Genomic DNA, 143695 nt, shown 5'->3' on the forward strand with positions numbered 1-143695 from the left:
CTTCTTGGTTACCCACTTTAAATATAGCAGTGCATACAGGCAACTGTAAGTTCGCACAGCCCTTATTTCTATCTCTCATTTTTGTAGTTATTTCTTTGTTGTTTAAAAAGGTCATTGAACGGAATTCCTTTGCAATCCAGTGGTTAGGAGTTGACACTTCCATTGCTGTGGCGTGGGCTCAATTCCTGGTCGGGGAGCCAAGATCCCATGAGCTGTGCAGTGGTGGGGGAGTGGAAGGTACAAACTGCTGGGTATAAGACAGGCTCAAGGATGCTTGTACAACATGGAGAATATAGCCAGTATTTTGTAGTAACTGTAAATTAACCGTTACAAATTGTGTCGACAATTAAACAAATTTTTTTAAGTCATTGAAATACACCATAGTTGTAGAAAAGTCCACTTAGGTGAGCTGCTAGATAGATTTTTCTGGCGGTCACTGACTTTAAAAACATGCTTATTGTAAAATATGCATAACATTTATTATTTTAGCCATTCTTAAGTACAGTATATGATTCACTGGCATCAAGTTCAGTTACATTGTTGTGCAACATTCACCCCTGTCTGTCTCCAGAACTTTTCCATCATCCCAAACTGACACTCTGTACCCATTAAAGAACAACGCCCTGTCCCCCACTCCAGCCCCTGGTAACCACCGTTCTTCCTTCTGTCTCTATAAACTTGGCCACTCCAGGGACCTCCTGTATGGCTGTGGACTTTAATATGAAGTGGACTGGCTGTGGTCCCAAGACTGGACACCGTGTGTCGTCCATTCCTTTTTATTCAGTGCAAGTTTATGAATGTCTACCTGTGTGATGGCAGTCCTCAGCTAGCCATGGTGCCTTGAAGACTGTTCTCATGGATTTTTCTCTTATTTTCTGTCATCCCCATGAGAAACTGCTAGGCAACTAATGTCTCAGTGTCAGACCACAGCCTCCAGTGTGAGTAATAAGAGCTGCCACATTCACAGTTAACTTCCCGAGCCCGTCACAGTAATAAGTGGGTTCCTTCCCCCTAAGTGCATTCGATTGAGTGCTCAGCGGTGATGCGAATGCCATCTTTTAGAATAAATCTAAGCCCTGTTTGAAGGATGCTGCTTCCAATCATGATGATTTCTGAACGTTTCTTCCTCTGCTCCGAAAGACTCTTCTGAATCTGAGGGCTTTGTATCCAAGAGTGTCTGTTTAAAATCAAAATGTGTTAAGTATGCAGTCATGCCTCTTTCTGACCTGACCCCTTCCCTGAATTTGAATCCTGTCTAGATGAGGAAGGAACATCTGGAAGTCATCAAGGCCTGTTTCATCCAGGAGAAAGGCACATCTAATTTAGAATATTTCTGGAAAATGAAAAAGCAGAATAGGAATTCGAAAAGATTGGAGTGTGTTGGAAGGACATGTCCACGCCTTACTCTAGAGCATGAACATCACAAGGCCGTTTGGTGTGGAGGAAGCAGGGAGTCCTGCAGCCAAGGCCTTACTCTTGCCAGAGCCCCATTTCATGAACCAGTGAGCAGTGCAGACATCAGAAAAATGGACCACGGTTTCTTATAGGAGCTGGAGATGACTGAAGAGGAAGATCTTTTGTACGTAACAAGGACAAACAGCCTCCTAACCCCATATAAGTTTTGGAGGAACTGTTGAGGATGCATATGAAACTCACGGGATGAAATGATATTGTTCTCAGTTCATAAGGCCCTCCCTGTACTGGGATTATACATCCACACCCTGTACCATAGGACTCTGTATTGTCCCCCACTGGGTGTGGATGGAGTGCACGTCCTCACTTCAATGATTTTGAGTTTCCCCACGTAATTTGCTTTGGCCAAGAGAATATGGGTGGAAGGGGCAGTGTGCTAAATTATACACCCCTCTCAAGCTTATGGCATTTGACATGAGAAGAACATGTCTCGTGCAGACTTCCCTAGTGATCCAGTGGCTAGGACTCCAAGCTCCCAATGCAGGGAACCTGGGTTCAATCCCTAGTCAGGGCACTAGATCCCACAAGCCACCACTCATGAGTTCAAGTGCTGCAGCTGAAGATTCTGCATGCCACAATGAAGATCTCTCATGCTGCAACACCTGGTGCAGCCAAATAAATAAATTAAAAATAAATACTAAAAAAAGAAGAACATTACTTGGGGAGCTATGGGCCCCAGGAGAATGAGACAAAACCTGAGAAATGAAGCTGAATCTCAGGGACACCCTGGAGCCAATCTGACCTGCAGCCTGAAGGAGATTGAGGTTAGCTTACCTCTAGACTCATGAGTGATAAGAATATATACTTGTCGTAGGTCACTGAGTTTGGGGGAAGTTTGTTACAGAGCAGTACTGTGGCAATAGCTGACTCATACAAAGACCAAAATGTGGAAGCAGAGAGAAAAAGGGCAAGTGAAGTAGGTGGCTGACATATGAGTAAGGAAGGAAGTGGTGGTGGGGTCTGAGGAGACAGGAGGTAGGGAAAGGCCTCTGAGTAGAAGAATGAGGTGGACAAGAGTTAAAGGCATGCTGCAGCTGCAGTTCGGATAGAGGAGTGCATGCATGCACATGCGCGCGCATTGGCGTGCGTGCGCACAAACACACACACACACACACACATCCCCTGTGCCTCTGATGAGCACTGCACCTTTTTGCTGTCTTTGTTCATTGTTGCCAACGTCTGAGAGGTTTCCAGGGAGTACTGGCTTGATTCCTAACCTGTCTAGACTTCCAGTTTGGGGCTCTACCTCGGCTTATGGTCACATTGTGTCAATGGAGCAATAAAAGAATCTAAAAAATACCAACTAGTGAATATAACAAGAAAGAGGCAGACTCGCAGATAGAGACAACAAACTAGTGGTGACCAGCGGTGGGGGGGCGGGTACCAGCTGTTGGGTGTAAGATAAGCTACAAGGCTATGTTGTATACACAGGGGAGTATAGCCAGTATTAATGTAATAGCTCCAAATGGAGTGTAGCCTTTAAAAATTGTATAAAAAATAAAACCAGCAAAAAAAGAATAATAAAACTATGAGTGATCTAAGGACAGAACGTTCCTGAGTATGTCTTTTTAAAAAAAGTTATTTACATACTTGGCTGTGACAAGTCCTAGTTGAGGCACTCAGGAGCTTTGATCTTCACTGTGGAATGAGGTTTTAGTTTCGGCATGCAAACTCTTAGCTGTGGCACGTGAAGTGTTTAGTTTCGATATGTGAGATTGTTTCCTGACCAGGGATCAAACCCCGCACCCCTTACATTGGGAGCTCAGAGTCTTAGCCACTGGACCACCAGGGAAGCTCTTCAACAACTTGCAAAAGTGCAAATCACATCTACTGTTTTCTCTCTTCGCCATTCTCTGATAGAACAGGCCAGATGCTGTTCAGCGCCCCTTGCTTCAGATTTGAGTTGGCACTTCACAGTTAGAGAAAGCAGTCACAGAAGGAAGTGCTCTTAACAAAAGTGCACGCTTGTTGGCTTCTTACCATGGGCAGGGTGTGCTAAGCGCTTTACATGTGTTTATTCATTAATCCTCTCAGTCACCTTGGGAGAGCACACACTACGAAGTCTCCTGGGGACTTCCTGGTGGTCCCGTGGCTAAGACTTGACGATCCCAATGTAGGGGACCTGGCTTCGATCCCAGGTCAGGGAACTAGATCCCACACACTGCAACAAAGGTCCTAGATCCCACATGAGGCAACTAAGAACTGGAGCAGCCAAATAAATACATACATGAATTTTTTTTAGAAAGAAGGTTCATAGTAGTGAGGGCCCCAGCTCTGAATCTAGACAGACCTGGTTTAAACTCCAATTTTGCCAGTTACTAGTGGGACTAGTGGGCTTTCCACGTGGCGCTAGTGGTAAGGAAGCTGGCTGCCAATGTAGGAGACTTGAGACATGGATTCGATCCCTGGGTCGGGAAGATCCCCTGGAGGAGGGCATGGCAACCCACTTTAATATTCTTGCTGGAGAATCCCATGGACAGAGGAGCCTGATGGGCCACAGTCCATAGGGTCACAGAGTCGGACACAACTGCAGCGACTTAGCATGCCCTAAGTGGGACTAGTATCTTACCCCCTCTGAGTCTGTTTTTCATCATCTGTAAAATGGGGATGATTCTTATAGCACTTTGCCATTGTGAGTGTTAAATGGGATAAGGAATATAAAGAGATGGGCACATCATAGGCGCTCCGTTGGAGAAGGGACTGGGTTTTACTCACTTTCAAATCCCTGCCCTTAGCACAGTGCCTCGCACATGGGAGGTGCTTGGAAGCTGTTTCCTGACCTGACCTGATAGGAAGTCCTTGAGGGTTTGGGAGCTGGTGGTGGTAGCAGGTTCTGAGGTACAAATGCTCCCTCCCAACCGCATTTGCCAGGTCCCCTCTGTCTACCACTGAAAGTTTTCAAAGACAACGGTGCATCAGTAATTCACCCAACACCCATTTCCCCAGCGCCCTCTTTGTAGGAGGCTCTGTGATTTTTTCCCTCATGTCCTGGTTTACACTGCCCTCTGGTGTGTGTTTGTGGGACATGCATGTCAGATGGGTTTGTGGGGACTTTTTCTTGACATTAGAGAAAAGAGGTTCCCATATATGCACTGTTTGCCATGCAACTGGGGGGAGAGTTAATGTTTAAGGACCCCCCCAATTTAGATGGAAACTCTGGAGGTTTATCAGACACAAGATGCATTTTACCATGCCCCTGACTGCTTGACTATCAAACAATGCCATCCTTCTAGAATCAGGTTTCTTCCCTGTGTTCTGCTAAAGACCCCAAAGGAACAGGGGTAGAATTTATTTGATTCCCCCTCTGCTGTCTGGTTTCCTGTAATTCCCTAGGCACCTGGTTCTTGGGCTTCCCAGGTGGCGCTGGTGGTAAGGAACTCACCTGCCAATGCAGGAGACGGAAGAGATGAGGGTTCAATCCCTGGGTCAGGAAGATCCCCTGGAGGAGGGCATGGCACCCCACTCCAGTATTCTTGCCTGGAGAATCCCATGGACAGAGTGTGGCAGGCCACAGTCCATAGGGTTGCAAAGAGTCTGACGTGACTGAAGCGACTAAGCACGCACCCACCTAGCTCCTATAACTGCCTCACTATTTGTTCTAAAGGGTCTGGATTCATAGCAGGCCAAGCAAAAACCAGAACTGGCCCTTCCTAACCAGTGTCTGCAACACCTGCCAGGTTTACCTCTTCCCACCAACTGCCTCACTCTGCTCTTCCTTCTCAGAGCTGAGCCCCCAGTCTGTAAAGTGAGGTTCTGCAGGGCAGAGGGGTTGGTGGGGCTAAGGTCTAGCTCACCTTCCTTCCACCTCACCATGGAACCTCCTAGAAGCATTTGCCTTTTATGGTTAGGTTGGATCATGAAAATGTTGATATACAACAACTTATGACCCACAAAAACATCGATAAAAAAAAAAAAAACCCTATTTAGGCACTAAACCCTGTATGTGCTAGTGATGGCCCTGGGATCCCAACCCCGCTCATTCAGACCCAGCTCATGGTATGGCAGGATCCCAGGCTGCAGAGCTGCAAGTAGGGCCCTACAGCCCTTGAGAAGGTTGATTTCAGGGGCCCAAGATCGGCCCGCTTTCCGCATCAACCCTCTGTTTCCGTGTGGGTTCTGTGGTGACCTCTGTGCCAGGCTTGATTTGGGGGGACGCAGCCAAGAGAGAGGATGCTGGTGAGAGCCCCCAGATAAGCCCTTTTTGCTGGATGGCCCTCGCCCTCTGGGCTGTACCCACAGGCTTTTCCAGGAGCTTCAGGAGGCCTTGAGCTTCTGGATGCACCGAGCATCCAAACCCTCACCTCTACTGCTGAATCATGGCAGCCAGGCAGCTTCTGGAGCTCCACTGCCCCCAAGAACTTCTTAGGGTGACTCCCATGCCCTGCCAGACCTCAGCCCAGGATGGGAGGCATCTAAAACTTGCCCAAGGGATGAACGCAAAGTGGCCCAGGAGGCTTTAAAGCTGCAGAGTAAGGGAAGGTTTAGGGGTTACAGTACGCAGGGCTCATCTAGGATGAGAGAGTTTGGGCTCTGCTGTCCATCCTGATGGTGCAGGTTAGAGACCTGGTCTCTTTCCAAGAGGATGAAAACAGAAGAGGGAGGAGCTCAGCTCAGGCCATTTAAATCAATAGTCCATCCACCCATTTATTTGTTAAACAGTGATTATTGAGTGCCTATATGTGCCAGGCACTGTGCTACGTGCTTGGTGTATAACAGTGAACAAAACAGACAAAAATCTCTGCCTTCCTGGCATCGCAGCATCTTAATGTTAGCTGGGCAACAATACTTTTAAATTTTTTTTCAAGGTTTCTAGAATGACTACTTTTTTGTTTTATAATCAGTAAAAATTTTATTAAAATAAAAACACAGTCTAATTTTTTTCCACTTCACCAAGGGAAAAATTGCATCAGAATTTGAACTGAGGGACTTAAACTAGAGTCGGAGAGAAGGTTTGCCTGCAAGATTGATTAGCTGCTGCTAAGAGTTAAGTAAGATAAATTTAAGTTGGTATGATGGACAGAGTGGTAGATTTGGAGTGAGAAAACTTGGAAATGAATCTCAGTTTTCTGGGTGACCTTGAGCAAGCCCTTGCTCAAATTCAGCTTTCTATTTTGAAAAATGCAGCTGGCTGCTTAAGGAAGATAACATCCACCAGGGCGCCTGGCCCAGAAAAGACGCTCTGAAGTGTTAGGTGATCTTGTCCAATCAATGCCAGTTATAAGACGGCATCTGCAAGCTTTGCGGAGGGCTCATCGTTCAATGCCACCAGAGGCTACAGTCCCGATAAAGAAAATTGCCTGAAGAAGAACCACAATTAAAAAAATAAATTATTTGTTTACTTGGCTGCACCGGGTCTTAGTTGCGTCTCACAGGATAGTTCCCTGATCAGGGATGGAACCCAGGCTCCCTGCATTGGCAGAGCCGGAGTCTTAGCAACTCGACCACCAGGAAAGTCCCCACAGTTCTTAAAAAGAAAAAGAAAAAAAAAAAAATCATAAACACAAAGTCAGTTTTCCACTGGTCCTTGCCCACCACGCCCGACAGGGCTAGAGACTCTGGTTTTGCTCCTTCAAAAGACTCCATCACGTGCGGCGGGGGAAGCTCAGAGGACCGGGAAGCACCGCCTGGCGGGAGGCGGCGGCGCGCGTTGCTGGGCCGGTGTCCTGGCAACCCCGGAACGCGCCTCCGCGGGTGAGGCAGGTGGCTGCGGCGTCCCTCTTGCCCTTGGCTCTCGGATCCTCGGCCTGCAGTTCGGCTGCCGGTTGGGTTTGGTGCGTTGATGTCGGCCGTAACCTCCTTGGAGGCCTCGGAGCGTAGAGCCAGGCCCCCGCTGGGGGCAGGGGTGGACCACCCAGCGGAGGAAGGGAAGCAGCCTCTCGGTGGGCGGGGCGAGGGCCGGGAGCTCCGAACCCGGAAACGCCCAATCAGAGAAAGCGAGGGAAGCCTTGATAAAGAGGCCAGCCCTGCCCTCTCGACTTTCAGTGGCCCCTGAAGTTTCTGCTTCCTTTGATTGATACTTTTTTTTTTTTTTTTTACAAAGGTCTTTTCTTTGTCTCCGGTTCGCTTTTTAATATTTAAATCAGCATCTGCACGGCTGAGTCCAGGGACGCTGGAAGCGGTCCTGGGGGCTGTCGTCTCCGCCCCCTCCATAGCAGAGACCTGAAGAAGGTTCAAGACAAAGGAGACTCTGACATCATGACGGGAGAGAAGAGATACAGTTGAGTTTAAAAAAATCTGGAGGGCTGACTGGGATTTCGTTGCTCCAGCTAAGTACACTGAGCCAGAAGCTATTGTTTGACGTTTAAAAGAAGGCTAGTTTGGGACCCTGTAATAGGGACTATTTGTATTGATACTGTCTGTATTAACCCAAGATCTGGTAAGGCAGAGAGCAGCATTAGGAGTTCTCATAAATGACCTCCCTGGATCTCCTGATATATCTCACCGAGAGGTATATTACAAAGAATGAAGGAGGACATAGGTCTGACCTGCCCAGTGTGTGAGTCAATACATGATAAAGCTGGGATTTAACGTGAGTCTTCTGGTCTCCAAACCCAGGCCCCCTCTTTTTCTTTCTCTTTGCTCGTGTATCAGATTTGTGGCACTGTTTTTTGGATGGGACAGCTCAGGTAGAAATGAGGAACACTTTAATGAAAGGTTTAAATTAAACAGTGGATGGGCGCTCTGTGATTGATTTTTATGGCTGAAGAGAATGTTTAGGGGTACATTTGCCTTTAGAGAACAGTGCTGTGGAGCAAAACATCCACAGTCTCTCAGGAAACCCCCGAGTGAGTACATGTAAGTGGGTAGCCTTCATGCCGCAAAAAGAGAGTGTAGAACATTCCATCTCTGCCCATTAGAGCTTGGTCTTTGGTCTTCTGTATTCCAGGTCTGTGATTCCCTCCATTTACAAGTGCAGGGAGACGGTGGCGGTATGATTTACTACCTACCCACAACTGGGGCTTCCCTGGTGCCTTTGATGGTAAAGAATCTGCCCACAATGACTGTGGTTCAGTCCCTAGGTCAGGAAGATCTCCTGGAGAAGGGAATGACATGTTGTCACTCCAGTATTCTTGCTTGGAGAATCCCATGGACAGAGGGGCTTGGTGTGCTACCATCCATGGGGGGCAAAGAGTCGGACACCACTGAGTGACTCAGACTTTCACTTTTTCTTACAAGCAGGGGCCAGTGGAGCAGTAGAAATTAGAGCCACTAATTGCCCAATGTGGCTAGTTCAGCAAGGAGAAAAAGGTTCTGGGATTCTAGCTTTAAGCTCCAGAATGTTCCGCAGTTTTCAGGTTGACCAGGCCTAAAGAAGGATGCTGCTATTTTAAGGGTGGGTAAAAGGGTTTCAGGTTTCTAGGTTAGGGCTCCTGGAAGAACACCAGCCCCTGAGGTTGCCACGCCACATTAACCAGAGACCCATGGCTTCCTTTTCTGCTGGAGAGGTGTATCTACTCGGGAGACCACATCTGAGCTCAGCTTCACATGGAATCCACAGGTTTCAGTAAGGAAAGGAGCATGGATCCATGAACCAGCATAGGCTGAGTGCACAACTCTGGGTGTGTATGCATTTTTCCAGCAGAGAGGACCCAAGACTTTCTTTATTTCTTGGGGGGGAGTCTGTGATTCAAAAAAGGGTTAAAAACCACTGTCCTAGATCTTTTGTTTGTTTGTCGAGCAGATAAACAGGGATTGGAAACCGAGCGTTTGGTTAAAGAGTATTCACAAGAAGCTAACTTGGCTTGCTGTATTATTTTCTCCCCGCCAGACAGTGCTATTGTGTAACTCAGCTGAGATGACAAGCCTTGTGAAAGTGCCTTGGTTACGTAAGGTGTTATTCCTGCCTAACGGAAATGGAAATAATTATTGTGAATTTCACAGATGGTACCAAAGAAACAGACTTGCGTCTGAAACAGATTTTTTTCCCCCCTCGATTCCTTTCTAGTCATCAAAACTTTCTCTTAGGTTGGACCATCTTTTTTTTTTTTTTGTCTCGAAGTGTTTTGACTTAGGATTTTCAAGTTCATGGCTCACTGCATATCTTTTGCATTTGAGTAAAAATGAGCATGATAAATGGTGACCCTTTGAAGAAGGATGTTCCTTAACTTACCATGTCTCAGGCTACAGTGCTAGATAGAGAGGTGGGGCCGGCAATTGTGAGCTGGGCACAACAGGTCACTGACTTGCTGAAAGTAACTTGATGTTACTTTACACAGCGGAGGCATCAATATCAGAAAGGGAGGGTTTGGACTTGCATTTCCAGTCCTCTTCTCCCACCTGAGGAGATGTGGAGAGGCAGCCTGGGGTCAGGCTTACGTGTCTCCAGGTCATGTTTGAGGCTGAGTTTCTTCTAGGAATTCCCAGAAGTCAGCCGGGTCTGGAGAAGTGCCAGTTGAGCAGACAGACCCCTCTTCTGGCCCTTGCTGGTCAAAGTCTGCAGAGTCTGCTGTTAGGCAGCTGCAGGCCGCTTTCCAGAATGTTGCCATCACAAAACTTCTTAAGTAAACAGGGAAATAGGCTAAATTTGTAGATATGATTTCACTGGCTTGCTGCTTAGGGTTGCATAATATATTTACATTTTACCTCTCAAAATAAAACAAACCCCAAAACTTGTGAGAGGGCCCCCTCTGATACCATCCTTAGCAAACAATCCTTGCTTTGGTGAATTCGCTAGTCCCCCTAGTGGCCGAATACAATATACAATGTGAACTATTTAGAAAAGGCAGTCCCTGTTAAAACCTACGGGCAAGTATTATCATAAGTAAATGCTATGATAAGTAACTCAAAACTGATATGAGGCTCAACCCAGAAGACATCTCTGCTCTTAATCTTATTTTTTCCTTTACATATTTGGATCCTTTCTGCATCTTTATATATACATTTCATACCCTTTTCAGAGATAGGTTACTGAAAGTAGAACCTTGGAATGAAAGAGCCCTTCTCATAGATTTTGGAGGACATAAATGGGCAAATTACTCTTCAGTAAGATGGAGATTTTTTCAGTAGCAGTGTACAAGAATGTCATTCCTCAAAGCTGTGCCAGCCTTAGGTATTTGTAAATGGATAGCAAATAATAATGATATCTTGTTTTAAGTTCAGCTCTTTTACTAATGTAAGGATGAATTTTTTTCCCCAAACATACATTGTCTATATGTGTGTGTTTAGTGAATTACCTAATTATGTCTTTTGCTCTTTTTTTTTTCTGTTGGTTATAAGATTTTCATCTTATAAATTTTTAAAAACTCATGCTTTGTCATGATTATTATTAGCTCTTTTTTATCCTGTATGTTATGAATCTATTTATAGTTTGCTATGAAAGTTTTAAATGTGTGTGTATTCAAATCTATGCATCTTTTTTTTGTCCTGTATTTGATACCTTTCTTAGAAATAACTTCCCCACTCTAACATTATTTAAACATTCACTTATTTTTTCAGATACATCTTTTAATTTTTGTATTGAAATTTGTAATTCATTTGAAATTTATTTGGGGATAGGGGAGGTTTAATTTTATTTTTATTCCAAATGGTTAATTAGTTGTTACAGAAATATTTTTTTGAATGATCCATTCTTTCTTCACTGTGATAAAATGCCACTACTACCACATAAAATTTTATTCTAGCTACATTTGCTGTTTTGTTCTATTGATTTATCTGTCAGGGTTTGTGTCAGTTCCATCATGATTATTGCAACATTAAATTACATTTTTTGTTGTTTTGGTTTTTTGGCTGTTCTGTGTAGTACGTGGGGATCTTAGTTCCCCAACCAAGGATCAAACCCGTGCCCCTTGCAGTGGAAGCTCAGAGTCTTAACCAGTGGACCTCCAGGGAAGACCCTAAACTACATTCTATGCATTATACTCCATTGCTCTGTAACCTTGTGCAAGTTATTGGATATTTCTGGTACTCAATTTCTTTATGGGTAAAATTATTTCTGTTTTATTTGTAATTATGGCCTCTTTTTCATTTCTTATACTGTTTACTTATATTAAAAATTTTTTCTTGAACTTTATCTACATTTTTAATTTTTTTATGAACCGCTAATTCTCATAATCATCTTTATTTCATTCATTTCTGCTTTTATTTACTTATTTCTTTCCTTATCATTTTGAGGCATTTGTCTTTTCCCCCTTATATCTTGAATTGAAAGTTTAGTTCATTAATTTTAGAATCTTTGTTTTCTGACACTATAACCTGTCACTTGTAAGATGGACATTTTTCACAGCTTGTGTCTCTGAAGTTGGATGGGTCTTACCAGTGCCATGGGCCCAGTAGCCCCTGTGAAGTAGCTGGTATACACTTTGCTGGATGAGCACTGAATAACACAGAGGTGTGTCTGTGGTTTGGAAGAAAATTCCAGAGGCACTTAAGAAATGCTCTGTCACCTATATTCTTGTTGCATTGAGATCAATTTTGGTGGAAAATGTGGACATTAGGGATTGAGGTGAAAAGTGATTAGTAATAAGACTTTTGAATGTGGGTAAGGTTTAAAAATGCCTTGTGCTCAGTCGCTTAGTCTTGTCCGACTCCTTTCCCCTGTCCATGGGTTTTTCCAGGTAAGAATACTAGAGTGGGGATCTTCCTGACCTGGGGAGCAAACCCGAGTCTCTTGCATATCCCACATTGACAGCAATTCTTTACTACTAGCACCACCTGGAAAGCCCCACGAGTGCCTTTAGCCATTTCATTTTGCTTTTATTTTCCTTCTTTAAATATGCACAGGATTAAAATCTATATCTAAGTACGTCTAAAAGGATTCTTCAATAAATATAAAAGTCCAAAGTGATAAAGCATGTGTCATAATTTAACTGGCAGCCTCTGTTCTTTGTGGTCCATAACATAATAATGTTTTTACACCTGATGGTGTCTTACATTCAGTAAAATACAGTGTATGCATTTAAGGCTCTCGGTTCTAATTACTGCTTTAGTTGAATCTACAAGTTTTGATATATTGTACTTATGTCATTGATCATTAAGTACCTCATGAGTCACATTATGCTCTGTTCTATTATGTGAAATGTTTGGAGATGTGGTTTGAGTTTCCAAGCTTATCGGTGTTTTTTGACTGTCTTTTTTTTTGGCTGTCTTTTTATTATTGATTTTTAATAGTATTGCATGTGGTCAGAGACTGTGGTCTGTATTATGTTCTTGATACCACCTTTGTGGCTCCATATCTGGGGCTGCTGGAGACCTGTGCTTTTTCTTCACAGCTCTGCCCTCCACTGGGTTCCACTCCATCCCAACCAGTCACTCCTCAAGCAACCAGTTGGCCCTCATGTACGGAGGGCTGCCCTAGGCTGCATGCCATGCTGTGCTTAGTCGCTCAGTCATGTCCAGCTCTTTGCGACCCCGTGGACTGCAGCCCGCCAGGCTCCTCTGTTCATTGGGATTCTCCAGGCAAGAATACTGGAGTGGGCTGCCATGCCCTTCTCCAAGGCATGGCTCAGGGCCTTGTGCCAAAACAGCTCCTCCCACACTTGGCTGGCTCTGAGAATCACCCGAGGTGCTTCTTAAACATACACATTCCCCAGTTGCCTCCCACCTCTCCCCATAAGTTGGCTTGGAGCCCTGGAATCTGCATGTTGAACAAGTGTCCCAAGTTGATTCTCATCATTGGATGCATGTGGAGAATCAAGAAGAGGAGAAGGATAGAATGAGTGCAGTGATGGAACTGGGCTTGAAGAGGAGGAATTTCACTGCCAGACATGAGCCTAAGAACTACTGAGCGAGTGAGGCTTCTTCAAAATGTGGATTCCCAGGATTCACTGACCAAGATTCCAGTTTGATGGGTCTGTAATGGGATTTGGGAATCGGTATTTTTGAATTATTTCTTATTTTTTAATGTTTTATGTTGTTTTTTCTCCCACCACCCCCATTTAATTTTTTTAATATTAATTTTAATTTTTATAAAATTTATATTTTATATTTTAATTTTAACTTTTATATTGGAGTGTAGTTGACGAACAATGTTGCATTAGTTTCAGGTATACAGCAAAGTGATTCAGTTATACACAGACATGTATTTACTCTTTTTAAAATTCTTTTCCCATTTCTGTTATTACAGAGTATTGAGCAGAGTTCCCTGTACTTTACAGCAGGTCCTTGTTAGTTATCTATTTTCAGTTCAGTTCAGTTCAGTTCAGTTGCTCAGTCGTGTCCGACTCTTTGCCACCCCATGAGTCGCAGCACGCCAGGCCTCCCTGTCCATCACCAACTCCAGGAGTTTACTCAAACTCATGTCTATTTTAGCACCCCCTTTTTCCATTTATTCTGGTAATCTGTATTTTTTTTCTTTTTTAAAAAAGTTTTAATTTTATATTGGAGTATAGCCAGTTAACAATGTGATAGTTCCAGGTGGACGGCAAAGGGACTCAGCCATACAAATATATGTGTCTATTCTAAACTCGCCTCCCGTCCCAGGCTGCCACATATCATCGAGCAGTGTTTCCTGGGCTATACAGTAGGTCCTTGTTGGTTATCCATTTTAAATATAGCAGTGTTCATCCCAAACTCCCTAACAATCCCGTCCCCCGTCTTGCCCCACTCAGTCAGTCAGTTCAGTTCGGTCGCTCAGTCGTGTCCGACTCTTTGCGACCCCATGAATCGCAGCACGCCAGGCCTCCCTGTCCATCACAAACTCCCAGGGTTTACTCAAACCCATGCCCATCGAGTCGGTGATGCTATCCAGCCATCTCATCCTCTGTCGTCCCCTTCTCCTCCTGCCCCCAGTCCCTCCCAGCATCAGGGTCTTTTCCAATGAGTCAACTCTTCACATGAGGTGGCCAAAGTATTGGAGTTTCAGCTTCAGCATCAGTCCTTCCAATGAACACCCAGGACTTATCTCCTTCAGGATGGACTGGTTGGATCTCCTTGCAGTCCAAGGGACTTTCAAGTGTCTTCTCCAACACTACAGTTCAAAAGCATCAATTTTTCAGCGCTCAGCTTTCTTCACAGTCCAACTCTCACATCCATACATGACCACTGGAAAAACAATAGCCTTGACCAGACGGACCTTTGTTGGCAAAGTAATGTCTCTGCTTTCTAATATGCTATCTAGGTTGGTCATAACTCTCCTTCCAAGGGGTAAGCGTCTTATAATTTCATGGCTGCAGTCACCATCTGCAGTGATTTTTGGAGCCCCAAAAAATAAAGTCTGACACTGTTTCCACTGTTTCCCCATCTATTTCCCATGAGGTGATGGGACCAGATGCCATGATCTTAGTTTTCTGAATGTTGAGCTTTAAGCCAACTTTTTCACTCTCCTCTTTCACTTTCATCAAGAGGCTCTTTAGTTCTTCTTCACTTTCTGCCATAAGGGTGGTGTCATCTGCATATCTGAGGTTATTGATATTTCTCCCGGCAATCTTGATTCCAGCTTGTGCATCTTCCAGCCCAGCGTTTCTTATGATGTACTCTGCATATAAGTTAAATAATCAGGGTGACAACATACAGCCTTGACGTACTCCTTTTCCTATTTGGAACCAGTCTGTTGTTCATGTCCAGTTCTAACTGTTGCTTCCTGACTTGCATACAGGTTTCTCAAGAGGCAGGTCAGGTGGTCTGGTATTCCCATCTCTTTAAGAATTTTCCACAGTTTATTGTGATCCACACAGTCGAAGGCTTTGATGTAGTCAATAAAGCAGAAATAGATGTTTTTCTGGAACTCTCGCTTTTTCGATGATCCAGCGGATATTGGCAATTTGATCTCTGGTTTCTCTGCCTTTTCTAAAACCAGCTTGAACATCTGGAAGTTCATGGTTCACGTATTGCTGAAGCCTGGCTTGGAGAATTTTGAGCATTACTTTACTAGCATGTGAGATGAGTGCAATTGTGCGGTAGTTTGAGCATTCTTTGGGATTGCCTTTCTTAGGGATTGGAATGAAAACTGACCTTTTCCAGTCCTGTGGCCACTGATGAGTTTTCCAAATTTGCTGACATATTGAGTGTAGCACTTTCACAGCATCATCTTTCAGGATTTGAAATAGCTCAACTGGAATTCCATCACCTCCACTAGCTTTGTTCGTAGTGATGCTTTCTAAGGCCCACTTGACTTCACATTCCAGGATGTCTGGCTCTAAGTGAGTGATCACACCATTGTGATTATCTGGGTCATGAAGATCTTTTTTGTACAGTTCTTCTGTGTATTCTTGCCACTTCTTCTTAATATCTTCTGCTTCTGTTAGGTCCATACCATTTCTGTCCTTTATTGAGCCCATTTTTGCATGAAATGTTCCCTTGGTATCTCTAATTTTCTTGAAGAGATCTCTAGTCTTTCCCATTCTGTTGTTTTCCTCTATTGCTTTGCATTGATTGCTGAGGAAGGCTTTCTTATCTCTCCTGGCTATTCTTTGGAACTCTGCATTCAAATGGGAATATCTTTCCTTTTCTCCTTTGCTTTTTGCTTCTCTTCTTTTCACAGCTATTTGTAAGGCCTCCTCAGACAACCATTTTGCCTTTTTGCATTTGTTTTCCATGGGGATGGTCTTGATTCCTGTCTCCTGTACAATGTCACGAACCTCCATCCATAGTTCATCAGGCTCTCTGTCTATCAGATCTAGTCCCTTAAATCTATTTCTCACTTCCACTGTATATTCATAAGGGTTAGAATACTAGCAGCCATAAGTTTGTTCTCTAAGTTTGTAAGTCTGTTTCTGTTTTGTGAATAAGTTCATTTGTATCATTCTTTTTTTTAGATTCCCCATTTTTATAAGGGATGTCTGACTTCACTCATATGACAATCTCCAGGCCCATCCATGTTGCTGCAAATGATGTTATTTCATTTTTTCTAATGGCTTGAGTAATATTCCATTGTATTTATGTCTCACATCTTCTTTATCCTGGGAATCTGTATTTTTAACAGGCCTCTCAGGTAACTCTGATGCAACAGTTCTTACCCTGAGAAACTCCAGCATGGGGGTATTGTGAGAGGACAGATTTTGTAGAATTTAAACTTTAAACTTTGTAGAGTCACAGGCAAAGTTCTCTTAAAAGTAAGGTGTTTGGTAATAGAGTTGGGACTTGACAAGTGTGGGAAGGATGTGATTCACTTGGTAAATGAATTTGAGAGGGAGTTGATAGGAAATGAATAAAACCTGGCTAAGGGGTAGTCCCACTGGTGGATGATGGGAATTTGCAGAGGTGCCCGGCAGATGCCACACATGTGAATCATGAAATGGTAGGTGGAAGAGCAGTCATTCTAAAAATGTACTCCAGCGTCAGAGAAGCCTGACTCTTATTTCTGAGAATTTTCTTATAGTTTTTTTTTTTGTTTAAAGAAATTATTTACCATCTGGGGAACAAGATCAAGTGGGAGGTAGTTTCATGAATGTAATCCAGTGGTGATATCTATGTGTTGCAGATACCAAGCACAATGATCTTCTGGAATCTAAGGGATGCTTTGCCAACGTAACATCATCTGGCAGAAGGGTCAGCCCCTCATCTACTGAAACAGGTCTGAGTGTCGGTAAGCCTCTCAGCCCTTGCAGAGGCCTTGTCCACCTAGAGTAAGTAAGGGTCCAGGGAAGAGCCGTAAACATTGGGGTCAATTCTACCAAGGGACCAACAATCTGAGAGGGAGTGCGACATGTTTATAAGAGCATGGATTCCGGAGCCAGGCTGGGTTCACATCTCACTCAGTCAGTTGGTGTCTGTGTGAATTTGGGCAAATTACTTCACCTCCCTGGGCCTCAGCTTTCTTATCTGCAAAATGGAGAGAGGGTAATACTTCAGGAGATTGTTGTGAGGATGAAATGAGGTAATACATATAAAGTGATTAGAAGACTCCTTGGCATAAAACACAGACTGTGCAAGGGCTGGCTATTATGAAGGTGAAATTAAACTACGTATTTTTGGGAATACAAATATATACACACAGGTGGTAAACCTTATAAAAAATACTCATTTATGTCATTTTTGTTTTTGGCTGCATTGTGTCTTAGTTGTGGCAATTGGATGTTCCTTGTGGCGTGTGGGCTTGGTTGCCCCAGGGCATGTGGGATCTTAGTTTCCTGACCAGGAACCTGTGTTCCCTGCATTGGAAGGCAGGTTCTTAACCCCTGGACCACCAAGGAAGTTCTGGTGGTAAACTCTTAAAGAACAGCAAAGAAATGGTTACCATGACAGTCAAGAGTCAGGATTGTGGTTACCTCTCTGGGAAAGGGACACAGATGGTTTCTGGGGAGTGGGAGGAAAGGGCTGGCCATGCGTTATTTCTTGTCTTGAATGTTGGCTTTATAAGTATTTGTAACACTGTGCTGTTTTATATACTTTGCTCTGTTTGATTTCTTATGATACAAAGTCTTAAAAAGCTTTTTCTAACAGTTTTTGTTGTAATGAAGGTAAATTAGTGGTTTCCATGGTGGCTCAGTGGTGAAGAATCCTCCTGTTAATGCAAGGGACATGGGTTCAATCCCTGGTCCAGAAAGAGCCTACATACCAGGGAGCGACTAAACCCTTGCACTCCAACTGCTGAGTCCATGTGCCCTAGAGCCCGGGAACTGCAAGGACTGAGCCCTCGAGCCTGTGCTGAGAAACAAGAGAAGTCACCTCAGTGAAGAAGCCACAGCTCTCCAGCTGTGTCGCAGCGAATACCCAGCACAGCCATAAACACATAATTAAATTAAAAAATAAAGTTATTTAAGTTCATTATAGGAATTTTGAAAATATAAAAAACAGTATAAAAAACAACCACCACGGTAATCTCATCACTTAGAGAATTGGTGTTAACGTTTTTTATATGCATGAAAGAAAAATCTATTTCTAATGCATGGAAATATGTAATTATTTTTCACAGTTAAGATCCTATTATACTACTTTTTTGCAAAACCTGGTTTTTCCAACTCTGCATTTACCCGCTCTTTCACAGTCACCTGTTTATCTGTCCATGTCCTCTTCCCCTTGACCCTAAGCTCCTGAGAGCAGGGACTCTTTGGATCCCCAGTGTCTAGAGCAATGCTTGCCCCAAAATGTACTCAGATACGTGTTTGTCGAGTGAAACAAGTTGGTGGATAGTCCTAAAGTTCTTTTGGAATGTTTCCTTTATCTTGGCAATGTTTTCTACGCAGTTAATTCAGCAAACACAAATATATAAAAAGTATTTAGGAGAGCCATATATCACCCAGTGTCAAAGTTATCATACATTTGGAACTGGGAGGGTGGACTCTGAGTTGTTGGCTTTTTTGCTTTATCTGCACACTATGGAAGTTCAAAGACATTAGTATGGGACTGTTTACTTAAAACTGAAGTTGGGCTATGCAAGACTGTGAGTTATGGACCCAGGGTTCTTTATGATTTTTAGGCAACATAGTCCAGAGTTAACCTGCAGATCCAGCTCGGCCCCTCTCTAGGATGTGCTTTGTGAGTTTCTTTGAGGGTTCATTTCCTTTGTAAATGGAAATGATGCTACTGGCCCCACCTATAGTAACAGGATTTTTTTGTCAGCAGCAAACAAAATGATCAACATGAAGTTGGTTTGAAATGATTCCAATATCAGGGTAATATAATATTATGAAAAAAGATTCTATGACTTGATAACAGATAACTCTACCTGAAAGCATTGTCCAAGGCCATCTATCAAATGCTAGGCCACTAAGACCAGAAGTGATGGCTTTTTCTGTTGATGCCCACAATAGCTCATTGCAGGCATTTTTAACTGCCAGGAAGTTCTGTACTAAACATAGTGCTCTGTTATTATAGCCATTTCAGTCGAGGTTTGTTTTTGATTATTTCTTTCTCTTTTCTTTATACTGATTGATTTTTTATTTCCATTTAATGATTTTATTGAACATGCATTTTTTGGTAGCAGTTTTAGTTGAAGCATAATTCATATACCATGTAATTCACCAGTTTAATAATACAACCATTATCACAGTCAATTTTAGGACATTTTTATTGCCTCCTTAAAGAAACCTGTCACCGTCATGTCCCCATCCCTCCAGCCCTGGATAACCATTAATTTTATCTCTGTGGATTTACCTGTTCTGGATATTTCGTATAAATGGAGTCACCAATATATGGTCTTTGTGCCTGGCTTCTTTTATTCAGCCTAATGTTTAGGTGTATGCCAGGAGTAGAATTTCTGGGTTATATGATAATTCTATATTTAACTTTTGAACACCAAACTGCCTTTAAGCATGCATCTTTGGAATATATTTCAATCCCCTCAAATTGTGAATAAATAAATTATATGCTCATGGGCTTTTAGTGAAGAGTAGTCCTAGTTTTCATACATGAGGGCAATTCTGGTGTAAGAGATGTAAGATCAGGTTGTAACTTCCAATTTAAGCACATTGACATTTTCATCCTTCTGCTTCCTTTCCAGCCCTGCTGCAGAGTTGGATCTGAAATCCTCCTCCTCACATTCTGATTACTCCTCTGAAACTTCATTGCCTGAAGTCCAAAAGGATAAATATCCCCAGGAATTCAGCCTGCTCAAGTTGCAGACAAGTGAGTAGATCATAGGTCCTCTTCCATATACCACCATGCCCAGGGTCTTTGCAGAAGGCTGCCATACTGTTGGGTGCCATTCACAGAAGACCCACTAGGTGCCTGGCACTCAACATACTTCATCTCTAATTCTCACAACTCTGCGGGGCAGCTACTGTTATATGTTTTGCAAAAATAATGCCTTATAAACATAAAAGTACTATAATAAAATATTAAAATAATAAAGAAACATGTAGAGTATGAAAACCCCTTCCCCAATATTTTCTAATCATCCCCCTATTCTGCTCCATAGTTGTGAAGAGCTTGATATCTATTCTTCGAGAATTTTGAAATGTAAATGTATATGTATTTGAAGTATATTTGTATGTGTATAAACATATATATGTTTAATATATATATATTTATGGATTGTAATATACCACAATATTTTCACTGATAGAAAATAGTACACAGATTATTTTCAAAGTATTGTTTTCACTCAAAGTATAAATAGATCATGGATCCTTTCTGTGTCAATACATATAGACCTGTGTGGCTAATACAGACCTACCTGTTTTACACAGAAGGAAACTGAAGCTGGAGAGATTCAGTCACCCACACAAGCACACATAGTTAGGAAGTGAAGGGATGGGATTAGAACTCAAATATGCCTGCCTCCAAAGCCTCTGGTCCTTCACGGCCACCAAGGAGACAAGAGTTTCTTAAGCAACCCTAGAGCTGTAAGCTGTAGGAGATCTTTTACCGTTTAAAATCACTTGAGCAGTTTTATAGGAAAAGGGTCGGATGAAGAAACAGAGGCACTGAGAAGTCCAGTAGCTAGCCTGAGGTCTCAGAGCAGCCTTTCTCCTTGGTCCTAATCACATCGCATCTCTCTGGGTTTCTGTAGCCTGTGCATGTGCCATCTGGTTAAGATGCCATGGGTGTTCCAGCCCTTCCCCTGATGGGCTTTCTATTCCTACACATTTATTAGAGTGAAGATTGGCTCACAGATGCTTGTAAAACTCTCTGAGCTTCCTATCCCATACATCACTTTCAACCATAAAACTGGCTTTATTTTTGAAAGGGAAGGTAAAAAGGAAACAAAGAGCCCTCTTAGATAGCTTTCTCTCTACTTCCCTTCTTTTGTGCCTAGTCCCATAGAGGTTAACACTGCCCCTGATGTAGAATTACGGAACTACACACATTGATACAGGTCGTGTAGCCAGATAGAGCTGGGGGTGGGGGTGGGGCTTCACACTATTTTGTTATCCAGCTACACTGTGAGGCTGGGAGCAGTGCTGATGGAAGCATTTCTGATGTCTTGCAGAAGATGGGCAGCGTCCTGAGTGGACATTTTATCCAAGGTTTAGCAGCAACATCCACACCTACCATGTTGGAAAGCAGTGTTTCTTTAACGGGGTCTTCCTCGGCAATAGGAGGTCTCTGTCAGAGAGGATCGTGGACAAGAGCCTTGGGAGAAAGAAATATGGTAACATTTTCCTCCTGAATTTTCATTGTGCAATGCCCCAGAATACTCGTGAGTTGTCATTCCGGTGGCCCAGCATTGTGTGGCTGGGGCAGACCTAGGGGGTCACTGTGTCATCCAGGTGCAGCCAGGAAAATAGGAAAGACAAGGGGGTGGTTGGCAGGCTGCACTTTCTGGCAAAGAATTCACACCATATGCTGATCCACATTTTTGTTTTTCTCTGAGTTTCATAAAATGCTAATGTGATATTTAAGTCATCAGATAAGTTGTCTCGGATACTTATTAATAGAAACCTCCATTGAAGTCCGAGGAAAAGAATTCATGTTTCAATTAGATGCTGCTTGTCACATGCATTTAAATCATATTTTCGATTCTTTACAAGGAAAACATCCTGTAAACCTTAGCTTCAGTGTGTGTTGTTGTTTTGTAGCTGATTTAATGAAAGGTAGATGTGATGAGGAAGTGTATATATGTATCTCCTCAGCTGGTGATTTGGTGAGTTCTCTGTTCCAACTTAGCCATCATAAGTTTATTGAAAGACCCTAAAGAGTTTCTGAATACCAAGGGACCATTTATGGCACACACTTCTAAGAAATACCTGTATAGGAGTCAGCAAGTGCTTCAGGGAAGAATAAGATTGCTGTTGTAGGAAAGTAGGGCTTCCCTGGTAGCTCAGTTGGTAAAGAATCTGCGTGCAATGCAGGAGACCCCAGTTCAATTCCTGGGAAGATCCGCTGGAGAAGGTATATGCCACCCACTCCAGTATTGTTGGCTTTCCCTGGTGGCTCAGCTGGTAAAGAATCCGCCTGCAGTGTGGGAGACCTGGGTTTGATCCCTGGGTTGGGAAGAGCCCCTGGAGAATGGAAAGGCTACCCACTCCAGTATACAAAGAGAAAGAAATGGAAACTTCTCGGTTTTCTTTTGAGTTTTAAAATAGACTTTTAAACTCACAGCAGAGACAAGTAGTTTTGAAAACCAAGGCTTTTCCTTGGGTAGTTGTTATTTACTTGCTAAGTCTTGTCAAACTCTTGTCCAGCCCTATGGACTGTAGCTCTCCAGGCTTCTCTGTCCATGGGATTTTTTAGGCAAGAATACTGGAATGGGTTGCATTTCCTCCTCCAGGGCATCTTCTTGACCCAGGGATTGAACCCATGTCTCCTGCATTGGCAGGTGGATTCTTTACCACTGAGCCCCCAGGGAAGCCCTTGCATGGATAGAGAATACCCCAAAAGCCAGACTAGAGGAGGTGAGAAAGTAGTCACTGATATGGGGACTTTGAGGAGTTCTGTGTCCTACCCAACTTCTGAGATCAAAATCTAGTGGCTGAGGGGGCGTGAGTGTAGTTGGGGCTTCTGCCTCACAGGGTGGCTGGGGGAAGACCTTGAGCTTCCAGGTGAAGTGGCATCTCTCCTGACTGTGCGCAGACAATGATGATCTGGGCAATGTTTGGGGAGAAAGCCCCCTGAGGGTCTCATCCATCCAGGAGATGTGGATGAATAGTAGCATTTCTGTGCCCTGTAAAGACTGTGGAGCTTAGGACAGAGAGAAAGAGAGAGAGAGAGAGCAAGCGAGCAAGCCAGGAGAGCTGTTGGTACAGCTGGAATGCCTGGAGGCCGCCGTAGGGTGCACTGTCGACCACCAAGCCAGGGGTCATATGGGAATAAATGCGTGTTTCACCTGATGCATGGCAGACAGGGATGGCTTCAGAGGATCAGACTAGATGGCCCATTTTAGTAGACAACAGAAATAGATGCCAGCTCTCAGAAAGCAGCAGGTACCCGTGTGGTTTGCAGATGGTGACCCAGGACTCAGAGCCTTCTCATAGATCCTGATGTCATGTAATCCTGCTGTGCACATTCTAACTTCTCACTCCTGAGATGCAATCCTAGGGAGGAACAGCAAGGATTCATTAAACTGGTTTAAATCTGGAACAATTGAGAAAAACCAAGAAGGGACTAAGTTTAGCTGTCTATTACTTAGGCATGCTTTTGGCCACAAGTAAGAGAAAAATCAAATTATCAGAGACTCAAATTGTAAGATATCTTTAAAGTAATTAACAAGAAGCTTTGGTATCTAGGTGACATATATGGTCTGGTTGTCCAATGATGTCATCAAAGTTACAGGCTCATTTTGGATTTTTTGATGTATTACCATTCTTCGTAATGTTGAATTTTTTTGTCTTGATGCTTGTCCCCTTATAGTTACAAGATAATTGTTATAATTCTAAGCATCATATTTGTATTAAAGACATAAAAAAGGAAAATCTGCTGTTGCCTTCCCCTTTTAGAAGGAAGGAAAGTTTTCCCATATGGTCCTTGGGAGACTTCTTTGTCTCACTGGCCAGAACAGGGACAACTGCAAGTATATATTAAAAGTAGACGACGAGGGCTTCCTTGGTGGCTCAGTGGTAAAGAATCCGCCTACTAATGCAGGAGACATGGGTTCCATCCCTGGCCTGGGAAGATCCCACATGCTGCAGAGCAACTAAGCAGCTAAGCCCGTGTGCCACAGCTATTGAGCTCTAGAGCCCAGGAGCTGAAACAACAGAAGCCCGAGCATTGCAGCTAGAGAAAAGCCCGAGCAGCAACCAAGACCCAGCACAGCCAAAAAGCAAAGTAAATGAGGGACTTCCCTGATGGTCCAGTTTCTAAGACTCAGTGTTCCCAAAGCAGGGGCCCGGGTTCAATCCCTGGTCAGGAAACTAGATCTCACATGCTGCAAAAAAGATTGAAGATTCCCAAGTGCCATGGCCAAGACCTGGCCCAGCTAAATAAATACAAATATGTAAAAAAACTTTCAAAATAAATAAAAATTTTAAAAGGAGTCCTGTTTGTTGGGTGTAGGATTGCGCAAGGCAGTCTTGCAGGCCAGGATTATTTTCTTAGGAGATGCATCTGGTGTTGGAGGTGCATGTTTAAATGACCATCCCGTACCAGCCTGACTCCCTGTGAACTCATGTGGTTAGTTTCTTGCTCCTGGGGCATTGGAAGGGGCTGGGTCGGGTGTCAGAGCATGGGCTGAGTAAGTAGTGTTTACTCAGCATCAGTAGACTTTTTCCTGACTCCTCTTCACCAGGAAGGCCACCTCCCACTGCTGCACCACCTCCGTCTTTTTTTTTTTAATTAATTATTTTATTTTTGGCTTGCTGGGTCTTTGTTGCTGCACGAGCTTTTCCCCAGTTTCAGTGAGAAGGGGCTACTCTCTAGTTGCAGTGCACGGGCTTCTCATTCTGGTGGCTTTTCATGTGGAGCACGGCTCTAGGGCTTCAGTAGTTGTGGCACATGGGCTCAGCAGTTGCGGCCCCCAGCCTCTAGAGCACAGGCTCAATAGTTAGGGCACACGGGCTTAGTTGCTCCACAGCATGTGGAATCTCCCTGGACCACAGATCGAACCCATGTCCCCTGCATTGGTAGGCAGATTTTATCCACTGCGCCACCAGGGAAACCCCTGTCCTAGTCTTTGAGTCAGAAGGAGGAGCCAGGACCCTTTTTAGTTGAGATCCAATCAGAGAGGCAGAGCCCCAGTTAAAATCACCTCTAATCCCTGAGGAATTCAGGGATTCAAAATACACTAATGCTTAGGAATGAAAAGATTTCAAGGCAGAGTTTATGCTCATCATTGCAGATAACTTTTTTTTTTTTTTGCACATTCCTGTATATTTTATTTACCATAAACACTAAGAGAATACAGCAAACACTGGAGAAAGGCATTTAAGTAATTTTGATGTAAAGTTTAACACTTAAAATTATGCTTGCTCCCCCCCACCCCAATTGAACATGCAGGCATCATTTATTTCCAGATGCAGTGATTGCAGAGCATTACATTCTCTTGAAAGTTTTATAACAGAGTGTCCTTGCCCTGTAACTTAAAACAATTTCACAAACTATGTATAATCATGGTATAATACCATCATTCAGAGTTCCCCAAATGACTACATTCACACAATATTAATATTAAAGTCTGAGTTTTTAAAACATCATCTTAATAAGCCAAACCACAAAAACCCAGGTTCTAGTTTTAAATGTGTTTATGAAGACTGCTGCTGAGCTCAAAGCATGCAGATGTTCATGACCACCTAGATGAAGCTGGATACTGAAACTCCTTCAGTAGGTCCAATGATGCAATTTTTCACTCATCCCAAGTATCTCCATATTTGTTTACTTTGACGTATATATCCCTTATTACTTAATGTCCATTGAAGTAGTGATGAATAAGCAAACACAACATTCCTAAAACAAAATCTTGGGCAATATGATCAGTAATACCAGTTGGAGTAGATTCATTCAAAGAAGCACTGAACGGAATTGGCTCATAATGAGGAAGCATCTCTTTTTCTAAGTTGTCTGCTGCTGGAGGTGTTGCAAAAGATGAATGACCACTCACATTTGAGTCATATTTTGACCTCTGAGAATAGTGCCCAGTTGGTGAAGATCGTCGTGCCTGTCCTGATCGTAAAGCTTCTCCGAGAGGGGAATTCTCAAGATTCTTGAACTTCTCCTGGCAAGTTTTCACATAAGAAAGCTTTCCAGCAAAGTATCCCATGATGCAAGCAAATATAAGTTTAGGAATGGAACCATATTTGGGATGACTTGAAAGGATTCCTTTACTAATCAACCCTTGAGTAATCAACATACTTGTTGCAGCCAAAGGTACAGATCTGAACCAGAAGCTTTCATCATTGCACTCTGCAAAGACTCTTCTTTCTTCCTCCGTTGGAATGTAATCAGCCCCTATGTGGGGAATTGGTCTTGGAACTTCCGCATTTGGCTCTCGAAAATCAGCCCTCCCATTCATCTTTCCTCCCGACGACGGCGGCGGCGGGCGGTGGCGCGGCGAACCCGATCGACCAGGGACAGAAGGCCCGATGGGGGACTCGAGTGTGGTGGAGGGGGGAGGGGAAGGCGGGAGGCGCGCGGGACCGCTGCGGGGTTGGGGGTGGGGAGCGGTCTGCAGATAACTTTTGATTCATCATTCATTTTAAACCAAACCATTCCATCCAAACCTAAGTTATTGTTCTTTCCCAGGGTAAAGTAATCATAACACCTTTAAAAAAATGTCTTAAACATAGGCTCACACTTGAAAAAAGTTTTTTAATCTGTTTTTTAAATTTATTTTTTACTTTTACTTTATTTCAGGCTCACACTTTTCATCTCCTCAAGGTGAAACAGTCATAAACAGAGCATTTAAGACATCTATATGTACCTAATGATAAAACACTAAATTATCCTATTTCCATTGTCATATCAATACTAAGAGCAAATCTGTGGACCATTTTCAGCTCTTTTTATGATTTTGTTTTTAAACACCATTCACAGTTCTTGACCCCAGGAATGGAATCCCAAAGTTAACTCCAGGAGATAATCCATATATGTATCCAGAACAGAGTAAAGGCTTCCACAAAGCAGGATCAACTCTCCCGCCAGTGAATTTTTCAATGTAAGTGTATGTTAATACTAGCATTATTTAGTGAAATTTAAAGGAATTGTATTTCTCTCTGCTACATATAAATTATATTTTGCAAGGGGCGAATCTCAACAAGACATAGTTGGTGAAAATTTCTAAAAAAAGTCCACGTCTATTTCCTTAGTGTATGTATATATATGTATGTGTGTAACTGAGATCATACACAGGATCTTGACTACAAAAAGGTGGTTGCTAATTTTGTTCCTATTATTACTACCACACATATGAAGGCTTCAATTTTCATTCTGAATCACATTGTTGGTTAGTAGGGTTGACTTACACTTGGAAGTAAGCATTGACAAGAAAGGGAGGGTCATTAAGTTAAAAGAAAAATAGTTGGTGTAGTACATTAAAAATATTTTAGAAAATTAATCATGTCCCAAAGAAAACAAAACCACTAATTTGAATACATGCGCCCCAATGTTTATAGCAGCAATTATTTACAATAGCCAAGATATGGAAACAACCTCAGCAAATGAATAGATAAACAAGATGTTTATATATATATACAATATATATATAATATATATATGTGTGTGTTATATATATGTACATATATATATATATACAATGGAGTGATACTCCACCATAAAAAGTGAAATTTTGTCATTTGCAACAACATGGATAAACTTGGAGGTATTATGCTTAGTGAAATAAGTCAAATTATAGAAAGACAAATACTGTATGATATCACTTATATATGGAATCTAAAAAGTAAAACAAACTAAAAAGTAAATATAACAAAACAGAAAGACTCACAGATATAGAGAAGAAACTAATGGTGACTAGTAGGGAGAGGGTATTGGGGAGGGGCAAGATAGAGGTGGGGACTGAGAGATACAAACTACTATGTTTAAAATAAATAAGCTACAAGAATATAAACTACAGGGACTATAACCAATATTTTATAATAACTACAAATGGAGTATAACCTTTAATAATCATATATCACTATGTATCCACTTTAAACATATTGTAAATCAACTATATACCTCAATAAAAATTAATCATGTTTGTTTTAATGATGTTTACAAAAAGCGATAAAAAAAATACTAAGAATTATGGCCCTTAATGGTTTTGAAGTCTATACATGGCAATTAAAACAATAAAATAAGACACTGTATTGAACACAGTGAAGTATTGATATCTTTGCCATAGAAGCCATACCAATCTGATGGTTGTCTTTTCTGATTTTCAGAGTGCCTTATGAAAAGAAATTTGATACGTTTATTCCACTTGAGCCTCTTCCACAAATCCCCAAGTGAGTTATCTCAACATATTCCATATTATCCCATCTTTATGAGCACATCAATTATTTATTTTCTCCTATGGAGGAGCTCATAGACACCTGAGGCATAGGGACCTTTTGAATCCTGGTAGTTGGGTGAGGCGGTTTGAATGGAGGGTTTATGGTTTTGAAGGTCAAGTGTCTGTGGAGTCTAGCCACTTGGCTGCTTATATCTTTAGTAGATATGATTAACAGACTGCCAGATGCCACGTGTTATTCTACCATGAGGGATTTTATATGGAGAAACAGTCAGGGTCCCTGCTTTCCAAAACACAAGAGTTTGTTGGGAAAGAAAAGACATATACTTAAATAAGTGCAGCCAGGGAGGATGGTTAAGAGTTTGAAGAGGCATAGAGTAAGCTAGTATTTCTGTATTTGAGGAAAGTATCATTCCTCTGATCTTTTCTTTTTAAAAAATATTGTTTTTATTTATTTGGCTGTGCTGAATCTTTTAGTTACAGCATGTGGGATCTTTAGTTGCTACATGCAAACTCTTAGTTCCAGCCTGTGAAATCTAGTTCCCTGACCAGGGATTGAACCTGGGTCCCCCTGCATTGGGAATGTGGAGTCCCAGCCACTGGACCACCAGGGAAGTTCTCATTCTTCTGATCTAATAGTTTAGCTCTGCTCCATTCTGAACCAAAATATTTTGATATGTAGGTTATTTTTATTTTTTGAAGAATTCTGTCGTTCCCACTGATAGTTCCCTTTTGACTAAAGAATTCCTTAATAGGGAGATTTTCTAGGTAGGAGAGCTTTTTGGCTTTTATTTTGTAATTCATTCTTACTTGTATTACCTTGTGATCAGAAAATATTGTTTTTATTATTTTTATCTTATGGAATTATCATAGTTTTCTTGTGAGCTAATATACGTTCAGTTTTGAGACTCTTTCCGTATGAATTTTAAAGTGCATTCTAGGGACTTTCCTGGTGGTCCACTGGTTAAGAATCCACCTTGCAATGTAGGAGATGTGGGGTTGATGTCTGGTTGGGGAACTGGTAAGATCCCACGTAATGTGGAGCAGCTAAGCCCATGAGCTGCAACTAAGACTCAATTCAGCCAAATAAATAAATAAGTAAATATATATTTTTAAAAAGGAAAGTACATTCTATTTTATCAGGATGCAAATTTAGATACATACCCAGAAGATTTATCTTATTGTTTATTGTTTAGTCCCTATTTTTTCTTACCCATTTTTGTCCACTTGACCGCTCGTTTGGTCTCCTTGGACTAAGAGTTGGTGTGTTAAAATGTCCAAATATTAGTGTGTTTCTGTCTTTATTACTAGTAGCCTTTAGCACTGCAAAAATATCTTTCTTTTTTCTCACTTAATGCATTTTGTCCTGTGTTATACTATCCAGATATTAAGATTACAACTCTTACTTTGTTTTGTTTGCATTTGACTAATATGCTTTTGCCCATTCTTAGACTTTCAAATTACTGTGTTTTATGTCTTTCTCTCCGAAATAGAACTGGATTTTTCTCTGTGAGTCAATTTGAAAAGTAGTTTCTCTAAGAGGTGATTTAGGGTCACTTGCATTTATTGATTTGACAGACTTGATTTAAATTCTGTCAGAATACTTTGTTACATGTGTTATGTATATTATATTTACCCTGAGTCTTTCACTGTTTTATTTCAACAAAAGTTAAAAAATTATTTCTTTGGATGTTTAGGAATGCTTGTGTTTTTTGTTCTACTGGTTCTTTATGCTGATATCTTCCTATGTTGCTTTTTGCCCTGATTTTTTTAGCTGGGCTTCTAGTGGGTTGGCCAAAAAGTTTGTTTGGATTTTTATATAAGATGTTATGAAAAACCTGAACAAACTTTTTGGCCAACCCAATATTATTGTGTTGTCAGCTTTAAATGATATCCCATCTATTCCTACATGTGGTAATCCTCCTCTGTCTTCTTACAGGGACTTCCTTACCTTCAGCAGGTTTATCAGGGTGTTTTCTCAATCATAATGCATTTCTCCCCCCAAATATGAAAATTCTAGCAGCCAAAAAATGAAAGCATTCTTCATCTTCCTGCTCTGACTCATCCCAGGAGTCAGACTTCCTAAGGCCTCTTGGATCACACACAGCACAGCTCAGCATATGCTCTTTCAAATCTCAACAGACCTGGGAGGATGCCCGGTATCTGTATTAGCTGAGGTCCCAGCAGAAAGCAGAAGGCAAACTTTGCTGGGATTCTGAAGACAGTTTAATGAAAGGACTGTTTACCAATGAGTGAGCAGGTTGTGGGAACTCACATGGGAGGGTGAAGCACCCAGGGACTCCCACCAGTGGGAAGCTGTTACTAACGTCTAGGTCTGAACAGCAGGAGAAGGGCTCATGGTTCACAGAGCAGTGAGAGAATGGAGAAGGGCTGCTCTAAAGGCACTGTGGCCGTGGAGAATACAGCCGCTCCAGAACTGGGGTACCTCAGGAGACAGGGTGGGAGTCAAGGAACTCAGTAAGACACATCTCAGTCTCTGTCTTTGCACCTTCTGAACTCCTGTGGGTGCTTCCTACTAGCCAAGCCCAACTCAAAGGTGGGAGCAGGGAGGAGTCAAGCTGATGCAGGCTACCGGGTTCAGATTCCTGGGCAGAGAGGGACACAAAAGAGACATGGGTTTGGGGCAGGGACAGTGACGACAACTAATATGACAGGTTTTTAAAAAATATTTATTTATTTGGCTACATCAGGTCTTAGTTGTGGCATGCAAAATCTTTTATTGCGGAGCTCAAGCTTCTCTCTAGTTATGGCACATGGCTTCCAGAGCATGCAGGCTCAGTAGTTGAGGCTCACTAGCTTAGTTGCAAGGCATAAGGGATCTTAGTTCTCTGACTTGGATTAGCCCTCGTCCCTTGTATTGGAAGACAGATTCTTAACCATTGGACCACCAGGGAAGTCCCAATATGGTGCTTGATGTTGACACCTGGTCTCTAGAATTGGAGGCCTTCTTACTTTTGGAGGATGGAATACCTTGTCTCCTGAAGGTGTTTGCAAATTTGCATCAGGCGGACTCAAACGGTGTTGTTTTCTTCCCACAGCTTGCCTTTCTGGGTGAAGGACAAGGCCAACATGCTGAAGAGCGAGATAAGAGAAGTCGAAGAGCTTGACAACTGGCAGCCAGCGATCTCCTTGCTACACAGTTTGCTACCTGCTGGTGGGTCAAAGGACTTTCAAAAAATAGCATAACAACTGGAGGCAACCCCGGAAGAGCAGGCTTGAGGTGGCCCCTGGGCAGATGTCACGGCTGTGGGTTGCTGTCAAGTATATGTTCGAGAACTGTTGGTCTTGTGATGGAGCACAGCCTTTAACTGTGCCTCTATCCACAGGTTCTTTCGACTTTCCAAGACAGTCCTGAACAGAAACAGGTCCAGGAAGCAGGCACTGACTGGCCCCTGGAGAGCCTTTTCCTGTTGATTGCTTCTGTTAGTGCAACTGTTCTAAATCAAATGTTTGACTTGGATGCAAAATCACTGTGGTTTGCCTTTTTAAACGTTGTTATTATTTTTTGGCTGCGCCGCGCCATTTGTGGGATCTTAGTTCCCCGACCAGAGACTGAACTCCGGATCTCGGCAGTGAAAGCTCGGAGTTCTAACCACTGGACCACCAGGGAATTCCTTTCACTTGTATTTTGAAAACTTTACTGATAGAAAAGTTTTGAGAATCGTACAACAAACATCTACATGTTCTTCACTTAGAATCTACAGTAGTTAACGTTTGTCCAAAGGCGTACACACTCTTTTTCTCATATTATTACTATTGTTATTTTGCTCAGTTATCTGAGAGTGAATAACAGGCATCATATCTCTTTACTCCTACATACCTATTATACTTCAGAATGGTCAATGGTAATTGACTTCTTAGTACTTCTCCTAAGGTCAAGGGTAATCTGGTGGTTCACAAGAACCAGCTAACAGTGCAGGGGTGACATCTGGGAGTAGCCTCTGAGTGCAGGGCACCCAAGTCCTGGGCCAAGCCCCTGAGAAGAGCAAGGCGCTGCCTCCATGGAGTCTTTGGACTCATTCCTTCTCCCTTGACCAGACTCACTCCTCTCTCCCTTGACTCATCCCTTCTCCCTTTGGTCCCCTGCCTTGGCCCTCTCACATCTTTTTGTCCTGAGACCTTTCTTCCCATTTGGGCCTGAAATGCACTAAAGGCACCCCCCGGCCCCATCACCCCTTGTAGTTAGAAGTTCTGATGCTGATTTAGCGCATCTACTGGCCAAGTTCGAGTGGACTCTGGGGAAACACTGGGAGCCCACTTGGGATGTCTTGTGTTCTTCCAACACCAGGGAGCTCCACAGGGGTTATGGCCTGAGCCTCCCCGGGGTGTGGGGTGGCCACTACTGACTTGAGGCTCCCAAATCTGGACTTTGTAAGAAATCCATGAAAACTAAACATTTTGTGGTGCACATGGAGAGACCCAGCCTCATATCAAATAAGAAGCCCCAAATCCCAATGGCTTGTTTTCTGAAGAAATGTGTCTGAGTCCAGCAAATACAGAGAGGGTGTGGGGGCAGCTTCTAGCGGTGATGGTGTGAGCATGGGTGTGACCATCTGCCTAGAAATGTGTTCTCTTGGCTGAGCGGAGCGTGGGCTGGAGAAAAAAAGCTAGGGTTCTCTTGGAAAGAGAGGACAGAAGGAAGGTATGGGGCATAATTATGCTAAAAATCACTGACTGTCTATTTGAAATTCAAATTTAACTGGGAACTCTGTATTTTTATTTGCTCTATCTGGAAACACAGAACAGAGGTGGCACATAGGAGAGGAACTGGAGATGAAAATGGCAAGGCTCTGGGATGACTTGGATACGAGTGGGAGAAAAGTATGAGAGAAGGGAAAGTGGCAACAGGTGGTGCTGTTGCCAGGGCAACATGTGGTGTCCAGACCATATAGTGTCTTCGCTCACCTAGAGAAAGATGCTCTCTTGATGGACACGGTCTCTTGGATGCACTACTTCACAAACTAGATTTCAGCCTCCATTTGTCCCTTATGCGATGAACCACTAACCTAACCATACATGCCAGCCCTGTGCTATCCCCTGAAATAAGGAATACTGGAGAAGTATAGGTTTTCTAGAGGGAGCTCAATTTTTTTTTTTTTTTGGCTCCACCATGCAGCTGAAGAGGAACTAAAAAGCTGCTTGATGAAAGTGAAAGAGGAGAGTGAAAAAGTTGGCTTAAAGCTTAACATTCAGAAAACTAAGATCATGGCATCTGGTCCCATCACTTCATGGCAAATAGATGGGGAAACAGTGGAAACAGTGACTGACTTTATTTTTTTGGGCTCCAAAATCACTGCAGATGGTGATTGCAGCCATGAAATTAAAAGACGCTTACTCCTTGGAAGGAAAGTTATGACCAACCAGATAGCATATTAAAAAGCAGAGACATTACTTTGCCAACAAAGGACTAGATAGTCAAGGCTATGGTTTTTCCAGTGGTCATGTATGGATGTGAGAGTTGGACTATAGGGAAAGCTGAGCACCGAAGAATTAATGCTTTTGAATTGTGGTATTGGAGAAGACTCTTGAAAGTCCCTTGGACTGCAAGGAGATCCAACCAGTCCATCCTAAAGGAGATCAGTCCTGGTTGTTCATTGGCAGGACTGATGCTGAAGCTGAAGCTCCAATACTTTGGCCACCTCATGTGAAGCGTTGACTCATTGGAAAATACCCTGATGCTGGGAGGGATTGGGGGCAGGAGGAGAAGGGGACAACAGAGGATGAGATGGCTGGATGGCATCACTGACTCGATGGACATGAGTTTGAGTAAACTCCAGGAGTTGGTGATGGACAGGGAGGCCTGGCGTGCTGCGATTCATGGGGTCGCAAAGAGTCGGACATGACTGAGTGACTGAACTGAATTGAACTGACCATGCAGCTTGTGGGATCTTAGTTCCTGGATTAAACCCAGGCGCTTGGCAGTGAAAGCACAGAGTCCGAACCACTGGACCACCAGGACTTTCACAGGAGCTCAATCTTTGGAAGTTGAATTTGAGAAACCTGTGACACATCCAAGTGGAACTGTTCAGGATGTAACTGGGCAGGTGAGTTTGGGATCTGGTATATAAGTGTGGGAAAAAAAAATCAGTCTCCTGTGAGAAATGTAAATCTGAAGCACCAGGGCATCCCAGGGCACCCCAGAAATAACGATCATGAAGATGAGTGAGAAAAAAATTACAAGCTACAACTGATACACCACAAGGGAGTATTGGGCTAGGTGAAACTCAAGCCAATTTAGATGATTAACCATGGTTAACATTATGGTATGGATTACTAGCATTTAGGATGCATGGAATTCCATTTTGTAGTAACTGGATGCCCAGGGAGGAGCTTATGGGTGGCAATCTGGTAGATGGAGGGCAGGACTGGAGGACCTGTCTTGAAATTATATGTGCAAAGCATCAGAGTATTTCTACTTAAATTCCATATCCTTATTTGGGGAGATGATGAAGATGATGAGGGTGGCTACCCCTAGCCCCTTGCCATGCCTTGGGGTTGTCACAGGCTTTGACCCTAATTTTCACCCTTTCTTGCACAGTTTCTTGATGGTTAAAAAAAGGGATATTAGAATTTCACTGGGACATGCATGCATTCAAGGGTGTGTTGGGGAACACTTAATAGGGCTTCTCTGTCCTGTTGGGCAGGTTGTACAACACATGTCCGTAAGGGGGTGCAGTTTGTGTCGCGGACATGGGTGATCTAATTTTCTTAGAGTAAGTGTCCTGTTCTTCGAACATCAGTAGTTTGTTGACAGTTTTCCACCAGGTGTCAATTAAAGTGCCTGCAGGAAGGGGCACCTTTTTCTAGTTGGTAAAAAGCTGACATAGAGGGTAAAGGTGGTCCTGAGTGGGAAGGAGAAGGCTCTTGGGATGTTAGATCTGGAATGGCTTTTGAGAGAGGATAGGTTCAACTCTGCATAAGCTAGGAACCTGGCTTATAAATAACAGAAACCCAACTCTAACTGGCTAAAGCCAAAAGGGGAAGTAATCATTAGAACTCAAGGACAGGGATGCACCAAGGACTAAGGAACAGGTTGCATCCAGGAACAGCGGCACAGCCAAGACCTACCTCTGTCTTTCTATACTCTCCTCTCTGCTTCTCTCAATGCACCTGGGACCCACTTTCCTCCCTTCTTCCTCTACATTGTACAAAACATGGTGGCAGACAACTCCAGGGTGTCACATGTTAGAGATTCATTGGCTAGCAGAGAGACCCGCCTCTTCTAGGTTTCAGTGTCGGAATTCCTGGGGAGGAGACTTAACTGGCTCAGCTTTGATCAGCCCAATTGGCCAATGTGTGTGTGACAGAGAGACAAACTATGACGACGGCAACTGAGTGGATGTTGAGGCTGGGGTGGGGAGGAAGTAATGGTCACGCATCCGACAGAAGAGCACTGCAAACAGAGGTCCTGAGATAGAAAATGGTTTGTCACCAGTCACACAGCCAGCTGACAGCAGAGACAGGAATGGACTGACATCTTACACGACAAACGGCAAAGTCTGTGTGTTCTTCATAATCTGACACTGTGTCCTCTTAATAAAGTAGTGATTTTATTAATACAAGTTTCCATTTCATGGCAAAAATATATATAATCAGAAAGTTCTGTAGCTTTTTCAGAAGAGGCAAAGGGGAAAATGAATAAATACAAAGAGAAAGAAGTTAGTTAGATACGTAGGGTGTATCCCAGTCCCCTGAATATTTACGTCCCTTCCAGGACTAGCTCCAAAGAGATGTTTTTCAATGGAGAAGGAAACCAAGTGAGGTGGAATCGCAGTTTAGCAATCCCTATCTCACTGGGTTTTTGGTCTCAACTAATTTGCCCGTCAGATTTATGAGGTATGAACTGTCAACTCCACTTTTCAAATGAGGATACTGAGATTCAGTATGATTATTACTGACGAAGGAACCAAGATTTCAACCCCGATCAAGTTGGCCTAATATCAGCGCCTATCAACGGTAGCTCTCTGCTATTAATATTAATCCACGTAGACTGAAGAGCAATAAATGGAAAACTCTGACATGACCGTTTCTGGGATAACCTCTGATTACCTGGGCTTGCGCTTCTCGCAATAACAGTTGCCATTTTTGTGAGCACTTCTTATGCATCAGATACTACGATGGGTTTACGATCTCATTTAATCCTTGTTAGTTGCTCAGTCGTGTGCCACGCTGCGACCCCATGGACTATACCCCTCCAGGCTCCTCTGTCTATGGAATTCTCCAGGAAAGAATACTGGAGTGGGTGGCCATTTCCTTCTCCAGAGGATCTTTTCCATTCAGGGATAGAACCCGGGTCTTCCGCATTACAGGCAGATTCTTTTACCATCTGAGCCTCCAAGGAAACCCTTATTTAATCCTTAGGACAACTCTATGAAGTTGGCACTATTATTATCTCCATTTTGCAGGTTAGGAAATTTAGATTTAAATAAGCTATTGTCTTTCCATGAATATTCTTTGAATAAATTCCTGGTCGTTGAATGCTTAATAAAGTGGTAAATTAATAAATTACCAACGCTATTTTTAGACCAGCTGAGCTTAAACTCTACAGGCGAGACGTTCCTATTCTCTGCCACAACGTGACGTCACGACTAATCCCAGGACTACATTCCCAGCCAAGAGCCAACGCCGACATCTCGCGAAAACAGTGGTTTCTTCCAACCTATCTTGGGCATGCGCGCGGCTTCGAGTCCTTTGGCTAGAGTGGTTTGATGGTTTTCTGTCAGTCTTCCTAGAGTGGAGCTTTACCATCGAGGTACTTATTTCCTTCCAGTCACTCCAGTTCTCGCGAGACTTGCTACTCCTGCTCTTTCCTCACCCCGCCCCCGCGCTTGCGCAGAGCTCTTCAAAGCAGAAGGTCGCGCTTGGAGGAAGTGGCGGCTTTGGGTCCCGTGGCCGCCGCGCCGTTACTACTTCTCGGACGCTCCGCTCGGCCGTTTGCCGAGACACCCCGCCGCCAAGATGCCTCGAATTATGATCAAGGGGGGCGTGTGGAGGAATACCGAGGTAAGTCCTCTTTTCCCGCCGCCCGCTGCCCTCCGCCCCTCCGGCTGCGGGTGCGCACGCGCGCAGAGGTCCGGGAGGCGGGGAGGATGCCTTCAGGGTCTGCGTGGGGGGCGGTGCGGGGCATTTACCCTGTGCCTGGTCCTCAGTTATCTGACCATCTCAAGGACAGGGACCGTGATTTAACCGCTTGATTACCTGCTAGGCATTCGTTAGGCCCTCAGTGAACATTTGTTGAACTGACGCGCCCTCCGCCGTGGTGAACTCACAATGGGAGGGGGGCACAGGACAATCGCGATAGTCGGTCTTCTAAGCTCCCCACCCCCACCCCCGGTTCCTCATCCTAGGCACCGCGACTCTCTTTGCTATTCAAAAATGAAGAGGTGCTGTGGCCACAACTTTGTTCTTTCCTTCCTTGCAGAGGGGAAACAGTTTGAGTGCCAGGTCCTAAATACCCGGTTGTATCCGCGTCCCCGCGGTAATCTGTTACCGCGGCGTAACTTGTCCGCCCTCCCGTCACCCAAGGTCTGTCTCTTCCGCTTCATCTTGGATAGTAGCCAGATAGGCCTACCGTAGTCTCTTTGCTTCCAGAAATGTAGTGGATCGTGCCATTGGTGAACCAAAGAACAGTAGAGGACTAAAATAGAAACAAGGTTTTAGTGCAGTTTCTGTTTATAGTGCACTGAACTTGTCAGTTTCCCTAGCACACTCTGTCTTTTTACATATTTCACCTTCTTGGAGTATCCTTCTCCTGCTTGGCATCTTTCTGACCTTCCTTCAAAAACAGTTCAGAAACTCTTCTGGAATTTTTGCCTGGTCATCTGGTTAAAAGTAGTTGCACCCGCAGTGGTCCCTGGACACCTGTTTCATCCATGTGTTATGGTTTGCTTTTGTGTTTTTTGTTTTGCAAGCATCACATCCTGTGTGATGCTGTGATTGTTAACCTCTCAGAGACTCAGTTTTCTAATGGGGATGATAATAATACTTATCTCTCAGAATTAAATGAGTCACTACATTTGGAATATTTAGAACAGAGTCTGGCACATAGTAATCTTTCATAAAATAATAGCTGCTGTTTCTTTTCCCCAGTAGGCAGCACTGCAAGTGGCCAGGATCAAATCTCCTTATCTTTAGAACCTGAGACAGAGCCAAACAAAGTTTGCTTTGGAAATTTTGCTGAATGGATCTAGTAGGGTAGATAACTGTAGTATATACTTAGTTGAAGATGTGATTAAGTATAGCAGTACTGCCACAAAGTTAGAAATTAAGTCAGTGAGAACCTTGCCTCACAGCTTGCACAGAGGGGACCAGGCTGTTTCAGTTGGAGAAGAGATGACTTCTGAGGGAGAGACAGATGTACCAAATCAAGTAACAGCAGGATTCTGATGCTGTGGCCAAAGCCCTGCAAGTCTTTGAGTCTCAGATGTTAGGGGTGTGGAGTGGCACGGAGTGGCTCACATATGAGGCATATAGCTCAAGTTCATTGTGGGGAAAAAAGCCTAAAAGTAAAATGCCTTGAGTGCATTCATCTATGGCTCTGATTCCCTGATGTCTGTGGTTTAGCCTGACCGGCTCCCTTGGGATTGGCAAATTCCTTATTGGAATGGGTGCCCTGGTGAAATAGTATCTAGAGACTGGGGGAAATTAGAGGCAGAGTTGACTGGTGACTTAGGGGAGAAATACTTAATTCTTAGGTTAGACCTGAGATGTGGATTCTTAGGTCAGAGTGGGGGCTGTGGAACTGGAGAGAAAATGCTGTTCATAAATTGGGAAGCCTGAATTGGAAATTGGATTCACTTGAGTCTTAACTTTTTGAGGGCTGGGTGTGTCCTGTTTTATCCTGTTTTCCCAAGTGTTGATACACAAGACCTGATACAAGGCTGGTGTTCGGGCAGTGTTTTTTGAGTGAATGAGTAAATGAATGAACCATAATCTTTTTAAGAGACTAACATCCACACATTGGAGAATCCTTTTTAAAATCTCTGTCAAGTAGGATTTCTCACATTGGGCTGTACCCATTCCCAATTTTTGGATGGTATTGGGGGAGGGGTTGTGTGTAAGGGAGGGTAGGATGGCCTTCTAAGGGAGTTCTTAATTTCTTTCTTTTCGTTGATTCTGGGTTGCTGTTTTTTTAAATTTTTATTATTGTAATTAAGTTTTATACTTTGGTTTTAAATTTAGGATATATGTGCGTGTTTATATCTCTTTCTCCCTAGCACAACCCAGTTAGAGTTAATTTAAATCTTGTCTTTTCTCACTTGGAGTTTTGTGAATGAATACATTGTTCTCCTTTGAAAAATTTTAGGATGAAATTCTGAAAGCAGCGGTGATGAAATATGGGAAAAACCAGTGGTCTAGGATTGCCTCACTGCTGCATAGAAAGTCAGCAAAGCAGTGCAAAGCCAGATGGTATGTATCAGCTAATGAGTGGAAAACACAAAATGACCTTCATTATGATGAGGAAAATGTCATTTCTTTGAACCTTACCAAAGAAAAGCAGGCATTGTGATGTAACAGAAAGTAGGGAGAGGGAGTTGGGAATTTCAGTGTTAAGAATTAGCTGTCTTTTGCTTCCTTTGTGGTCTTAGGCAAGCCATTTTCTGTCCCCTCTCTCCTTCCATTATTGTCCTCCAGTGGTCGGACACTTGGCCCTAACTCATGGAGATGAGAGGCTCAAATGAGTTAATGTTTGAGAATGCTTTGTGAAGCATGAAATAAAACTAATTTTGGGTACAGATGGACCCCAGCTTATAAAAGGATTGTATTTCAAAAGTTTGTAAGTTTATTGTTTTAGAACTTAATTTCCCAAAGACATAAATGAGAAATGTTTGTTATTTTTCTAGGGTAGCTTTCAGTAGTTGAGTTTCCTCATTAATGGTTGAAACATTACATATTTGGTTCCCCAGACTATAATGTACCCCAACATTATATATGTGGTTAAAGGGCAGTGGACACATTAAGTTCTTTACATGTGTTTTTGGCATGAGTGATCTGGCCCCCGCAATGACCCATGTGGTACTGGGATCATATTTTGGATTGTATAAGGGACCTAATTTCCTAGGCACCTGAGTAGGGGAAAGGATCAGAACGTAGAGATTGGCCTACAATGAGGAAGATGGTCCTCAGCCTGTGTAAGTGGTTCTGATTTCTGCTTCTCTTAGGTGGAGCTAAGCTCCTACCCCCATGTTTGGTAAGGCTTATATATGGTTTGCAGGCTTCTCCAGCTAAGAAGACTGGATGGGAAAGCTGGGTCAGGTGGGGCATTAGGAAAGACAGTTATGACAATAGTGGTTTTACTTAAACTCACCACACAAAAACATACAGTGTTGAAAACTGTTTAGTGAGTATAAGTCAGATGCTTCAGAAATAAGCCAAGGTGTAAGAAATCAAAACATGAGAAAGTACGATAAAAACTGGAAGCACTATGAAAATATGAGGTAGTTTTATCTTATTTGCAAATAATTTTGATACCTCTAATAAAGTATAAGGTGAATGACAGCAGTTGATAGTTGAGAAGGAAGGCATATTATCATGTTTCAGTCAGGTTACCTTTTTAAAGCATTACTAACTTTGCATAATTAAAATATAGTAGAATTTAGTGAAATAGAGTATTTGGAATGGGGTAAGTTTAATAGGGAATAGTCTGTTGTAAAAAAGAACATTTTTTGTGATTGAAGAATGAGAGCTTGCATTTTTCAAATGCTAGAAGTTAGTATGTCTAAAATGTAAATATTCATGCTGGGTGACTGATTAAAGTATGAGATGATGTCTTTTAAATAGGTATGAGTGGCTGGATCCAAGCATTAAGAAAACAGAGTGGTCCAGAGAAGAAGAGGAAAAACTCCTGCACTTGGCCAAGTTGATGCCGACTCAGTGGAGGACCATTGCTCCAATCATTGGCAGAACAGCTGCCCAGTGTTTAGAACACTATGAATTTCTTCTGTAAGTGAACCTCTAAAAATGGTACTAAAATGTGTGTATATCTTCTGAATGAGGCTGAATAAACTTTTAGCATTTTCTATCTTTAAACATTAGTTGGAGATCTGAATAAAGCCAGAGGCACTAAAGCTGTTGGATAGTACATTCCAGATCAAGATTATGTCTCCAGTTATATACTTTTTAAAAGAATAATTTAAACATATTACACAAATCATACATGTTCATAGAAATTAGGGGGAAAAAATAAAAAAGCAAATAAAAATCACCCGTAATTACACTGCTGAGAGTTAACCATTGGAACACATTAGTTGTTCCACTAAAAGCTTTTTTGTGTAGCTCTACTGCATTTGTGATTTAGGAAATATCTTTGATGCTATTTGATGGTGAGTGGAACCACTGAAATTAGAAATTTAAAACCATCTCTTGTAGGTGAAGCAATAAAGAAATGCTTTATTTTGTTAATGCTCATCCATTGGATTTTTGAAAGAAAGAATGCTAGCACTAGGGAACCTGGTATTTCTAAGACTGAATGGTGTGGTGGTGTGATTGATTACTCTGGGTTCATTTCTAGGGATAAAGCTGCCCAGAGAGACAATGAAGAGGAAACAACAGATGATCCACGAAAGCTTAAGCCTGGAGAAATAGATCCAAATCCAGAAACAAAGCCAGCACGGCCTGATCCGATTGACATGGATGAGGGTAAGTGTACTTTTGTGAGGAATTTATTTCTTTGGTAACCATAGACTCCTCAGGCTTTCTTTTACCTCTGAGTTCTTTTCCAAACTTCTTTGACTTTTTAGAACTGAGGTTCTGTCTGCAGTTGTTACTCTAAGTCTCTTTCCAAATGCGTCCAGCCTTCTGTTGTAGGGTAATTGCTTTTTTTGGATGCTGTCCCTTTATCTTTTAATGTTTCAGTTCACTTAGTTAAGCAGTGTGATATTCCTGGACGTTTTCTGGTGGCTAGAGGTAAGCTCTTTAGGACTCTGTTGTCTTTCCTTTTCTGAGGAATGAGAAGTCTGGATTTGGGGTCCAGTGCTCCTATTAACTACTTCAGACAAGTAGTTTGAGTTTCGTGAAAAGGCAGCTCTGTAGTACCATGAGGGAGACTTATGATGCCTTTTTGAGACATTGAATCAGGAATCAGAGGAACTAGACTTTAGCTTAGTGCCATATCTGCCAAGTATTAAGCTCTTTGACTTTGGGTAAGTCATATAATCTCTCTGAACTTTGATTCTGTTTCCTGTCAGATGTAGAGTAATAGTGTCTGTCTTACTTCACAGGGCTGTTGTGAGCATTCCAGTGAATATTTGTTGAGTTTTTAATGTAAAAACTTGAAGGTGGTGGTTCCCAAAGGCATACTGGGGCTGGGCTGGCTGCATCACTGTCAAATGGTGAACATTAAAAAATACAGGTACCAGGGCCTCCCCAGGAGATCTGACTCAGTAAACTGGGGAAGGGGAATGGAGGGTAGGGTAATCCTGGAATCTGAGATTTTCGTTTTTTAAAGTTCACTTGTGATTTCATTGGACACCCTTGTATAGGAATTGCTCCAAGTTATCAGTAATGAACTGTATTCTACTCTGGGAAACTATGGAAAATGTACTGGAGAAGAGAAATAGTTCTGAGCGAGAAAAATGAAGGAAAAATGATACTGAAGATTATCAGTCCCCTTAAAATTAAGTAATAGCTTTTCCCCTTAAAATTAAATAATAGCTTTTATAATATTTCACAGTTTGTGCTGTACCAGATAGTTGATGATAGTAGAGGGCATAATAATTATAGCCATTGTTCAGTGAATATTTGCTGGATGCTTTGCCTACTTCATTTTGGTTAGTTCATCTCAACATCTCTGTGAAGTAGGAATTCCTGTTTTGTAAATGGTGAGATGTTGTTATCTCAGAGTCACATAACTAGTGAGTCATGGACATGATTTTTAACTTAGATACCTCTGGCTTCAAAACCCAAGCTGTTTCCTTTATGCTGCACCATATAATGATTATATTGATGGGTTTTCTCATCTTAAGCACTAGGGTACATCTCTCACCTTGCTTCTGTTGGAGAAGAAGTTAATTTTCTATTTTTGCAGATGAATTGGAGATGCTTTCTGAAGCTAGAGCCCGCCTGGCTAATACTCAGGGAAAGAAAGCCAAGAGGAAAGCAAGAGAGAAACAGCTGGAAGAAGCAAGGTATGGTTGCTTCCATCCATAGTTGACCACTTAGTCTGTGCATCCTTAGGTCTGGTAAAACTTCATCAGCCCTGTTTGGTGAATGACAATTAGAGTTGTCTCATTCCAGTTTTGGTAATACTGCTTAACTTCCTTATTGCTTTGGAAAAATCTTTTGTATATCTTTCTTAACCATTTCAGAGTAGTTATAGAAAAAATGCATTTAAAATCAGTTATTTTTACTTTTGACTGCTCTGGGTCTTCATTGCTGCGAGGGCTTTTCTCTAGTTGTGGTAAGTGGGGGCTTCTTTAGTTGCAGCGCACAGGCTTCTCATTGCAGTGGCTTCTCTTGTTGGGGAACACTGGCTCTAGGGCGTGTGGGCTTCAGTAGTTGCGGCTGCCGGACTCCAAAGCACAGGCTCAGTACTTGTGGCGCATGGGCTTAGTTGCTCCGTGGCATGTGGAGTCCTACTGGACCAGGGATCATACCTGTGTCTCCTGCATTGGCAGGCAGATTCTTTACTAGTGAGCCACCGGGGAAGCCCCAAAATACATGTTTAAAAGGAATTTTGTAAGACATGGCAGAAGTAATGCCCAGGTATAGACGTACGTATGTGTCTTGGTGTGGTGTATTCTGTTAGCGTAGGAGATCTTCATTTGTTGTAGCCATCTTGCTGTCAGATGGCTGGAGGACACACTGGGCTCCGTGCCTTTGGCATGACTGCCATTAGTTACTCTCGTTGATTAGTGTTGGGAAGGCACCGGCTGTGAAATAGGAAGCCCGTCTGAACTTGGGAGTAAATGAGCCTTGAACCACGTTTTAGGCTGTTATAGAAATTTTTATTTAAAAAATGAGTGAAATTAAATACTGCCCTCTGCTCAAGGTTTTCTCCACTTTCCTCTTCTTTTTGGTTAGATCCATATCCATTATTGACTTCATTCCTAATGGTCTAGAAGCCAGGATGAAGTGGGTAAAGGGGAAAACCTGAACTTTATGAAAGCTTATTAGATTTTGGAATTCAGGCTTTGAAGTAACCTCCCCAGCCTCCATAACTGCCTTTTTGGTCCTTAAGCTGAGAAGTATTTCCTGACCTGATGACTAGCATTGTGCTGATGGTTTCCTCGGTCATGATCGTGAAATATCAGGTCCTGGGATGAAGGATTCTTTCTTGCCAGAGGATGCTTTCCAGAGCTGACCAAGCACTAGCCCAGAAGAGTTACTTATGACGGGAGTGTGATTGACCTGGGACAGTGAACAGACACTAAGAGGAGGTACTACATTTTCTGCCCAGTCTCAGTCACCTTTCTATTTTGCTTACTGTTTAAGGTTGAGTAATGTGAGTAAGGTTAAAAAAAATTGATTTTCCATTTTTGTCCATGGTGGTTTGGGGACTCAGTGTTTTGAGCCTTTTAACCATGTGAGTTCGACCACCATGTGAGTTGGATCACCTTGTGAATTTTTCCCCTGGACAACCAGCGAAGGGTCCCCCACGCCCATCCACTCTTGTGACCGCTTGTTCACTTGTTAGTGACTAGCAGGCAGGGTTATTTTAGGGAAGTCTGTTCTTCCCTTTCCTCCCCCAGAAATGTGAAGCCTTTGATGTTGTTCTTCGTGGGGGCAGTCTTGGGTGTGGCCATAGCCGCCTGGGGATGAGGTGATTTTGGCCAGACTTGCTTTGACATCTTTTTCCCTGGGTACACCCAGCTGTTAGACTCTGCTGACTACCAGCTTATTGCTGTATTGGTTTCAGCAATGTCTTGAGGCATAAATTGCTCCACAAACTGATCCAAAGAAACTTTGGCTCCTTTGAAGGGATAGTTTCTGAGGTCAGTGTTTGATATTTGTTCTCATCCCAGGAAGGCTTCTCCCACTTTTCGAAAGGGATTGATTCTGGCAGACTATAGTCGGCCTGCAGTTTAGCTGTATCTCCAAAGAATCTATCAGATATCTGCTGCCTTTTCATCACAACTTCTACTGTTTTTGAGAGTGCCCTGAGGCCTGAGCCTCTCCATCTCCTGTTGCAAATGAAAGTCACTTTCTTTGGGGAGAGCTTGGAATTCTCTATTCTGTCCCATAGGCTCTGATGTACTTGTTCCTGCGTGACACCCCACTTCAGAAGCTGAGTGCTCAGTGTCGGGGGTGGGGTGGGCAGCCGCCCCAGAGCTCCTTGGCTTGCCTCCCCTCGCGTGGAGCCCTCATGCCACAGGCCTAGCAAGGACTCCTGGGGATCCAGTGTCCTCAGCAGCACTGTGCCCGAGGCAGAGCCTCTGGGCGGGAGGAAGCCTGTCCTTCTCAGTGACTGTGTCTGGACTTGGCCTCTGCAGTGCTTCCCTGGAGGCGGGATGAGAAATGCTGAGGTCCTGCCTCTCGGAATGAAAGCCAAGGAGCTGGAGGGGAGAGAGAGCCCTGTGTTCATGTCTGTACCAGTGTGGAGTGGAGTGTCTGTCTCCCTGAGCTGGGAGCTGGAGGGCGGGAAGAGAAGAGGAAGTGGGTCTTGATTCTAATACAACAGGCTCTCAGTTTTCTTATCAAATTTTTGTAGATTTTCTTGAATAAATGTTTCTTCATTTGCTGTATCTCCTTTAGGATCCTTTCCAAAATTATGTCAGTTTTGCTGGGGAATGAGTCTGTGAAATTGCTCCTAAAAATTGTTTCATAACTTGATTTTTCCCGTTTAATATTGTGAATAACTTTTCTAATCATTAAATCATTAACATTATCGCATCTCGAGAAAGTGCAAAGGATAAAGTAAAAATTAAGTGAAATTCCAGCCTCCTGTGATTATCACTGTTACTCTTTGGGTGGACATCCTTCATATCTTCCATGTTGCTCCATAGCATGTAACCTTTGTAACGTTTTTTTTTTTTAACCAGCAGTGCGTCTTGAGCATCTTTTCATGTCAGAGTAAATTTACAAATTTCTTAGAGATTATTTAGAGGCTGTATAATATTCTGTCTTATTGCTATGTTATAAATTATCTTGACTAATTTCTTATCGTTAGATGTTTAGGTTGTGTCTATCCACTTTCTGAACAGTACTTGATTAACAGTCTTGTAGGTAATGCCTTGTTCATGTCTGTATTTCCTTAGGCTGAACACTGAAGAGTGAAATTGCTGGGTTAAAAAATGTAAAAAACTTAAGAGTTTTTTTTTTTTTTTTAAACTTAAGAGTTTTAATGTGTATTTCTAAATTCTCTTGGCGGAAAGCTATACCACTGTACTTTTCATTACCAGTGTAGGAGGCTGTCCGTTTTTTGCACCTTTGCCATTAAAACAAAATAAAAACTGAATGCTGTTTATTAGATAGGAAAGTGTTAGTCACTTAGTTGTGTCCAACTCTTTTTGACCCTGGACTGTAGCTGGCCAGGCTCCTCTGTGTATAGAATTCTCCAGCTAAAAATACTGGAATGGGTTGCTGTGCCCTCCTCCAGGGGATCTTCCCGACTGGGATGTGGTCTCCTGCATTGCAGGTAGGTTCTCTACCGTCTGAGCCACCAGGAAAGCCCCAGCTGAACCTCCAGTACTTTGACCACCTGATGCAAAGAGCCAATTCTTCAGAAAAGACCCTGATGCTAGGAAAAATTGAGGGCAGGAGGAGAAGACAACAGAGGATGAGATGGTTGGGTGGCATCACTGACTCAATGGACATGAGTTTGAGCAAATTCCGGGAGATGGTGAAGGATAGGGAAGCCTGATATGCTGCAGTTCGTGGGGTGGCAAAGAGTGCGTTATGCCTTAGTGACTGAACAACAATTTATTAGGTATGCAGAAATGGTATGGTACTTGATTTAATTTGTGATTGTTTAATTTTTAAAGTACACTTTGTCATTTTCAGTTCAGTTCAGTCACTCAGTCATGTCCGACTCTTTGCGACCCCATGAACCACAGCACACCAGGCCTCCCTGTCCATCACCAACTCTTGGAGTCCACCCAAACCCATGTCCATTGAGTCAGTGATGCCATCCAACCATCTCATCCTCTGTCGTCCCTTTCTCCTCCTGCCCTCAATCTTTCTCAGCATCAGGGTCTTTTCAAATGAATCAGCTCGTTGCCTCAGGTGGCCAAAGTATTGGAGTTTCAGCTTCAGCATCAGTCCTTCCAATGAACACCTAGGACTGATCTCCTTTAGCATGGACTGGTTGGATCTCCTTGCAGTCCAAGGGACTCTCAAGAGTCTTCTCCAATACCACAATTCAAAAGCTTCAATTCTTCTGCGCTCAGCTTTCTTTATAGTCCAACTCTCACATCCATACATGACCATTGGAAAAACCATAACCTTGACTAGACGGACCTTTGTTGGCAAAGTAGTCTCTGCTTTTTAATATGCTATCTGGTTGGTCATAACTCTCCTTCCAAGGAGTAAGCGTCTTTTAATTTCATGGCTGCAATCACCATCTGCAGTGATTTTGGAGCCCAAAAAAATAAAGTCAGCCACTGTTTCCACTGTTGCCCCATCTATTTGCCATGAAGTGATGGGACCAGATGCCATGATCTTAGTTTTCTGAATGTTAAGCTTTAAGCCAACTTTTTCACTCTCCTCTTTCATTTTCATCAAGAAGCTCTTTAGTTCTTCTTCACTTTTAAGGGTGGTGTCATTTGCATATCTGAGGTTATTGATATTTCTCCTGGCAATCTTAATTCCAGCTTGTGCTTCTTCCAGCCCAGCGTTTCTTATGATGTACTCTGCATATAAGTTAAATAAGCAGGGTGACAATACACATCCTTGATGTACGCCTTTTCCTATTTGGAACCCGTCTGTTGTTCCATGTCCAGTTCTAACTGTTGCTTCCTGACCTGCATACAGGTTTCTCAAGAGGCAGGTCAGGTGGTCTGGTATTCCCATCTCCTTCAGAATTTTCCAGTTTATTGTGATCCAAACAGTCAAAGACTTTGGCATAGTCAATAAAGCAGAAATAGATGTTTTTCTGGAACTCTTGCTTTTTTGATGATCCAGCGGATGTTGGCTATTTGATCTCTGGTTCCTCTGCATTTTCTAAAACCAGCTTGAACATCTGGAAGTTCATGGTTCACGTATTGCTGAAGCCTGGCTTGGACAATTTTAAGCATCACTTTACTAGCGTGTGAGATGAGTGCAATTGTGTGGTAGTTTGAGCATTTGTCATTTTAGCTGTTTGCATTGTTTCCTTAGTGAACTGTCTTTCCTTCTGCTTTTTTCTTTTGAGATGCATTTAAAAAAACTTGCCTGGATTCTTTATATCTAACCATTCCTAATACTAATTGCAAATTTTTTTCCTACTATTTACCTTTTGACACTGTTTTATTTAAAAATGGTGCTACAGAGATACAAAATTTAAAATTCAAAGCTGTTGATTTTTTTCTTTGCCCATCATTTCATTGATATTAAGTGAGTATATTCCCACCCAGAGATTAGATACATATTTACTTATAGTTCCTTCTGGTTTTTCTCTTTGCTCTAGTATATATGTGTTCCTTTAAATCAGAACTGGAGTTGATTTTGGTGCATGGTGTGAGGTGAGGATTTAAGTAAATATTTCTTCCCCAAATGACTGGGCAGCTTTCTTAACTCTGTTGGATGAGCCATCCCTTCCCCATGGTGTATGATTTTCAAGGTGATCTTGTGTTCTTTTTCTTCAGGCGTCTTGCTGCCCTCCAAAAGAGAAGAGAACTTCGAGCAGCCGGCATAGAAATTCAGAAGAAAAGAAAAAAGAAAAGAGGAGTTGATTATAATGCTGAAATTCCATTTGAAAAAAAGCCTGCTCTAGGTTTTTATGATACTTCTGAGGAAAACTACCAGACTCTTGATGCTGATTTCAGAAAGTTAAGACAACAGGATCTTGATGGGGAGCTGAGATCGTAAGTTGCCTTTCTGGTTTTGTAAATGGAAAAGTATAGTAGGAATTTTATGGAGGGCCAGATATTATCCTTGTCAGAGCCAGATTTTTCTTAGTCAGCACAATGTGACTTACATAATGCTTTTGCTTATTTAATGGATTCACCTTTCTGAGAAAACCGGTGACCCTGGCTGTGATGTTTTTAGCACAGAATACTGTTTGCATTTCTTGAAATGTCAGCCCTTGGCTGTTAGTGAACTGTCAACTCACTGAGTCACAGACTTAACATTTGGTAACAGGTTAGTTATTTCACTAATGGCCTGAAGGAATATGTCAAAAATCTGGTCTGCTTTTTTTTTTCTTAGTGAAAATTTTATCTTGTTTTTCTTAAAATGAAATTAAAAGGAAGAAATGACCATTACCAGTTCATTCTTAAATCTTTTCATCTAATGGGGTCAATATGTATTTTTATCAGAATGTCTTAGGATGCAAAGGATTTTGCTTATTTATAGGGATTTTTAGAGTTTCTTTAAATCTTATATCTGAATGTTGTGGAAAAAACCTCCTATGCTTATCAAAGATTTTTAGTTTTCCACTCCCTCAGTGGCCTTCTATATTTCTGTTGACATGAATTGTTAGTAAACAACAGATGTCAGCCAGTGTGGATCGGCATTTTCTTGAATGTACTCCGTTGTATTTGTTTTTCAGATTAGCACCTTGTTTTAGGTAGCCTCTACAGATAAAAAAATGGAAGAAGAAAAAGTCATTTGGATGGAGTACACTAGATAGAGGAGAAGGGTGACATGCAGAGGGGAAGGGAGCATTCCTGGTCCTTTAGAAAATGACCTTGAGTTTGGCACTACACCCTAACAACTCTCTGATGTCATTTGTCAGAACTTAACTATCCTTTAAAAAAAAATGGTGTCAAACAATCGAAGATTAGTTTTAAAGGAAAATTTAAAACCAATGTTTTAATTTTGTTCCCTTCGTTTGTTTCCCTTTTTGTATACTTTATCATTTTCCTATGTACAAACACATATTTTTGTATGAATGTAGTCATGATACAGGAGTAGTTTTATGGTTTTCTTTTCACATTATATGTAACATTTTGCTTATCATCGTAGTCTTTATAATTACATAGTTTTAATATTTAGTACTTAAATTACTTAGTGTATCTTATTTTCTTAATAATTCTATTGCTATTCTGTATTCCTCTTGAACATAGTAGTTAAGTAATATATAGGAAAAGGAAACAGCTTAATGTATATAGTTTTGTCTATTTATTAGTACTTTTCTTAAGAAGGGATTATTTTGTTCAGAGTATATGACTGTTTATATAGCTTTTAACATTATTGCCTATAAGTAACTTTGAAAAATTTGTTCTCCACCTTGATCCGTGACAGTGAAAAAGAAGGACGAGATAGAAAAAAAGACAAGCAGCATTTGAAAAGGAAAAAAGAATCTGATTTACCATCAGCTATTCTTCAAACTAGTGGTGTTTCTGAATTTACTAAAAAGAGGAGCAAACTAGTACTTCCTGCCCCTCAGGTAATGTGATGAAAGTAGGTTTTTCATTGTGTGAACTCACATGCGTTTATACATTTTCTCAGCAAATGTTTGCAGGTCTGTGTGCCAGGCTTTCTTTTAGGTGCTTGGTACCCCTAAGAAATATTAGGCCTTGAACGTCTCATAATCTGGTTTAGTAATTAATTGTCAGCTCTTAGCAATTTGTCAGTAGACTGGGGCTTCAGGCCTGTTTTTTTGTAGCTGGTGATGGTGGTATCTGGCCTTGTGGACTTCAGGTGACTGTCTTTTAGGGGATGTTTGGTTGTGTCATTTTTCTCTTTTTGAGACAGTAACTGTGAGAATCAATGTGAGAGTTGTGGAGAAGAAAAAATTCATTCAGTTCATTGTAGGCTCTGTTCCTGTGGCTGAATTGTGGTTGGTCAGAAACATGGGGATTTTGGATAAGCTTCTCTTGCATTCCGATGAGTACAGCTCTGTAGAATTGGAACAGTTTAATGGAGCAGAGGGATGGATTTAGGAGGTTTGAACAGCTTCTTTAGCCAAATGAATGCCCTGGCTGCATTAATATAAAATTCTTGGGTATAAACATAAAATAGTTTTGTCAGATGCTATCACTTGTAGTGGTGATATTTCTTCAATTGGAATTTTGCCTGTAACTTTTTGTTTTGTTTTGTTTTGTTTTTTAGTTCTTAGGATATTTGTTTTGGTAAAATCACAGAGATAACACCTTTTGATTTTCTTAGGGATTTTTGTGGCTCAGTGGACTCTGTGTGATATTTTAATTCATTTTTAGTATGCCCCCCCAATTGATAAATGGTTTTGTACAAACACTATTAATTTATGGTCTTTTGTTTCAAGAGAATTTCAGTATGGAAATAGAAGAATACAGTTTGATACTGTATCATGTATGGAATTTCCCCCCTACTTTATATAGGGAACACTTAAAAAAACTATTAATATTATGGAAATTTTCAAACCCACACATAAAGAGTAGTACAGTGAACCTCTGTGTACTCAGCAGTTCATCTTTCTAGAATGTGGATATTCTAAGCTGTAGTATTCTCTGGTTAAATACTGCTACTATGATAACCGTTATCTTCAGATTTCAGATGCAGAACTCCAAGAAGTTGTAAAAGTAGGCCAAGCGAGTGAAATTGCGCGTCAGACTGCCGAGGAGTCTGGCATAACAAACTCCGCTTCCAGCACTCTCTTGTCTGAGTACAATGTCACCAACAACAGCATTGCTCTGAGAACACCACGGACGCCAGCTTCCCAGGACAGAATTCTGCAGGTAGGCTGCCATATGGTAGAATGAGCCTTTCACTTTGTTTCCTGTCCTTAAAAGTAGTATAAAGGAGAAGACTAAAAAGTTTGGTTTTGTGTCTCTTAGTGTAAGCAGTTTGAAACAGTCCTGAATGCATAGCTGCTAGAGATTTCCATGATAGGAAAGCTAAATCTTGTCAGCAAAGCACAGCATTTAAAAATTACACATTGCCTAGCAGTCCTGGAAAAAAAATCAGATGTGTGTAGTTAGTAATTTTATTTATTTGGCTGTGCTTGGTCCTAGTTGCAGCACACAGGATCTTTCATTGCAGCACACCGATTTGCTAGTTGAGTCTCGTGGGCTCCGTAATTGGGGTGAGTGGGCTTGCTTGCTCTGTGGCGCATGGGATCATAGTTCCCCCAACCAGGAATTTAATCTGTGTACTCTGCATTGCAAGGTGAATTCTTAACCACTGGGCCACCAGGAGAGTTCCCTGTAGTCAGTAATTTTTTTTTTACAGTAATTTTTAAAACTTCCTTGTGATTCTGTACTTAGCATGGCATAGATGGCCTTTAGTACTGTTTCCCTTGCTCCTTAACATACAGGGTGTACAGCTCTCTGTGTTCCTAGGGTGTCAGCATGCCAGGCAATAGACAGGCCTAACAGAATACTATTGAGTCTTTCAGCGCTCCTTACATCTCAGTTTTCTGAGTCAAATATAATCTTAAAGTCTTGATTCAGGAGTCAAAATAGTCCTATAAGGCTTTGTAAGAAAACAGTGCCCCTCACTGCCTGCTTTCTAGAGTTATCAGTGACAGCTCTTTGTTTTCACCTCTGTAATGCTAAGACACTTGTTTCATGTTGGTTTTATTTTCAGTTTAAAGCATTTTTTTTCCACTTAGAATTTGAACATTTGGCGCTCTCATGCCCTCTGCCTCTACTGTGCATCCACACTCTTTCCATTTTCCCATCTTCCATTGTAGTTAATCATAATTTTGGTTAGCTCTATACTTATGGTTTACCTTATGACTATGTGGGGCTTCCCTCGTGGCTCATATAAAGAATCTGCCTGGAATGCAGGAGACTCAGATTCCGTCCCTGGCCAGGAAGATCCCCTGGAGGAGGGCATAGCAACCCTTACCAGGATTCTTGCCTGGAGAACCCCATGGACAGAGGAGTCTGGCAGGATACAGTCCATGGGGTTGCAGAGAGTCAGACGTGACTGAGCAACTTTCACACTCACTTGTGACTATGTAAACTGCATTCACTGCTGACCTACAAAGTGCCTTATAATTATTCCACTGCATAGTATTTTGTTTTTCTTTGGATTAATACTTGTTTTACTTAGTTGCTAAGATTTTTGATTACTTGGCACAAATTCATTTCTGGATCTGGACTTTATTAACTGTCAGTCTCCTGTAATCTGGTCAGATTTTAGGTATTCTTATCTCTTTCAGCACTTGAAGTCTTTCCCAGAATTTCTGAATGTTCTCGTCTGGACTGATCACTCCTTAGATTTTGTTTATGGCTTGTTCTCTTGCCATAGTGACAGTTCCTTCACTGTCACCCTGGAAAGTTTTCCCTTGGGTCTCCTCTTTCCTGGCTCCCATGTCTCTCGCTTTCTTGGTTGGCTCCCTTTTAGTGAGGCATATCTGTCGGTAGCTTTCTGGGGAAGATTTCATGGGACATGGAATTTTTAAGTCTTGAATATCTGCAGATCACTGTTTTACTCTCTTATTTGATTGATCGTACAGCTAGGTATAGAATTCCAGATTGAAAGGGCTTTTGTTTACAACTTTGAAGGCACCGTTCCAGGGTCTTCTGACTTGTACTGTTAAGGTTAATAGAAAACCTGGTTTTTTCCTTCCTCTGGAAGCTTATATGACCTCTTTTTCACATGCATATTTCTTGATGTGGCTTTATTTTTAACCACTGTACTAGGTACTTGGTGAGTCTTTTCATTCTGTAGACTCATGATCTTCAATTCTGGGAAGTTATTTCGAAAATTAAAAAAATTTGCTCCCCTTCATTGCTTTATTTCGCTATTCCTCTCTGATTTTCTGTCTTAATTGACTTTTTTGATTCGTTGCTAGGAGATTTTCTGAATTTTACCTTCATACAATTTTAAAATTTCTACTGTCATATTTTAAATTTCTGAACTCTCTCTCTTTTTTTTAATTAGACTTGTGTTATGCATGCTAAGTCGCTTCAGTTGTGTCTGACTCTTTGCAACCCCATGGACTGTATAGCCCACCAGGCTCCTCTGTCCATGGAATTTACCAGGCAGGAATAGTGGAGTGGGTTGCCATTTCCTTCTCCAGGGAGTCTTCTTAACCTAGGGATAGAACCCATATCTCCTGCATTGCAGGCAGTTTCTTTACTGTCTGAGGCACCAGGGAAGCACATATGTGTGTGTGTGTGTGTGTGTGCGTGTATATATATATAAAAATATATATATTTTTTAAGATGCAGTTTATCCTTTTATAATGTACAGTTCAGTGGTTGGAGCATCAGAGTTGGATCGTAAGAAGAGAACGTGAGATGAGAATTACGGTTGTGACTCTATGGAAAGTGTAGCCTGCTACAGACCCTGAACTGGCGATTAGGAGTTGTGGGTGCTGTGTTAGTAATGAGCGCAGGGTTATAGTAGAGGGGCTGTGTAGAGAGCACGTCAGTCCTACCTGAAGAGGTCAAGCAAGACTTCAGAAAGTAATGTGTCTTCTTGAGTTTTCTTATGAAGTAGACCGGTTGGGAATATTTTAACCTCACAATGGAAGAAGCTGAGACTCAGAGAGTCTGATGAAGACTGGATAAAGAATTCGTGATAAAGCCAGACTGGGTGTTCTGATGTTTAGCCCAAGCTCATGTTGGGAAAGTTGAATTCTTAGTTCTTCATGTAAAGAGGCTTGGCACGGGTAATAGGAAAAGTTGTTGGGTAGTGGTAATTTCGTATGTGAGGACACAATCACATATACATTTCTTGACATATAAAACTTTATTTCAAAACTTCTGACATGTTAATGTCAGAAAGAATGGTTAAGTATTGAATTCTTCCATGGTTCAATATTCATTTTCTCCTGGTTTTTGTTGAGAAAATATGTAAGAATTCTGCTAGCTTTTTGTGTAGGAGGACTATAAGAGAGGGGTTTGCTGTCCTGTCTAAACTGTTAAAACTTGCTTGTTTACTATCTTGTTAATCAGGAAGCCCAAAACCTCATGGCTCTGACCAACGTGGACACCCCATTAAAAGGCGGACTCAACACCCCTTTGCATGAGAGCGACTTCTCAGGTGTGACACCACAGCGGCAGGTTGTACAGACTCCAAACACAGTCCTTTCTACCCCGTTCAGGTATTGTAAACAAACAAGTGATTTCTGCTTTAGAAAACCTGAATCTGAGGATTTTAGAAATGTTGACAGAAAATGGAAATTAGTGTTTATCTTGCTTTTAGAGTTCCCCTCATTCATAGAAGCAGATAACATTATGGTATTTAGAAATTAGTCAAATACATGAACCTTCCTTCTCTTTTCAGAGTTTCTGGTGCTGTCACCTTGTTTGTGAATACTTTTAATCTGACTTAAGAAGTAGATACATCCATTATTAATGATGATTTGGTGACTTCTTTAAAAATTGTAATCCCTTTTATGCATGTATTACTGTTGCTTGTTCCCTAACATTTTATTATGAAAATGTATAACATTTAGAGAGTATGGTGAAAATGGTAAAGCAAACATCCATATACTCACTGCTTGATTCAATGGTTTATATTTTATTGTGTTTGCTTTGTCATGTATCCATCCAGCCATCAGCCTATCTTATATTTAAATACATCTCAAAGCAAGCTGTGGGTATCAGTACATTTCACCCTAAACACTTCTTTGTCATATAAATAATTGACTAGAGTTCAGTATTTGTTTATACTTCTTTTTTTTTTTTAACTTCTTTTGTTTTAAGCTGCTGTTTTTAAAGAAGAAATACTATAGAAACAACTTATATTAAAATAGAATTTGAGCTTTTAAGGTTAGAAATATGTGGGGTTTACTATTAATTTTAAAATTTGTCCTCTTACTGGTGGTTTAAGTATGTGAAGCATTTCTCACTGTTATAGCTGTGCATGACAGCAGGATCACGAGCATTGGCAGCGAAAACCTGATGTGACATAGCACTTTTGCAAGGCTTGCAAGAGAGCCTAATCCCTCTTTCTCCTGTGTATGTCTTGTTTCTCAACTAGATTGTGAGCTCCTTGGGGGCAGGAATCACGTCTTATATGGTAGCACCTCACCTCACCTCTGGGAACAGCTCTCTGGCAGCATCACCTGTCTGGAACACAGCCAGGATTCAGGAAGTAATAAAAAAAAACAAAAGTCTTTGAACATATAAAAGAAAATTATTTATTTTTGGCTGCATTGGGTCTTCACTGATATGCGAGGGCTTTCTCTCATTGCAACAATTGGGGCTACTTTCTAATTATGGTGCATGGGCTTCTCACTGTGGTAGCTTCTCTTGTGTTGCATGGGCTCAGTTGCCCCAATGCACGTGGGATTCTCGTGGACCAGGGGTGGACCAGGGATTGCACCTGTGTCCCCTGCTTTGGCAGGCAGATTCTGAACCACTGGAATACCAGAGAAGTTCAAGGCTTTGGACATTTAAACCGTATGGTATGAAGTTTATGGCTTTTATTTCTGCGAGTTTCTTAGACCTAACTCAGAACAATTCATATTTAGATGTGATCCTAAGTCTGGTGTTTGGTTTTCAAACAAACTTGAAGTATGCCTACCTGTGATGAGAATGTGATGGCCAACAACTGTAGGCAGGGAGAAGACAAATAATAAGTTGAAGATACTGAACTCAGTAAGAGTTGTTTGGGGTCTTAAGTGTGGTGGGCAACCTCTCTGACTACTGTGTGTTCTTAGCCACCCTGATTTGTTAAGAAAAGGTTGAAAAATGTTTTATGGACCTAGTTAATAAGGTAAAAAATTACTAGCTATCATGACTTTATTTGAAGTCAGTAAAATAAATACACTATGTGTAAATACTGAGTTAGCTGAACCAAACCTTTATTTTAACATAGAGGTCTAACTTAAAACTAGACAGGGAGACAGAATTTTAGGGATCTTTCTTTTCTTATAAAATAATTTATGTGAAAAATATTTGGAAGCACAATTCAAGTAAAATTGGCACTTTCATTAACTAGAATGTCTGTCTTTCTAGGACTCCTTCTCATGGATCTGAAGGGCTGACTCCCCGGAGTGGGACAACTCCCAAACCAGTTATTAACGCCACCCCAGGTAGAACTCCTCTTCGAGACAAGTTAAACATTAATCCTGAGGATGGAATGGCAGACTACAGTGATCCCTCTTATGTGAAGCAGATGGTATGTGTCAATTCTCTTTTAGTAGTCTTTAAAAAAAGTTAAAATCTCAAGGGTACCAAAATAAAATTTTCCCCCTTGTCAGTGCATATTTCATATGCCTTCAGATTCTCTACACCTGCAGACACTAGAAAAGGAACATGATTTGTAGGACTTGAAAAGGGAAACCTTTTGGTCTTATTAGCCTACTTTTTCTTATTCTTAATTTATTTTTCAGTATTGATTATGCTGATATTAATGTTCCTTGTATCTTTAGTGATTTTTAATTTTTATCATTTACTAATTAATAGTTTAGCTTCCTGAATGGTACACTGATTTTTTTTTTCCTGTTTTTGTAAAATAAGGTATGAATTTTGAAGGCCTTATAAATTAGATTTTGAACTTTGATTCCTCTGTTTGCCTCTGTACTTTTAGAAGGACGGTCAAGGTATCAGAGCCAAGTTAATTTGATGTTCATTGTTGACCTTAGTGAAGTTTTCCTTCTGTATGTTTTTCAAGGTGATGTAGAAAGCTAATTATAAAAGTTACAGTTTTATTTTTGATCATGTTATTGCTTTTATTACATTACTATTGAGCCTTCTTACTTATGCCATGGAAGGTCATTGTGAGATTTTTAAAAATGAGTTCCAATGGTGGTTTGCTTCTAATTTACAAATTAATTCTAACTTCATGTATAGATTTGGTTAGTTGAGAATTTTTTTAAATGTCCAGATTGATATCATGTAATGCTGACTCTGAATGGCTATATAGGAATTAAACAAGTAAAGAATCTAATGTGTGTAAAACACAGATCTGGACACTTCATGGGATTGAATGTTGAGTAAAGATGTCCCTTGTCTTAAAGAATAGTTTATGCTCTGGAGAGATTGGCAGTACTAAATCAAATCCAAAAATAATTGTAATATAAGAACAAAAATTGAGTAAAACCAATGTGCTTAGGGTGGCTGAAGAAAGAAAGAAATCACATTTGTTGGGTGGGTACTAGGAAAGCCTTCCTTGAAGGAGGTATGCTCAGAAGTAGGTGGGGGGCTGTCACATGTGGAGATCATGACATGAGTAAGTGTGGAGCATGTTCTGGACATAGCAGCTCACTTGGTCTTCCCATCTTGCACATATGTGTTGGACCAGTGGGGAATGAGACAGACAGGTGAGCTGAGGATGGACTGGGGAAGACTTTGGGTACTAGGCACTTTGTGGAAGTATGAGCTGTTTTCTTTGGCTTGCATATGACCTGTTATTTGCATGAAAAAGAATCATACACACAAATTCAGCCGTCTTTTCAGATTAGGTTTCATTTATCCAAGGACAAATTTACTTTTGAACTTGTTCTTTCATTTCCTATTAAATTTCAGAAATCCTTAAAAGGAAATCCTAAAGGACTTCTTGTTTTTTTGCCCTGCAGAGGTATAATTCTCAAACCTGCTATTAGACTATCCCAGAGTAAATTCATTGACCACAAATCAAAGTTTTTTTTTTTTCCCCAAAGTTTTTATGATTGGTCTTAATGTAGGGAAGAAGTAGAGATAGAAATTAAACAAAATCTTGTCTCAACCCTTAAGTTAGGGATCATTTTTCTAGAATTAAAATTAGGCTAACTGTATTTTAGAAACTCTTATACAATATTAGTTGAGTATTTTAATGTGTATAAATTGAGGACTAATGTTTTTCTACAGGAAAGAGAATCTCGTGAACACCTCCGCTTAGGATTGTTGGGTCTTCCTGCTCCTAAGAATGACTTTGAAATTGTTCTACCAGAAAATGCCGAGAAGGAACTGGAAGAGCGTGAAATAGATGATACTTACATTGAAGATGCTGCTGATGTGGATGCACGGAAGCAGGTGAGTGACGACTGTTAACATGTCTCAAGATCTCTACTTAGTGTTTTTTTCAGTATTGAAAAAAATTGCACTGAAGGAAATTACTTAGATCAATCTTGATAGGTGTTCTTAAAGTGTATAATCATATAGGTCACAGTTTAAATATCCTCTGTCAAATTCATTATGGTCCTTTAAAATATGTGTAAGTAGTCTTCTGGACATTGCTTTCACTCTTGCCAAGAAAAGATGTTATTGACCAGTCTAAAACAAGTACATCTTATTGATTGATTTGTTGGTTGATTTGTTTCTTCGTCATTGTAAACTAATGGGCAGTTGTGGGTAACGCAGGGAGCTCAATACGGTGCTCTGTGACAACCTAGAGGAGTGGGATGGGGTGGGGGGGAGTTCAAGAGGGAGGGAACATGTATATTTATGGCTGATTCGAGTTGTATGGCAGATGCCAACACAGTATTGTAAAGCAATTATTCTCCAATGAAAAAGAAATTTAAAAAATGTGGATTTGGAAATTTAGAGTGCATCAGAATAAAATTAGTAACACCTTGTACTAATATACTTTCTAGTTAATTACTTTTCGTATGTACATAACAACCAGGTGATATAAGTAGGATAGGTATCAGGTTCATTTTAGAAATGAGGAAACTCAGGTGAATTAAGTTAACTTTCCCAGGTCTCGTGTCTTGAAAGTGGTAAAACTTGAACTAAAACTGAGATCATGTGATCCACTTCAGAACTTCTTGATGCAGCCCATTTTGGGATGTTTTTAGAAATTGAATCATTTCTAGGGATTGGAATGATGGAAGTCATGCTTTAGAGAGAAACCACATGAATGTGCTTTTTGGTAAGGGATATATGATAATACTTTATGAATTTGATTCTCTTAGCTATTTTGAGCTACATTTATTCTAAAAAATGGTTTGAAGTTCTCTTGTGTTAACCCACATTATTCATAATTTAAGTCATAAAACAGCACCCTTGCTGGCTGGCTTTTTAAATAAAAAATCAGTAGCATCTGGGGTGGAAGGGAAAGGTTGTATTGCAGGAGGGATTATTGGAAGCATCCCCTGTACGTTTAGGATTTGGTCTTTTAGACAAGAAAAGAATGATTATCTGATTGAGGGAGCCGTGCAAATCCGGAGAATGCTCCTAGTAGCTGTTGGAAGTTCTTAGTTTGTGCTGTGACAAGAGAATGAATAGACTGGCTAATTTCAGTGGCGTTACATTGCCTTTCTACAAACTTATACAGATTACTACAGCTTTAGCTCTTGAAGATACACGTTCTTATAGAGGAAAGTGTTTTCACCTTTACTGAAATGTGTCAGATACTGTATAGCTGTAAAAACAGTTATAAAAATAATTTTTTAGGCCATACGAGATGCAGAGCGTGTAAAGGAAATGAAACGAATGCACAAAGCTGTCCAGAAGGATCTGCCAAGACCATCAGAAGTAAGTATTAGAATTTCTGCCTTAGGAAGTTTTAAGTTTCTTTTTATGTGATTGATGTTTTTTATATTATTCATAAAGTCTATAAAACAACATTTCATCTACTTTCTGGAATATAGTAAAGCAGTTCCCAGATCCAATCTTTGAAATGCTTCACTGGTACAAATAAGAATTTTGAAAGAAAAAAGAAAATAATTTCTTTTGAAAATGTTAAACTGCTTTAGGTATACCTCGGAGATATTGCAGGTTGGTTCCAGGCCACTGCATTGAAGTGCTTGTCACTCAGTAAAGTGCGAATTGTTCTGTTTCGTTGTGCATAGAAGTTACGTTTATACTAAACTGTAGTTTTTTAAGTGTGCAGTAGTGGTATGTCTAAAAAACGTACATTCCTTAATGTACTTAATGTACATACCTTAATTAAATGATACTTTATAGCTAAAAAAGTGCTAATTATCACCTAAGCTTCTGACCCTGAGTCATAATCTTTTTGCAGTAGTAGCATTAATGATCACAGCTCACCATAGCAGATAGAGTAGTGATGAGAAAAATGTTTGAAATATTGCAAGAATTGCCGGTGTGACATGGACAAAATGAGCAAATGTTGTTGAAAAAATGGTGCCAGCAGATTTGTTCAGTGTTGCCATGAACGTCCAGTTTATGAAAAGAAAAGCACCTTGTCTGCAAGTTTCAGTTAGGTGAAGCACAGTAAAACAAAGTGTGCCTGTATTTAGTTCATTGCTAGAAGTAGTAACATTAGTATGTTGCAGCACTATGTTTAATAATTGCACTTGTTTTAAAATTTTAGGTAAATGAAACAATTCTGAGACCCTTAAATGTAGAACCACCTCTAACAGATTTACAGAAAAGTGAAGAACTGATCAAAAAGGAAATGATCACGATGCTTCATTATGACCTTCTACATCACCCTTATGAGCCATCTGGAAATAAAAAAGGAAAAACTGTAGGATTTGGTACCAATAATGCAGAGCACATTGCCTATCTGGAACATAACCCTTATGAAAAATTCTCCAAGGAAGAGCTGAAAAAGGTATCATTGAGTATTTTTGTCTCAAGATTTAAGTATTTGTTAGATACTGTGTATCATGGACAAACATGAACATATTTTCCCATATTGATGTTTATAAACAACAGAAATATATGGTTAAGAGAGAAATTTTCATGTTAAATGTTATGTAGAGGACATCCTCCCCTCTCCCCTCCCCTCTCCCTCCACAATGTTCAATGATAGACCTTTATCAGATAGACACTGGTTTTGATGGCAGGGCGTTTTTGTCTCATGGGTGTGTGCCTCATTGATTGTTGCTACAGTTGCCATTTTCTGGGTTTAATTCTGCTGTCTCTGAATAGAGTGGGATTGCCTTTAATACTTAAACCTCACTTACTTAGAATACTATGAAAAAATAAGAATGTATTAAAATATTTATAGATTAAACCTTTCATCTAGTCACAGAAAGGAAATACCATTTACTGCATTTATTTCCCTGACATGGTTTCCCGCTACCATTGTGGATAAGGAAATAAAGAAATGTTTTCTTATATAATGTCTGTCCTACCTCTCCCTCCATATGCATTTTATTGTTTCTGCTTTGACAGAGCAAACAGCTGTGATTGTGACTAGAAATCTGTACAGTGATACAGGAAAGGAGAGTTGGTGTCGTGGTTGGAAGAAGAGTGGTCTTTTACTGAAGTCTTCTTTCTTTAGTCTTTCATTCTGAGGGGCAGTGAAGTACTGTCCATTAGAATGGGCTGACTTAGGAGGAAACCAGATTCTTTTGTCTCTTGTCTCTCTTGTACTTGCCTTCTCTCTTTCTTACTTTCCCTTTTTCGTACTGTATAAGTGATACATGTTTATTACAGAATTTTTAGAAAATAGAGGAAGAGGGTTTGAATTTCTGTTTCTGTTTGCTTCTGAGTAACTTTGAGTTGCTGTCTTTTAGTAAGTGCCATGGAAGCTGCCCTCTGTTGAGGATTAGATAGTGAACTCATTGCTTGAACAGTTTCCTCTTATTAGAGTGAAAATATGAGGAGAAGATAGATTTGAGGAAATCAGTCTTCCTAAATTTATTGTATATATGGAAACCTGAAACAAAGATCACATTGTTACTAATAGAAGTTCTGTAAGGGACAGATTCTAATGCATGTTTTGAAAATAATAATTGTAAGTAGTGCTTTAGAATTTTATTTGAAACCATTACAAAGTAGTTCATTCTTCTGTATTTTATTTATCTGTTTATAGTCCCCTGTGTTCTGAAAAATTTGAAGCAGCTATTTACTTAGCAGATTCTTTAGGCACAGTTTCATTGGAACTTAGCTGTACTTTCTCCTAATTATTATAAGAACTAAATTTGTCAATTTTTACCATGTGCAGTTTCAGAGTGAAATACCATTTCACTGATAATAAAGTGCCCAATTGTCATTAAGTGTGTTAAAATCGGTTTGTTTCCATTATTTCCCCTAAGAGGTATCATTTAAAAGGATCCGTTCTTTATATTCTGTAGACATGATTTCCCCCTGCCTTTTTTTGGTTTAAATTTTTTTCATATGCTTGTTATTTATCTTGATTTTTCTTATGTTTTGGTCTGTGTTTATTTTCTGATGTTCCTGGAATGATTGAGAGCTTTCTATAAAGCACAAAAAGTAATTGTTGGTTTTTCATGAGCCATGAAGCAAAGGGCTGGAAAGAGTTCATGTGGTATGCTGAAGGAGTCTGTGTGTCTGGTGCTGGGCTGGCTCTTTGTGTCTTGCTGTATCACTTAATCCTCATAACAAACATGTTAGGTATTATCTCCCCTCTCCAGATGTCAAATAGGCTTACATAAGTTCAGCAAGTTCAGATAGCTATTTAAATGCCAAAGCGATGATTGGACTCCACTTGTCCAATTCCATCCTCATTCTATCATCTTAAACCATATCTTTTCTAGTGACCAGCAACTGGTCTGTGATCTGTCATTATTTGATCTTTGCTTCCAGTCCTATTCTCTGGTAATGTCAGGGACATTCTTTCAGATGAGAAAAAAGGCATGTGTCAAAAAAAGAAAAAAACTCCGCCTAATTCCCCTTCGCTGTACTGGGAAGTCGGAAGTGTTGGGGTTGATGGTGAGTGGAAGGAGCACCCCCACCCAGTGGTCACCTTTGGTTTGGGTGTGAGCCTGTCTCTTCTGCTTACTGGTGTTGTGTTTTTGAACAAATTGTTTAACCTCTCTGAGCCTTTGCTTCGTGAGCTGTAATGAGGTTAATGAACTTCATGAGCTTCCTGAACTTTAGTGAGGTTAATGTGGACTGCTTTGTAAGAGTGGTATGCTGTTTGGAGATAAAATAGGTAAAACTTTTCAGTCCAGTTCCTGACACATAGTAGACATCTGAGAAATGGTAGCTGCTGTTTTAATGAGTGAAGGCAAAGAATGTTTATAGTATTGGGGTTAATACATGGACGCTTGACTCTTCAGATCAATCTGCATTGACTTCTAGGCTTCTTAATTTGTTTCACTTAGATATTTATAACCCCCTTCCAAAAAACAGTCAGTCAACCAAAGCTGATTGCCTTTGCCCAGGGAGGGAAAGACCGGTCTTCTAAAACTTTCTACTGATGGAAGGTGTCTCTAGTACTCAAGCTTACTGAAATTATTATTGTGAACAGGCTCAGGATGTTCTGGTACAGGAGATGGAAGTGGTCAAACAAGGTATGAGCCACGGAGAACTCTCAAGTGAAGCTTATAACCAGGTGTGGGAAGAGTGCTACAGTCAAGTTTTGTATCTTCCTGGGCAGAGCCGCTACACCCGGGCCAACCTTGCTAGCAAAAAGGACAGAATCGAGTCGCTGGAAAAGAGGCTTGAGGTTGGTATCCTTTTAATATTCAACCTTAAATGTGTGCTCTGATTGAAATGATGAATCAAACTCATACCTTTGGAGACAACTTCAGAAAAATAGATGTAAGGTAATGGTTTTTGAATTTCTTGAGAAAAAACTGCACTGCACTGAAGTGTTTGATCTGCATTGGTTTTTCAGGATGGCTGGGCTTTGTGATAAAGAGAGCTCTAAGTGGACCGCTGGTCAATCAGAACCTTTCACATGTGGGAGCAAGGAGCCAAAAAGTCAACACTGGCCACTGAGAACAGTGTAGATGAGTGCTGAAATGGCAGTTTCTCTAAGGAGGGAGATCAGTGCACCAGGGAGCTTTCTTTCTGTAACCAAGAGGGCACACTTAGAAAACCTCAGTACCTTTCTGCACACTCTCCGATTCTTGTGAGTTTGCTACAGGGAGAGCGCTGAGCTGGATTACCTAGACAGTGGCTTCCATGATTTTTCATGTCTGTGAAAATGTTGAAAGGTACTCAATGGGAATTTCATAGCATATGGTTTCTTAATATAGTCTGCATGTTTTGAATTCCAGAATCTGTGTAGGAATTTTGCCAGTGATATGTAAATTGTGGTTCATGGACTGCTACGCTGCCTTGTGAATTCTTAATGGTGGTCTTTAGGGATGTTTCTGAGGCCAAGATATCTTGGGATGGGAAGTAGAAAGGGGTGCTTCAGGCAGTCACGTGCAGAAAGTGGCTTCAAGTTCCTCTTATGTGATTACCAGTTTCTCTTTGCAGAAAGTGGATTTGAATATATTTTATTTAGGGTTAAAATTAAAAATAGAGAAGTCATTTGGAGTGGTTGGGGCTGTGTGGAGCTAGGGAAATGAGCTGGAAAAAGCAGTATCCTTTAATTTTTAATTTTACCTCTAAGGTCACATGTCTAGGCACCTAATGGTAATGCTTGTGAACTTCTTTTATCATTTGGTGGGAGATCAGAGTTTCTTCCTGAAGTGATTTTCATCTTAGGTGAAATTTTAACAGTCCATTGCTACTGGTTACTCTAGCTGTGTTACTGACTTCCAGCAGGGTGTGCTGTTGCTCCATGTTTTAATTCACAAAGTCAGGGAAAGTAAAAAGAACATCAGTGGTTAAATTTAAGTTATATTTTCTGTTGTGTAGGCTTCATTTCTGATAAGTGGTAGTTAGCAGTGTAATTCTGTTCTAAGGTCAGCATCATAATTGATTGGAAAGCTATTTGGAAAGCTTCCTTGTAACCTTTATATATAAATGCTTAGGTCTCTCACTTGGTTTGAAAATCTCATTTGAGGTGGGCAAACTCTTTATTGCTCAAATGGTAAGGACATTTTGTGCTGTTTAAAATATAAAAAAAAGTTTTCCCCCAAATCTCATTTACTTTGTTGAGGCACTAACTTTCATGACAGCAAATAAATGTGTCACAAAGTGAGTGGTGCCATAAAGTACAGTAATTTTTATTTCTGTGTTGAATTGGTCTTGTGAGTTTTGAAGGGAAAAATACAGAGAGAACCACTGCTGTTCTTCTGGAGATTTATTTGGGTCGTTTATGAGCAGCCATTAGAAACATGTGGTTCTCTTTGTTCAGTTCAGTACCAGGAACCGAAATCTTCCGTTGAACTATTTTTGCTGAAGGATTGGTGATTTTGGAAGAATATTCATAAAACAGTCTGAAGTAATTTTTCTTTTCTTGACTCCTGGATAACTTGCTTTAATGTTTACTCAGCTAGTTACTTTTAAAGAACACATAATCAAATCCTTTAATTTAGTAAACTCTGCTTATTTCAAATGAAAGTTCATTAAATCTTTAAAAAGAAGAAAAGAGACTCGAAAGCACAAATAAACAAATCCCCCCATTTTATTTGTATCCATCCCTAATTCAGAACTAGGTTTGTCTTAGCTTATTTTAGTTTTTGAAGACACAGTTCTCCTGATTTGAAATACATAAATATTTTATTTCAATTGTGGTAATTCTTTCATCATTTCAGTTGATTGCTAAATTATAAACATTATTCAAAGTTTGTTGTGGGGAAGGAACTCTAGTTGTATTATATAAACTTAAGGCTGAACTTAAATTATCCTTCCACTCTTGGGTTCAGAGAGATGTGCCTTGCTGTGCTGAGCACAGTACATGACCGCCAGTGTGCTTGAGTTCTGCTGCCGTGAACTCTGGAACAGTGACTCTAAATTAGGACCCTATCACCCCGTAGCAAGCAAGGTGAACTCCAGCTTTGTCGTCCTTGGTGTCTCCTAAATGGATTAAAAAAATATGCCCTGAGGTTTATATTGGAGCTAGTTTTCAAGCCATTACTCATGATTAGTATTTGAAACTTAGAACTTAAATTAAAATCCTTAAGATTCTCATTTAAAACTAGTAGAACCATCTCAGATTTTATGTAGAATGTTTTGGCTGGTACAAGGAGTCCGTTAAATAAATAGAATCAGAAGATAGTCACAGGTCAGAAGCAAGTGGGAAAGACTAACCAAGTCCACATATTTTATTCTGCTTAGGAGATAGTATTAATTTTGGAACTTTACCAGACATCTGTGTGTAAAATATGGCAGCACCTGCAAGCAGAAATGACAGCTAATAACAGAAAAGGAAAAGTTATGAAAACACAGCATGTTGAGGCCATTTAAATATGGTGGCAAAAGGCCATGTTATTTGAATAGCTTCTGAGGGCATTATAGGTGTATGGTAGGAGTGTAGCATGTTTGCTATTTATGGGGATACTCCAATTAATAAAAAAGCTTAATTTCTGTTCAGTGTCGTGTTTTTATAAAACAGAAAAAGAAGGATAGCCAGATGGCCAGTGTAGAAGAATTTTCATCAAACGGTTGGAAGTAAAAGAACGTTAGGCCTTTATTTAAAATCACACATTCAGTGTGTGTTACTGAGCATCCACTGTGTGCTAGCCCCTACTCTGGGCCCTGGGATACAGCAGGGAAGCAGGCGGATGAGCTTTCTGCTCCTCCGGACTTCATTTATCTGGAAAACACTTAACGTGGAGAACCTTATTTTCTGATGATGCCAGATAAATGAGTCATTACTGTATTTGGGAAGTGCAGATAGAATTTGAAGTGTTCTAATTTGTTTCCACTTTAAGTGGAAATAGGAAATCATCTGAAGACATAATTATTTTGAGTGAAATAATTTCCAGTAGGTGCAAAAGTGAAATGAGAAGTCTGAATTTAGGCCTGCCATTAAATTTAATAGTATTTGAAATTGTATCTAAACTGCTGTGTTGAGGAAGTTTGGCTGAAAAGTAGATTTTGTCATGTTAGCTGTAAAAATGGAAAGGCTTTCCTTAGAGGTGGAAACTAGGTCCAGAAGTAATACTTCTCCCTGTATTTTACTGGCACAGTCAATTTAGTCAAGAAATACTATGTAACATTGACTTCTTGGAAATAAAGTAACTTTAAGAACACAGATAACACATTTAAAATCCTTCTCAGTGTGTTTGTAGAACTTATATGGGGACCCCTGACTTTTCCGGATGGTTATATTTCAGCAAAATTGGCTGCAAAATGGATCCTGTTTTCTGGGTGATCGTCATTTATTTTTATACAGGATAAACCTCCCCTTAAGACCTAGGGTAAGGATGAAGTTGGTGTGCAGTTGAGGGTGGAGGGATGGTATGTTGTTGTGTCTCGGCAGGCTTACACTTAGGCTCCTGTGTGTGTGGGATGGTGTGGGGTGGTGTGCGGTGACAGGCGAGAAGTCCTCAGTACTTGGAACGTTCTCAGTTCTCAAGTTCTGCTCTCTGCCATCACCCTTAAAGGCATTAACAGATTTCTTGGTTGTTTTAGTGGCAACTCTGGAAGCTAGACCAGAAATCTCTTGTGATAACAACGGTGTTGCTTTCGTTATTCCTCAGTGTTGAGTTGAATTTGTTTCTTGTAGTTGTTGGGTTTCATTTCCTAACTTATGCAAATGTAAAATGCTCTTGGCATTGCTTTATTGGTACATTTCTCTTCTTGGAAATGCGTTTAGTAAGGTTTTGCCTTATTGCTTTAGCTTGCTCTTTAGGGATGCAGTCTGATGGTTGCTAACTGATAGATGCTGACAATAATCACTTAATTGGACTTGCATCTCATCAATATTGAGATGGCTCACTGCTAAAACAATGCTAATGAGCAGTATAGAGATTAAAGGAGGATCATTCATGAGCTCTTGTTTGCAAACATTTCGATGGTTGAATCACACCTTTACTACTATAGGATCATGTTGACTAGGAAGTGGAGCTGCCATTAACTTTATATTTAAGTATTCTGAAACCTGTTTTTCCAGTGGTATAAGGTTATTATCTGGGTCCCCAAGCAAGAATTTCAGTGAGGGATGCTCTTAATGTTTCTGAACCTCACTGTAACAGACTTTAACTGAGGACAGTATTGGAGACCCAAGGATAATGTGTTTATTTTGGAGTTATTTAAGCCTAGTAACCTTAACAAACTTAGTGAGTTTGAGAGTAACAATTACACTTTTATAAGTCCCATACAGCTCCCTTTTGTAATGACCCGAGGAAACACTTATGGTTCCACTGATTCATCTCCTGGGGACCATCAGTTTTCCATTGGTCTCTGGCCAGTCTTTTTAAGACAGTTTCTCTTCTATGCATTTAAAAAATAACATTTGTAGGCGTTTTTTCTAAAAATAATACCAGTACTTTGTAGAAAATTTTAAATTAAAAAAAAAGAGAAAAGCCTACCATTCAAGTGTAATCACATTAAACATCTTGGGGTGTGTATATATCAGATTAAATATGATAGAAAAAGATATATGTACAGCCACACATATCTGTGTGTGGATAAAGGTCTTTAAAACTAAATTGGGATCATTATGTACTACTCTGTTCATTTAATAGTATAATATTTTAAGTACCATTCAAAAAAAAACAATACAAAACCCTGATCACTTGTACTCTTTTAAAGCCTGTGGCAAAAGATTAGTTTTGGGGAAATCTCTAATAATTCTAGTTATATTCTGCCCAGCTTCTCAAAAAGTTGTTAAACTTTTTTTCCCCATAAAATATTTCTGAGACATGTTTTTCCTATAGTTTGGTAGCTTGTTAAGAATAAAAGAATTCAGAACTAAAAAATGTAAGCTGGGGAAATTGAAAGCTTTTCTCCAGTGTCAAATAAAATTCTTACAAGTGGCTACATACAGGTTAATGTCTAAATCAGGGAAGGAATGATGGGGAAGTTCATTAATTGAGATCTTGTTTATGTGTGTCTAGAATAATTTTTCCGTGAACTGTCTGGTGGCGTTAAGCCATCTAGCACCACAGCACGAATTTCTTCAGGCAAGTTTGCATTTCATGGGCTGAGGCAGAGAGGACATGTTGATTGAGCTGCAGTGTAACCTAGTGTTGGACTTCCAAGTAGACACAGTGGCAAAACTTCATCTCTTAGTGACTGTGTAGCCTAGGGCAAGTTACTTAACCTCTCTGAGTCTCAGATTTTTCTTGTAAAATTTGGGTGATAGTTTTTATCTCATGGAAGTGTGAGCTTGAAATAGTGTAAGATGAAATAAGATACTGTTTGCCTTACATTTGGTAAGTTTTAGTGGATAGGAATCCTCTCCCAAGTCTCCAAGGTTCATATCACTCGTTTAGTCGCTAATTTGTGTCGGACTCATTTGTGACCTCGTGGATTGTAGCCCACAAGGCTCCTCTGTCCATGGATTTCTCAGGCAAGAATACTGGAGTGGGTTGCCATTTCCTCCTCCGGGTGTTCTTCCTGACCCAGGGATTGAACCCTGGTCTCCTGCATGGCAGGTGGATTCTTCACTGCTGAGCCACCAGGTAAGGTGGCTCATTATCACTCTTAGTGGTAGCTTAATTAGATTTGATAGTATAAGGTACTGAGAAGTAACTTTACCTTGAATAAGAGGGTGGCTAAGTTTTTGCTCTGTAAATTTTGATGAATGTCTGAAATACGAGACATAGGTCAATTTTAGGAGAGAGATTTGAATAATACTTAAGGGCTCAGATTTTGTTTCGTATAAATGAATTTTACATAATTGGATTTTAACATTTCATTTGTACATTTTGGCATGTTGAAACAGTTGGCATACTTTTAAATTTTTATGTTTCCATTATATTGATGTTTCATGGTTTGTGGTGTATAGTCTTAACAAAATAGTTATCCTTTGGAGTAGACACTGAGTTTGAATCTTAGAAAAATTTTTATTGTGGGAATTTTAAAATATATCCTAAAGTAGACTGGTATAATGAGTCCTAGTGTGTTATCACCCAGCTGTGACAGCCATCAGCTCATAGCCACTCTTATTTCATGTCATTTCCCCTTCCCCGCAATTTGAAACAAATTCCAGACATCATATCGTAAAACAGAATTATGATGCATGAAATTTGTCAGCTTGGTCCCCCTATACATTTATATGTAGATATATTCTCATTCATCTCTTCTTGAATTGAATTTTACACTTTCATTTTGGATGTAGTCAGCTTTAATTATATCACGTGTTGTCCTACTTTAAAATCCTAATAGTTATAATGAACTTTATTTAAAATCATTAGAAATTTTGTGCTGATACATATTTAAACACAAACTTCCATTATAACCATATTTGGGAGGCTTGTCTGGTGACAAGTGAACAAAGTATTTAATCCTAATTCCATTACTAAGTTTGTTAGTTGTTTTAAGACTTTAAAGTATGTCTCTAAGTGCAGTTAAGGATTTGAAAAATTTTTTTTGACAAATCAGCTATAAATGCAGTGGTTTGAAATCAGTTTTTGGAAGAACTTTTGGTAAATCGGCTGTAAGAAGTAGTATAAGCTCCCTAAACCAGTACTTTTTTGTTGAAAATAAGTTGTCCTTCAGGGCAGTTACTAGCGCTTACTTGTGTTTTTAAAAAGGGCTTAAAATATTAATCAGGTTAAGTCAGAACCTGGTTCTTCTTGATTCTGTATATTTTTTAAAGAAGTTCTTATACTCTGTTGGACTTTAATGTTTTTTCTGTGTATGAGTGTATGGTGAGGGAGCTGAGGCTGATTCAGGGTAGATGTGTTCCATGTATGCATGTGTGGTTCATGCTTGAGATTTACTGGCTAGAAAAAGGCCAGACTTTATAGGTTAGTTTTTTTCCCTCCGAAAATGTATTGAGCAGTCATAGGTCGAGCATTTTACGAAATATGTGGATATCGTCCTTTACATTTGAATGATCAGATGGCAGATGTAAGATAAGCTAGAATTGAGTATTAAAAGCTGTATTCCTTTCTTTACATTTAAGGTATATTTACATATACTTTATATGTTTCTTCTTTATATTTTTGTACTAACATATAGTTATTTGGGGCTTTCATGGTGGCTCAGACAGTAAAGAATCTGCCTGCATTGCAGAAGACCCGGGTTCCGTCTCTGGGTCGGGAAGATCCCTGGAGAAAGGAATGGCTACCCACTCCAGCATTTTTACCTGGAGAATTCCATGGACAAAGGAGCCTGAAGGGTACAGTCCATAGGGCCGCAAACTGATGCGACTGACACTTTCACTTACTTTCATATAGTTAATTGACTAAATTTTTTTTCTCTGTACTTTAATTTTTTGTATAATTTATTTCCATATTTGCTTGAAATCTTAGCACAGTATTTGAGCCAGAAGACTTTAATAAAGCTTGAGCTAAATTAAATAAAATTGTTCACATTAAATGGAAGCTTTGCAGTTTTAAAATCTTTGGTGTTTTGGGAATAATAAATGACTCAACTGTGTGAGGTGAGGTAATTCCCAGATATAAGGTACCAGTCATACTAAATGTGCCTTGATGACTAATTAAACACTTTCTGAGGCTAAGTGTTATGTTGTTTCACCAAATTGGAAATTGAATTTCCATGGCGTGCAGTGTATAGCTAATTGAATTATCTTAGCCAATGAAAAATGATAATTTATGTGACTAATTTTTTAAAAAAGCACTGCATATATTGAAATTCTTTGCTGTTAAGGTTTTTGGAATGTGTATTTGAATCCACATGTGAATAGAGTGTCTAATGTTGCTATTGTTGGAACACACTGAATTATAGTATCATGAACTTGATGCAACTAACTTATGGATTTAGTTCACTTATTTTTGGAAATGAGGACATTCTGGTAGGCCTGGTTAAGAGAAAACAGCTGACACCTAGTTCAGGAATGACAGTGGCTGAAACAGAATTCTCCGTCCTGATTGCCTCCTGCCATCTGGGGGCTTTAAAAATACAGTAGTCTGAGACCATGTAAATAAGAGTCTCTGCACTGATAGATTTTAAAAACTCTACAGTTAACTTCTTAAATTTACATACATACATGTCACTGAGTCATGTCAGACTCTTTGCAGTCACGTGGATTATACAGTCCATGGAATTCTCCAGGCCTGAATACTGGAGTGGGTAGTCTTTCCCTTCTTCAGGGGATCTTCCCAACCCAGGGATCAAACCCAGGTCTCCCGCTTTGTAGGCAGATTCTTCACCAGCTGAGCCACCCGAGAAGCCCAAGAATACTGGAGTGGGTAACCTATCCCTTCCCCAGGGGATCTTCCCGGCCCAGGAATTGAACTGGGGACTCTTGCATTGCAGGCAGATTCTTAACCATCTGAGCTGCTAGGAAGCCCCTTTTAAGTTAGCTGGGGTTGAGGAGCATTGGGCTAAAAAGATGTACTCCAGTACGTGTTACTTGGTGTGGTGGTCCTGAAGAGGCAGACTGCTCACTTAAGAAACAGCTGTCTGTCTTTTCCTTGCTTTATTCCCAGGAAGAGATCTCTGTCATTTTTAAAATTAAAGTTGAAATTTAAAAGAGGGTTTTAAATTGTCATCCATAGTCCCTTGGTCCATTAGAGAGGAGAACAAAATGGTTAACCTCTTAGAACCTGTAATTGTAATCAGAGCTAACGTTTGTGAACTGCTTGCTCTGTGCCAGGTATTACTGGGTGGCTAAGGGCTTTTCTGTACTGTGTATAGTAACTTTTAGTGACAACTGCCATTTTATTGATGGAGAAATGGAAATACAGAGGTTAAATAACCTACATCAACTCAGAACAGCTGAGTGACTCAACTGAGTTCACTCCACGGCACTACTGACTTGTTCCAGTATTTCCTGACTCTTAGTAGATGTATCTTTGCTGTGGAACTCATTTTAATTTGTTATCTGTTGGAGGAAAATGGCTCTTTTATAAAGGGCATTATTTATTAATGGATTTAGTCTTTAAGTGCATTGCAGAGGAATAAAAGGTTATTATAACTTTTATAAAATGTTGAAGATAGGAATGGCTTTAAATGAGCTTTATGTTAATTAATTTTAGATCCATCTCATGTTCTTAAGGAACACATACAACATGTCCCTTCCCTGCCAACCCCTCTGCTGGGCTTATTTGACTTTGGCTTCAATAAAGTAACCTGGAGATGGATAGATATGAAGTACTACTTTTCCAGTAGAAGTGTACTTTATATTTTGGGGAACATGGCATTTCTTGATATTCTTACATATTCTTAAAAAAAAGAAAGCATTGAGATTGACATGTTTATTTTTATATCAGACGTAATGCTTTGAAGTGAATGTTTAATGGAAAGCCATATATATTTGTTTTGGTGATTATATTGTTTCTAAATATTTAAGAAAACATCTTATGAACAATTTTCTTATCAATATTGTATATTTGACAGTATTTTCCTATGGTACCATTTCTACTTATTCCCGCCGCGCCCCCCCCCCCCGCCCCATTTAGTATTTTAGAAAAAAAATTGTCACACTGTCTCCCTTGTTACAGGGTACTCTCAATTATATTATTGTGAATTACAGAGTGTCATTTGGGTATATGTTATCCTGAAACTACTTAGCTTTGATTGCTTTTAGAAGTCACTTGATGGAATCAGTTTGGATGGTGGTAGGGAGAGGAAAGAAGTTGCAGGGAGAAATGGACACAAAGAAATTGACACAGATTTAATAAGTATTCCTGAGGCTTTAACCTCACAATTACAAGTGTTGATGGAAACAAGTATTTGCAGATCATGGTGAAGTGATGACATTGTGGGATGTAGAATGTACACCCAGGGAAGGTGTTATACTAATGGAATTCTGCATCACAGCCTGCTGCTTCTCAACTTTTCCTTGTACCCTCTAAACTGAGGCTTTCTCTGTAGCAGCTCTAGAATTTTGTTGAAACCTTCTGCTAAGTGTCCCTCTCCAGTTCTTTGTTTGAATATATACACTTTAAATTCTTTTCACCTAATTTTAGAATCATCTGAGAGGCAACCCACTTGTGCACAGTGTACATATTTAATAGGAAAATTGTTATTTCTCTTAATTTTATGGAGTCTTTTTTTTTTATGGAGTCTTTTTGCTCCTCAAAAGTTAAAAACATTTTTGTTGTTGTTGCCAAATGTGATATTCTCTCCTTTATGGGTTTTATGCCAAGTTTAAGATTATAACTTTATAATAATCTAGTAATTTTGTACTTTTGAGGGGATTGTTTTGATCACAGCTGTGGTATATTAATTAAATATTATTCAGTTATTTAAAATGTGCTTGATGTATAATACATAGAAGTGCATTTTTGAGATACAGATGGTGAAGATATATCGCTGCTAGCCCCCAAAACTGCCAGCCCCAGGATTAATGATAGCAGGAGTTATTTTTGGAGGTAGAAATTAGTTTTCCCCATACTGTGAAATTCAAGCCTGCTTTGAGTTTGGATCATGGGTGAAGTTATTATGAATAACTTATTTGGGACTAAGCTGTAAAACTGTTCAAGTATAAGAGAAACCCTTCTTAAGCCTAATTTTGTATTATGGTAGTTGAAGTATAAGAATAATGTACTTTTTTTTTCCTTTTCCATTGTGGTTTATTACAGGATATTGAATATAGCTCCCTGTGCTATAGAGTATGATCTGGTTATTTGTCCATTCTATACATAATATTTTGTATCTGCTAACCCCAAACTCCCAGTGCATCCTCCTCCTGCCCCTCCCCTTGGCAACCACACGTCTCTTCTTTATGTCTGTGCGTCTGTTTCTGTTTCATAGGTAAGTTCATTTGTGTCATATTTGAGATTCCACGTATAAGTGGTATCATATGGTATCTGTCTTTTTCTTTCAGACTTGCTTTGCTTACTGTGATAATCGCTAGGTCCATCCATGTTGCCACAGATGGCATCATTTCGCCCTTTAGTGGCTGAGTGGTATTGCATCGTGCGTGTGTGTGTATATATAGATAGAGATATAGGTGTAGATATACGGTATCTCCTTTATTCATTGATGTGTCCGTGGACATTTAGGTTCTTTCCATGTCTTGGTTATTGTGAATTGTGCTGCTGTGAACGTAAGGGTGCGTGTATCTTTTTGAATTAGGATTTTGTCACAGTTATATGCCCAGGAGTGGGACTGCCAGGTCATATGGCACCTCTGTTTTTAGTTTTTTGAAGAACCTTCATACTGTTTTCCATAGTGCTGCATCAGTTTACATTCCCACGAACAGTGTAGGAGGAGGGTTCTCTTTCTCTACATCCTCTTCAGCATGTTATTTGTAGACATTTTAGTGATGGCCATTTTGACCAGCTGGTACCTCATTGTAGGTTTGACTTGCATTTCTTTAATAATTAGTGATGATGAGTGTTTTTATGTGCCTCTTAGCCACCTGTAAGTCTGTTTTGGAGAAATGTCTATTTGGGTCTTCTGCTCATTTTTTTATTTTTTATTTTTATTTTTGCTATTAAGTTATGTGAGCTGCTTGCATATTTTGGAAATTAAGCCCTTGACAGCCACATCATTTGCAAATATGTTCTCCCAGTCCTTAGTTTGTCTTTTCATTTTGCTTATGGTTTCTTTTGCTCTGTAAAGGCTTAAAAGTTTGATTTGGTCCCATTTGCTTATTTTTGCTTTTGTTTCTATTGCCTTGGGAGACTGACCTAAGAAAACATTAGTATGATTTATGTCAGAGAATGGTTTACCTGTGTTCTCTTCTAGGAGTTTTATGGTATCATGTCTTATCTTTAAGTCTTTTAAGCTATTTCGAGCTTATTTTTGTATAAGGCATGAGGGTGTTTTCTGTCTTCACTCATTTACTTGTGGCTGTCCAACTTTCCCAAGACCGCTTGCTAAAGCGACTGTCTTTGCCTTATTGTATATTCTTGCCGCCTTTGTCGAAGATTAATTGTAGGTGTATGAGTTTGTTTCTGGGCTCTGTATTCTGTTTCATTGGTCCATTTGTGTGTTTTTGTGCCAATACCAATGCTGTTTTGGTTACTGTAGCTTTGTAATATTGTTCGAAGTCTGAGAGGGTTATGCCTTCTGCTTTTTCTTTCTCCTCAGGATTGCTTTGGCATTCTGGGTCTGGCATATATGGTTCCATATAGATTTTAGGATTCTTTGGTCTGTGTGCATGCTAAGTTGCTTCAGGCATGTCCGACTCTTTGCAACTCTATGAACTGTAGCCCTCCAAGCTCCTGGGAAGGCCAGGTGGCTTTGCTCTGGTTGTGTGAAAAATGTCATAGGTGATAAGATGGGGATCGCATCTGCTGTACTTTTGCTTTGAGGCAGTAGATGAGCAGTCGTGCCTTTTGTCCTATTATTGGCCTGCTTTTCTCATGATGTCATCTTCCCCCGGCCCCCAGATAAACAGGGGTCACATGACGACAGAAGCCAAGAGAGCTGCGAAGATGGAAAAGAAGATGAAAATCCTGCTTGGGGGTTACCAGTCTCGTGCGATGGGGCTCATGAAGCAGCTGAATGACTTGTGGGACCAGATTGAGCAGGCTTACTTGGAGTTACGCACTTTTGAAGAACTCAAGAAACATGAAGATTCTGCTATTCCCCGGAGGCTAGAGGTACCATTATTGCCTTGCAGTCCTGCTTAGAAAGAGAGCTCCGAAGAATAATCAGGGTTTCCCTTTTTTCCCTGCCTGTGCAGGCTATCGTCTGCATTTGACATTGTCTGGCTTTTTTTCAATGAAAGCCTAAAAGTTTTGACTTTCTTATCTAGAATGGCCTGTGTGTAGATGGATAGGCCAGGCCATTGTGGATACACAGAGACTTTTCCTTTACTAATTTTTTGTTTTCCATGTAGATACACTATGAAATAGAATAAGTAACCCTATGATTTCCCCCCCTGAAACTTAATTGCATCCCATTCATACAGCTTTCTGAGGTAATTAAACCGATGTCTTTTTGTTTTGTAATTTAGAATGCTGAGAATATAGCTAGTCATCCCAGAGCATCAAATCCTTTGGCCAGATTTGGCTTAACTTTATTTGCCAAATGTGCATGAAAGTCCATGCCCAGATAAACGGCAGCCAGGGCTTATTTAAGTGCATGGTGGGTGTTCATAGCACAGTGATGGCTCATTTATTTGAGATAGCAGAGATTTTACAAATGCTGGCAGATGTAGACCAAATCAAAGAGTGGCCACAGCCACTGGTTTTATAGCAAAAGTAGTTGCTATTTTTATTTCTCTTTGGGGAATACTTAACTCTTGAAAGTGTTGACCTAACTCAGCTGTTTATAAGATTATAAAGTACCATAAGATATTTTTAATTTTCAGTGTGCTTACCTATGAAATAATTAATGTTTTTATTTCTTCAAGTGTCTAAAAGAAGATGTGCAGCGACAGCAGGAAAGAGAAAAGGAACTTCAGCATAGATATGCTGATTTGCTGTTGGAGAAGGAGACTTTAAAGGCCAAATTCTGAAGCATATTCCCTCACAACTGAATTAATGGCTGGTGTTCAGACCCTGGAAGGCTGAAACTGCTGTTTATCTTCATTGACAAATTTGCCCACCATCTGTGGTTTTTCGATTGTTTATTTTAAATGATACCAATCTTACGCATTTATGTGTAAAGACTTTAATTCCACAGGACATTTTAGGGTTTAAATTATTAAGACGATCATTCTTTTAGCAGTGTCTTATTTGCAAATTTTTTTAGTTTTGGCCTTTAATTTTAAAAGCCTGATTTTAAAGTGCTGCCTGTGAGTAAACTCTTGAATAAAAACAAAATATAAAAAGTTGAGAATGTAGCCTTTTGTTTGAAATAGATACTTACAGTGCCCACAAACCAGCAGATAATGAGTAGCTCTTGGATAATAAAAATGGCAATCCAGTATCTTAATTTAAATCCTTAAGAGGCAATCCTTTTGTGGCTTTGTTAGTTTTGACCATTTTTGCATAGGATGATCATTTCTCTATACACTGGCAAGAAAGGTTAACTTTTTAATACCTCAGTTTTGTTTTTTTTCCCCAGTATAACAATCAGCAGGTCTCCTCTCTGCCCAGCTATTTTACACAGATAGGACTGGATTAGGACTCAAAAGATTTAATTTTTCTTGACTTGTTATTTTCTTGTAAATAGTTTTTTGACAAAGGCATTTTAAAGATTAATTCCAACCATACTACCAAATTTTATTAAAGCTCAATGTTTATCTTAACAAGTCAATCACACAAGTGTAGAATTTGGGGAGTGTGTAGAGGTAGAAAGATCTAACTATAATAATTCATGTGAAATCATTATTTGGCTACAAGCTCAAAATAAGCCAGTGATATCTTGGACTCACCAAAAAAGTTTGCTTAATCTTAGACTGCTAGGGATTAAAGGGAGCAGATGAGGGATTCATTCATTCATTCATTCATTCATCAGATATTGTTAACTGCCTAGCCAGTGTCTGAGTCCTGGAGATAGCGACTAAAGTAGACAGCCTTCTGGTTTTATGGAGTTTACAGTCTGTTGAGAATGACTGACAGTGAAAATTCAGGGAAGAAGAATGACTCTTCTTACACACCATGACTTATTTAAGTTTTAGAGATGACGTGTTATTAAGACAAAGTTCTTGCTCTCACAGAGGTGTTGTTAATGGCAATAAGTACCAAACAGGGGCAGGTATTAAATCATGAACTTTAGATTCAATGGAGAGGGTTAAAATAGGGTGACAGGACATAGTGACTGACTGACTACTCTAGGTTGGAAGATCAAATTAGCTGTATTTGGCATCTTAAAAGGAGCCATCTTTGTGAGGTTCCAGGGAACAGCAATACCAGCAGAGTAAAGCGCTAGCACAAAACGCCTTTGGTGTATTTGAGGAGCAGAAAGGAAGACAGTGTGACGAGTGTTAACAATGGCATTTGTATGGGATACCTGGCTGGATAGGGCCACATAGGAGGCAGTGGTAAGGAACTTGGATCTTATTCTGTGATGAGAAGCTATGAGAAGATTCTATGCAAAGTAATGACACAATCAGATTTATCCTGTGCATATACGGTATGTCTCACCAGGCTGGAGATAAGGAAGCTGGTTAAACATGGGAGCCTGGTGCAGTAATCGAGGCAAACAACAATAATGACTCAAACTAGGGTGGAGCCAGTCCTGATGGAGACAGGTTGGAAGAATTTGAGCAGTAATGATTCTATAGTCTTTATAAATATATTTGTATTTTCCTCATATCTAGTCACTTTTTTGACTTTTTTTAGTCACCTCATATTCTAGTACTTTTTTCAGTAACTTCACATGTTTTTTTTAAGGAAATATTTTGACATCCTGTGTGGATAATGATAATGTTGTTTCTTCTAATAGTTTTAATTTTTATTGCACGTTTTGGTGGCTGAAATGTTCAATAATCATGATGATGATGGTGGTAGACATTCTTATTATATTTCTGGTTTTAATGGGTATGTCCATAGTGTTTTACCTTTAGGTTGGCTGTTTTGAGTCAGATATTATTTTCTTTAGAAAGGAAATACCCTCTTTTTAGATTTTAAAGAATTAGAAATAGCTCTGAAATTTTGTCAAATACACATTTTGGGTATGTCTTAAGATGATCATACATTTTTTTTTTTTTTCCATTTGATTTGTTGATGATGCTTTGATAGATTTTCTAACCATCTTTGAACTCCTGGAATTAGGTCAGTTAAGTAAAGAAGATTTTTTAAAAAATATTAGTTTACTTATGTGAGCTTGAGTTATGTGGTTTAAAAATAACTGATCAAATAATATTGATAGTTACTTTGTTCTCAAAATTTGAAGTAATGCACATACTTGTACCCTAAAAAGTGACCAAGAATTGCATCATTTCAAAGCTGGCAGTTTGGCTCTGTCAACTGCTCGTGATGTTGACCCTTAGTAGTGCAGCTTTCGCTGTTAATAATAAGCAGATGTGCCGTTGTCTTTTGTCCGTGTCCTGTAATGCCTGGGATTCTTTACCAGCATCCTCTGAGGGCAATGTTGGGTGGCTGTTTTAACATTCTCTTTCATTGTATTCTCTTAAACATGCGTTCATTCTGTGGTGGTGTTAAAACTAGTGATCAAAAGCATGTTCAAGTTTCAGTAACTTCGGGACAGAAATTAAAGTGATGAAGACCCAAAAGAAACCACCACTATGAATAGTGAGAGCCCTCTTTGAAATATTAGAAATAATGGTGAGATAAGAAAAAGCAGTCTTGAAGAAAAAAGTACACTACAGTGATTGTAGACTTAAACTCTCCAACCATGCATCCTCTATTTTTATGTTAGTTTCTCTGGAAGACTAGTTTTGAAATATGGGATGTCCTTCAGAATTAATTTCTTCTAAAATGTGACTGCCCTATTGCTACTATAGAATTTGATTGGCTAATATTTTATTTAGGAAAATTGCCTTTTTACATGAGAGTTTGGGCTTTGGGGCTAGCGTCTAGGTTTTGAGTTAGGCATTTTGCTAGCTCTATAAGGTGAATAGGATACCTGTGTATATTTTACTGTATGTTAAGCAGTTACATTATAGCATGAGAGTGATTTGTTTCATGAAAAATTGAAGAATTGTGCTTATAAAACTTCTGAGTTCAGACTTTTTAGGAAATAAATTCTTGATAACTCCAGTTTCTTTTGTGGCTATTTGTATGTTTTTAAAATTTAAAAAGTTTTTTGTTTTAAAATGTATTTCTTCTTTTGCGTTTATTATCTACTAAATTTAAGTAATTTATACTTCTCCAGAAAACTTTTCATTTTGTTGAAATTTAACACATTCGATACTTTTAATAGAGAATAAAAGTCTCTTTGCTATTAAACTTGATACTTGTAAGAAATTTATGTTTTCTTAGTTTTACCATTTTCTTTTCCTTGATTAGACTTTCTAAAGGTATCTTTTTTCTCTTAAAAAAGAAAACTGGATTTGTTTATCAATTATGACTTGGTTTTAAAAATGTACTACTTTCTCATTTTGTGTTTATTATTTCCTTTGTTTGCTCTAGATTTTTTTCCTGTAACTTTTTAAATCTGATACTTTTTTGTTTATATACAATTGAATATGTTCAAGGCTTTTCCTTATCTCCAATTTCAAGTATGTTCACATCCCAGCTATAATAATGTGTCTTGTTTTCTAAGTAGTTTATCTTTGTGTTTTGGTTTAATAGCTAAGAATATTTTAAAATTTCTGTGTGATTTGCCTTTAAAAAAAATTTTTTTTTTTTGCTACTTGTAAAATATTTACCTTGACAGTAAATATGGCTTTTTGGTTTCTTTTTTTAAGAATTTATTGAGGTTTGGGGGCCTAGCATTTTTAAAGAGTGTTCTGTGGGTGTCTTGAATGAAAGTTTATTCAATTTGTGTGTGACAGAGGTGAATGTGTATCTGTTCAACCACTTTAATTCAATTTTCATTTTATTTTTTTAATAAATGACCATAGACTAATAATATTGTCTTAGAGTCTCCTATTATAGTTATTTCTCTCAGTTTCATCTTGTCTAGCTTTTGCTTTGTGTGTTTTGATACTGTTAGTATATAAATACCTCTGTCTGTTAGGTACAATTCATAAGGAAGACTTACTAATGTTATTCTTTTGTGTCCTACTTAAGCTTTTTGCCTCGAATTTTACTTTCTTTGATAGTAGAATATTTGTCCTCTTTGTTTATATTTGCTTGATAAATTGTTACCTATCCTGTTATATTTAGCTTTCATATAATTTCTAGTTGTGTCTTATTGGATTTTATATTTCAACTCATTTGGAGAGTCTCTGCATTTTAATAGGAAATCTAATCCAATTGCTTTTATGTTAATTACTGACTTTGGTGTTCTGTGATCCTATTTTGTGCTTTCTCACTGATTCCTTTAATTTCCTAAATGGACTCTAATTTCCTGGTTTTAATTTTCTTAGCAATTTAAAAAATATATCCTCAAAAAAAGAAGAATTTACATCCTCTTGTAAATTTTACCAATGATTGTGTTATCATTTAAGGTTCAGGATCATTCAGAAGAAGGAAATACCAGTAATTTGAAATACCAGTAATTTGAACAGTTAACATTCAATATGAAGAATTATTAACTACAGGTGGCTCAGTGGTGAAGAATCCACCTGCCAATGCAGGAGACGTGGGTTCAATCCCTGGGTCGAGATGATCCCCTGGAGGAGGAAATGGCTGTCCACTTAAGTATCTTTGCCTAGAACGTCCCATGGATGTAGAAACCTAGCGGGCTCCAGTCCATGGGGTTGCAAAAAGTTGACAACACAGCCTGCAGCATAGCTTACCGGGATTAACCGCTAAGAGGGGCTGACATCTCTAAAGAATACCCGAATAGCAGATGTAGGGAGCAGCCACTACTTGTAGACTGAGAGAGCCCTCAAGGAAGGAACAAACTTTTGAAAGAGCCCTTTCCCTCCTCCCCCAAAGCTGAGATTCAGATCTCATTGAAGACAGTGTGGTGGGCTCACTGGGTGGAGAAATTTGCTTGAAGTGCCACAGTTTAAGGTGGCAGGCAGAGTGTTGGGGAAACTTGCTAGGAAGTCACTTGCTGGGATGCCTGTGACAGTTGGAGGGAGGCTGCCTCTTGAGTGACTGGCTGAATTCCGGAGAGTGTGTGCCACTGGCCAAGAAGGCTCCTGCTGGCAAGAAAGCCACATGCTGACAATGATGTGTTAGGAACAAGAAGGAAAAGCAGCAGAACCGGGAGTGAAGTTGCTTGCACTTACAGTGCCCCACCAGTGCCTCCTGCTGACAGTGCTGATAATGTGTCACCGGTGAAGGAGGAATGTTTATAGGCTGCAACTCTAGTATCGCATGGCAGTGCAAAAGGGTGGATTTGAGCTGGCTCAATAGCCCATTGTTTTCCAGGCTTTTCTCCTCAAGCCTGTATTTATCTTAGCAGCCGAGTAAAGAGTGAAGCTGTTGTCTGAACCACTTTTAATTCCATTAACAACACCTTTATGTCTCTGGGGAATCTCCAGTGTACGTGTCCTATTTCACTATTCAGAGCTACTTTATTCATCTTCTTCTTGTCCCTGATGGGTAACCTTTAGATTTGAATCCAAGATTTTCATCTCTGCCTGGCCCCTTGGCCTTAGGCCATTTGTTCGAAGTATTAACTTGATTCCTTCTTCTTCCTCCTTCACTCCTGTATCCTTTTTTGTGTCCTCTTTACTCCACATTTGCAAACCTAGACAGCATATTAAAAAGCAGAGACATTACTTTGCCAACAAAGGTCCATCTAGTCAAAGCTATGGTTTTTCCCGTAGTCACGTATGGATGTGAGAGTTGGACCATAAAGAAAGCTGAGTGCCGAAGAATTGATGCTTTTGAACTGTGGTGTTGGAGAAGACTTGAGAGTCCAAGGAGATCAAACCAGTCCTAAAGGAAATCAGTCCTGAAAATTTATTACAAGGACTGATGCTGAAGCTGAAGCTCCAATACTTTGGCCACCTGATGTGAAGAACTGACTTATTTGGTAAAGACCCTGATCCTGGGAAGGATTGAAGGCAGGAGGAAGAGGGGACGACAGAGGATGAGATGGTTGGATGGCATCACTGACTTGATGGATGTTAGTTTGAGCAAGCTCCGGGAGTTGGTGATGGACAGGGAAGCCTGACACACTGCAGTCCATGGGGTCGCAAAGAGTTGGACACAACTGAACTCTACATTTGCACCCAGAACTGAAGCCAAGAGAGGAGTTCAGACAATACTCTGTCCTTAAAATTTTTGGTTTTATCAGTAATAGATGCATATGCTTAGAATATCATGTTTTGGAATGGTAGATTATTTTTTATATTTTTGAACTTTTTTACTCTCCACATAAAAATGTAGCAGCCCCAAGCCTCTGGGCAACGCTTTCAAAATAATGAGATGACAAGCTATCCCCAGGGACTCCAGAATATGAGTGAGTGGAGATAAACCACCAGGAGGCAAATGACCTGTTTCCTTTTGTGTCTGTGCAGGGAAAATAAAAGGGAGGCAGTGGGGCATCTGACAGACCTAAGAACAGGAGAACCCCAAAGTAGCCAACAGGTATTCAAGGAAAGAGTGGTGGATCAATCTGAGATTGATGGCTGAAATTGGGAGGTGTTTTGCCCACTGGGGTAGTGGGTGAGTGAGAGAGTAAAAGTTTAAAGACAAATTGGCAAACCTCAATGATTGATGTGTTAATATTTTTTAAGATAGGCCTAAATGTTTGAAAAGTCTGTTTCAAGGCAAGATTTTTTCCCTTTGGGTATGGGGGAGTGGGGGAGGAGTACAATAACTTATTATGGGGTTTCCCAGGTGGTGCTAATGGTAAAGAACCTGCCCGCCAATCCAGGAGAGGCGTAAGATGCAGATTCAAGCCCTGGGTCGGGAAGATCTCTGGAGGAGGGCATGGCAATCCACTTCAGTATTCTTACCTGGAGAATCCCATTGACAATAACTTACCATAGATTGGTATTAAAATTACCAGCCTCGGGTCTTCCCTGGTGGTCCAGTGGTTAAGACTTGCCCTTCCAGTGTTGGGGGTACAGGTTTGATCCCTGGTCAGGGAGCTAAGATTCTACATGCTTGATGGCCAAAAAACCAAAACATAAAGCAGAAACAATACTGTAACAAATTCACTAAAGACTTTAAAAATGGTCTGCATTAAAAAAAAGTCTTTTTTAAAAATTATAATACCAGCTCTAATATATTTGTTAACTTACCCTGTAGAGTTGTGCTGTCTAGTATGGAAGCCACTAGCCAAGTGTGACTATTGAGCACTCAAGATGGGCCTGGTTTAAATCGAGTTGTGCTCTAAGTAACTTACTGGATTTTGAACACTTAGTATGGAAAAAATATAAACTATCTCAACTTTTAAATATTGCTTACATGTTGAAATGCGAATATTTTTGATAGAGTGGGTTAAATAAAACATTATTAGAATTAAGTCCACCTGTTTTTACTTTTTAAAATGTGGCTAGTAGAAAATTTAAAATTACATGTGTGGCTTGCATTATATTTCTGCTGCTAAGCACTGTTCTAATTCTTTTGTTATTGATTTATAATTTAATTCCATTGTGGTTTGAGAACATACTCTGAATGATTTCAATCCTTTTAGATTTATTAAAGCTTGTTTTATAGCCCACCACATGGTCTGGGTGAATGTTCCCTGTTCACTTGAAAATAATGTGTATTCTGCAGGCTGTAATGTTCTATAAATGCCAGTTAGGTCACATTCATCGGTGGAGCTCAAGTTTCCTAAATCCTTAATTGCTTTTTTGTCTCCACTTCTATAAGTTGCTGAGAGAGATATATTGAAATCACCAACTATAATTGTGGGTTTGCATATATGCCTCCTTTTAGGTCCGTCCATTTTTGCTCCTTTCTGCATTCACGTTTAGGATTATTACGTCTTTTTGAATTGTCTCTTGACAATTGTCATTGTGAAATGTCCTTTATATTGGGCAATGTTGTCCTGGAGCCTGTTTTGTCTGATACTGTGTCATTGTGTGTCTTTTCCTGTCCTTTTACCTTTAACCTCTCTATCCTTAGAGTAGTTTTCATCATGTTGTTTGTGGCAGGCATGTCTCTCAGACATCTTGATACTCCATAGGTCACTGAGCTTCTGTTCTTTTTAAAAACTTACTTCTTTTCTTCTCTGTTCTTCCTCCTGTATAAATCCTATTGCTGTTTTTCAAGTTCACTGATCTTTTTTTCTGCAGTATCTACTTTTTAAAAATTAATATTCCTTTTCAGTTAATTTTCGTTTCAGATATTTTATTGTCTTTAGTGGTTTCATTTTGTTCTTTTTTACGTCCTTTCTCTCACAGTATTTGTATTTTCCTTTACATTCTTGAGCATCAGAGCATGTTTATAATAACTTTTAGTTTAAAATTTTTTAATATAATTCTCATTGAAGTACAGTTGATTTACTGTATTAGTTTCAGCTGTACAGCATGGTGATTCAGTATTTTTGTAGCTTATACTCCACTGAGAATTTATAATAGCTTTTTTTTGTGTGTTGGGAGATGCATCATTAATCTATTATTTTTATTTTTTATTGAAGGATAATTGATTTACAATGTTGTGTTAATTTTTGCTGCCCAGCAAAGTGACTCAGTTATACATTCTTTTTTATATTCCTTTCCATTATTGTTTATCTCAGGACATTGAGTATAGTTTCCTGTGCTATACAGTAGGACCTTGTCCGTCCATTCTGTATGTAATTGTTTACTATAAATTGCTTTCAAAATGCCCTTATCTGCTAATTCCATCATTTGTCATTTCTTAGTCAACTTTGACTCAATGATTTTTCTCTTAGAAGGTCATTTTCCAATTCTTTGTAGGTCTTGTACCTACAAAGGATGGCCTACATTTTGAATGTTATATTGCTGGCTTTTGCTTTATTTTGGCCTTTATTCTAGCAGATAGTGAATTTACTTTCAGATCAGTTTCATCCTTTGAGGCCTGTTTTTAAAGCAGACTATGGCCCATACCTGTTTTTGTAAATAAAATTTTATTGGAACACATGAATCTACCTTTTAAAAAATATATTTATTTATTTTGGCTGTGCTGGGACTTTGTTGCCGCGTACAGGCTTTCTCTACTTGCGACAAGTCAGGGCTATTCTAGTTGTGGTGCGTCGGCTTCCCATTGTGGTGGCTTCTCTCGTTGCAGAGCATGGGCTCTAGGACTTACCGGCTCAGTTGTGGTGCACGAGTTTAGTTGCCCCGCAGCATGTGGAATCTTCCTGAACCAGGGGCCAAACCCATGTACCCTGCATTGGCAGAAGGTGAATCTACCTTTTTGATTCATGAATAATTATAGAGGTTCTTTCTATATCTTGGGAGTATATCTTCTGCTGATACTCTTTGAAATCAAATTCATGGGAAAGCAGTTGTCATCCTTTTTCACCAGACATCACTTGATGTTCTGTCTCTGCCCAGCCCCACTTCCCCTGAGAATATTTGGTTGAATGTACTCAAAGATTGTCATGCAGTAACAAAGTGGGTAAAAAACAAGCTGGACCAGAGTTTAAAAGCCATGCATGTGGCTTGCCTCTAGGAGGTGTATGATGGATTACTGGAAGACTAAACATATAATTTTAATCTTTAATCATGCCCCCTGGAGAAGGGCATGGCAACCCACTTCAGTGTTCTTGCCTGGAGAATTCCATGGACAGAGGAGCCTGATAGGCTACAGTCTATCGGGTCACAAAGAGTAGGACACGACTGAGTGACTAACAAACATATAATTTACTCTCTGCTTCCAGAGTAGCCGTTGCAGAGAAACTTAATATTTGACTGAGAGTAGAACTGTTCAAAATATGTGGGTGTGGACTTTCCCAGTGGTCCAGTGGTTGGGAGTCTGCCTGCCAATGCAGGGGACATAGGTTCAATCTCTGGTCCGGGAAGATCCCACATGCCATGGAGCAACTAAGCCTCCATGTCCTATAGCCCGTGCTCCACAACAAGAGAAGCCACTGCAATGAGAAGCCCACACACTCAATGAAGAGTAACTCCCACTGTCTGTAACTAGAGAAGTCCATGCACACCAACGAAGACCCAGCACAGCCAAAACTAAACAGATTTATTTAAAAAACTGAAAACAAAAAATTAAAAAAAATATATGGGTGATGGTTATTCAATTAGTCCAAAAGAGAACTTCAAAGAAAAATGGTCAGGTTTGCCAACTGTAGTTCTGTGATTTAAAACTTTTTACCTGAGGAAGGAGAGATGAAGAAAACCTGTCCAGGTTTCGGACTTGCTTGCTTGAGAAATCTAGACTAGACGTTTTTAACCTCTGTAGAGGTGTCTAGTGTCTGCCCCCAAAGTTCAGAATTGATTCATAAGATTGTAGGGGAGGAGAGTGGCAGCCATGTTTAATTTGGTTTTGGTCTGGCAGGAGTGAGCCGTTTCTCTGCTTGGTGGGTTAGGCAGAACCTACATGGATGAACTTCCTTTGATGGCACTTTGGAGAATTGAGCTTGGAGGGAAGATGGGGATCTTAGCAGTAATGAGCCTGCAGATACGAACAGGCAGTAAACTAGAGGGCTTTGGGGGCGTTTAACCTGGCAGAAGCCATCATTTTCAGAAGAAGGTGGGCTGGAACTAGAGAATGAGTCTAGGGGAATCACGACTTAGAGACTCTTGTGTGGACTTATTTTCTTAGTTACCTGTTTGATTTTATTTTCCACTATTGCCTTGATCGTTAATCAAGTATTGGGTTGACCAAAAGATTCATTCATTTTTTCCCATAATATCTTATGGAAAAACCCAAAAGAACTTTTGGGCCAACCCGATATTTTGTTCTTGCCTTTAATAGGAATCAGTCCTGAAGTGACATGCGGTTATGGTTGGTTAGGGAAGTGGTGGCATACCTCTTCCAAATTCCAACTGACTCTGTCAGGGCCCAGGGAGTGTGGTCTGAAATTTGAGCTGGTTGGCTCAGCATGCCAGGGCCCAAATGCCATCTTGTGGTTAAATGGAGGAGTTGCTTTTAACTGCTGCTGCTGCTGCAAAGTGTCCAACTCTGTGCAACCCCATAGACGGCAGCCCACCAGGCTCCCCCGTCCCTGGGATTCTCCAGGCAAGAATACTGGAGTGGGTTGCCATTTCCTTCTCCGCATGTATACGACCCCGTAGACAGCAGCCCACCAGGCTCCTCCATCCCTGGGATTCTCCAGGCAAAAATACTGGAGTGGGTTGCCAGTTCCTTCTCCTGAGGGACCATCAAATCTGAAAAATAGAACATGTTCATTTTCAGGTGTCATCATTATTTTCAAGTGAACTTGCTTCTTTGAGAATCCTTGCTTTGAACTAGTCTGTATGTGCTCTGTCCCATCCGACTCTTTGCTACCCTATGGACCATGGCTTGTCAGGCTCCTTTGTCAATGGGATTCTCCAGGCAAAAATATGGGAGTGGGTTGCCATGCCCTCCTTCAGGGGATCTTCAGGACCCAGGGATTGAACCTATGTCTCCTGCATTACAGGCGGATTCTTTACTGCTGAACTTGGAACTAGATGGATTCCAAAAGAATACTAGGTCCTAACATTCCTCTTGGGACTTCCCTAGTAACTCAGTGGTAAAGAATCCACCTGCAATACAGAGGACACAGGAGACGTGGGTTTGATCCCTGAGTTGGGAAGATCCCTGGAGAAGAAAATGGCAACCCACTCCAGTATTCTTGCCTGGAGAATCCCACGGACAAGGGAACCTAGTGGGCTAAAATCCATGGGGGTCCCAAAAGAGTAGGACAAGACTTAGTGACTAAACAACAACATCCCTAGCAGATAATGAGGAAATAGTAGCAAAAATTTTGCTTAATGACAAAACCACAGCAAACACGTAGAGGGAAAAACCTAAGCAAAACCAGTGCTCTTTGAGAAATAGGTTCATCCACCCTGAGACTGAAATTTCCCTTAATAGACTGAGCTACTGTAGGAAGCTCCCTGAGTGTGGATGAGGAAGTGAAGATCAGTGTCTCTAACTACATGTGATGTGGCTGTAAAGCACCACACTGATTGTGGAACAATTTCATAAACATCAGGATGTGTGTGAGGCCTTTCCCCAAGTATTTGCCTAAGAAGTCATGCCCTTTTTCCAACAATGCTGCCACTGCTTTAAAAAAAGCTCTTTGGAACTGCTTATTGGGATTGTTTTGAAACCTCCATTGGTGCTTGGGAAAGACTGACTTGGAGACAGTTCATGTAATGGGGCTGGAAAGGACAGAGGCCAAGGCAGAAAGATCGATGAGAAGATATTGATGGAAGGAGTCCAAGAATAGGTGACAAGGTATGAGCAGTGGAGACAGAAGAGGGTGGATCCAAGAGGCTTTGAGAAGTCAGAACTGAAAAGTGTAATACTTGGATATGGAGGCAAAAAATGGTGGTGGGTTAGTTGTCTCTGACAACATGGTGAATGAATTTTCTCCAAAAATTTTCTCAATTTTTGAAGAAAAGATGAAAGGTTTGCTTCTGGTGGAGATGTCAAGCGGGCATTGGGTCTGGAGGTTAAGAAGGAGATTGTTATTGGAGATCGATCGTTACTTATTCATGGAACAAACATCATAAAATACCTATAATAACAGCTAGCGGTTAGTAAGCACCTGTCATGCTGTGGACAGCACTGAACTCCTCTGTGCCCTAACTTATCCTCACAAAACTGGAAAGTGTGTGTGCTCATTACCTGCACTTTGTAGATGGAGATAAATGGTTTGAAAGGGCAGATTGTACCAATTTCATCCCCAGTTAAGGCTGAATTAAGTGAACGATAGTAGGGAGCAAGAAGAAATAAATGAAAACATCAATGTTATTATCAGTGAAACCAGAATGCAGTATGGAGGTTAGATTTGTGCTCCCAGGTGCTCCCCTGACCCTCAGGCCTCAGAGCAGCGTCCCTCGTGGGCTGGTCTGAATTTGTGGAGCAGTCGCATTCACCCAGACTGTTGCCTCCCACTGGTCTCTCAGGGCTCTGGTCCTAAGATGTTTGGTCCTGTATGATGGCTTCTGACAACTTTGAAAAGGTCTTTTGATTTCTGGTTGCTGAAGGTGAGTTTACAAAGCAGGATTGAATTCCTCGGAGACAGGCTACAAGCCGATCATTTCAAGAGAAACAAGCCCTTGGCAGGCAGGAGTGGGCTGGGAGTCAGAGTTCTGGCAGCCAACTACCAGATGTTCTGAGCGGACCTCAGGAGCTTCGAGGCCTAGAGGCTCACTGTGCAGTGTGGTCTCTGCACCCGCATCTACAGTACCACCAGCACCCCTTCCCCCTGCTGCTAAGTGTGAACCTGCATTTTAACAGGACTCCCCCCGTGGTGGCCTGCATGCACATTAAAATTTGGGAAGCACTGCTGGAACCGTATCCAGGGGCTGCCTTATACATGAAGGAGAAGCTTGTTTTTCTCCTGGTTGCCCCCTGGTCTCGGGAAACGTTGATTAATATTCTCCTCCCTGCAGAGGCCTTCCTGCTCCAAACGCTGCCAACCAGCCCTTCCTTCGATCACTCATTATATCAACAATTTGTCCGTTATTTGGGAGCTGGGGGAAAAAAAACCTTCTCAAAACATGCCCTGAAGCTCATGGGGCATATGTGATAACTTACTTAAACCAACGTGATACTTATTTCATTTCCCTGCATCGTCCACTCCAAAGAGTTTTTTAAAAAGCAATTTCTGAAACCTTTGGATAGGCCATTTGTTTTGCTCTAAGACTTTCTCCCCAGAGAGATTTGCGATTATAACTGGAGTGAGAGAACTCTGTTATTAGAAATAATATTTGGTCCTGGAAGCCTCTAGAGGACTTGGGTAGAAGGGGGAATGATAGCAAGGGCAGAGGGAGTTAGGGGTGAGGATGGGGAGAACAAGGGCTCTTGCTGTAACCTTAGTTCCCAAGTTGGTACTTTGAGAAAGAGGTGGACAAATCCAAGGAAGAATGAAGGTTCAGAACTGTGCTGGTTCTCCTAAAACTTTGCTGTCTGACACGGACACTCGCTACATACAGCAGTTAAAACGAACATTTTGATCAAATTTACATAAATCTCAGCAAAATTATGTGAATTTACATTCACTTACCCTAGCTACATTACCCTATGTTCAATAGCTACATTTCCACCATCAGGAGAGTTCTGTTGTGCCGTGCTATACTTGAAAGTCATGTGGAATTGAAAGGCATGTCAGCTGCTAAGATGCAGTAATTTATTTTTAATTCACAACTGAACTGCACAGGAAGGGTATGCATGGTTTTCCCTAAGCTTAGGTGGTTGTACCTTTTGACTCTGTGATGCTTTAAAAGATAGAAAGTAAAACAAGGGTTGGACTTCCCTAGTGGTCCAGTGGTTAAGACTCTGGACCAGTGCAGGGAGCATGGGTTTGATCCCTGATCAGGGAACTAAAATTCCACATGCTGTGCAGTGCAGCCAAAAAAAAAAAAAAAGGCAAAAAAGGAAGTGAACAAAGATATCTGTGCCCATTTCCTCTTGAAGTGGCAAGAAGCTGCAGGCCATGTACTGAGTCTGGAGTCAGAAGACCCAGTATCACTGTCTGCTCTGCATCACGCTGGACAGGTGCTAACACTAGCGGTCTCGTCATGCAAGGATGGTGTCTGTCTCTGACTGGCAGTGTGCTTGTGTGTTGGAAAGGGTGACAGTGCAATTCTGAATTGCTTATGGGACTTGGAAGACAGAATGCTTCATGGCTGCTCATTTAGTTAAAGCAGCAACAAAATTAAACAACAATATCCACAGCAAAAAATACACTCATCTCCCTGCACTTCCCATAATGTGTGTATTATTCCCTTTAGAAGAGAACTCAGGGGTGAACATGGCATCAGTGAGCTTTTTTAATGGTTTCAAAATATGATGCCATAGAAGTTTAGTATTGCTAAACTTAAAAGTATTGCTTTTTAACAGGTCTGAAATAAACCCTGATGCTGGCTGTTTTGCGTAACAAAACCTTAGTTTGGCAGTTCAGCAAGATGATATTTTAAGACACAATGGTATTTGCATTCTTGTATAGCTCAACATTTAATGTAAGGGTTTGCACATAGAAAATGTGTCTGATTTCCTGCCTAAAACTCAAAGCACCTCGTCCTGCAGTTTTTCTCAGTCACTAAGGGGAAGTTTTTTTCTTGTAACTTGTTAGCACTGTTGATTGGTTCTCCTTGTGTATAAATAAAACAGTGTCTAAGAAATAATCCTATGTCTGTGGGCTGGTCTTTTTAATATACATAACACAAAATTTATCATTTCAACCATTTTCAAATGTACAGCAGTGTTTGGTGTGTATTCATGTTGTGCAATGTGCAAGATGAACTTTAAAAAAAAATCTTCACTTTACATTTTTTAAAAAAGTATTTAAGTTTGGCTGTTCTAGTCTTCATTGCTGCACGCGGGCTTTCCCTAGTTGTGGCGAGCAGGGCTGTTCTCTGGTTGCAGTGCGCAGGCTTCCCATCGCGGTGGCTTGTGGAGCACAGGCTTTAGGGTGTCCAGGCTTCCGCAGCTGTAGTGCTCGGGTTTAGTTGCTCTGCATGTGGAATCCTTCTGGACAAGGGATCACACCTGTGTCCCCTGCACTGGCAGGCAAATTCGTATCCACTGTACCATCAGGGAAGTTCCATGAACTTCTTCATTCTGCAAAACTGTAGTTCTAAACCCAATAAACAACACCTCCCCAATCCCCACTCCTCCCAGCCCCTGGAAACAATGATTCCTCGATTAATCTGGCCACAGTCTAAGAGGCTGTCACGATCCAGCCCCCATCTGTGACTGCTCAGTTCCCAGCCTGACAGCTGCTTCACCCTCTTAGGCCTGGGGATGTGGAGGTCACTTCTGGAGGACAGTGTCCTCCCATACCCTTCTAAATAAACCCTGCAAATACCGATCCATCTGAAAACCTGGATGTGTTCTTGAAGCACATAAAGGAGAAAGTGGTTGTTCGCTATAGTTGAGTCAGTGTGGAATTTACAGCTCTGGTACACTTTGAAAGGTTAGAATTGCTTATAAAACCTTCATTTCCCCGCATTTCCTCAAATACACGATCAGGGTGCAGATGACCATGTCCCTGAGCTGGGGAGAAACAGAAGAGCAGCTTTGAGGCTGTCTTCCTACAGGAAAACCCCTGTCTTCCTAGATTTATCTGACAACACAAGGGAAATCCAGTACTTATTGCTTAAGTGAAAGACTGGAAACAATCTAGACGTCTGTCCATGGATTCGATCCATCCTGGCAACAGCCACACCCTGGGGTACGATGCTGCCCCGCACCCAGCGTGGAGGGCCCTCCCCTGCTCACCCTGCTCCAGGCTGGTCTTCCCTCCATCCTCCTCCCAGGCTCCGTCCAAACCCAGCCAGGCCGACTCCAGCCCAGCCTCCCCACTCAGCCCTCCTCTGTCACCCGCGGTGCTAATGTGTGTTTGGTCTCATGTATTTTCCACCTCCTTCCCGATTTCTTCCTGTGTCTTGTTTTTGCTCCTTAGCTAGAATCTAGACTTCTTGAACCGTGTCTTCTGCCCAGAATGAAGACTGCTCCCTCAATCTGTCTCTCTGTCTCTCTGTGTTTCTCTCTTCCCCTCTCATCTCTAGGTGCCTCTGGACCACAAACCCCAGCTCCCCACGCCTGGTACCCACACCGGCAGGACGAGCCTTCACTCTGGAAATGACCGCCTGACAGCCGGGTATGGGAAAGGGGGAGGCATTGGGGAGGACCTTCCAGGGAACGGGATCACACCCTGTTCTCAGAATCAGAAGTTCTGGGTTTAAGTCTTATCTATGTTGTATGACGTAGGGCAAGTTACTTGATGTCTCTGAACTTCTGTTGTTGAAAGGCAGCTCTGCCTGCTCTCCTGAAGGACCACATCGAGAGTCAGGCTGGTGTGGCTGGTGAGCTGCCAAGTGCCCACCACCGGCAAAGCTTTCCTGCTCCCTGGGCTCTTCATGACCTCTTGACTGGAGCTTATGGAGGAGGAACCTAGAGAGAGCCTCACACCAGATTCGGAGCTGCAGTGAGGTCTGTGGAGGGGGCGGCGCTGGCTGGGGAGGCCCAGAGCGCCTGCGGAGCCCCCATCCCCGGTGACTTGACCCACATGTCTTTGGCATCGGCTTCTATCTGAGTCAGTGGATTAGTTGTACTTGGTGAGCCAGAGGCGCAACCAAAATATGTTGTTCTGTGGGATTTAAGCAAATTAACAGAGAACTGTGGTGATGAGTGTGGAAACACGTTTCAGTTTTCGTTTTCAACCATTAACACATATGTTCTGAAAGCCGGTCTGGGAAAATGTGCTTCTGTGGATGGCATGGAAGCTGGGTGTTGTCCCTCCTCCGTAGAGCTGATGGGGGAGACAGCAGGGTGGCACCTGTCGTCCCCTGGGGGCCAGGCAGTGGGGTGGAAAGAGCTTTGGATTCATGAAGGCTTGACCTCAAAGGAGCTGTGTGACCTTGGGCAAGTTACTTACCTTCTCTGAGCTTCAGTCGCTCACCTGTAAAGTGGGGGAGCTCCTTGATAGAGTCTTGTGAAGGTTAAATCAAAGTATCTGGGACCTCGCCCGGTACACAGTGGGCCTCCAGTCAGTGGGAGGTTTTACTGTCATTACATACAGTCAGGAATGGGATACAAAACGAAACCACTGTTAACTCTGGGGTTTTCTGTTACAGCTGAACTTAATCCCGGCTAATGCACTTGTCTTACAAATAAATTCCCCACATTGCTTAGAAAAGGAATCCAAAGTTACAAACCCCAAACTTCCTACACATGGCCTAGCCTCTAAGCCTGTTTTGCATTTTTCCAAAATAACTACCACTCTCTCAGTGAACATTCTCCACACTCTTTAACAGTTTTCAAAGCCCTTATAAAAAAGCTATGTCTCTCAGTTTTGGCCAGAGGGGCAGAAACAGAAATGTCAGAGACATGTTCTTAAAATGAGAGGGGGTGTCCATCACTCTTTCTGCATTGTTTTTACTTACATTTATGGCGCCATATGTGTAGTTTTCTCCCTGCCAAGTCAGCCAGTTCTTTAATTCTCCAGACACCCACTGGGTGTCCTACAATTTAGCTCAATTCTGACACTGTGACCGTTTGGAGTTTTTATTTGTATTCAAAAATTATACAGTGAAATGACTTCCCTGGTGGTCCAGTGGTTAAGGCTCTGCACTTCCAGTATGAGGGGCATGGGTTCGATCCCTGGTTGGGTAACTAAGATCCCACATGCTGTGTAGAATGGGCAAGAAAATACTAAAAAATTAAACAGTGTGAGTGCAGATGGTGTGTTGTAATATTTTTGTTTGACATATGCAAATGTTAGATCAATCAATGTTTTAACATGTAAAAAGTTTTTGTTGTTAAGTCACTGCAGTCGTGTCCAACTCTTTGTGGCCCTACAGACTGCAGCTTGCCAGGCTTCTCTGTCCAAGGGATTCTCCAGGCAAGAATACTGGAGTGGGTTGTCATTTCCTCCTCCAGGGGATCTTCCCAACCCAGGGATCAAACCCATGTCTCTTATGTCTCCTGCATTGGCAGGGGGGCTCTTTACCACTAGCACCACCAGGAAGCCTGTGATTCACTATGGGTATCAAATATGCTGAGTGAGGAGAGGTGCTCGAAATAGTTGAGAAGTCAGGGGAAACTGGGCTGTCCGAGGTCAACTGGCCATCTCATTAATGAGCAAAGGTCAAAAGATGATTCTTAGGGAGCAGTTCTTCTTTTCCCAGAGGCTAGAAAAGACCAATCGTGGGATTGGGTGGAGGCAAAAGGAAACACTGGTGGGAGATGAGGACCACCAGGAGGGAGGAGGCTGACCTGATACATTCTTCAAAAATGTGCATATCATTTAGTAAAAGTGCAAGACTAATGTATGTGCAATTTGTCATTGGCTTTAAAAATGTATAACATGGTGAATCTTTTCATGCCATTACTTTTTCCTATATGTTATTATTTTTTAATATTCACTTATTTATTTGGCTGTGTGGGGTCTTAGTTGTGGCATCTGGGCTTCTCTAGGGGCAGCAGGAGGCTTCTCTCTAGGTGGCACGTGGGTTCCAGGGCGCAAGCTGAGTAGTTGTGGTTCGTGGGCTTCGTTGCCCTATGGCATGTGGGATCTTAGTGTCCTGACCAGGGATCGAACCTGCGTCCTCTGCCTTGGAAGGTGGATTCTTACCTACTGGACCTCCAGGGAAACCCCTGTACTGTTATTTTTGGTGGCTGCGATCCTGTCTCCTAAAGCCCCTTCTGTGTGTCTCCTTGCCTTGTGTTCTCTCCCAACACCATTCACAAAAATAAATTCCAGATGCCATAAGAAGTTAACTTGAAGATTAAGTCCTGAAACTATTAGAAAAAAATAGAAAATTATCTTCAAGAACTTAGGTATGGAAGCTGCTTTTAGTCACTGCCCCACTGTCCAACCATGAAGAAAAAGAACAATTTGATGTCATTTTCAGGGTGGCCAGAGATGACACAGAAAACTGAAAAGACAAGGAACAAATTTGTAATCTACATATAAGGCAAAAGAGGGTAACCAGTCTTCATAAAGAACTCCTCCAATTAAATTAAAGAAAAAAACAAGTGACTTAATAGAAAAAAAGATATGAACTGGTTACGGAAGAAGCCCTCTCATTGACTAATACACAGGAAAGATGCCTAACCACACCAGTAATTAGGGAAATTAAAGCAACACTGGGATAACACTTTCACTCATTAGACTGAAAAAATTAGTCTAATCCTATCAAGTATTGAGGATAAAAAGAAAAATAATAATCTCAGACACTAACAGAGGGAGAGACTCAACAAAACCTGGTAAAATAGAAAATGTGTGTATCTTGCTGCTCAAGAATTCCATGTCTGCATTTATACCCAGGGGAAACTCTTCAGCTTGTGTACAGGGGAGCAACCTGAATGTCTATTAGTAGGGAAAATGCATGGGATGTGGGAAGGTCTCAAGAGGAATTGCTGTGCAACAACTGAAAGAAGTTACTGAGGAAAATGGGATGCAGAGTCATACATTTAGCAAGACGGCATTTGTGAAAATCTAACCCACTTGTTTATTGGGTAGGGCTAGGAATTGATATACACAGACACACATATACATGCAGTAAAAAAAATGCAATTCAATTAGCAAATTTGTTATTTTTCTGACCAAATTATACTTTAAAAACCAGATTCATGGATACAGAAAACAAACTAGTGGTTGACAGAGGGGAGAGGGGTAGGGATTAGGGTGAAATAGATGAAGGGGATTAAAAGATACAGATTTTCCATTATAAAATAAATAAGTGGGGCTTCTCTGGTGGTTCAGTTGTAAAGAATCTGCCTGCCATGCAGGAGATACAGGTTTCATCCCTGATCTGGGAGGATCCAGCATGCCTTTGAGCAACTAAGCCTGTGTGCCACAACTATTGAGCCTGTGCTTTAGAGCTGGGGAGCCACAACTACTGAAGCCTGCTTGCCCTAGAGCCTGTGCTTCACAACAGGAGAAGCCACTGCGGTGAGATGCCTGAGCACTGCAACTAGAGAAGAGCCTCCACTTGCTGCAAATAGAGAAAAGCCCATACAGCAAAGGCCCAGCACAGTCAAAAATAAATAAATAAATTAATTAAAAAATTTAATAATAAAAAAACGTTGCTGACATGTAATGTACAACATAGGGAATATAGTCAATAATATTATAATAACATGTTGACAGATGGTAACTAGACTTTATCATGTTGATCATTTTGTGATGTATTGAATCATAATGATGTGTGATTATGTTTTGATGCATGGAAACAGATGCATGGAAAAAGATGTGGTATATATACACAATGGAATATTACTCAGTCATAAAAAGAATGAAATTCTGCCATTTGCAGTAACATTGATGGACCTAGAGAATATTATGCTTAGGGAAGTAAGTCAGAGAAAGACAAATACTGTATGATATCACTTATATGTGGAATCTAAAAAATCATACAAACAAATGTATAGAGCAAAACAGAAACAGTCTCAGATACAGCAAACAAACTAGTGGTCTCCAGGGGGGAAAGGAGCATGGAGAGGGGCAAAATAGGGGCAGGGGATTAAGAGGTACAAACTACTATAACATAAATAAGCCACAAGGACATATTACAGGGTACAGGGGATTATAGTCATTATCTTAAAATAACTTCGAACAGAGAATAATCTGTAAAAATACTGAGCGACTATGCTGTACGCTTGAAACTAATCTAATGTTGTAGATCAACTATCCTTCAAAAAATTGTCTATTTCCTGCTTAAGGAAATGAACAGCTGTGCCGTCATTTCAGGTGCAGACACTGCAGTTGGACAGAGCACTTGGGCAGGGCTCCTCCCGGGATGGGTCAGGCCGCACTGGGTGGACAAGGGCCCGGAGCCCCTAACCCAGCATCAGGGCTGCAGCAGACCAGAAGAGGGGACGGTCTGGGAATGGGGCAGTGGGCAGGTGCTGGGGTCCTCGAGGGAAGCGCAGGGCAGGCGTGAAGTTGGAGGGGCATGACCTTCACGTCAGCTCCCCTTCTGGACCTTGTTAGTGGTGGAACCCCGATGGCACCTGTAGACACCCAGGCCGGGGGACAGGAGGCTCCTGTAGTCCTTGCACCAGAGGCGGCATTTTCCAGGTGTCTGGGGGGCTCAGGTGCCCCAAAACTTGCCTGGGGGGAGCCTCTCTGCCACTGGCCCTGATAAGGGAGATGCGCTCCTTTGTAGCTTGGTTTTCTGACACGTCGTCTTTGGCTCCCTCTGACTGGCATCACCACCTCCTTTCCTTTTCCTGACAGTCTCCTGGAGACCCTCCAAGGTCATCCTTTCCTGGAGCATTTCTATTTCCAAAGGAGACAGAGGGGCAGCAGGAGAGGGTAGTGCTTTAACCCAGAGAATGCCATAAAAACCAGGCATGTCAGGAACTTGCAGACCGTCACCTCATTTCAGCTCTGCAACAACCCCGGAAGGTTCCTGCCCCATCCACCACCTCCCCCCCCCCCCGCCACCCCCAGCACCACCCCTTGCCAAACTAACAGATGGGGAAGTGGAGCCTTGGGGGGCTTAGAAGGTGCAGTCACTCGGTCAAGGGCACAGAACTGGTGCCTCTCAGTGGGGCTGCCCTTGAAAGCACATTGGGGAGAGCCTCAACCCCCCACCTTTCCTCAAGGTAGCATCCCTTCCTCTCCCTGCCCTGCACCTCCCTCAGGCCCCTGGCCTCCAGAGCCCACCCGGCAGCCAGGCCCCTCGCCCCTTGCCCAGGCGCCTGGGCTGCGGTGGGTGGCGGAGGAAGGGCTTGCTGGTCCCGGCTGCCCTTCTGTGGCTTGAACAGGAAAGAGACAAAGGTCCCATTTTCGGGCCGCTGTCTGTTTCCATGTCTCTAGTTGCTCAACCACCAGGAGGAAAAGCATTTGAGGTATTTCCATGGGAAATGGTAGCCAACAAAAGCGCCGTTGGGTGGTATTCTAGTTAATTGCAGGAAGGCGGGCAGCCCTCCAGGATATTACCTTTCTTGGGCTGGAAAGTGTTTCTTTGAAAAACGTTTTGGTTCAGCCGAGGCCTCCTAAGTTTTCGCAGATTTGCTTGTTCATAACTACGAAGTCACCATGTCGGTCCTTGGCGGGGGCTGGGAGGGAGGGAGGCGGGAGGGAACCATTCCGATGACAACTCTTTGCTAAATGATGGCTGGAAAACACTGGATTCTATTTCCCAGCCGGTATAAATTCCTAACGGGGGCCATTCCCCTGAGGCCTGCCTCCTCCAGACGGAAACAGAATCTGCAACTCTGAATGAAACGTCTCTGCCCCTTGGAAGGGGAGAGGGCAGGAAATGAGGAGAGGTGATCACTCTTCTTAAACACACTTTAAAAAAAAATAATGAAAAGAAAAGCATTTGCAAAGGTGCATGAAGCCAAGCGTGTTACTCCTGACACGTTGGGTTTACATGTGCTTTTGCTGTTTCAGAATGTTTCCAATTCACCGCAGCCCCAGGAGGTGAGCAAGGCCTCCATCAATCCTTGCACCTGAGAGAAGAGGGCTCTGCAGTTAATGACGCACAGCCCAGGTCACCCCGCTGGTGACAGAGAGCTGGCATGTTCCATCTGTCATGACTGCGTATTTGCCAGCCAACACCCTTGTGCCCAGTGCTGGGCTGCTGGCAAGGACTTCGAGGTGGCCACTGTCTGGCCAAGGATATACACACGCCTGGTTGAAGTGGAACCATCCAGAACAGTCCAACCTGATCTCCAATCCTTGTCCCTGGAGCTCTGAGCAGGGAGAGATGAGGGAGGTGGGAATACAGGCAGACCTCTTGAAGGAGGTGACCCTCTTTCTCCTATAAGTCTCTTCCATCAAGCTCACTGAATTTTTTCCTTTTTTTGGTATGTTTTGGCTGTAAATCAAAGTGACTGTAAAACAACCATTTCCCAGCCAGGGATAGAATCTGTGCCCCCTGCAGTGGAAGCACAAAGTCTTAACTATGGAGCACCAGGGAAGTCTCAAGCTCACTGAATTCTATAAGCAGTTCCCCAAATGCAACACTTAACTTATCTGTTTTATTTTTGGCTGCTGCTGTTGCTGTTTAGTCGCTAAGATGTGTCCGACTCTTTTGAAACTCCATGGACTATAGCCCCCACCAGGCTCTTCTGTCCCTGGGATTCCCCAGGCAAGACTACTGGAGCGGTTGCCATTTCCTTTCCAGAGGATCTTCCCAACCCAGGGATTGAACTTGCATCTCCTGCTTGGCAGGCAGATTCATTACCACTGAGCCACCTGGGAAACTCTTTATACATGGCAGTTCTTATAAATTCAGATACAGCAACATAGGAAGTAAAAGGTCAAAATGTCATTTCCTCTACTTCCTGCAATTCTGGCTCCCTCCCCCAGTAATGAACACTCTTAAAACTTTATCACTTTGCTGGGTATCCTTTTGGACCTTTTCACATGTGTCCAACCTGTGTGGGTCTCTTCCTGGGTGCTCCCCCAGACCCACTCCCCACTGCCCTGATGGATGCTCTGCCTCTGTAGGGGATGGGTGTGGCCACTGGAATATTTATTCCCTAGCTGGCTCTCTCTCTCTGGCAGGTCAAACACTGGCTGCAGCCCTCGGCTGGCTGCACTGTGGGGCAGAACTCCCGTCAGGAGCTTCTCCCTCGGATTCCCATGACTGCCTCCTCCCTCACCCTTCATCCTCGGAAATGGCTACTGGCTCCCGTATGCTTCATCATCCTTTACACCCCATCAGTTCAGTTCAGTTCAGTTCAGTTCAGTTCAGTTCAGTCACTCAGTCGTGTCCGACTCTTTGCGACTCTGTGGACTGCAGCACGCCAGGCCTCCCTGTCCATCACCAACTCCCGGAGTTTACCCAAACTCATGTTACACCCCATAAAGAAGTTCTTTTATTATTATTATTTTTTCAACTCTTTGTGACCCCATGGACTGTAGCCTGCCAGGCTCATCTGTCCATGGAATTCTCTAGGCAAGAATACCTGAGTGGGTCGCCATTTCCTTCTCCACGGGATCTTCCCATCCTAGGGATCCAGCCTGGGTCTCCTGGGTCTTGAATATTTCAGGCCAACTCTTTATTGTCTGAACCACCAGGGAAGCTGGGAATAAATATCCCAGCGGCCGTGCCCAATAGAGAAACTCTTTCATTAAACACGCCTCAAACCACTCCCCTCTGGTTTTGCAGGACCTTGACTGGTAATAGTATATTGTTTTGTAATCTGCATATATATGTGTATGTGTGTGTGTGTAAAAAGTAGTAGCGTAAATTTATGTAAATCTACTTATGGAATCTTAGTTCCTTGACCAGGGACTGAACCCCGGCCATGGCAGTGAAGTGCTGAGTCTTAACCACTGGACCACCAGGAAATTCTCTAAATCTACTTTTTAAGATGAGTGTAGTATTCTGTAGTATCCCACTGAGTGGATATGCATTATTTATGTAACTAGCCCCCCTACTGATGAATATTTAAAGTTGTGCTCAGTTTTTCTTTTTGATGTCTTGGCATTCCGAGTCATATCTATGACTTCTTCCAGGAGCCTAAAGCATAGCACTGAACACTGGAAATGAGCTGTGAGGTCCTGGGCTAGGCTCCTCACTGTCCTAAGCCTCAGTTTCCCCATCTGTCCAATGGGAATAGCATCTTCTATCGATCATTCACCTCAGAGGCACAGGATGGTCTGTGATATTGCTGAGGCCTCACCTTTTAAAAAATGTTTATTTATTTTTATTTTTGGCGGCGCTAGGTCTTTGTTGCTGCTTGTGGGCTTTTTCTAGATGTGGAGAGCAGGGGCTATGCTTCGTGATGGTGCATGGGCTTCTCGTCGCGGTGGCCTCCCGTCGCGGAGCACAACGGGCTTCAGTAGTTGAGGCTCGCGGGCTCTAGAGAGCTGGCTCAGTCGTCGTGGTGTGCTGGCTTAGTTGCCCCACAGCATATGGAGTCTTCCCAGACCAGGGGCTGAGCCCGTGTTTCCTGCACCGGCAGGCGGATTCCTACCCACTGTACCACCAGGGAAGTTCCAGGCCTCAGCTTTGAACAGCTGCTGTTGGGAGGCTGGGGTGCGGGCAGTGGCCAGCTAGCCACCTGGGGAGGCAGCGAATGGCCAGTGTCCCCACCTCAACACGGCCTTGTGGCTGCAGGCTGGGAGGCACCCTCCGGGCCGCTCATGAACAGCCAAAATGATAATTTCTGGAGGAAGCCCTGAGAAGAAAACCAGCTATGGGGGCTAGAACTGAGGCACAGAGAAAATGAAGATTCGGGGACAGTGCAGGTTCTTTGTCACAAGAAGTGTCCTGGGAGAAAAGATAGGGTCTAGGGTCGCTGGGAGAGCTTTGAAGAAGAAATGGGTGAATAGGGGGGAGGGTGTTTGTGCCTTCGAGGCTGTGGGAGACCCAGCCCCCTAAAGCTGGACTCCCCAGGCCCGGACTCCCCAGACCGCTGGTCCTTCCCTCCCCAAGGACGCAAGGCCCCGGCTCCGTGAGCATCTGCAGCCCAGTTGCCTGGCCGGGGCACCCTCACCCAGGGGCTGTGGGCCCTGATGCTGTCCCAGGGCCGGGACTCTGGCGGGCTTGGCCTCCCCTCTGTGGCCAGCGAGGATCCAAGGGAGGCTCCCTGGGGCAACAAAACAGTGGCGCTCAGGAAATTCCGAGAGGGCCACAAGGGGCTGACCCAGCCGGCAGCCACCGCGGCCCCGGCCAGTAGGTGTCACTGCTGCCCCAGCGGAGGGCTGGGCGAGCAGGCTCTGTGCCCACCTCCCAGGGTTTGCTTCTAAAAGGACGGGGTTAGAAACCTGTGCCTCACCGCTTGCATTCCCAATCCCTCCCCCACAATTTCTACCTAAGCAAAGGAGTGAAACGCCCTCTCCTTTTTCCCCCGAAAGGATGGAAAGGTGCAGGTAGAGGAGGACTTCATGCAGACTGGCCAGCGCGTGTGGCATCACTCAGGGGCTGGTCCCCAGGGTGCTTCTGCCTGCTCTGCCCTGGGAGCCGCTGGGGTGGGTGCCCAGAAGAAGGGGCCTGGGACTTGATAATCCAGAAGGCAGATGGGATCAGGAAGGGGAGTTAGCAAGTTTAACAGCAAAGGGGCCCAGCCAAGGTCTGGTGGACAGAGTCCATCTCCTTCACAGTCTCCAGAGGTGGTCCCCAGGGTCTTGCTCAGGTTTTCAGTCATTCCTCTGAATATTAGGAGAAAAGGAAGCAGCTCACCTGAATGGGGTTATAGGGTGACCACCTCTGCCCAGCGAGGGAGGAGTTCCTAGGATGCAAGACTTTGGTGCTAAAACCCGGAAACCCCAGGGCAACGGGAACAACTCCATCATCCTAACTGGGTACCAGCTACTTTTTAGGCATTATCTCTCTTACTCCACATCGGTGGTCATATTATCATGCCCACTGTACAGAAGAAGATACTGAGGGTCAGAGAGGCCCCAAACAAGCTGCCCCACGCCTCAGATGGGAAGGGAGCAACCAGTGTTTGAAAGCAGGTCCACTTGATGGGCGTGTTTCTCTGCACCCCCTGGTTCCTGATGCCTCTGAGGTGGGGAGCCGAGCAGTGGCTTTCACTGGCCAGTCTGTGAGGCCCAGATGGTAGGCAGCCATGTGTCGTGGGCACAGATAATTACACCGTGTGCTACGGTGGTTGCCTGAACCGGGGCGGCAGCCCAGGAGCTCCTTAAGGGCTTGGAGTTCTGGGGAGGCAGCCTGTTTGGAAACTGGCTGGAGATGGGACTTGGGTGGTTCTGGAAGGCAGGGCGCAAGGCAGCAGAGAAGTGCACGCAGAGTCAGGCCGAGGAAGCACGTTTGGGCTGACAAGGCTTGATACCACCAGATGGAGAGAGGCCAGGCCACACCACCAAGAAGGCCCTGGGATGACTTCCTCTACCCTCCCTGGAACCCAGACATTTATCTAGAATATCCTCTAGTACAAGAATAAAAGCCCCAAGCCCGGTGAGCTCAGGCCCTGGGTAGGGGAACCCAGGGGCTCCGACTCCCCCTGTCTGGCTGTGTTGGGCAAGGGTGGGGTGGGCAGGAAGGAGCAGACCCTTGATGGAAGCTCACTGTGGTCTCCCTTGCTAGGTAGGCTGGAGCGGCCTCGGCCACCTTCATAGCTCATCTTGAAATGCTATCAGATTCTGACACAGAAGCTGCAGAAATACTCAACCTGAGCATGAAAACCCAAATGAAGTGATTTACACAGTCCTAGATTCATTCGGTCGGAGAAGGAGATGGCACCCCATTCCAGTACTCTTGCCTGGAAAATCCCATGGGCAGAGGAGCCTGGTAGACTGCAGTCCATGGGGTCGTGAAGAGTCGGACACGACTGAGCAACTTCACTTTCGCTTTTCACTTTCATGCATTGGAGAAGGAAATGGCAACCCACGCCAGTGTTCTTGCCTGGAGAATCCCAGGGACGGGGGAGCCTGGTGGGCTGCCATCTATGGGGTCGCACAGAGTCGGACACGACTGAATTGACTTAGCAGCAGCAGATTCATTCCGTAGAACTGACTCTTGTAAGCCAGGCTGGGTGCAGGGCTCAGGATAGAGCTACAGAGATAAGCCCTAGCTCTCTTGTCCTCTCAAAAGTCACTGCACCCAGGATGAGCGACAAGCTTATTGAACCAGTTGCTCAAGGTGTCAACTCTCTGCTCCTGGGATCTATATGTGTCTGCTGAATGGAGCTGCTGCTGCCTTTTCAGGCAAGAGTTAGAGAAAAGCATCCCCTCTGGGTGGGCACAGCTCTCAGCAGCACAGTTTGCAAGTGGAGTTAAGTCCCCACTAGCTCCTGCTGCTGGATCCCTTTGTGCAGTGCACAAACTGCACAACTGTACATGGCGGTCTTGCCAATAGAAGCCTGTTTGTGTCAGGGATGGAGAAGCCCTTTGGGAGAGAACTCATCAGAAAGGAGGAGAGTACTGGGCATGAGTGGGCCTAGGAGTGAAGCTGGAAGTATCTGAGACCTGGTGATGCTCTCTGCACCTGGCTCCCCTCTGTATACAGAGTGGGTCAGCTCTGCCTGGGAAGCACCCAGGAGAAGTTACTCAGGAAGATAAAGAGGAGGAAGGGCCTCTGGGACAAAGAAATAGCAAATGCACAGAGGCATGAAAGCCCCAGGCTGCCTGGGGAGTAGTGAGCAAGGTGGAGACAGTGGGGGATGAGGTGAGCAGGGGCTAAAAAGTAGAAGGTAGGGGCATGGGCTTCTGGGCTTTGTTCTGTGGTCAGAGCCTGGATGGGATGAGCCAGGTTGGAGAAAAGAGGGCAGCAAGAGAAAGCCAGGTGGAGAGATGGCCCTTGCCTTTGTAGACTCCCCTGATATTTATTCCCATAGCACTGACAAGCATCCCTGGAGACCTCTGCCAGTGTTGTGAGCTCTGTCTTCTGCCCGTAGTGTTTGTTCCTGCCAAGAGCCTTGGAAACAGAAGTTGGGAGCCTTCCTCTCAAGCAAAAAATACTAAGTCTGAAGAAGAAAGCCCTGACCCCACATGTGTGTCTGTTGGGACTTACAGAGTCCAGACGGTGCGGTGGGGGTTTTAGAAGGAGCCAGTCCCCCTGGTTGGGGTGATCTGGACAGACTTCTGTTACCTGCCCGCTGTGTGTATGGACCTAGGGGAGCCACACACCCTGCCCTCACTTCTGCCACCTGCAAGAAGGCATAGCAGCTCCCACCCAGCCAGAGGACATAAACTGCCCGGATGTCATGATTACTTTTTTCTTCCTCTGGCTGGGTGGCAGCGTCTTAGGGGCCAGCTCCCACCTCTTGCCCATGTTTGCATGTGTGCCAGACTGTAGACCAAATTTGGTTTTTACAGAGCCAACAAATTTTGCTATTTTCTTTTTCTCTTCAGTTCTAGTTTCACTTTTTTGGAAGGCTCAGCAAGGAGGCTGGAAAGGACTTCTTTGACCGATGCTGATCTGGAAAGGCTGAAGTTGTGTGGACAATGGCTAGTGGGCCAGGCTGGCCATGTCCCAGGGGCTGAGCCCCACTCTGGGCTGTTCTAACAAGAACTTCAACTGAACCGAACCATGACCCCGAATTGGAAAAACACTGCCTTGATTCACCGAACCCAAAACCGAATCCAAATATTATTATTTTTTGACTGAACTCTGAATTGAACTAATGTTTTTTTTTTTTTTTTCTTAAATACCGACCAAGCCAGTTGGAACTAGACACAAACATATGTGTTTTCTGAAACTATTGAACCTGAACTTCAAAATAAGCTATCCGAGGGCGAAGTGAGACTTTATTTGCTTGAGATTGTCCTGTTCACAGCAGGCTAGTAGCACTCCCTTGATGGTAGCTTTCATTTGTCCAGTTTTGCTTCTCATCTTGAATAAGTGGGGTATAATTTACGTGTAGCGGGACACACAGATCTTCAATGTACATTTTGATCAATTTTGACAAATGCATGTACTCAGGGAGCTCCCCTGATCCATCAAAATACAGGACGTTTGTCCCACAGAGTTCCCTCTGTCCCTTCCCGACCCATCCCCATCCTCCTCCCCCACAACCTGTTCTCATATCTGTCCCCCTTTGCTTCTTGCTTGAGGTTTCTAAACAACCCTCCTCCTCCACTCTGGAAAGGAGGAGGACAAATATGATAGTACCCATTTTGTGGATGAGAGAACTGAGGATCAGAGAAATGCACATACTTCCTTGAACTCATGGAGCCAGGCAGTCACCGGGTTAGAACAACCCAGCTTTCTCATCTCCCAGCCAGGTGCTCAACAATGGATTTAATGCCTCCACAAGCTTCCATAGGGAATGTACCTACCTATGGCTTCCAGGACCCAGTGGGATTTGCTCATCCCACAAGCAGGGCGGTTGCACCTATGTTTAAAGACTTGGCAAAGAGGGTGTGTCTGGGTCCCAGGCCTCTGCAAGGGGGACCCTCTCTTGGGGCCTCTGCGCACCCCAAGGTGGCAGTCTGCACCAGGGCGCCTGTTCCATCTCCGGCCCGCCTGTGTGTGGCTGTCTGTTGGTGTCTCTGGCAGCCTACATGTAGACAAACTGCGTCTGACCCCCGCGGAGCAGTGTCTGTCTCCCTGAGCAGCCCAGCTAGAGAACATTGACCAGGTTCCCAAGCTGGTTCTCCTGGGGAAACATTTTCCAGGGCCTACAACAATGTTGCATTTGATTTGATTTCTTTCCCCCCTTTGCAGGCGATTGTGTGGTTTGGGGTGTTTTGCTCCTAGTTATAATCCAATAAAGGCCAGCTGCTGAGATTTTTCCAAGAGTGCCGCTTTCAACCGCCCTCGTTGAAAACGCTCTAATTTATTTCAGTCGCTTGTGGGAAAACCAGCCTCAGCTCAAAACAAAGGCGTCCTGTGCTGATGTAATTGCCCCCTGAGTCGCTCCTCAGGGCTCCAGGTCTGCTGGTGTTCACAGAGGCAGGCCCTCGAAGCACCATCCTTTCTTGATGGCAGAAGTCATCCTGAAGGACCTCACTGTCTTCCCAACCCCTTCGGGGGGACACAGGCGTCTCAACTCCCAGTGAGATCGGGAGCCAAGACGTTCTCCACGGCTCATGCATTTCCTGTGGCTCACAGGGGTCAGTCCACTGGTTTGTCACCTTCAGGTGAATTCATCTAATCACTTTCTGTCTGTTTAGTAGGTAGTTGAGTCCTGCCCATTGAGGGGCTAGAAGTTTGGGTGACAAGATTGATTTAGAAAGAGGGAATTTTGGACTTCCCTGGTGTTCCAGTGCTTAAGAATCCGCCTGCCAATACAGGAGACGTTTGCTGGATCCCTGGTCCAGGAAGATCCCACTTGTTGTGGAGCCACTAAATCTGGGTGCTGAAACTACCGAGCCTGAGCTCTAGAGTCCATGGTCCACAACAAGAGAAGCCAATGCAATGAGAAGTCTGAGCACCGAAACTAGAGAAAACCCGCATGTAACAAGGAAAACCCAGCACAGCCAAAAATAAATAAATAAATAAAATTAAAAAAAAAAAAAGAAAGGGCATTTGACTAAAACAGATCTTCAGTGGGGCCCAGATGTGATGGAACCTTCAGGAGGAGGTCTGGGCACTTTGGGGGAGGGAGAGGGGGAGACAGAGGGGCAGGGAAGCAACACCAAGGTGGGAGGAGACCTTCCCGGCAACCTGCTCTCAGCCAGCCAAGCTGGTCTCTTCCGCCTCCCGTTCAGTCTGAGTGCCACTAGACCCCTGGCTAACGTGATTCCTGACCTAATCATCGACTTGGTATCATGCTGTCCAAGCACCTTTCCTCTTTTGAAGCACAAGGACGTCCTGGCCTGACGTCCAAAATGGCGTCCAAAATTCAAAATGGCGGGCCCCGTGACCGATCGACGTGTGAATTGTAGAGACGATTCTGACTGAGTTACAAAAAGGGTGGCGCCACCTGTTTGGCTATAACTGTGTTTCCAAACGAAGGGCTCCAGGGATGTGCTGTGGGGCTGGCTGCCTCCAAGGCCCTGTTTTTCATTTCATTTGCAAAGTGATTTCCATAGAGCCACAGAGCTCTGTTTTCTTTCAAGTCAGAGGAAGTCACATGCTGGTGAGCATTTGCCTGGGAGGTGCACGTCCTCGCCCACGGGCTCCCCTCTCTGCCCAGCTATTCCTTCCTTAGAACCACCTGGAGGTGGTTGGAGTCAGGTGGCTGGAGTCTTGCACAGGTAGGAGCTGGACCTCTTCTGGTCTGGGTTGTTCAGTTCAGTTCATTGCTCAGTCGTGTCCAACTGTTTGCGACCCCATGGACTGCAGAATGCCAGGCTTTCCTGTCCATCACCAACTCCTGGAGCTTGATCAAATTCATGTCCATCGAGTAGATAATGCCATCGAACCATCTCATCCTCTGTTGTCCCCTTCTTCTCCTGCCTTCAATCTTTCCCAGCATCAGGGTCTTTTCCAGTGAGTCAGTTCTTCGCATCAGGTGGCCAAAGTATTGAAGCTTCAGCTTCAGCATCAGTCCTTCCAGTGAATATTCAGGACTGCTTTCCTTTAGGATGGACTGGTTGGATCTCCTTACTGTCCGTTAGTGAAGATTTAAAGCACTGGCATGGTGTAGGCATGGAGGACACCCAAATGCTTTAGAAGTCTGGATTTCTGGGATTCACAGCCTTCAGAGATTCTGGTTCAGTCTGAGGTTGGATTCGAGTATCTTTTTTTCTTCTTGACCTCACCACAAGGTATATGGGGTCTTAGTTCCCTGACCAGGGATTGAACCTATGCCCCCTGCATTGGAAGCTGTGAGTCTTAACCTCTGGACCGCTAGGGAAGTCCCAACAAGCATATTTATTTTTATTTCAAAAAATCTTGAAGGCTGCATGTTCACTGAGAACATTTAGAGAATTAAGAAAGTATCAACCGTAATGGTTTCTCCCTCCCCAAATCACACGGAACATTTCTGCACAACTCTAATCTTTAGCATTATACATACATTCCTTTCTGGAACAGTAACAGTAACACACACTCACTTTGGTGTCCTTTTCCTTTTGAGCATCATGAGCATTTTCTCGTGACATTCAATATTTTTTGAAAGCATGGTTTGTACAGGCTGTACATAAAGGAATCTTTGTCTGCATGTCTGATTGCTTCCTTGAGCTGGGTTCCCGGGTGTGTGAAAAAGCTCCAGAGGAGACTTTGAAATAGTTCGTTCTCTTGTGCTGGGTTCCACTCCCCCAAACCCACCCACCTCCTGCCCCTGACTAGATGGAGTGCATTTGCTCATTTATTTCGTTTTAAAAACCACAAAAGTGGGACTTCCCTGGCCATCCAGTGATTGAGACTCTGCACTTCCAGTGCAGGGAGCAAGGGTTGATCCCTGGTCGGGGAACTAAGGTTCCCACGTGCCCCATGGCACAGACAAAAAGCAATAAAATAAAATAAAATAAATAAATTTAAAAAATCACAAAAGCAAGGCATTCCCAAGGAGAACCAGTCAGACAATTTGAAGATGTGTGAGACAGAAACATAGCCTTCCTGTTTCCCTTTAAGGCCCCACCATCGGTTTGGGTGCATCCCTGTCTCCCATCTCATTCTTATTTTTAGTAAGTTCTCTGCTGGGGCAGATGAGGAGCTATTGGTGTGGGGAAAGGACAGGCTGGAATCTGAAACCCAAGGTCCTGTCCTAACTCCGTCACTCACTGGCTCTGGGAGTGTGGGCACAGTGGAAAGTCCCAGACTTCTCTTTCCTCTCGGCAGAGTAGGGATAATGACATATTCACTGCTTGCTCATCCAAAGGTTGTTCTGGGTTTAGATTAGCCAGATTTAGCAAGCAAACAAACAAAATGACATAAAACCAAACAGGATGCCTGGTTACATTTGTGTTTCAAATGAACATCCTCATGGCAGCCTCCTCCTGGGATCAGAGTGCCCAAGACCCCAATTCTTTGTGTGTGCATGTGCCATGGAGATTGTGTTAAAATGGGGTGGGTACCTGAGATTCTGCATTTCTAATGAGCTCGCAGGTGGCGCCCATGCTATGGGCTGGGCCACGCCTGAGCAGCAAGATTTCCTTAGTTAGCATCATGAGTGTCTGAAGGCTTTTTAAGGGGAATGGGAGGAGTCAAGGGGACACAGTTGCAGTGTATCCATCACTGACCTCCAGTCTGGTGGGCACTTTGACCACAATCACTGTAAGCACCAGATGTGCCCACAGCACACCCAGTGTCAGAGCTAGGAGGGCTCCCAGAGGCCAGTGGTTCAGGACACTGAGGCTCAGAGTGGGAACCAGGGTGAGCCAGAGGCCACGATGCTGCAGCCCACTCAGGCCTTTCCATGTAGGTGGGTCCAGGGAGGCTGGGGCCTTGCTGCCCCAGGAGGCCAGTGGCTGCTGAACCCCCATCCCCACCCCCGTCTGAGTTCCTTCTTCCTATGTCTTCCTGTGCCTCCCATTGTGGATGCAGAGCTTGATTTGAAGAACTGACTGGGAAAGATGACTGGGGCCTCAGACAGCAGAGGTGCCCCTTACTGTGCAAAGAGGCCTTGGGAAACAGATTGATATGGATTTAATGGCAAATATTCATATTGGTTTCCAAACAGATTGCTGATCAAAGATTTTATCTGGATTCAACTGCCAGGCCTTGTCTGCAGTGGGCCTGACTACTCATTGGGTGTGGCAGCCAATGCTTCTTTGTCTTCTGCCTGGCAGCATGCCTGCTGTAGTCTCCCAGCTTAGGGGCCACTGACTCACTCATTCATCCATCCAGCCAGCCAGCCAATCATTCACCTGTCTATCCATCTATCCTTTCATCCATCTACCCACCCACCCACCCATCCACCCATCTGTCCACCCATCCATCCATCTGTCCACCCACCCACCCATCCATCCATCCCTTCATCCATCCAGCAGATATCTTTTGGAATGGCCCTAGAAGCTGTAGGGGGATGAAAAGATGAAGGAATAAGAAGGGTCCTTACCCTGAAGAGGAAGATAGTTCAAGATGCCAGTCACATTCACATCTTCCATTTCATGTAGTCTTCAAAGTCAGAGATTGGACTCTTGGGAGAGATGGTGGTTGAGCTGAGTGACCTGCATCCAGGTGACCACTTTGCTCTCCTCCATCAGTTCCTGGGGCTGGTCTGTGAGGGGAGATGTTAAAGGCATTGAGTGGATGGGTACCTGGGAGGGAGGAGAGACACAGGGGCCCTGGAAGCCACGTCAGAGCTCCGTGGGGAGTTCACATAGCTGGAGGCTCAGAGCCCAGGTGATTCAGGATCTGAAGTGTGTGGGGCTGGTGGGGGAACAGCCTTTCAGAACCTGCTGGTCCCTTCTGGGCAAGGAAAGGAACCTGGGGCTCACATTGGGGAGATACTTGCCCAGAGTCCTGCTGCCAGTGAGGGCAGGGCAGGGCTGGGGGCCTGTTTTTCCCTGAGGGCCGCTTCCCTGCCCCGTTCAGAGCCTGAGTACTGACCTCCAGCTGCGGATTGCTGTCCCTGCTGGATCCTGCCTGCTCCACCCGCCTCTCCCACTGGCCTCCCACTGCCGAGCTCTCCATTTAGAGCTGAAATGCTTTTTTAAAGTTGTGACCTTGGGGTAATAAGCTTGAATGAGGCAGGTAAAAGGGCAGTCCCTCACTAACTGGTGGTTATTCTAGTCACTGATGGATTGTGAGGGCTGCTGAGCGCCCCGTGAAGTGCAGGTGGGTGTCCAGGCAGCTGGGGGGCCTGGAGGTTCCGGATGGGTGTGTTGAGGGGAAAGGCAGCTGCTTAAATGGAGTGCCAGGTGTTGTGGGAGTGAAGGGAGTGGGGGGCTAACCTCACCTCATGGGTGCCCCCCACGACCTTTGCATCTGAGCTTGAATGTGTGGGCTTGTCCAGCGGCTTCGGTGGGAGCCAGTGGTCTGGAGTGGTTTTTTTGGCGTCAATGCCTCATCTCGCACCCCAGCCTGCGGGAGCTGGGGTGGCTGTGAGGGTTACGGCTGTGCTCCTGTGCCTCTGATTCTTGGAAGAGAGGCTTCCTGGAAAAACTTTGAGGCCTTGAGCACTATTTAATGAAAATCAAAACTCAGCAGACCCCAGCGTTTACCTGTGCCTCTGGGACGACAGAGGATGAGATGGTTGGATGGCATCATCGACTCGATGGACATGGGTTTGGGTGGACTCTGGGAGTTGGTGATGGACAGGGAGGTCTGGCGTGCTGCAGTTCATGGGGTCGCAAAGAATCGGACACGACTGAGTGGCTGAACTGAACTGAACTGGGGGTGGGGAAAATGGCTTTGGGATGATTCAAGTGCATTACAGTTATTGTGCACTTTAATCTAATGCCATCATGGATCTGACAGGAGGTAGCAATCCAAGGCCTGGAGTTTGGGGACCCCTGCACTAAACCTCAGATTCCTGGGAGGGAGGAGAGAGGATGCCACCTTGAGTCACTCCCTCCTGCTACCTTTTTACATTGGGAAAACTGGGGCATGGAAGGAGGCGTTGGCCCCCAGGCAACTTCCAGGAGGGGCTTCCCTGGTGACTTAGCAGTAAAGAATCTGCCTGCAATGCAGGAGACTTGAGTTTGATACTTGGATTGGGAAGATCCCCTGAAGAAGGAAATGGCAAGCCTTTGTAAATGGGCATAATTATACATACATGTGTATGGCACCTGGGGCCTCCACCATCCTGACTTGAGGCATGCGTATCTTTTGGGGCAGGTGATCGGCCTTGGGAATGAACATTTCTTGGGGACAAGAGCCAAGCTCTGAATTTTTTTGGTCTCTGTCATGGTCTGAAAACAGGTGCCTGTGCTGCACTCCACTGGGGCATCAGAGCATGTGTGCATTATTAGGTTTTCTGAAGGCCCATAACTTAGTGCACTTGGAGAACAGGGATGTTTGCAGTGTAAATATTTTAGAGGCTTTGCAACTCCAGACCTCCAGGTGCCCCTGCAAAGTGAATGTTTTAGGGAAAGAAGAAGGTGAAAGTGTTAGGTGCTTAGTCATGTCAGACTCTTTGCGACCCCATGGACTATGCTATGATTCCAGGGACCCCTGCCAGATTCCACAGGCCATGGGATTATCCCAGCAAGAATACTGGAGTGGGTAGCCATTCCCTTTTCCAGGGCATCTTCCCCACCCAGGGATCAAACCTGCGTCTCTTACATTGCAGGCAGATTCTTTATTGTCTGAGCCACCAGGGAAGCCCATGTTTTGGGGGGCAGACCTCTAAAGTGACCTCTGAAGGAGACATCTGAAAACTGCTTATCTTAAAATGAGAGGCACCTCGACCACAATAGAGCTTCTTATTACTGAGGGGGAGGTGTGGACTGCAGTGAATCAGGGGTCCTGGGTTTGCGGCTGTGACAATCTTTAACTTGGATGAGCCGTGTCACTCTGGGCCTCAGGCACCTCATCTGACATGAGAAGTGAGGCTATCCCATCTCAGATTTTGCTGTGCATACGAATTCCCTGGGGGTCTTGACAAAGTGCCGGTTCTGATTCAGTAGGTTCGAGGAGGCGCTTCAGAGTCTGTGTTTCTGACCAGCAACAGGTGATGCCGATGCTGGTCCACGAACAACACCTGGAGGAGCAAAGTTCTAGAAATTACTGAGAGCCCTTTTAATAGGAACATCACGGGCTGCAGTTTTCCTAAAAAATATTTATTTGGCTGTGCCAGCTCTTAGCTGTGGCACACTTGAGATCTTTGTTGCGACCCCATGGCATGTGGGGTTTTTAGCTGAGGCCTGTGAATGCCTAGTTGCAGCATGTGGGGTCTAGTTCCCCGACCAGGGTTCAAACCCGAGAGAGCAGAGTCTTAGCCACTGGACTGCCAGGGATGTCCTCGGGCTGCAGTTTTGAAAGGAGAGCATGGAAGCTGGGCTCCCTCAAACTAACAGCTCTGGGTCCAGAGTTCACACACATATCCCACCAGGGTAGGCAGAGAAAACAGACAGTGGGTACCATTCAGCCAGGAACAGACACAGTGAGGGATGCTGTGAATGGGGGAAAAGACAGGAGGAGAGGCCTGGGGACAGAGAGGGAGGCAGGGAGACAGCTGAGGAGAGGGGAGAGGAATAATGGAGGCAAAGGGAGAAAGGGGTTCCCAAACCCTGCCTCCATCGGGATGGAGTGTGCAGAGGGTAGCCCTGCCTTCTTGGCATCTTGGTCCCCCCGGGAGTGGGGGGGTTGATTCTGCCTCTAGCTTTAATCAGGTCTGCTTCAAGCCCTGAGGGGTCCCATTATTTTATTTCTCATGTTTATATTCGAAAAAAAAATCTCCCCTTCCCACCACCCCCTCCCCATCACTGGACTCTCACCACTGTCCCTGCCCCGAGAGGAAGGACAGACTCTCCTCCCCCATTAATCAGAGCCAGCGAATAATGGCAATGAGTGAGGGGCGGGAAGCTACTGTCTGATTGAACATTAGTCATGCTGCACGCTATAGTCTCTAATGAGAAAATTATTCCAAATTGCCCCCAGGGATGGTTGTGATTAAACTATTTGCCTTGACTTCCTTTGCTAAATTGAACGTGTGTGTGTGTGTGTGTACACACACATACATACGCGTGCTCACATTCATCCCCACCTAAGCTGCTCACCCAAAGCCTTGGAACATACTCTCCGTTCCAAGGGTTTGGTTCAGCCTCAGAATTCCAGACGGTTTATTCCCAACCTGTTCACAGCTTGCCTTTTCCTGCTTCATTTCGAAGTCACCTAGGCCCTGAGGAGGGAGGGAGAGGCTGTCAGTGGAACCATAGGAAGCCCTGTCAAGCTACCCTCCCACACCCCCAAGACCTTAATTCTATATTCCCAAGGGGGCTCAGCTTCTATGGATGAATGTCTCCTGGGTGTCAGATGTCTGTCTTTTAAAAGGAGAATTGTTTTGCAGGCAACAATCTGGAACTCTTTTCATATCCCTCTCTGTTTTCTCGGCTCTGAAACCCCACTTTTATTTGGACCTTTTTGCCCTGCCTGGGTTGGACCAAGCTATTCATACGCTGCCCCTGTTTGTGGTTACAGGTTTTTGAAGTGTATTTCAAGAGAGAACCAAAGCATGCTATAAAACAATGATTTGTAGGAACTAGAAACTTTTTCTGCAGAAGTTATAACATAAAAAAAGAACCCAGGTATCCGTGGTCTTGATTATTAGGACATTTTCACCCCACATCCCCCCATGCCTCTTCCTTATTTATTAAATTTTAAATTTGTTAAAATTATTAAAAAGTATTTATCTGGTGAGTCAGGTCTTAGTTTCAGCACATGGGATCTTTCATTGTGGCATATGAGTGCACAGGCTTAGTTGCCCCAAGGCATGTGGAATTCTTAGTTCCCCTACCAGGGATTGAACCTGAGTTCCATGTGTTACAAGTCAGATTCTTAACCACTGGTCCACCAGGCAAGTCCTGCTTCTTCTTTAAGCTCTGACCAGACTTCAAGGTTTAGAAACAAATGTTTCCTTCTCTGGGGCTCCTTTCTGACCATCACCTCAAACATACTTGGGGAAAAAAAACGTGAAAGTGTTAGTCGTTCAGTCTTAGGAAAGAAAAAAACAAAAACGTGAAAGTGTTAGTCATTCAGTCATGTCCCACTCTTTGTGACCCCATGGGCTGTAGCCCACCAGGCTCCTCTGTCCATGGAATTCTCCAGGCAAGAATACTGGAGTGGTTAGCCATTCCCTTCTCCAGGGGGTCTTCCCCACCCAGGGGTCAAACCCAGGTATCCTGCATTGGGAGGCAGATTCTTTACCATCTGAGCCACCAACTGAATCCTATCAACTTGAAAGAAATTGATGAGAGCCCAGGATTTGGGGTGCTTAAGAATGGTTACACGTCCAATTGATGAGAGCCCAGAATTGGGGGTGCAATTGTACTTAAGCGCTCCCAATTCTGGGCTCCCATCAATTTGTCTCAAGTTGATTGGATTCACTGAGTATCCTATCAGTCAGCTTTTGCCAGGTTATGCTATGTTAACGAACAGCCCTGCCATCCCAGTGGTTTACAGAAATAGCCCCCATGTCAGCAGCAGGTTGGCTGTGACACTGTCTGTCCTCTGGGATCCAGGCTGAAGGAGCAGCCTCCGTGCGGGACTCCCGGTGTGGGGGGTGGGAAGAGCACTGGGGCCCCCTTGTGGCTCTCACACTTCTGCCCAGATGTGGCACATACGACTCCGTCTACATCCTATTGGCCAAAGCCGGTCAGGAGCCTGCTGGTCAATGGGTGGGGAAGAATAATCCTATTGCCAGAAGATTCAATCTCAGCATCTCCATGCATGGGTGTGATATGTCCTGGGTGTGTAGACAAAGTGCCTTCAGGCTCACCAGCCAGAGCCGTTGCATGTCTTTTCTTCTCACTCTGCCTTGAGGCTCTCAACATGTTCATTGGGGTCTTTGCAGTAACCATGTCTAATAATTCTTTTTTTTTTTTTAAAGGCAAACTGCATGCAGCTTAATATCTTGGCAGCATAGGATTCTGTCAACAACTTTCTCCTCTCGGCTTCTAGAACAGAGATTTCCCATGGGACTTTCTACTCAAGTTACCTTATTTCGTCTTTGGGTCCATCTTTTCTTTTCTTTTTTTAAAGAAAATATATTTCATTTAAAAATATTTATTTACTTTCTTTTTGGCTGCACTGGAGCATCACTGCTGCGCGTGGGTTTTCTCTAGTTGTGGAGAGCAGGGGCTGCTCTCCAGTTGCGGTATGCAGGCTTCTTCTTGCGGTGATCACGGATTGTGGCGTGTGGACGCGGCAGTTGCAGCTCGTGGGCTCTAGAGCACAGGCTCAGAAGTAGTGGCACACAGGCTTAGTTGCTCCACAGCATGTGGAATCTTCCCAGACCAGGGATCGAACTGGTGTCCCCTGAATTGCAAGGAGGATTCTCAACCCCTGGACCACCAGGGAGGCCCTTCTATCTATCTTTTCAATTCCTTTAAGTGCTGTGGTTCCCTTTGGGTTGGGAGTTCTCTTCCTCTGAGTTAATGTTAATTTCTCTTCTATTCTCTATGACCATAAACTTGTTTTCTCTGCTAAACTTGGCCCCCCTTTTTTTATGGCCACACCTCCTTTGCAGCTTCTGTCCAGGGTGGAGTCTAGCTCCCCTTCTCCAAATCTGGGCTGGCCTTGGGGCTTGCTTTGATGGATAGAATGTGGCAGAATTGACTTTGTGAGAGTTCTGAAGCCTAGTCTTTAAGAAAAGCCGGCTGCCACGCGAGGAAGCCAGTCCAGCCTGTTGGAGGATGAGAGGGGCTGAGAACGGAGGTGCCCTGACTGAGAGCCAGTGCCCACTGCCAGGCTCACAAGTGAGGCCAGCTTGGATGTGCCAGCCCAACGGACCCTCCAGCTGAAGGCAGCCCAGCCAGTGAGCCCAGATCCAGGCAGCAAAGGAAGCGTCCAGCTAACCCTCCAAATCCTGAGCAGTAATGAATCTGCTGTTTTAAGTCACTAAGTTTTGGGATGGCTTATGAGCGATAGATAACTGAAGTATCCTATGTATCTGGAAGTGGTTAATGGCACCACCATCTCACCAGTCTACTAACCCCCAGATCTGGGAGTCACCCCTTACTCCTCCCTCCTCCTTAGCCCCACATCTGGTAAATCAACAAGTCTTATCAAAGTGATCTGAGGGAGGAAGGGGAGTTGTCATTCAATGGGTATTTGTTGTTCAGTCACTAAGTTTGTGTCTAGCTCTTTGCGACCTCACGGACCGAAGCACTCCAGGCTTCCCTGTTCTTCACTATCTCCCTGAGTTTCCTCAAACTCATGTCCATTGAATCAGTGATGCCATCTAACTATCTCATCCTCTGTCTCCCCCCTTTCCTCCTGCTTCCAGTCTTTCCAATGAGTTGGTTCTTTTCATCAGGTAGCCAAAGTATTGGAATTTTAGCATCAGACCTTCCAATGAATATTCAGGGTTGATTTCCTTTAGGATTGACTGGTTGATCAATGGGTATAGAGTTTTAGTTTTACAAGATGAAAAAGTTCTGGAGATGTGTTGTACAATAATGTGAATAGACCAACTGAACTGCATTGCACTGCACTGAACCAGTACTGAACTGCACACTAAAAATACCTAAGATGGTAAATTTTATTTGCCTATGTTACCACATAAAAAAAGTGATTTAAGCATCTCCTGATCCTGCCCCCTCCCCTCAGTCTTCACTTACCACCCTGTTTTCTTTCTGAGATGAAGCTCTGGTCCTGACACTTATTTGAAAACCCAGAATCTCTCTCACTGCCTTCAGGGGAAAATCCAAACTCTGTACCAGGAAATCAACCCTGAATATTCATTGGAAGGACTGATGCTGAAGTAGAGGCTCCAATACTTTGGCCACTTGATATGAAGAACCAACTCATTGGAAAAGACCCTGATGCTGGGAGAGATCGAGGGCAAAAGGAGGAGGGGGTGGCAGAAGATGAGATGGTTAAATAGTATCACTGACTCAGTGGACATGATTTTGAGCAAACTCTGGGAGACAGTGAAAGGCAGAGGAGCCTGGTGTGCTGCAGTCCATGGGGTTGCAAGGAGTTGGCCATGACTTAGCAACTGAACAACAACACCACCTATCCACCCTTGTGTCCATCAGCTTCTGCTCTGACTAATGCTCTTCCACTGTCTCTGTGTGTTTCAGGCCCTTTCTTGCCTCCATGTCTCCAAGCCCTTGCAAAAGAAATTCTTTTTTTTTTTTTTTTTGGCCATGCCTCAAGGCTTGTGAGATCTTAGTTCCTCTGACTAAGGATGGAACTCACACCTCCAGCGGTGGAAGTATGGAACCGTAACCACTGGATTTGTAGGGAAGTCCCTACACAAGAAATTCTTTCCACTAGAATATCCCCACTGCTTCCTTTGTTTTCTTTGCATTAAAAAAATTTTTTTATTGGAGTATAGTTGATTTACAGTGTTGTGTTAGTTCCTGCTATTCAGCAAAGTGAATCAGTTATACCTATATCCACTCTTTTTCACTGTTTTTTATTCAACATTGGCAATACCCACTGGGTTTTCAAAGGTTCCTATTTTTTAATACAATGTAAGTAACCAATATGTTCAAACCCTTGTTTTTCCCCTTCATTCCTAATAATTGGCCTACTGATTTTAATTCTGAAAATCTAACCCTGACAATAATTGTTATTGTTCGGTTGCTTAGTCGTGTCCCACTCCTTGCAACCCCAGGAACTGTAGCATGCCAGGCTTCCCTGTCCTTTGCTATCTCCCAAAGTTTGCTCAAATTCAAGTCCATTGAGTCAGTGATACTATCTAACCATCTCATCCTCTGCCTCCCCCTTCTTCTTCTGCGGAAACTAACACCAGTGCCAAACAATCAACAGACACTTTGGAGTTAATGGTTGGGAGTGGATGAGAAGGCAGGGCAGTGGACGCCATGGTTTATTGTGACAAGCCTTTCCTATCACAGGAGATCAACACCTGAGCACAATTTGTCATCTGCAGTGTCTACTATATGATGGTATTGTGCTGGACACTTTCTGTCAATATCTCTAATCCTTGCCACACTTCCATAAAGCAAGAGGTGTTTATTTCTATCCCTAGATGAGGAAATTGAGGAGCATGTAGAAAAGGTATTTGAAAAAAACTGACTTTTAATAGAAGTATAACATACATATAGAGAACACATTCTATGGAGAGAGTTCTGCCCCACAAACTGGGAGACGGGATCGGTTGACACTCATGTGCTGCCAGATATCAAGTAGTATGCTACTTGTCTAAAAATAATTGAGTCACTAGATTTGATTGAAAATTTGATAGATTAGCATAAAGTGAACACCTCTGACGACCACCACCCAGAAGATGTGGAACATCACCAGTGCCCCAGGAATGCCCCCTCGTGCCCCTTCTGGGCACTGCCCCACCCTCCTTCCCCAAGCTAATCATCATCCTGGCTTCTAACAGATAGGTGAGGCAGTTTGCCTGAAGTTACATCTTGGGTGGGCTTTCCTGGTGGCTCAGCGATAAAGAATCTGCCTGCCAATGCAGGAGACAAGGGTTGGATCCCTGGGTAAGGAAGATGCCCTGGAGAAGGAAATGACAACCCACCCCAGTATTCTTGCCTGGGAAATCCCATGGACAGAGGAGCCTGGTGGACTACAGTCCATGGGGTTGCAAAAGAATCGGACACAACTTAGCGACTTAGGAGCAACAATAACACATCCTGGGTAAAGGGACTGATGCTTTCTCTACCACTGGAATGTGAGCCCCTAGAAAGGGCAGTGTTTCTCTGAGGGCAGTGATAGGAGAGGTGGGGCTGACTTCATAATTTGCCTCTGTCCTGGCCCTGACTTCACTAAGGGTAGGCTGGACATCTGTGTGCCTGGGGCTATGCATTCTCAGTAAATGGAGAAAGGCCTTTCAGGGAAAGAATTCTCTTTTTATCTATCTCAGTCAGGCCTTATACTTTAAGGCATGTGGATGCATTCATCCACACACACACACACACACCTCTCCCCATGATCCATCTACCATTTAAAGTCTGGTTATAACTGCAAGCTTCCTAATAAATCTCCCATCTCTCCCAGAAAGCTGTTGTGAACTCGGTGGAAGGAAAGCTTTTAGAGTGACCCTCCATTTAAGCCTGGTGTCAAAGCCTTGTATGTTTTCTTTCCTTCTCTTAACTGGAAGGTTATGTGTTTCTTAGCTACTGGTCAGACTGGATGAGCATGCCAAAAAGCTTTCAGGGAATTTCCTCACCATGTAACAAATTTATGAGTCATATGAGAAACTGGGAAATGCTTCAACCAGCTGCCTCTCATTGACTCTGAGCCTCTTTTTTGTTTTTTTTTGTTTTTTACAACACCTTGGTGCTGGGGCCTTGGATGGAGCCAGCAGAAAGGTTTATTATAACTATGAAGGGCCTGACACTGCCTGGGAGGAAGCTGTCTTGGTCTCTTTTCATCTCCATCTCTCGTCCTCCCCAGTAGAAAGTTCTGTGAAACTGCTTGGCCACTGAAAGGTCAAAAGTTGTTCCCCAAAGGACTAGCAGATGGATGGGCAGCTGAGTGGATGGGTAAAGGCAGATTTGGGGCTTTAGCCTCCATCTCTGCTTAGGTAATCAACGGCCACGTCAAACTCAATGCGTCTGAAAGTGAGCTCTCATGTCCTCATCTGTATGGGCTTCCCTGGTGGATCAGTGGGTAAAGAATCTGCCTGCTAATGCAGGAGGTGAGGGTTCTGTCCTTGGGTTGCGAAGATCCCCTGGAGAAGGAAATGGTAACCCACTCCAGTATTCTTGTCTGGGGAATCCCATAGACAGCAGAGTCTGGTGAGCTAGAGTCCATGGGGTCACAAAAGAGGTGGACATGACTTAGCGACTAAATAACAACTCCTCACCTGTGCTGCCCTCCTAGTCTTAGAAAATACTAATGTCATCTGTGCCAGATTATATTTTCCAAAGATGATTGCGATGATATCTACCATTCCATGTGTTCTTTTGCAGTGTGATCTTCATTAAGAAGTAGAGTTAAGGACTTCCCTGATGGTCCAGAGGTTACGACTCTGTGCAGCCAATGCAGGAAGGGCGGGTTTGATCCCTGGTTGGGGATCACACATGCTGCCTGCCCCCCAAAAAACTAGAGTTAATTTTCCATCCCCTTGAAATGGACCAGGCCCTGTGACCCCTTTGAGTAATAGAATAGGGTGGGAGGGACAATGTGCCAGTTTGGAATATAGCCCTTAAATAGCCTTGTGCAGTTCACAACCCATGGAGGGGAGCTGCCATGTAAGAAGAAGACTCCCCAGGGTCTACCATGCTCTCTCTCTCTGTGTGTGTATGTTTGAGAGAGAAACAGATAGACAGACAGACAGACCAAGGAGCGGTCAGCATGAGTGAAGCAGCCATCTGAGATGTGGTGCCATTTCCCAGCCTCCCAGCTGGACCGCATGGAGCAGAGACAAACCACTCAACCAGCTTTTTCCTGACTCCAGACTCACAAACCCACAATCAACACAAGTGGTTGTTTCATGCCCCTGAGATTTGGGGTTGTTTGTCTCATAGCAGTGGGTAGCTGAGACACCCTCTTCCCAATTGCCACACCAAAACCTCCTCACTCATTCTTGACTTTGCTCTCTCTCTCACACTCACATCCAGTCTGTATGCACCTCCTGTTGCATCTGTCTTTAGACTGCATCCAGCATCTGACCACTTTTCATTGCTTCTCCAGCCGTCGCTCAGACTTGCCAGCACATTCATTTCTCTCCCAGGTTGCTGCAGCAGCCTCCTAGGTGCCTCCTTCCATCTACTCTCTGCAGAGCCGCCCAGGGATGCTGAAAAACCCAAGCTGGACCTTGACAGACCCGGTCGCTCCTCAGCTCCGGGACCCTCCGAGGGCGCCACCCCGCTCTGGCCACTGTACCTCTGACCTCATTTCCTAGTTCCCTCCTTTGCTCGCTCTGGCCCAGACGCACTGATTTCCCTGTGGCTCCTCCGCCGGCCTCTGGCCCGGCATGTCCGGCTCCTGTTTGCTGGGATGCTCTTGCCCAGAGGGCTGCGTGGCTCGCACGCTCACCTCCGCACAATCCGGATTCAGTCGGCACTACTGAAGCCCTTCTCTTGCTGCACCCACCCCACTCTGGGCACATCCAAGTCCGTGCCCCTTGCTTGCCGCTCCGGATGCCTCTTCATAACAGGCACCAGCCAAGGGGGGCCACACGGTCCAGGTGTTTAGTCCTTGCCCCTCGTTCAAGGCAGTGTGGATTTCGAGGGGGCGGGACTCGGTCAGCTTTGTCCACAGACATGAAGAGCCAGGGTGGGCACATTGGAGGAGCTCAACAACCTCTTGCAGCTTCCCCTCTCTCTGAGCCCCAGACTCTGGACTCCAAAATGAGGGAGATTATTGTCACTTTCAGGGGGTTGTGAGGACTAAAGAATAACACTTACGTACAACACGTGGCATCGAGCCTGGAGCAGAGCAGTGCTTGGTAAACCTGATGGTCTTTCCCGCCCACCCACTCACTTCTAGCAACTGGCTGCTTGGAGAATCTATTTTGGAAAGTCTGGGAACAAATTATATAGATTATATATATCAGTTATATACATAAATAGAATTATATAATGCAGAAATATTAACATATTAAAATATAATGTATTTAAAAATTATATATGTATTTTATTCTTTATAAAAGGACATGGGTAGAATCCCAACTATTTCTAGTAAATGATCCTGGCTCTATCTCACATTTTGTCTTGCATTATAATTTTGGTCTTTTTTTGGAGTTATTTATTTAAAATTTTATTTATTTTTACATTTTTAAACAAATTGCAGTATAGTGGATTACACTGTCATGTTAATTTCTGCTATGCAGCAAAGTGATTCATTTATACATATATACACATTCTTTTTCATATTTTTTCTGTTATAGTTTATCCTAGAATATTGAATATAGTTTCCTGTGCTGCATAGTAGGACCTTGTTGTCTATCCATTCTTTATGTAACAGTTTGCATCTACTAATCCCTAACTCCCAACACATCCCTCCTCCTGTGTTTTTGGTCTTTATCCCCTTCCAGAGTGATCACTTTAATAAGTTTACAACCGAGGTGATAGCCTGCATCCTATCAGATCTGTTGGTTGCTGCCTGTCTCATCAGCTGGGTCTCCAATTCCTAGTTGGAGATGGAGTAAATACGACTGGCCCCCTTGGGTCAGTTGTCCGTGCCTGGTCCAGGGGTGGCGGTGAGGGTGGGAGGGCCGGGTTGCACAGCCAGACGTACCCCCTTAGGCTGTCTGCAGCTGATGTCCTGGGGAAGGGCAGCTCCAAGGGCAGGGGCCTGTCTGCATGACATCTCCTCATAGTGGTCACAGACCCATGTTCTGCTGATGGAGACTTTTCCCTTGATCTCATGGTTCAGGGCCTGGGGAGCAGGTCTGTGACCCCCAGGATCAGTCCTTTCTAGCTCAGCAGACCCTCATGCTGTCTCCCACCTGCCCCTCTAATCCTTCCGCCCCCGGCTGGGAGGCCCTTCTCTTTAGTCCATCTGCATCATCAGTGGCCTTTCCCAACATTCCCACGGGAAACTGGTGGCATGCTAAGAATAGGACATGAGGGGAGGGTTTCCGTGGGGAGGTGTGGGTGTAGGGGAGTGATGGGGATTGTGTTAGGACAGCCCCGCTGTTACCACTGGGGGGCCCCAAGCCTCACTCTCTCCTGTGCTCTGAGCTCCTGCCCGGGCCTCTCGTGGCTGAACCCAACCAGAGGCCAGAGGGCACGTGGGCATGGAGGTAGCCCAGGGGTGGTTCCCTGGGTCCTGGGGCAGGGGGAGGCATGCAGAGTGCATGGGACGCAGTAAACGAAGGCCTGGGGCCCTCCTCTGCGCGCTCTCCAGCTCCCTCCAAGCACACCCCCTGCCAGGCACTTGAACCAGGAGAGCTTCAATTTCTAGTATCCCTTCAAGTGAAGTCTGCCTTTTGGGGCAAAGAACATATTGACCATTATTCCTGGGAATTCTTGAGTCATAACTGATGATTAATATAGAAAATTTGGTCATTTTCCCCAAATACACATCCTTATATTCAGTCCTCTGAAAACCCAACTGTGCACTCATCTGGTGGCTTCTTCCTGATTGTGGATGGTTGTGGATTGACAGAGCGTTAGGACTTGTTTTCCAAAGACTTAAAAAAAAAAAAATATATATATATATATATATATGTATATTCTGACGGTACCATGTGGTATGTGGGATCTTAATTCCCTGACCAGGGATTGAACCCCCGCCCCCTGCATTGGAAGTGTGGAGTCTTAACCATTGGAGCACCAGGGAAGTGCCAGGGCTTGTTTTCTGATAGTCCGGCTGTATCCGTCTACTGTTGAGAAAGCAGAAGCCTGGGGAAGGGAAGCCATTTATTGTAAGGAGAAAGGCCTCTTCCTTGACTCTCTGCTCCTACTGCACTGACCCTGTGCTCATTGCTAAGTCATGTCCAACTCTCTGGGACCCCATGGACCGTAGCCCGACAGGCCCGTCTGTCCATGGGATTCTCCAGGCAAGAATACTGGAGTGGGTTGCCATGCCTCCTCCGGGGATCTTCCTGATCCAGGGATCGAACCCACATCTCCTGCACTGGCAGGCGGATTCTTTACCGCTGAGCCACAGGGAAGTACTGACACTTCTGCTCATCAGATGTGTGGATGTTTCCTTCCCCAGCCCCTAAGTCTCTGACTCCAGCCGAGTGTCCCGCCTTTCAGTTCAGCTCTAACATATTCTCCCTGGAGTTAGCATCCAAAGCCACAAGCAAGGGCTCGCTTCAGACTCCAGTCAAGGTTCAGGTTGTCACCTGTACTTCTGACCAATTGACTATAAATCAGCGTTCCCACAGCCCCTTCCTTGGGTTCAATCATTTGCTAGAACAGCTCACAGAATTTAGAGAAACACTTATGTTTATCAGTTTGTTGTATAATAGAGGATATGATAAAGGCTCTCAAAGACGAGATACACAGGGCGGATTATGGGAGGGACTTGGAGCCCCACCTGCACCTTCATGGGTTCAGCAACCCGGAAGCTCTCTAAACTCTGTACTTCTGGGACTTTAATGGAAGTTTCACCACATTGATTATTAATTCAACTTCCAGCCCCCTCCCCAGTCCAGAAGATGAGACATGGGGCTGTAAGTTCCAGCCTTCAAATGACTTGGTCTTCCTGGGTTCAGCCCCCATCCAGGAGACTGCTAACATCACCCTGTTGGAACAAAAGATGCTCCTGTGGCTCAGAAAATTACAAGGATTTTAGGAGCTCTGTTCCAGGAACCAGGGGCAGAGACCGATATATTTGTTTTTATTATTCCACACCTGTCCAGAGCTACACAGCGAGGTTGATGGCAGAGCTGAGACACCACCACAGCCCCGCTGACCCTGCGTCCAGTGGGCTGTCTGCTCCTTTTTTGTTTCATTTCCTACTATTTGGCCTCCCTGAGCATCATGTGGGATCTTAGTTCCCTGTTCAGGGATCGAACCTGTGCTCCCAGCAGTGGAAGCACAGAGTCTTAAAACACTGAACCACCAGGGAAGTCCCATCTCTCTACTCCTTGCTGCCGAGGGACTTAGATGACACCAGGGAGGCAGAGGAGAGCCAGGCCCATCCTTCCCTCGTCCCCTCAGTCCCTTTCTTATTTTGTCTCATTTGTTCACTCCTTCACATGTTCCAGCAGTGAGTGAGTGATCCTGCTTCAGTTGTTAGGACTCCATTGTGTCTTCTTTCCTTCTAGACTCCTTCTCCTTCTGTGTCCCGCTGAGGAAGGATCTAGGAGGGAGGGACAAGCTTGTAGGTGTTCATGGCCCTGACATTTTGGTACCACAGAGTAAGCCTATGCTGACTAACACACAGCTCCAAATTGCCAGTCTAAGTCCCGGAGTCACTGATGCAGGAGGCCTGGGGTGAGGCCTGAGACTTTGCCTTTCTAGCTGCTGGTCCGGGGATCACACTTGGAAAATCACGACCCTGGAGAGCTTTGAATGGCCCCAGGTCCCCTTGAGGGAGGCTGGGGAGATTCAGGGATGGCCGGACTGATGCTGCTTATATTCCTCCTGTTCCCTGGGCTGGCTGCTCTGGCTGCTGCTGACTCTCCCTCCATGGCTCCTGAGCCCGGAGACCTTTGTCTACTTTATGGGACTTGGCGGAGCCTCAAAGGCTGAGGGCGGACGGAAAACTCCTAACATAGAGCACAGCTGACTCTCGTGTTGGGGCGTTTTTTATTACTCATGGGGGAGAGAGCTCCACGTGGAAGGCCTACTCCCTGGCCTGCCGTAAATCTCTGTAATGAAGTGCAACAGTGTGGTTACGATCTCTCTGGGGACTATGTCCTTGCCCACCCTGGAGCTTGCTGGGGGTCTTTCTGAAAAGTGCTGGAGCTGGCACTTGACGGCCCTGGTGGGGATCTCTATGCCCTGGGGCTCCCCATCCTCTGGGCCATTCAGGCTGGCCCCTGCCGGAAATGCCCTGTGAAGCTGTATCTGGTCAGGCTGGCTCCTGTCTCCATGGGCCAGGTGACCAGGACGCCCACCTCAGAAGAAGAAAATGTGTCCAGGTACAGCTCCCCTTGTCTGAGTAACGGGACATCACCTTGCTGGGCGCTCAATGTGGAAACAGCTTCCGTCCCCTGATTGCCTTACAGCTGCATCATCCCATCCTGTCTCCACCACGACCCCACGAGACCCTAAAGCACAGCACGTGCTCACTCAGTCAACCTTTGTTCATTAGAAACGTGGGAGTCAGACCCCGGCTCTTTCCTGTGCTAAGAAGCAGGGAGTGCCCCGCTCTCTGTCACGTCTGCCTCATGGCGGCAGGTTTGTTTCTCTCAGTGCAAATATACCAAGAGCCAGGGCTCCAGCCTTCCAGGTTTGGTTGAGTGTGAGCAGGAAGCCTAGCACGTGAGTGAAGGAGCCACCCACTGTGTGCCCTGGTGGAGTCTTCCTTGTGGGGTGCACATAGCAACAGAACCTTCCAGAATTCCTCTTGCTGAGTGTTGGGGCCACACTCTCTCTGGGATGATATTCTTTCTTTCATAAAACTGGCACAAGCAGCTTGAGGTGGTGAGGAAACCAGCCTCCAAGAAGTCACCCCGCTCTCTGAGGGCAAAGGAGACTGTCCCCGTCCCTTCCTTTTGGGTTTCTCCAGATCTCCTCACTCTGAATCACACTGCAGACCACCCTCTTTTATCCTCTGGACATAATGCAGAAAAAGTCCCTTTTCTGTTTTCTTCCCAGTTCAGCTGAGAGCAAGCATCAAGACTCACCTCTAGGAATTTACCAAGAAACTGAGGATGGGGTCTTCCCTGGTGGTTCATGGGCTAAGACTCCATGCTCCCAGTGCAACGGGCCCAGGTTTGATCCCTGGTCAGGGAACTAGATCTCACACGCCACAGCTAAATGGTCCTGCATGCCACAACGAAGACCTGGCATAGCCAAATATATAAATATTAAAAAAACCCAATGATCTGTTTTGAGACATAACCCATTCAATGAACTCCAGAAAGGCCACTTTTGGAATCAGTACCTAAATATGAATAAACAGATTTCTAATGCCTGGTTTAATAGAACTGGGGGATTTTGTAGTTATGAGGGAACTTAGAAGTAGTTTATCTCTACAGTCCCATTTTACAGAGGAGGAAATTGTTTCCAGAGAGACAGAATGGCTTATTTCTGGCTAGAGGGTGAGTTTGTGATGGAATAAAGACCAAAGATCCAGTCTCCTATCTTGTGGGCCTGCAGTGCTTGGGACAGGGATAGAACCCTGGATTTGGAGTCCAGACATTTGGCCCGAGGTCTCTGAATGAGTGACCCATTCCCTAGTGTTTGCCTTCTGAACTTAATCATTGTCTAGACAAAGATGTCATCCATTTGGGACACTGTTTATGTACAGTGTTAAATATTCTCAATAAAACCCAACGCTGTTCTTTAAAACCTTGAGTTGAAGATGCTTTATAGCCTTATTCATTTAATTAATTTATTTGCCCCAGTAAACAGCTTTGGGGGATTTAAAGCCGTGTGACTCTGTTTAATTCAGCTCCATGGAACTCTCAGATGCTCTGTCCATGGAACAGCAAACTAGGGCACCCATGGAGTGCTAAGCTTGTCATTCTGTTAGTTAAGCTTTTTTGATGTTTTGATTTTTGGTTGCATGCTACAGAAACTCCCTCTGATTAGCTTAAGCAAAGAAAAATGATAATTGTTTAGAGGGACTATGGGGTACCTCACAAGTCAAGGGAAGACTTGAACAATTAAGATCTGGAATGAAATGGGGCCGCCCTCAATGGCTCAGCAGCTGGAGTTCCTGGATCTTCTCTTCGGTAGGCTCCGTTAAGACCACCCAGCCTCAAAGATTGCTGGCCAGTGTGTGCTGATACAGGTTCAAATTTTTGGGAAGCAGATTGTCTCTGATCCACTTTGGGTCATGCATCCTTCCATGGCTGTGACCAGTGGGCAGATCACGTGATGGAGCCATGACCTTTGGGGTTCGCCTTGAAATGTCTGGCTGTGCCCACCTCTGAAGGGGCATTCCAGGGAGTCACCCAAAAGGTGTCTATGGTGCTCTGTGGAATTCTGCCACATCAGCCAGGTTTGACCTTGGATAATGTACAAAGTCATTCCTACCACTTTACTACACAGGAAACCAGCATCCTTAACACCACTATTAACTCACTTGTTTTCACTTATTTTAAGCATGGAGATTTGGGATGCTGGCCAAGACCTTTGCCTTCTTGGGATTTAGCTTCTCATCTGTCTAGTGAGGGATCGTCCCTTTAAATTGTAATTTAACTTGTTGGCAGCTCAACAGTCCCCTTTCTCCTGCCTGGCTTTGAAGATCCCATGCTGTGCGTGTGAATACACACAAATATATGTGTGTGAATATGGTCTCTAAGAAGACATCATCGACACCTTCTAAACTGCCAGAGTGTATATTCTTTTAATGTGAATGAACTAGTCCTGGGCTGAGCTGGTCATGTGATGGGGGTGGGGGTCATATGGATGGATTGTTAAATTTTCCAGGCAGGAAATTCAAGGGCTGGTGAATCTCTCTTCATGATATGTAACTGTTGGTGTAATTTAGGCTCAGATTGGAATTAAGGGTTCTTCCAGGATACAAACTGTAGCAGTAAATAGGGGATGAAGAGGGGTAGATGGGTTTCAGATAGAGAGGACGGGATGAATGAGAGTGAGACTTCAATTAATCTCAGAGGCCCCTTAAGGGTCAATAGATATTGATACATGGGCTTAGATGAATAAAATATTTGTGAGGCTTGGAGGAACCCTCTAAACATCAACAGTTGTTTGGTTGCTAAGATGTGTCCAACTCTTTTGCGACTCCATGGACTGTGTAGCCTGCCAGGCTTCTCTGTCCAGAGGAATTCCCAGGCAAAAATACTGGAGTGGGTTGACAATTCCTTCTCCAGGAGATCTTCCCAACCAGGGATCAAGACCAGGTCTCTTGCTTGGCTGGCGGATTCTTTACCACTGAGCCAACTGGGAAATCCCATCAACAATTGGGAAAATGAAAATCTACCATACCTTATTCTTCATTTAGGGTTGTGGGGGAGGTGATGGAAATGGGGGTGAGGCATGTGTCAGTGGAAAGGATCCATCTCAAGCTGGGAAACATCTATCACTAGACTCTCAAATATGACTTTGGTTCCCACCTACGAGGTGTAGTCCAACTCAAAGCTGAGTTTTGAACCATTCTAACCTGACTTGGGATCCCAAGTCAAAATTGTGTAGTTAGACAATGATGACCAGACAGGTCCTCAGAGATAGCACAACTTATTCCCAACACTTTCTCCCCAAGTTCTCCAAACTTTCAAAGCCACATCTTTGGTAGTTCCACACAAGTAGGAAAGTTTTCTCTCTATGGTCACTAGTTTTTCACTATACTGGCTGCGGCAGAGACAAGCATCTCACTCTCATACACCCAACTACATTCAGGGTTCATCATTTTTTTTTTTTAATCATGGAAGAGAATCTTTCCCAGAAACTTTCACAGACCTCTCCTTTTGTCTAATTGGTCAGAAGAAGTGGGTCACCTTAAAACCAATCAGTGTCAAAGGGCCCTGGATTGCCACTCCCAACTCAGGCTAATCCTACTTCATCTCCTGGAGCTGGGGGCAGGCAGCCCTCTTCTGAGCCCAAGGCTGCCCACTAGGTGTGTACACAGCAATATTGTGATACATGTGTGCAAGGTGGGAACATGAGTGAGGAGGGCCCAGTGGCTGACACAACTATGATGGCACGCAGTTTAGCTATCTCATTCATCCCTGGGCTCTAGAGTGGCCTGCCTGTGATTGCAAATAAACAGTCCATAAAGGGTTCTTAAAAACTTTTGTATGTGTATGTGTGTGTGTGTGTGTGTGTGTGTAGCAGATGTGTGCACATATGACAGAAAGAGACTTATGACCCAAGGCCTTATAATGTTCCTTCCTTAATTAGACATGCGGAAATGCACCGTTTTTGCTTTAAAAGAAGTGTAATGAAGATGGATTATAGTTCAGGGTCTGATTGGAAAGAGCCAGGAACTAAGATTAATTAGCAGCAGCATGTGGTTTATTTTCAAGGTCATTTTTACTTGGCTTCCAGAAATCCTGGCGTAATATCGTCAAACTCTCACTGAACTTTTCATGCATCATGGGGTGGAGGACTCTGTATTCGTGTTTGTTGGGGAGCAGCATTAGCCCTCCTGCATGATTCTCTGGGCCACCCAGGCCCCGTCGTTTGCCTTGTCCGGTGTCTGTGGATGGCCATCCAAGCTCAACTGACCCCTCCCATTCTTACTCAGGTATGGCTTTGATATGAATTGTTTTCCAGCAGACATTTATCAGGAAGTGTGTGGGTGTTGGGTTTGAGGGTGGATTTTAACTGTGCAAGCTGTTTCAAGTCTCCTAAAATTCTGGAGTATCTTTTCTTTTTATTAGTGCTTAAAATTACCAAGGATTTTCTGGAACATACACACACATACACAAAGGCACAGACATAGACATACACGGCTTTAAAACAGCCCAGTCATTACAGTTCCTGTGTCCTTTGGAAGATTTAAGCACTTTATGAATAATTCCTTGGTTAACATTCAAGAGACCATCCCATATAGTCTTTTAGCTTTTATTTTCTTTCTTGACACCTTTGCCTTCTCCTAAAAGACCACCTCTTCTTTCCACCCAAAGGCTGGCTGTCTGCAGCCTGGTAAGTCCACTGCTAGATTCTTGCTGCTCTTGGGAGAAAAGCTGACCTCCTCACCATGGCCCACAGGGCTCTGCCTGCTCTGGCCCTCAGCTTTCTCCTTTCCTTCTTATGCTTCAGGCACACTGCTCTCTCTGGATTCCTTAAATAAGCTAAGGGCTTCCCTTGTGGCTCAGCTGGTAAAGAATCTGCCTGCAATGTGGGAGACCTGGGCTTGATCCCTGGGTTGGGAAGATCTCCTGGAGAAGGGAAAGGCTACCCACTCCAGTATTCTGGCCTGGAAAATTCCATGGACTGTATAGTCCATGGGGTCGCAAAGAGTTGGACATGACTGAGCGACTTTCACGTCACTAAATAAGTGAATCTTTTTTCCAACTTCAGAACCTGTTACACAAATGGTTCCTTGTGCCTACAACATTCTCCCCATTTGGTCATTGGCTAATTCCGTCTCACCTTCCAGGTCTCAGTTTAAATGTGACCATATGGCAGTCTTCCTTGACTCTTCCAAGTGAGATCCCTCCTTTAAATATGTACCACACCATCCTGCATGGGTCCTCCATAGCACTCAATGCAATTTGCTATTATTTTGCCATTTTCCCCATGTTGCACCAGTCCTGGGGGGATCTACCCACCATCCATCTCCATTTCCTCCAGATGACGAGGCTGGTTTTATTTAGGTGACAGCATGTTAAGTTCTCAGAGACAAAAACTGTTTCAACTGAAACCAGCTCTTCACGGCCACCCTACTTCCTTTTGCAGGGTTGGTGTGGGGATGCTGTGAACCCCTGTTCCGGTCAATGAGATGTAAGAGGAACTCTCTGGGTGCTTTGGGAAGAGGTTTTCCTTCCTGGCAAAAGGGAAGGTAGCATGAGGAAAAGGCTTGTGTCCTCCACCCACAGCTTTCTAATCTGGGAGCTGTTGGGCAGGGGAGAGGGGCACGGAGCTATGGTGGCCTTGAGGGGAAGGCTAAGGAAATCGTAGAGACGCTGACTCAGCACCCTGATGTTGCTGAGCTCCTGTCTAACCCAGAACCCAGACCTCAACCTCCGCCATGACAAAGCAGCAGGAGAGGGTAGAGCCTGTGACCACACCGCCTGGGAACGAGTCAGGTCCTGGCTCTAGAGCCTGTGACCACACCGCCTGGGAACGAGTCAGGTCCTGGCTCTATCACTCCCTTGACCTTGCGCAAAGTGCTTAACTTTTCTGAAGCTCAGTTTCCTCATCTGTAATTTGGGGACCATACAGCACATCCCTTGTAGGAAGGATGTTAGGACTAAACTGAAGAAAACATAGAGAACAAATGCTGGTAGGCAGCAAGTATTGCATAACGGTTTGCTATTATGATGTGAGATCATTACAATTTTATTATTTAAATCTCCAAGTAAGACTTCTATTACTTGCAGCCAAATGCATCCTAATTGATACACATGCCTAACAGCTATTACTTTTAAAAATATAATTTTATTTATTTATTTCTGGCTACACTGGGTCTTCATGGCTCTGCACGGGTCCTGTCCAGCTGCGGTGAGCGGGAGGCACTCTTTGCTGTGGTGCAAGGGCTTCTCACTGCAGTGGCTTCTCTTGTTGCAGAGCACAGGCTCTAGAGCAGAGGCTTGGTAATTGTGGTACATGGGCTTAGTTGCTCTGAGGCATGCGGGATCTTCCCCAACCAGGAATTGAACCCATGTCCCCTGCACTGGCAGGTGGATTTTTAATCACTGGACCACCAGGGAAGTCCCCCAGCTATTACTTTTTATGTCATTTCATAGTGGTCTTGTCTTTATCATCAGCATAGCATCAATGTTGCCATCTTTGTCATCACCAACATCATTATCCATATCATCATAATCACTGACACCAGCTTCTTCATCTCCTTCTCCTCCTTTTCTTCCTTTCCCTTCTCCTCCTTCTCCATTGTCATCATCATCATCTCAGGTGATTTTGAAAACCACAGTCCAGATGATCACTAAGGTTTATCCAGCACTGAGGTTTTAGGTGTCTCTGATCATTCTCTCTTTTCCCTACCAAGGAGTCTGCATGGAAGGTTGGCAGAACACCTCAGCAGGAAGTGAGGGGAGTTGAAAAGGTTCAATGCAAGCTAGCCCTAGGGCAAATCAGGCTGAGACCCAGGAAATCTGCAGCTAAGAAATCCTACTGGGAACATAGGACTTGGGTCTTGAGGACCATCTTCATGTCTCTCAACATTATGGCAATCTCTGCTGACTGTGGGGCATTTTAGAGATAAAAATGATATTCCTTATTGTCTCTCCCTTGAAAGCAAAGGCAATTGTTGTCTTAGGGGTGAATTTAAAAAGAATAGTTCATTCCATTCTGAAACACACACAACCTTAAAACCTTATTTTATCCAAGATTCTTATTTTATAGTGAGGAAGCTGAGACCCAGAGGAGGACAGTGTTGCAGTCAACTTACTCACCATCCATTGGAAGGTCCTATTGCTGTCCTGGAGAATAAACCCCGTCAGGCTTCTTGCTATGAGGACTTTATAAAAAGCCAGTTCAATATGCTTACTATCATTTTTGTTCATCTTTTTGAAAGATGCAGTGTGCCAGCAAAGTCCACTGTCAATATTTTTATGAACTCTGTGGAAAATATGATGTTAAAGGCTTTTGGTAACCACTTCATTAAGCTTGGCTTTTTCTAGGCCACCACAAAAGGTAAATAAACCCTAATGAGTAATATGCCCAGACTGAGATCCTGTAAATTATACAAAGAGTCAGTGCCTCAAAACACACTTATCCCCCCCACCCCATGCCCCAGGGGAGTCTGAGAAAGGTGATCCTAGTCCTGCATTGTGCACCAAGACCTTCAGACAAAGACTTATTAACCCGCAAATTAGATACTAACTAAATGAAGCCAGAATTTCCACAGACTGAAAAGAACCACATAGCATCAGTAATACTGTGAAGTTAGCACTCGGCCAATTGGCCTCCTATCAAAGCAGAATTCCCTGGTAACCAGTACACAGTGATTAGTGAGGGCTGCTGGGCCTAACAGTGACCCCAGCTTACTCTTTTGCTCCTCCCACAAATTCTATGCTAGATGTTGGGGATGTAACAGTGATTAAGACAAAGTCCCAGCCCTCCAGTGAAGTGAAAGTTGCTCAGTTGTGTCCACCTCTTTGCAACCCCATGGACTGTAGCCCACCAGGCTCCTCTGTCCATGGACTTCTCCAGGCAAGAATACTGGAGTGGGTAGCCATTCCCTTCTCGAGGGAAACCTTCCAACCTAGGTATTGAACCCAGGTCTCCAGCATTGCAGGGGGATTCTTTACCATCTGAGCCACCAGCCCTCCAGGAACTCATCTTTTGGGGAGAAATTGCAATATAAGTAAATGGACTAGCTTTGCGCAGTGACAGTATTGTAGTCAATGAGGTTTTAGTGATTATTGCTAATTGAAAGTAAATGGACTATAATCCTGGGTGCAGTGGGGATTGGTAGGAGAACTAACTACTCCATATTGGAGGAGCAGAGCCAAGAATACATCCTTGAAAGGACTGTAGAGTTGAAAGAAAGAGTTCCTCTTAAAATAGGAAGAATTAAAAAAAAAAAAAGGAAGAATCTGAGAGATACAAGATAATGGGAAGGAGCCACTGGAAAAGAGAAAGGATGGAGGGCAGTTACTGGTCTGAGTTTTCCTTAGAAAGTGGAAGGGGAGGGAAGGTGGAGCCAGGTGGAAGGAAGAGCCTTAGGAGGAAGGAGACTCTTGGCTGTGACACAGATAAGAAAGAGATAAGGGCACACATGGATGCAGGTGAGCTGCAAGACAAGGAACCATGGGTGGAGAAATGGGAAGATGTGACTGCCTTGGGTGAACCAAGAGGTGTGAGCACCTTCTGAGGAGGGGGGCTGGTGAGAAGGTGAAGGGCTTTCTATGAGGGGAAAGTTTAACAAAGCTGTTGGGAAAAATGGTCATGGTGGCCGAGGTAGACATAGAGGATATCTACTGGATGGTGACGGGGGCCCCCCTGTTGTCATGGATCAGGAGGCACCAAAGTGAGTGGTTTGGTGGGTTTCACTGTATTTGGCAGCATGAGTATAGAAGCAAAGAAACGACCCTTTGCTGGTGGGTCCAGTGGCTGACTTTATGCTCCCAGTGCAGGGAGCCTGGGTTTGATCCCTGGTCAGGGAACTAGATCCCACATCACAACTAAGAGTTGTCATGCCGCAACTAAAGATCCTGTGGGCTGCAACTAAGCACAGCCAAAAAAATAAATAAGTAAAAATAAATAATAGAAAAAGATAAAAGCAGGGCAGCTTGTCTCAACCTAGGATTAGTTTTTTCCAGGTGGATTTAAAGAAAGGAAAAAGTGGGGCAAAGGGATTAAAAGTTTTTGTAAGACAGAGGCTGAAGTGATGAATCATGATATACAGAAGGGACTAGAAACAGAGGGTCTGATATATTAGAAGAAATGAAGGAGCTAAAGATCTAGAGGCCTCAATAAAGTTAAAAACAGATGCTGTGAGATTAGTAGAGGAAAATAGGTGTTTTCCTCCTCGAAGAAATAGGTGTTTGTTGATAAAGAATGGGCTATTAAGAACTTAGATTCCAGGTAATGGTGAGTTAGGTTTTTTGGGACTATTTTGCCTGCTAAAAACAACCGCAAATGCTGGATAAAATATAAAATCATCTTCTTAAAAGTAACAAGATCAGTAAAAAGTCCAAGATTGTAAGGAATTACCAGGCCAACATTTAAGGAAAAAAAGAAACCAGAGAGATAAGTGAGCAAAGAATCTGCTTTTTTCCTGAGGGAATTTGACATTTTAGCAAATCTGAACCTCTGTTTTATTTGACAAAGTTAAGTCAAAGGCCCCCCAAAAGTGTAGAGTCTAACGGAAAGCTTTCCCCATTATGAGCTGGGCCTCCTAAGAAGCTTTAAGCAGGGGAACTGAATTAAACCATCTCTTACACAGTCTTGCAGCTCAGATTTGTACTACCTGGGTAGTCCAGGGAAACTCAAACCTTGACCTTGGATTAAATCTCGGTTCTAAACTAAGGTTACCAGATATATATATCCTCTATAAATAATTGTTCAAGTATTAGATAATGACCAGCACACAAGGATAGCTAAATAACATAAAAATAATATGCCAGGAGCAACCCATAGATGTAACAGATTTCAGATATTATTATTATTAGACACAGATTTTGAAAAAAAACTCTGCTCATTTTGTTTAAAGAAGTAAAAAATTAGCTGAAAAGTATCTACGGGGAATGGGAAACCATTCAAAAGGACACAAATTTGAAAATCAAATAGAATTCTTAGAATTAAAAACTACACTAACCAAATTACAGCATGATTTCTTTGACCAGAATAGAGTAATCAAAATAGAGAATGATCTGCCTTCTGAGGCAGAGTGGTTATTAGTGTTGACATTGTTCAGAGTGTGCTTGTGGCTAATGGAGGAGTCATTCAGAGGAGCCGAGGTGACGAAGGAGCTGAGAGGCGAGGAGGGTGGGTGGTTGTTCATGTGACCTGTGAACTCATCCAGAATTAGTGGCAGGACTTGGGGTGGGGAGGCAGATGCCACTGGATGAGAGGATAGTTATCGGATGACAGAGTGAAGAGAGCTAGAGTGGTCTTGCCAAATGAGATGGAAACCCATCAAGGAATTCTAACAGGGGTGGAGCGGGAGTGATCAGGAAGTGGTGTTGGTGAGTGAGGAGGTGGATCTCATTTCTGTGTCAGGAACTATGTAGGGTCTGTGATTTTACCTACTTATAAACTGTTAAGACTGACACAGCTTCATGGATGCTGGCAGAACGTTTGAAATTCCTGGGTCAGAGACAGAGGGCAGTTTATTACTCACAGCAATATCAGTAACCAGAAGGTTATCACTTGCATTGATTCTTTGAGCCCCAGTTCCTACAGGGTGATGCAAAGACCATCAAGTGATAAATGCATGTGAAGTAAGTTATGTTTCAGGAGAGGAACACTGAGTTCAAAGGTTGAATCTTTTATAATAAGTCATAGCTTGGCCTGCCTTCTTCTCTGGAGGCAGACACAGTCTCTATTGTCAGATTCTGGTCACCACACAAACATCTTGAAAAGAAAGTCCAGAAGGAAGGGAGTCAGTGACACTGCTGGAAAGATGTTCTGTAAGATGAAAGATCCGTGGAGGACTATCAACACATACAAGCCTCTGGTCCACCAGGTATGAGGAAGAATGGCTTTTACTTTACAACACTCAAAGGAAGTGATGGTCTCAGAGGCCAGCAGGATTTTAAGTAAGGCCAGGAGGTGAAGGATATTATGAACTTCTATGAGAAAATTAAGAATTTATGGAATTTGTTCTACCAATTAAATAAGTTCTTAAAAGCAGAATTAAATAAAATCTTAAAAACAGAGGTGCTTATTGGATCATTAAAAATAAAATTTTGCACCAGAACTGTGTCTGGTATAACATAACACAATACAACATTGTGTTGTAGTGTGTTCCAGAAAAGACAGAGTGAGAGAGGGGCTGGCCACTGGACCAGAAACAAGGAGACCTGGACAGTGGCCCAGTTCTCCACCAACTTGCTGTGGGAAATTGCTTTTTCACCCTGGTCATCATTTGTTCATATAAAATGAGAAGGAGATATTCAATAATTTTGAGGTCTACCCACCCCGCATTTTTTTTTTTTTTTTTTTGAAGTCTCTTTTTTAACACTAACAATCTATGTCGTCCTGGAGAAGGAAATAGCAACCGACTTCAGTATTTTTGCTTGGAGAATCCCATGGACAGAGGAGCCTGGCAGGCTAAAGTCTATGAGGTTGCAAGAGTTGAACACGACTGAGTGACAAAGAACACACACACACATCTGTGTTGTCCATACTCAGAAAATCAGGACTCTAAACGCAATACCTAAAGAAATTCTCTATTTACCAGAAAACCTCACTTTTCATCCAGGCTGAGGACAGAGTTTAGTAAAATTTAAAAAGGTGATTGAAATAAAGTAGTCACAGAGGTAGTGATAACCATGACTATAAAATAGAAGATGGACAATATGGCTCCCAGTCTGGGGCTGCTCTTCGTTTGGCTTTGGATGCCAACAAGTATCCACGGCTATTATTGCCTAGACAGTACGTTTATTTTAACTTTCTGGAGAGTCAGACTGACCAACTCTGATTTCCTAATATAGGAGTGCACACTTAGCGCCTCAGAGAGGCAGCATACGTCAGAGAATGAATGTGGGCTTTGGAACCCAACAGACCTGGGCATAAATCCAGACTCTTCCACTTACTGGCGAGGTAACTTCAGTCCGCTACTACTTTGTGGCGCGCCCCACACCCCTCTCCTTTGGGAGCCGTTCTGGAGGCTGCTCCCGTGGTTCAGCGGGAAGCTGCATATCTCATATGGCCACACCCCCCTGGTCACAGCTGATTGGTTAATGCACGGGTATCTGGCCCAAGCTGAGCCAATCAGAGTCTTTCCCTGGGATTTCTGAAACGGAAACTGAGTAATGGAGTCAGTCTTCTGCTGACCAGTGCTGTGGATGACAGCCAGGAGGGAATGTAGGCAGATGCTAACTGTCATGTGCATTGGAGCTAAGACCGGAGGTGAGAGAGAGGCCCAGGGTATCTAAAGCCCTGCTTCTGGTCACTCTCAGGCTGCCACCCCTTGCATGGTTTGCTTCTTAAAGGCGTGATTGTACAGGTGTCTCTTGCTTTTTGAAAGTTCACTTTACAGTACTTTGATTTTATGAAAGCACAGCGTTAGTACTTGTTCTTGCTAACCAAGAGAAATCTGAAGAGGATATTTGCTATTATGAAAAAGGGGGAAAGCAAAAATAGCGTTCAGTGTTTGTTTTGCAGAGGCAAATTGTAGACGCAGAGTGTACCAATGAGAGTGTCTCCACCAAGCTCCTTCCCTGGGAACTACACTCAGCTCAGGAGCATACCGCCATAGCTTTGAGCTGTGTCTGTGAGTGTCTGTGATTTATATCGACTTATTCTGTGCATCCCTAAGGAAGATGAGTCCCAAGGTAATTGCTTCTTTGCTTTAGTACTAATTTTGGACAGTGAGGGGAACTTGTGTCTTTGGAAACATTGAGTCCCTTTCGTGTAAAGGTTGGCCAAGTTGGCTTTAATCATTTGCATATCAAAGAAGACTGACTTGTTTAGAAATCCTGAGCAAGGAACTTCACAGTTCTTCAGTTTTCTGATTTATAAAATGGTAAAATTGGGATAAAAATGTATAGTAGGGGTAGGCAAGCTGATGAACTGACATATCTTATGAGAACACTTGGCACCATGCCTTGCCAGCAGGTAAGCTCAAGAAATATTAATATTCTTTCCTTTTTGGCCTTGTAGGCATCCGGGGTGCTGTTTCTTTCTTCTTTTTAAAAAAGTTTATTAAGTAGAAGATTTACCTTTTTTTTTTTTTGACTGTACAACTTGAGGGAACTTAGTTCCCTGACCGGGAGCAAACCCGGGCCCCCTGCAGTAGAAGCATGGAGTCCTAACCACTGGACTGCCAGGGAATTCCCCGTTTCTTTACCATTTATTGAGCACTGATCCCAAGCCAGGCATTATGCTTGGTGCTTAGAATGCCTACTCTCAGTTAGCCCCACAATCATCCTAAGATGTATCTACTGTTAATATTTAGCTCCCCACCCCACTTGTTTTCTGCCCAAGATTGGTGGCTGTCCCTTGAGGCATCCAGCAGTGTCTAAGCACCAGTAAGAATGTATGCCTCCTGCCCTCCTTGCACTCTGGGACACGGCTGTGCACATCTCCATCTTACAGATGCGGAAGTGATCATGAAGGGAATGGATAAGGGGCTATGAACTTGTTCACTGAAGTTAAGGACTTTCAACTCCACCCAGATCCTGCACTGCCTAAACTTCAGAGGAGGTGGGTTTGGACAATTTTAACACAGATGTGAGAGTAAATGTTCAGAACTTACTGCCTTGACAAGACCTTTAGCTGGAAACAGGAGACAGTTCCAAGAGGGCTTGGTTGAGATAACACAAACGTGCTATAAGGGGTATTAAGGGGTGCTATGCGTAAGGAGGTGCCTACACCTTTTGAATTTAGAATCCTGGAGGACATCCTCCTTCACTAGGTAGAATCCCCTGCTCCCCCCACAGAGCACAGCCGTGTCCCAGAGTGTGAGGAGGGCAGGAGGCATACGTTCTTACTGGTGTTTAGACACTGCTGGATGCCTCAAGGGACAGCCACCAATCTTGGGCACAGGACAGGTGGGGTGGGGAGCCATGGAAGACACTGGAGTGAGTTCCTAGAGAACACGAGGAACCAAACTGGGGCAGCTACCAGGATGTAGTGAGGGATGGGGGGAAAGCTATTTTTTAAGGTTTTCTTGAATTTGGTGATCAGCTGGACACAGGAGGTAAAAGAAAGCGAGGATCACAAAGTTATCAGTTTTTAGATAGGTGGTTTCCTGGAAAGACAGAGGAAAATTCCTGAATTTTACTACTGCTAAAAGTAATAATAATAAAGAAATCAAGAAAAAGCAAAACATCAAACCACAGTGATCAATTAGTGGTGTGGCTAAGAACTGATTGTCATGGGACTTCCCTAGTGGTCCTGTGATTAAGACTTCATCTTCCAATCAGGGGGTTCAAGCCCTGGTTGGGGAGCTAAGATCCTACTTGCCACACCATCAAAAAAATCAAAACATATTCTAACAAATTCAATAATGACTTTAAAAATGGTCCACATAAAAAAAGCTTAAAAAAAAAAGAGAAATGATTGTCATTTCTGGTTTTGGAGGCACGGTGTACCATACACTTCTGTACTCACCATTTTCCACCTCCTTTCTGTTTAAAGCTGGTCCTCTCTAGATGCCCCGTAGTCCCTCAGACCCCAAGGAACAAAGCAGCATGTTGTGACTTTTCAGCGGCCTGGTTTGGAGCTTGGGTGGTAGAAACAATAGAGTTTGGTACTAGGAGAGCAGGGTCCTGCGTCTGTGTTCTTGGGTTGCTATGAACCGGCTGTGTGATCACAGCCACCTCAGTCTTCTCTCTGAGCCATGCAGGAAACAGTGTTGCCCCAGCTCCTTAATGGCTGCCTCTGGGCCTGCTGAGTGGGGGTGGAACCTACCTGTGCCCCTCCTGAAGACGGCCTCCACCTCTGTCTTTTTAAAACTTTTATTTATTTATTGTTTTTGGCCACGCTGGGTCTTTCTTGCTGCACACAGGCTTTCTCTAGTTGTGTTAAGTGGGGGCTACTCTGCATTGTG

General features: G+C 43.1%; 3 protein-coding genes and 1 long non-coding RNA gene across 8 annotated transcripts; 2 read left to right on the forward strand and 2 right to left on the reverse strand.

The window, feature by feature from the left end:
• Positions 1-7078: 7078 nt before the first annotated feature.
• Positions 7079-31600, forward strand: SPATS1 (spermatogenesis associated serine rich 1). 5 transcript variants are annotated; one of them, XM_043450543.1, is made up of 8 exons: positions 7079-7164; positions 7514-7690; positions 16829-16973; positions 19790-19914; positions 21221-21382; positions 26695-26815; positions 28041-28103; positions 31168-31600. In XM_043450543.1, exons 2-8 carry the CDS (start codon positions 7669-7671, stop codon positions 31313-31315), a joined length of 786 nt encoding a protein of 261 aa, XP_043306478.1. In that variant the 5' UTR covers positions 7079-7164; positions 7514-7668; the 3' UTR covers positions 31316-31600. The 5 variants fall into 5 exon arrangements, with proteins under 5 accessions (XP_043306478.1, XP_043306476.1, XP_043306479.1 ...); XM_043450541.1 differs by having other exon boundaries at positions 7152-7244; XM_043450544.1 differs by lacking the exon at positions 7079-7164 and having other exon boundaries at positions 7411-7690; positions 31168-31283; positions 31456-31600.
• On the reverse strand, positions 25009-26322 carry LOC122429876 (OCIA domain-containing protein 1-like). The gene has a single exon (XM_043450546.1). It carries the CDS (start codon positions 26171-26173, stop codon positions 25565-25567), a length of 609 nt encoding a protein of 202 aa, XP_043306481.1. The 5' UTR covers positions 26174-26322; the 3' UTR covers positions 25009-25564.
• A 5275-nt stretch (positions 31601-36875) lies between the features above and the next one.
• CDC5L (cell division cycle 5 like) lies at positions 36876-81972 on the forward strand. Its single transcript, XM_043449764.1, has 16 exons — positions 36876-37132; positions 39435-39538; positions 40910-41071; positions 41640-41767; positions 43155-43254; positions 48850-49068; positions 50450-50594; positions 51676-51864; positions 55039-55187; positions 57049-57211; positions 58882-59046; positions 60409-60489; positions 61292-61534; positions 64145-64342; positions 76938-77150; positions 77906-81972. Exons 1-16 carry the CDS (start codon positions 37088-37090, stop codon positions 78008-78010), a joined length of 2409 nt encoding a protein of 802 aa, XP_043305699.1. The 5' UTR covers positions 36876-37087; the 3' UTR covers positions 78011-81972.
• Positions 81973-108665: 26693 nt separating this feature from the next.
• Positions 108666-109737, reverse strand: LOC122429323. The gene is made up of 2 exons (XR_006265953.1): positions 109550-109737; positions 108666-109085 (listed from the first exon to the last, which is right to left on the reverse strand). It is a non-coding gene; the product is annotated as an uncharacterized LOC122429323 (long non-coding RNA).
• Positions 109738-143695: the final 33958 nt, after the last annotated feature.

Source organism: Cervus canadensis, chromosome 28 (genome assembly GCF_019320065.1).
Source record: "Cervus canadensis isolate Bull #8, Minnesota chromosome 28, ASM1932006v1, whole genome shotgun sequence".
NCBI lineage: Eukaryota > Metazoa > Chordata > Mammalia > Artiodactyla > Cervidae > Cervus > Cervus canadensis.

Coding starts and splice junctions, on each gene's coding strand:
- SPATS1 (XM_043450543.1), top strand. CDS start 7,669: ATGACGGGAGAGAAGAGATACA. Junction 7,691..16,828: donor GACGGGAGAGAAGAGATACA/GTTGAGTTTAAA, acceptor TATGTGTTGCAG/ATACCAAGCACAATGATCTT. Junction 28,104..31,167: donor CCTCTTCCACAAATCCCCAA/GTGAGTTATCTC, acceptor TTCTTCCCACAG/CTTGCCTTTCTGGGTGAAGG.
- LOC122429876 (XM_043450546.1), bottom strand. CDS start 26,173: ATGAATGGGAGGGCTGATTTTCGAGAGCCAAATGCGGAAGTTCCAAGA.
- CDC5L (XM_043449764.1), top strand. CDS start 37,088: ATGCCTCGAATTATGATCAAGGGGGGCGTGTGGAGGAATACCGAG. Junction 41,072..41,639: donor GAACACTATGAATTTCTTCT/GTAAGTGAACCT, acceptor GTTCATTTCTAG/GGATAAAGCTGCCCAGAGAG. Junction 59,047..60,408: donor ATGTGGATGCACGGAAGCAG/GTGAGTGACGAC, acceptor ATAATTTTTTAG/GCCATACGAGATGCAGAGCG.